Source organism: Neopsephotus bourkii, unplaced genomic scaffold (genome assembly GCF_033783945.1).
Source record: "Neopsephotus bourkii isolate Nb327-2 ecotype Australia unplaced genomic scaffold, CSIRO-AGI_Nbou_v1 NB_1394, whole genome shotgun sequence".
NCBI lineage: Eukaryota > Metazoa > Chordata > Aves > Psittaciformes > Psittacidae > Neopsephotus > Neopsephotus bourkii.
The window spans coordinates 831303-937062 of NW_026901872.1; the positions used below are offsets into that span (position 1 = coordinate 831303).

Genomic DNA, 105760 nt, shown 5'->3' on the forward strand with positions numbered 1-105760 from the left:
TCACAGAACCTTACTGCTGATGAATAAGAAGGAGAAGGTGGAGGGGGAGATGTGAAGTTCAAGGTTGTTAATAAATGAGCTGTTAATGTTAAAGGTTTTGAAATAGCAGCTTCTCTCCAGGAGGCTAAAAATCCATGACACACATTTTGCCAGGAATCCAGATTTCAGCTTGATTTGTCTCCAGGGAACAGTGGCAGTTGACACAGGAAAAATGCCTTATTTCAGGCTGACATGATTATACTGGAGGGTTCAACAAATTCTGATCTTTTTTCTTTCCTTTTTTTTTTTTTTTTTTAATCTTCTGGCTGCATGTGCTTGGAGAAGCAGGCTCAGAAAATTCAGCAGCTTTGCAACATAGTGGGAAAAAATTGCTATTGTTACTATCCAAATTACTTTCCATTTGCAACTCCATCATATAGATAACTAACTGATTTTTATTGTTTGCAAAATTTTAGTAAGTACAGGCCAGGCTGAATGCCTTATGGTAAATGTAAAATGGTTTAGAAGTTACCATGTTAAAAAGCAGCCAGATTCTTAGCATTGGTTATATGAGATATTTAGTGAAAAAATGAATATTACAACCCCCCCTCAGTCCAGCGGTAAATGTGGTTTTTGTGAAGGCGCATCTGAGCAGTACTGCTACCATGTCAAAAAAGCATGGAAAGTTCACAGTTGCTTGGGAGGTTTTTCTTGTGTCAAAGTGGTTGTGCTACATTTCCACATAGGGAATGATTTCAAAAAATAAGTACCTGAACTTTTATCCAAGTTCAGTTTGAGCAAACAAAAATCTTTGCTGAATACCCAGAAATGCCCGTGTAATTTATGATTTGCTTTTCCCATCAGAGGATCTAAAAACTAACCTATCATTCAAAAACCTGTCCTTGCACAATCACGTTCAGTCATACACTCAATCAGAAAAGATCCAATAAATGCCAAAGATACTTAGAAAGGAATTTAGTTACAGTTAGAAAACCTAAATCTAAACTTGTTTTCCAGACCCTCTCTTCCATATACTGTGTAATGGGCAGAAGACTTGAAATCTTTCCTGTCACAGATCATGAGATCAGCATAAAAACCTTTGCCATTCCTCTTGCCATGCGAGGTCTCCTGGATGCAGGTAGTGGTGGATCTATCAATCTTTCCACCCCTGGGTCCCTTTTGTTCATTGTGGAGATGTACAGTCAGTGCCAGACACACCTCCAAGGCTGGGGGAGAGCTGCTTTATAATCAGCCCTTTCTGGGACAATCTGTAAGTAGAAGAAATGTGGTGCAGCAAAGGCATTTATTGAGTACACTCTCCAGATTGATGAAGGGTGTATGAATTGTGGTATTACTAAATATTCTTCTTATCTAGATCTTTTCCTTGTGTTCCAGTTCCGTTATGGGAAGCAATGTCCCTTCTGTCTCCACTCCCCTGTTTCATTTATGTTCCTGCTGAGAAGATCCCGATTCTGAATTAGAAGGAGGGGAAGTTTTTAAAGAGTCATGGTGATCTCTGAGTTAAAAATTAGAAATCAGAGTTCTCTTCTCTGAGTGTATGAGATGTTTCACACTAGATGAGAAGAGGCAGAAAAGATACTGCTTCCTTCCCTGCTTTCCTCCTTTAGCTTTCCACAGATGTAATTCATGTCAAAACTGGTACACCTGCTCCCACTGAGAATTTTGTGGTAAGAAAACCGGTATTTTGCTACAAAAGGCTTTTCTGTTTCTTCTACTTACATGTTACTTTGGTAAATTTATAAAAGCAATGCTCAAATGCATTATCAATTATATAAACAGATAAGACCAATGTTCAGATGCATTATCAATCATACAATTCTATAGATTTTCCAAACAATAGTATTTTTAATATGCAATCAAAATGCTACAAGTATGGTAAATGGGGTTCTCATTCTTAATTCCGAGATTTGAACTACATATGGAGATAATCTAATTCAAAGTTCCAGGCATGGAAACTCCCTAGAGGAGCTAGAAAATATGAAAGTAGACCAACATTTTCTGGAATATTCATCTTACAGTTAAGTTTGGCTATTAATTTCAATGGCACCATTATTTATGGCCACACTATTATGTTTTAAATTCCTATCCCCAGTTTTCAAAATCACTGATTCTACTTGTCCTTAATTGGCTTCTTTGCATAATGTTTTCACCTTAATCATTTCTCCTTTTTCTGCTTCTTTTGGGTATTTTGACATGTGAACACTATTTCCACACCCACTCCCCTACCACCATTTGGAAAAAAGGCTTGAATGCCAGAAAAAGCTTTGCCCTTTCTTTCCAGAAGTGATTGTTTCTTTTTTTCTTTCTTCTTTTTTCCTTTTTTCTCTTTTTTTTTTTTTTCTTACGTTGTTTTCCTGAGTAGGTAGTTTTAAAATGTTGGCTGCACATTGTTCTCACCACAATAGCTGTCTAAGCTTCCTAAACAGATGTCTGATGACTGCACAGCAATGCCAAGTCTCAGACAAGTGCTTTTGGCATGATCGTGCTCATATATTGACTCTAACAGGGCAAAACCAACCAATTTTAAGTCTTGGCACAGGCTGTGAGATTATAGCTGTCAATTTATAACTGACACAATTATAAGAACTCCATGAAGAATAATACGTTTACAAGTAGCTTTCTTGGAAAGGGAATGAAATCTGATTTTTTCTTGAGCCATTTACGCAGGTGCAGCAGTACCACCCAGAGGCCACTGCTGTGCTGGGTGCTGCACAAACAAGGAGTTTGTTCCTTTCCAAAACAGCTCAGATACTGGAAAGGCAAATAGGATATTAAAGCTTAGAAGTGATCATATTAAGACATTTCTAGTAATCTCGGATGAAAACCCCAACACTTCCACTCTCTTAGCATCCTACACTATCCAAATCTGAGTGCAGACAACTCCTCTAACGTTGCTAGAAAGGAACACATTAGCAGAGATAAACAGAGGATCATTCAGACTGCTTTTAATTATGAATTAGACCACTTAGATGAGATGGAGAAATTCCAGGATCTGGTCTCTGCTCCCAGGACTGTCTCTACATTTTCTATTCAGCAGTCATTCCTGAGGGGTCAGTAGGCAGCTAGTGATTGTGTAGGCAATGCAGCTATCCTGCAGGCCATGGGCCATAAGGTTCCACCCTCCACCCATATCAGGGAACATGGCAACAACGCCTGGTTTAGTTCCATACACTAGCCTGTTCCACTGTGTTACATGACTTGGTTAAAACAGAGGTAAGATGGGGGAGAAATTGAACTTGATCCTTCCACTTTCTGGGCCAGTAATCTGTTCAAAGAGGAAAACAGCACCTCCCTGATTTTAAAAAGCAGTAATTAGCAGGAGATTTTTGTGGAGGTTGGATCTCGGCGCTGTGTGCCAAACACATTTTGAGAATATCTGCAGGCTATTCTCCCTGAAATGCAAGGAATGTTTCTAAGTCCCAGTTTTACTGATGCAGGAGATTAGAGCTGCATTGCTTAGATCAAGCAAAACAGAAAACAGGACAGTGGGCCTTTGAAGTAAAAGAAGGAAAAATGGGTTGAGGACCTCAGTGATTCTGCATCCGTTAACCAGCTAAACAGAGCTATTTTGGTCAACAGTTTCAGATTTGGGCACTACCTAAGTATCAAAACTACCTGAGTATTTAGTGTCTTTATCCTTTGTCTTTATGGAATGAAGAATATCTCTACTGTTACACTGCTTGAAGAAAAATGAGGGGGTTTGGTGCAGCAGATGGAAAAAAAAAGGAAGCTACATTTCTCCCTTGTAGTCTGACACCAACTTGACTGGAAGCTAAAAACACCTCTCAGTGTAACAGAGTAGCTACAATGAGCGACATGCAAGTACAATCAGAAAGCAAAACCAACCAGGAAAGTGGATACTTTTCATCCTAAACAACAGGATTATGTTAAAGTATCAAGGAAAGCAACTGGAATAGCAGATTTCTGAGTAAATAAACTAAACACATGAAACAATCCCAATGCAGCACACATCTCCATAGCAAGGAGTGGGGAATAGAGCTGACCTCTGAAGGCCTCTTTGATGCTGACCAGCTCTTTACAAGCATAGCTAAGGGGGCTCTACAAAGTAACAGAGAGCATGTCTTGTCAAACTCAGAGAGATGCTTGTTTTAAGAGAAAAAGGTTGTATCAGTAGCTTTGAAGTAATCTACATATTTAAATACATCAATATATATTACATGCATTATTTCACTCCTTTCCTCTTATTGCTTGATTCTGCCCCCTGTAGAGCTATGCCCCAGCTTTGTAAGATAAAGTATCCATTACACGCTGAAAAAATGGGCCTGATGAATCAAAAACCCCCACATAATTTAGTACATCATCTCTCAATAGAGCTTTTCAGTCTAATTTAATGCATTATTGAAGATAACACGTTCATTAAAACAGCTGCCAGCAAACTGTTCATTTGGATTGTTTCATGGAAGCACTAGTCAAAGAGAAATAAAACACCACATGCTAATGATATGCAAAAAGGACAAAAAAACAATTCAGTTTTGATACATTGGTATTGAGATGTTAATATGATTTTTTTTTAATGACTACTGCCATGCTGGCTTTTATATGGTAAATATGAAGCATCACAAACCCGGTGTTTCTTTTCAGCAAACTTACAACATATAATAAAAAATAACAAAAAAACACATGGCAAAATTACCAGGGTTGTTCAGCAAGTATGAATTAACAAGCATGGAATTATTATTTATTGTTTCTTATTGCAGCTTCTCTCTCTGTGATCATTTAAGTAGCAGATTTTTGGATACAGACTTTGCTCCTGGTCTCTAGTGGAATGAACTGAAATCTCTAATCCTCTAAAATGCTAGGAAGTCCTGGATTCTAATGAGCTGGCTCAAATGAACATCTAACTTCTTTCACTGTAACAGCCTTAGCAATAAATGTTGGCCGCTGAACAGGACCAAATCTCTGACCCCAACATTAAAATTTCACCACTACTTTTCTCCACCCGTTTTGCAAGTCTCGTTTCCTGGTGAAGCACAGGGTAATAACAAGTATAGTTTAACTAGAATATGCCATCAGCAAGAGACACACACCAGAAAAAAATCTATAATAACAGGTTTATTAAAGCTACTGCCATTAATTAATAAGAAATTTTAATAAAATTAACAAAACAAACTATCTACTGTTTCACGGGTCCTTTACATATCAGTCTGAGCATCCTTCAAGCCAGGCAAGACAGATTACATCATTATTCAGCTGCAGACCCAATTGTATAAATTACACAGACATCCATACCTCCTGTCTCCACTACTGAATGTGCAGATGAGGAGAGGAATTTTGTCTGAGGCAGCCATTCAGCAGCCTAATATTAATCTATGGCTTCGGCACTTTTTGCCCTTCTAAGCTTTTGCTAAGGTCCAGGAGCCTCCGAGCGCTCTAGGTCTGTCATGGTCATATCCAATAAGTCCTTTTGAGATGTAGGTGGTGAAAGTCAGTTCTGAATAACCATGATCTGAAACATCTCATGGCACAGACTAGTAGTCAACACCTTTGTTTGTCTAGGAAATGACTGAATTATTTATTATTTTAAACAAATAGGTAATTACTGAGTGTTGTGGAAACATTATAACAGAGGACGAGCTCTTCTTCCAGTTTCTGTACCTTAATGAAGATATTCTCTTCAAAAGGAAAAAAACAATGCTTTCACTGTAGTCTCAAAGGAAGGAGTTTAACTGGCCTAATGTAAATGTCTAGAAATTTGAGCTATTCACTCCAGGTTCCATTGCAAACCATGGAAAGTAAAACATACATTCAGAGCATGGTTAACATCACGGTAAAGTAGATGTTTGCAATCTGACCAATTGAATCACTTCCTAAAAATGTCTACTTCTCTATATGAGTATAAAGACAGAATAGAACAAGTAAACTTCAATGTCTGCAGTATAGATGTTTAAGTGAGATGAATCCATCTAAGGTGTTTAGATATTCCGCTTAATAAGGTAGGAAAGATAAATACAACATAGTGGCATGCAGAGTATGTATTTCACGATTTCATGGCAGCTACTAAGTGTGCACTTCTTTAAAAAAAAAGGGGGTGTACAATAGTTACCAGAATTACAGACATGGGGTGGGTTACTTCTAATTGAAATCCTCTAGCATTTTTTGTCTAGAATTCCTCTGCAGTAACAGAGATGCATTTTCCAAAGATGATTTGTTCCATCTTAAATTTATCATTTAAGTTAGTTGGGAATAATTTTCCTCTGCAGACTGATGTCTCTCCTGAAAGGCACAGAGTGAACCCACCTCACTCTGTATTAAAACAGTGGTTTAAACTGAATAGCTGACTTCTAACTGATTAATCTTTGATGAGATTAATCCTATTCATGCTATATAAAGGTAACAGGTCTTTGAGGAGATGTGTTTTCAGTAAAAAGAATACAGCCCCTTCAAAACATACATGTAAGTATATCCTGCCATTCAGAAAATTTTAATAAACTATCTTTAGTTTTCCATGTAGTTTCACAAATCTGATAAATATACTGAACAATATCTTGTTTTGCTTCCTGGAATGTATGTATTAGAAAGCACCCAGATTCTCAAGCACTTAATTCCTTTGGGAACCATGCAGTGGGACTGCATTTGAAGTATTTGTTCCTAGCAGTAAAAAATAATCATTTTCCATAGTGGTTTGAATTAACAGGGCAATACACTTAACTAAACACTAGTGGAACTTCTTTATCACGCTGTATGTCAAATTAGTAAATCCACTTTTCTGCAAAAGAGAAAAGATTGATCAGAAATGCCAGCAAATCAGTATTCTCTAAGTGTCACACAAGGAAACTAGATCTATTTATTTATTTTTTATTTATAAAATCTACTGAAGTCCCACCTTGTCATTTGCCGAAATGGGGTATGTTACTTTATAAAGCTTAACATATAGATACTTGGTCTGTCTGCCTACAGTTTAATAACTGTCAAAATACCTTATTAATTTTATAATTGGATAAATTGTAAAATTCACTCTTTCCATCAAATTTTGCAATGGCATAGTAACACAAAGTATTTTAACAAAACAAATTCATTAATTTTAGTTAGTATGAGCATATCTCAGAAGTACATTGGTGAGCACCACCTTATCAGAGCATTTCATCTACATTTCCATTTGTCTTTATTTGGTACAGAGGTACTGATTTTTAGCGTTATGAATTAATAAATACCATGAATAGAGAAGACTTAAAATCTAGCAACTTCTAGAATAATTCATAAAACAAAAGCTTCATTCTTCAGTGGCTTGCACATTTGTTTACTCACTATGCTCCTCACAAAAGTAAGAATGGTACTCACAGTAGATTATTTTCATTATGATTTAATAGATTTTGTATCTTCTCTTTGTTGTTCGCAATGACTACATTAGGTGAAAATACCTCTGAACCCTGGTTTATTTGTTTCAGTAGAACAATCTGGTTCTCAGGTGGCCTTGCAATTTATTCTTGTCACTTCCTGGGTAAGATGTCATTGACTCACTGTAGGTGTCTCCATTGACAGCAGAGGCAGGACTCTACAGATTTCAATGAGACCTAAAGAGATTTTCCTCACAAGTACCAAATAACTATTATGTCTAGAACCTGCTGTTGGATATTATCCTAACTCTGTCTTACTGAATGAAATACTTTGAAAAGGTTTAAGTGAACAGAAATGAGCAAAAGCAACAGCTGTGTGGTAATATATTGAAGTTATTTGAATGAATTTCTCTACACTCTTGTTCTATGTTCAGTACAATACATCTTGCATCTTACCTTTAACTTTGGAATAGCAAGGCTCACAATGCACAGTTTGTCTGTAAATCCAAATGCTGTCTCCTGCTCTCAGATCTTCCAGTGGTCTTTTACATACTTCACACTTTGACACACAAGGAAAAGTAACAAAAAAAAATTAAAATGAATCCTCTAATATTCGTTCCCTGCATGCTATCTTTTAGGAAGTAAGCAACCACAGACCAGAATAAGGGTTATGAGTACTGCATCATCAGCTAATCTGACCTCTGAAAGAGCAGTTTTAATAAAGTCAATTATACATATGAATATCTCACCTTTTGATATCTAAAAATCAGAAACCTAAGTCTCAACTGGTTCCCTAGGTTCTCATTATACTTGAAAACCCATTCCTTCCCCCAGACATTTCCAAGTATACTCTTTCTGTCTTAGTTTAGAGATTTATTCTAAAATAAAATGAATCACCCTTTTGAGATCCTTTTGTTTGTTCACTGAGTAAAGGAAGCATGATCAGGCTTAATCCAATTCAGAGTACATCTTAGAGAACCTAAACCTTTAAAAGTATTTTATACTGTATCTTAATCATTAACTGTCTCCCCCGTTATTGCAGAATCTGGACACTGCTTTCACAAATGTCTCACAAAGATAATTTTTGAGATACAGAAGCATTGGCTATGTTTCACATATGAAAATACACAGATATGCACAGAGGTTGACTTCCCAAGATCACAAGGAAAGCCTACAGTGGACCAAGGAGCAAAGTAATTTGATTTATAAACAAGAATCTTAACACCATCCATTTTTTGCAGTCTAATGAAAGAATAACAAATTCAGGGTTTTTTGGATATTTTATCCTCTGATAAGTGAAAACCAGAGACTTCCCATAATTTTCATAATGGCTGTCTATTCAGATAAATTTGGACTAAAAATCTTTATTAAAATTAAAGATTAAAAGCCTTACCCAGAACATCCTTTAGCAGCTAAACAAATAAAGAAACTGAATGATGTCAACACCATGGACTTAAAGACAGTGGGATTAGATCAAGGATCCAGACAATATGCAATTGCCTTAGATTACATGTGCTCACTAGGGCTAGTATGAAATTTCAGCTGAGCACTCTGCATTGATTAGCATAACATATGAAAATACTAAGCAACTTGTTTTTTTATGTTTTACCATATTGCTTTTTTTCTATATCTTTTCTACACAAGCTGTTAATATTAAGGTACTATTAAAATAGTCTGCTACCTTCACTAGTTTTATGTTCCCTCGTATAAATCAGCAAAAGGATGGTCATGTTTTCAAAGCATTGATCACTAAAATTAGCTAGCATTTTTATACAGAAAAAAACCTACAATCTGGACTATTTACTCACTGAACTTCAAGGCCAGGTTGGACAGAGTCTTGAGCAACCTGTTCTAGTGGGAGGTGTCTCTGGCCAAGGCAGGGGTTTGGAACTAGGTAATCTTAAGGCCCTTCCCTACCCTAACCATTCTATGATTCTATGATTCTATAATTACCTTTACAAGGAAACAAAGACCTCATGCTGCTGCCAGCTACACAGAGATCTCTAATGGATACAAGGTATTTGTAAAGAGCTAAATGAATATTAATGATAGGAAATTGCACTACTTAGTTAAATACATAACTACAAGCATGAACCACAGACCTACATTAGCTGTTTAATTTTTTTGCCAATGCTTTCATAAATGTGTAGTTACATAAAACTAAGCTGAATTTTGCTGACCATAAATGTCCCCACTTGAGAATAGGTAGCAAAAAGGATATAATTTAAAAGTTAAGATTATATATTTAACAGATAATTTGGCCAATACCAGTCTAGGATGTTAGCACTCCTAGCTGTGTGAAAAGCCTATTCCTCTTTATGTGGGTTGATCTATCCAAAAAGAATAGAAGCAAACCAGAGCTTGTATTTACTTGCAGTAGGAGTATGGAGAAGGTATTACATAGTGATTTACGTGGAAGAAATTGCATTTCTACTGCTCACAGGGCTTAGAAAGTCCATATGAGACAAAAAACATATGTAACTTCATACATGTTAAGTATAGCCTTACTGCTGTATTCTGCTTTGGGTTACTTTTTGTGCAATAACTAGGTAGAAGAACTGCTGTCAGAAGCAGAAGTATATGCAAGCTGGACAGAAAAATGAGCTACACTAATGTGTGATTTTGAGAGTATTGTTTGGTAGAACAACAAACTGTGCTGAGATGCAAGCAGAATTAAGACAAATGAAGCTGAAGGAAAACAGACTAGAGGGCTGAGCACTGATAGGCATACCCTGTGAAAAGTTTAAGAGTGACCTTTAGGCTGAGACTTAAGCTTTGGAATGACAAGCAAAATTTTTTCTGTGCTTTCAATCTTACTGGAAATAGGAAAAAAAAAAAAGAAACCAAACATAATTTGTAATAGAACGAGAAGGCATATCCATTTTCATCAGTATTTTATCCTACAGCAGAAACTATCTGTAAGACCCAAATTTTAACCAAATCTTTGATCCCAGTGGGTAAAATGATTTTACCTCTGCCTTAAATACCTTTTACTGATCTGATGCCTTTGAGTGTGGCTTCTGCACAAGCCATAGTTGTCCTTAATCAAGGACATCTACAAAGCTTCACAAAAAGAAAAACAGAATAAAATTTTACAATATGAAGAAAGTGTAAGTAGGATATAATTAATCAGATAGAAGCCTGTGCAGCTGAAACCTTATAAATGTGTAGGAGATTCAGGGTACATTACACTGCACCCTTTATCCTCCTTGTGGTTGCAAGAAAGAAGGATAGACAGGGAGAGGGAAAGTAGAGGAAGAGGGGGAGAGAGATGAAAAGAAAGAGGAAGAGACTGTGTAGGGTAAGAGAGACTAGTATTTCCTACATTAATCTTCATCTCCAGGGTGCAAGACTTCCTCTTCTCCCAGGTAGAGAAGGCCTAAGGCCTAAATATTCTCTTATTACCTGTGTACTGTAATGCAGGTATTACATTCAAATTATATTTCTTAGTAGCAGGTGAAATCCTCTTACCTTGAAGCAAGTTGAATGACAGCAAATTTGCAAGGCATCTAAGATCATTTTGGCATCTATGCCCAAGGGCTTCCTGCAGTATGTACATATATCTTTTCCAATTATACTCCTGTGTATATAATACAACATCAGCTGTCAGAAAAAAAACTACTATTGAAATCTCAAGGAGAAAATTGATAAGCTTAGGGCACTAGGTGGGAAAGACATTTGTATACTGTACAATGGCCATAAATGGAAAAACATCATGTGTGTGTTCCTTCCATTCTAGTTGACAGCTGTAATATACATGCTCCTGTGATGAGCAAATTGCTGAGCATAATAGTCCACTAGCAAAAAATACCTTGCTAGAAAGAATGGTCTTCTTTGGTGAACTGAATGATTTCAAACAATAATGAGACTGTATTAAGCTGCTGAATGTCTGGGAGCATGTATACTAAATGGGGATGAAGTGGAGGATAATGATTTTAACAATTTAATCACAAAAGAAAATTGGTAGTTGAATTTAAACTGCCGTCATTCAATCAGTCTGATAAAGAACTGTCTTCTACGTTGCAGAAGAGCCTGAAAACACAGGCAGAAATCCTACCTTCATTGCAGTTATAGTGAACACATGCATAGAACAGCCTACCTGGTATTCATAGCAATCATAGTTTAAAAAAATTTCTCACCTCTTTTTGCATTCTTATGTGGCATCAATATGTACTTTCCCTAGATACAACTTTTGGTGTGTCTCGTATCAACTGGGCTTGCTCCTTTTCACTCAATAGTAAACCACTGTACTAATATTTAGTCATGCCCAGAGTCTTTTATATTTACTTTGGAAAAGAAAGAAAAAAATCTTTATTTCTAAGTAGTGGGACTGTGCAGATTATCTGAGCTGAAAATACATTTATTTTATTCTTTTTTTTTTTTTTATGGGGTAAGGTACTACTGATGAGCAAATATCCTTCTTATATTTTAGCTGGTGTGAAAACACAGAGTTTTTAACAGCATTGTCATGTGAAGCTGTTCTTCCACATCTGTACACAGAGTTGGTCATCACAGACACCATCCCCGAAAAGGAAGGAAATTTTGCAGGATAAGAAGCTGCCCAAGGTAGAAACCTACAGACTCACAAAGCCAACCCTGTCATTTAAGGCATTGGCTATTGTTTCTATAGATATTTTAAAATGTCAGTTGTGACAAGGCTAACATAACATTAGGCTGATGAACCATGGTAATGATTTGATGACGTGACCCCACTGAAAGGGAGCTCCATATGAAAAGCTGTCTGACAAGCCTAATGGGGACTTCCACTGCTCTCTTTTGTCTGAATACTTGAATGCTTATGCAAAATGTCTCTGTCCTTTGGTATTCTACAATGTTATTAATGTGTACTCACCGATCAGAAGTAGAGTAAACAGTTTTGATAGTATTTCCAGTTATATTTTTGTCATAGGTACCATATGATGATTTGCTGTGAATCAGTGAAAGAATAGCAATTACTAAACAGTACTTTTTATTTTAAAGGTTTCACTACACTGATGATAATATGCAAATAAAACTAATGTAAAATGCTTGTAAAAAAAATATAAAATCATCATACTTGGTGATATATTATCTTCTTCACAGCCATCAATAATAATATATAAAATTAAAACAAAGAAACACAAATTAGAAATATAGTGTCCTTAGACCATGTTCTGTTGCTGAATGATTCTTCAACATTTCAAAATTAAATCCATAATTCCACTGAGCAAAATCTACATGATAGGATTGGGTTTGCCTGTGCTGAGATTCCCAGCCTAAATGATACATTTCAGGAAATGGTGACACACTGCTTTTTTCCCCTTTTCCCCCTCTTCTTTCACTGGTCCTCAAAGAGCTGCCAAACAGCCAAACAAAAGTACAATACCTCCCTCGAAGTAGAGTCAGGGTCTTTATAATACAGGGCGTTCAGTGTGAGATTTGTGCTCACTACAGTAATGGTATAGTCCCTTGTATCAGAGTAGGAAGGAATATACTGAATTTAACTATCAGGGAAGCTAAATCTTCCTTTGTAACTGTCCCAGTTCTAATTGCTTAACTGTCAGTTTTGTTTGCATGGAAGGGATGGGCATGTATGTAACAGCTGAAGTCATCTTTCCATACATGTTTTGAACATTTCTGGACTGATTTAATTATGCTATTCCTCCAGAAATTCATAAGGTATATGGTAATTATTATGTTTCATATCACTCTTGAATAATGTTTAGCAATGTTAGGAACCATTTTTTATAATCATGTGCATTCGCAGAACGTATCTTTTTCAGGGAAAGTATAACAGACTGATAACATGCATGTGTAATATGTTAAACAGCCCAGATGATACACTTCTGCATACTTGTCTTTTGTAACGTGTGTATGTCTTACTTTTTATGCAATACCAGAAATGTATTAAAATTGCACAATTGCTGAGAAGCTTAAATGAGAATTGTTTTATTTACCTTTCATAGAACATAACAACGTGCTTGCTACTTAACAGTTATGTAGCAAACCTGGGTTTTCTCACCACAGAGAAAGTGCCTCCTCAAAGGAACACCCAGCGCTCCATTTACCTTTCAGGTAAGATGAAAGTAACCTCAATAAGTAGGAAAGCGAACTGAAGCTAAGTGATCACATTTTGAAGGAGTTTTTCTGGCTGTTTTTGCCCTAACCAAGCTAGACACATGCACAACACTTGTCACAAGGTGGAATATATTGGTGGTGCAAGTCCCTGAGGTTTCTTGCTGTAGTGAAAAGTGGCATAGGAATATGACCTCTCTATTCCTCTAAAGCATGGGCCTGTCTGTGCTTTTCATGATTAAGCTTTTTTTTTCCTCCCACCAAGTCTTCCATTTAACTCATTGTATTTAGCTGCAGAATCTAGTGCTGAGTCAGGTTGACATTTCAAACCATCTAGTTAAATCAGGTTTGAGATCAGGACAAAGTGAGTCGTGTGCATTGCACACTCACCATAATACAGCCAATTTACATGCAACTTGCCTGAAAATAACACTGTTTATCTTATAGGAATTGAATAGAGATGAAAGCTTTCCTCAGGTGTCCTTGTGTAGACAAAGTGTCCCTTGAATTTTAATAACTGGCTAGAGTACTATGGTTGAATTACACAAAAACATACACATCCACATCCTAAAAAATAATTTTGCTCTGTAATAAAAAAAACCCTATGAAACTACAGCAAAAATATTTTTAAAGCATCAGTTTCTAGTCTTGCCAACAGAAAGTGTGAGGAAACTCAGAACCTTTCAAGTAAATGCATAATCTGACCACTTGACAAGACACTAAGTTAAAACTGAGTCACAATGCAGCCTAAGACTGCATATCTGATCAAGTACCTTCTTTCAGTTCGTATCACCCACTCCTTTACTTCCTATGGTGTGACTTGTTTATACCGCAAGCTACTCAACTACTCTGTAGAACCTATTGCATAAACCTCCAGAGACCATTCATTTAATAAGCTTTCATGAATTAAATTATGATTAGAGCTTCAGGTACAGGGTATACATTTTGTCAACGTGCTTTGTGAAGTGCATTCTTTGCCCTGCATTCTTGCATTATTGTTCTCTATTTTAATTTTCAAAGATAATCAGAATATTACATTTCAGAAGCTGTATGTCTGCAAAATTCTAATTACTTTTTGTGTGGAATATTCAGTTAAAGTCTTAAAATTGTATGCTGTTTCTTTTTTTCTGCTGTATGGAGTTTTGTTTTTTTTCTCAGCCAATTTATGGGGTTGGCCTGAAAGACCATGCAAAAGTAAGAGAATACACAAATTTCAAACACACTCCAACTCCTACAGCAAATGTAAGAAAATGAGAGAGCAAAGACGCTGTGCTCAGTCACACCCGCACCAAGGCTTAGGTGTGCATAAGATTAAGGATTGAGACACTGGCCATGGTTCCTATGAAGTACCAGACTGTGACTATTTTACTTGTTAGTAAGGCTCAGTAGAAGATTTCTCCCCTCTTTTTCAGGCCATCAGCCTTGATTCAGGCAGTTCACGACCACTATACAGCAATACAACGCCTTACATATGGGACTTTAAATAGTCCTGTTTATGTTAACACTTAATTAATCCACATAGATGGGTGGGTTGGTACCAAAGGGTGGTTTTTCTAATCGAAGAAGGTCTTTTATTCAAAATTATTTATTATATTTTTGTTGTCATAATTCTTTAAAATGCATATTGACTGTGAAGAAACATGTATTTCCTTTATTCCAATGATTTCCTGTTACCAACAGACCTTGTCTTTAGTTAGGTCTATGCAATATCCCTACGTCATATTTTTCAGTCAGATTTGCAATGTGTGTGTTTGTAGAGACAGAATCCACCCAGAGCAAGAGTATTTGCAAGAGAAATGGTTTTTAAAATAGTTTGTACCTGGTCAAAAATCAGAAGCCCACATTACAGTTTCAGCAATTGGGATGAGAGATGATACATGGGTTCCGATTCATCCCATATACTTTTAGGAACTTAGCAGGCACTTGAGTGTGATGTTTTCCTTACAGCCTCTGAAATAAATAAGCTCCCTGAGAGTGTGGTGTATCCAACATGGAGGAAATGTCTTTACTCTTTGATAGTATAAGAATTCTGGCTTAACTGCTGTCCTGAATTTCATGCCTCAGCTACATCTCTAGAGCTACACAGGCTATGTCTTATGCTCTCCACTCTGTGTGCTACAGCTATGCTCTGTGGGCCACCATGCATGGGATCTTAGAAGCAGAATTTGGAAAGGGGCTGGCATCTTTCCAGAGACCAGGGTAAAGTTTCTAAATGTCCCTGAAATATCTCGTATAGATGGGTTCTCTTTTTTTTGTCAAGAAATGCCCCTTTAGGTGTAATGGTTCTCAATACATTGTCCACAGTACCTGGTCTTCCTTTTGCTGTCACCGTAGTAGTTTGTTTCTGGGAGATTATTTAGAGCCCTTGGGGGATTTTCATATGCTTGCTCAGTTATCCTAAAAAGGAGAAACCATGCAATAAGAAAACAAACACCTTTTAGAAATCATATTCAGTTACACAAATTTCAGTTACACTTACAGCCATAAGTGTAGAAACTTGAGCTAGAAACAGTAGGTAAAAGAAATTTATCTTTGTCTTATGGCGGTTAAATTGTTGCTTGTGAAAAATAATGGAATCAGTGACCTATAATTTTAAGTCTTCTAGTTAATGCTGGTAGATATATTCATATCAGAAACTTCATCTAACTTTAATCGAACTCTGGTTACCTTAAAGTGCTTACTGCAGTTGTCAACTATGCAATAATGTCTGAGTAGTTGATAGCACTGCCCATTTTCTTGGCAGTATTCTGTAACTTTTTTTATTGGTTTTACTATATCTTAGTTCCAAATTTATTTATATATATATATATGAAATACAGTTATGTTTTTATTAGAAATGACCAACTAAACAGATATGTAGAGTCATTTTCAAAAATACAATTATGAAAGTTGCCTCCTGCAGTTTTCCCTGCCACAAACATGACGTGCAACCAAACATAACAATAAATCTTGTCAGACAAATTATAGGGTTTAAGGGGTAAGTGCTAATAATGTTTTTGATGATTTTACAAAGCAGCTCAGACAAAGGCTGCTCTTGTTTGGTTCTGCCAAAAGTTATATTCTGAAACAACTTGATGATTATCAGCCTTGACTCTGGATGTTTGGGCTGCAGCTTGATCTATTTCAGTGAACTTGCCAAGGTCGGAAGCTTTGCTAAATGAACTTGCTCAGTGCTGATCGCTGTTTTATATGCACAGCATGCTGCATGAAGCAGCCCCCTGTGTTGTGCCTGACTCCTAATCTGTCAGGCCCCCTTTCAGAACTACAAGAGAAACTCATTCACCAGAGATATTCAGTATATGCTCCTCTGGTCAGACAGATTGTCAAGCGGGACTGATAGAATAAATAGTAAATTTTATATTAAAAATAACAAAACTGCTTATGTATACAGCTAGCTAAGTTCTTCCTTTTCATTTAGAAATACAACTAAATGGAGACTCAAAAAGATACCATCAGAATGGTACCTAAGAATATAATACTAATTTCACTTTAACTGACCAAAATGGATCTTTCTTTCTGCAAATAATGAAACTTAGTAGCAGTGAAACTTTTAATCTGTGGATGCATTTACTTATATTTCTTTGAGATGCTAATATCTGAATTCACAAAGCATCTAGATAAGCACAAATATACCTATGAAGATCTTGCCATCAGGCATTGTCATTCACTGCAGGAGATTATAGGTTTGAGTCATGGTTTATTATCAAAATACATGCAGCTAAACTTATATTTGGTTAATCAGGTGTATTTTAGAAATAATGGAGACATCTTACTCAAGTTATGCAAATTCTGCTTGCTCACTTTAGGAGTTCTCATTTTCTGGTACCACACAACCCAGCTACAACTCTTGATATTGACTCTAGATTTTAGGAAGAACTGTGAATTGAGTCTCACTGCTTTGTAATTTCGTCATTAGCAGACTTCAATTCAGTGTGATCACCAAGGGCCTCACCTCTGTGAAACTGAGGAAGACCTCTGAATTAGCTAAATTATTTGTTTCAAGCCAAACATTAAATGGGTTTATTTATTTATGTTGAAGAAGAGAAATACTGTATGCAAAAGAAGAAATTCTGACTACACTATGTATTACAGTTGTTTAATATCCTAAGTGTTTAGTTAATCATGAGGCAAGTCTGTATTTAGTCATATATTAGATATTAATAAAATAATCATAATTATTTCATTATTTATTAATACATAATAATATTTAAATATTTGAATTTTTATAAATTATTTCTGTTTCCTAGCCTGTATTTAATGAGGAATTTAAAAAAGTTAAAATTCTATGGTTTAAATCAAATAAAAATAAAAAATTTGAGTTTTCTAATGATTTTTACAGAACAGAAAAAAATATAAAATTAAGACTATACTACAGTATTTTCTAGTTTATCTCAAGTGTGACACTATTCCAAACTACTAAAAAATGCGAAGTTCATTATAGTATTGTAGGATAATTCAGGTTGGAATTCAGAGATGTCAAGAGGTATCTAGTCCAACCTCGTGCTTGAAGCAGGGGCAGCTCTGAGATCAAACCAGGCTGCTCAGGACTCTTTCTAGTTGGGTTTAGAAAACCTCCAAGGACAGAGATGGCCTGCTGTCCAAGACAGCTTCTCTAAGCAACCTGCGCCACTGCTTCACAGTCCTCCTTATATCCAGCCTGGGCCTTTCTTACTTCAATTTATGACTGCTCTGTCTCATTATGTTGCCAGGTGAAGGGCCTGCCTACACCTCCTGAACTGACTATAGCTCTATCAGTTTAACACGATGATAGCATAATTTCATTCAGTACAGGAATCAGAACTATGAGCTATGGAGATAGCTGCCAAACTGCGTTCTTTGGTTTGTCATTATACCCAGCCCAGATTCCTCTCACAAGTGCTGTTATCTAGGATTGTATACAATCTCTATTTTAATGTAGCAATATATGTCACCCACACAATATATTAATATAATTTTGTTAATATTTTATAGTAAATTATCTGTTATAAAAAATAATAATATTATCCATTGAGGAATTTTTTAAGTGGAAAAAATGGCAACATCGGTTCTCACATGCAAATGAATAATGATGCTAAGGAAAATATTAATTTCTTATTTATTTATGATAATGATATTCCTCTTCCATATTTAAAAAAGGCAATTTTTGGTTTAACAGAACATTTCACATTAATTTAAAGAACTTTTAATTTAAAGAACTTCAATTTAAAGAACCTTTTTCTTCCACACTGAGTTATTAACATTTACTACCCTGTATTTAATGAAGAATTTTTTAAAGTTCTATGGTTTAAATCAAATAAAAATATTATTTTTTGCTCCTGCAATGAGTTTTACAAAACAGAACCTATTAATTCTAATATCCAGCCAACCACCAATATTTTATAAATATATAAGGGAAACATTATGACATCCTTGCCTCTTATTTTTCTGATCAGCAGTATTTATTTCAGTAAAATCCTTAAGGTCTTTTCCTCTGAAACAACAAACAAAAACAACTGTCAGAATATTGTCTGTATGTGAGAAGAGGTAAAGAGTAATAAAAGAAAGAAATATATTTAGGCACACATTTAAAAGGAAAAAAGTAAATTATTAGTTAACTTTATGTTTAAAATCTGCAAACAGTTATGTTATTGACCATAATGAGAAAATGTTTACAATTTTCCACTCGCAAATTAAAGTTCTGTACCGTTAAATAAAAAGTATCATCTAGAATACCCAAGAAAATAAAAAGGCTTTGTTTAATCAAATCAGCGCTGTAGTGTAACATTTTTCTTTGCCAGTGAAGATAGTGAAGAATAAACATGAACTTTCAAAGAACTTAGCATTAAATTACAGGTTCCAAGCAGCCTAATCCTCATTCACATCATTAATTTACAAAAAAAAAAAAATCTATGTTTTGTTTAAAGTAAGAAATGTCTGCTTCTTGTCACCTAAAATCATGTCCTAATGTCCACATATTTTTGCTTCTGGAATGACAAGAAATTACCTCTGTGTGTAATCACAGTTAACCATTAAAGCATCGATTATGTCTGTACTTACAATGAAAATGTAATTGTCCAAAGACTCACAAAGTTTACATATAAGGTAACATTATTTTAATTTCATAAACACAAACTAGTGGCTAGTTTTTCTTCAGGATTTTTATTATTGTTGTTGTTAATATTACCACCATCATCATTATTAAATGGTCCAGTGAATTAAAGAATGGAATGACCTATGAAAAGCACTCTAGCTAATGTAAAAATCTCTGATTCTTTTTAGGTAGAAGTAGGGAGCAAAAGCAAAAGGCTAAGTTTGCTCTCTGATAACTTGGTCACTTCAATCCATAATAGGCATATTAATCTTAAAACTTTGGATGCCTCCTATAATTCAGTAGTGTCTTGAAGCCTTGGAGTCTATCCTAATGAATTCTCCGTGAATTATAATTTGCTAGTTATCTGTAGAATTTTGGTGTAAGGGGTAACAGATATTGCATAGCTCTTACTAGCACAGTACCCTGGCAGCTTCTCCTTTTCTGTTGTGTTTAAGAGCTGCTTACAAGACCACAAGAAGCTTAACTTGAAACACACTGAACAGATGTGCTCTTCAGAAATATAAATTCAAGCTGGTTTTTGTGGATCACTGCACTTGCTGACAGAAATGCTTCGTTGCACCCTATTGCAGCAACACTTATCACCCATGAGCTCTACAATATTCGGCTTAACACTCCTTCTCTAACTATATTAAAATTTTTCTTTATCAAGAACCATATCAGATATGTATGGAAGCTTAATTCATTAATTAATCTGTATTTCTATATTCATAATTCTGTATAAGGAATGCTATTTATTAATCTATAAACATTTCACAGATTTGCAACGTTACCTTTCCTGACATTCTCATAGCTACAGACTACTCACTGCCTTAGAAAAGCAGGGCCTGAGAAGCTTTGAAGACTTACTCCTTGTCACTTGTGAAAGAACTTGGCTTCACTTTGAGTTGGTTATCAAGATTTTGGTTCCTTTGGAGACAGAACAAAACCAGATCAAATCACAATTAGTATAGACAGCAATCAATTAACCAAATTAAATACTCACTTAAAAAGAAATTGTCACATTCTTTATGAAAAACAAAATTAAACTGATAAAAGTCAAAGCATACATCATTTGATAATTCAAAGATATTCATAGACATAGCCACATGCCCCCCATACGCACATTAGCACACACTTCCTGGAATAAAAAGACCAAATTACGTTTTGGAAACAACAAGTTATACCTAATATTTGTGTTAGAAAGGATAAGTCCCATTGAACATGCATCATGGACAACTTCAAAGAGTTCCTGACCTCTAACATGCTGTAACAAAAAACTTTACCAGGTAATTCAGTCAGTCAAGTATTCCTGGTATGTGCATGAACAATTTCTTATCTAAAAAATAATCATGGATTAACTGGTTTTGGCTAAATCAGTTAAAAAGTCCATTACCAAATAGTTAAATTTTCTTGTATATTCCGTTCGTTTATGTTCTTAGAGGTATTTAAAATATGAATCTTTAGTCTTCTATAAAGCCTACAGAAGCTCTGCAGTTGAAGCTACCTCAGTTATGCTTTTTATGGGCTATGCAGCCCTCACATATATATTGGCTGCAATGTGACATATTCACCCAAAACACAGAAAGCGGGAGATTTGGGACTCCGCTTTATTCTAGCTGCAGTCATGGGATTTTATGCAGTTTACTCAGCATGGTTATCAGCAGCCTTTCCACTTTTGCTGACTTTCACAGTGTGAAGCAACAGAAGGGCTGTGACAGTAGCAAACCTGTGCCCTGCAGGCCAGCACACTCCTATGTCTGATTTTCAAAGGAATGCAAGCATTCGGAGAACCAAATTCCACTACACTTTTTATGATACTTAGCTCAGTAGAACACATACATTCAAAATTTTTACTTACAGCATAGATATAAAATATTATATTCACTTTTTTTGCAATTTTCAATTTCATATTTTTAATAATTTCTGGGAATTCTTTCAGAATCAGATAAATTAGTTGAAGACACCCTCCTATAAAACAAAAAAATCAAACACAATGCAGATAAAATATGTTCCTACCACAAGGTCCAAATATTAGAACTTCTGATAATCTTTGTAGGAAATATTAAACTATCATAGTGCACTCAGATGCTAAATAATTGAATTAATGATACTATAAAAAATTATTGTAGAAGACTAAGAGGTTATATCACTTATATACTTGTTATAGGTGACATTTTCTGTCAACAGGAAAGGAAAAAATGCACTCCAGATTAGCAGGAAATATTCCGGTTTTAAAACACAATCTTGTCAGGTTTTCATATGTATTTTAACACTTCCCAAGTAAGTTCAGATTTGTTTTACCTTCTGCTGCTCCGTTCACTTTGCACAGAGTTTTCAAATAAAGAAAGAGCAGTTATCTGAAATAGTTCAACCTTGACCTACTCCCTATTTGAAAATCATAAAAAAAAAATAAATACAAACTTCCAATAATTTCAGAATCATTCCTTCAGAAATGTGCTTACTGGCCCATATTAATCCTTGGTGCAACTTGAGAGATAAAGGAGTTAGTTCCCTTCTGTAGACTTTAAATCATCATGACTTTGCAGCCAACAGCATTTTTTTACTTTCTCATACATTATTTTCAGCGCTTTGAGTATCCCAATGCATTGACTGGCTTGCAAGGAACATTTTATTCGCTGTCCAAAGGGGTAGTAACAAAAGCAATAAAAGTCTAGGCTGCATGTGCAGTCCTTGACAACTACCAGCCTGATTTATAGAATGCCAACACTGAAGAGTCCTAATAAGTGAACATAAACAGTTGCAGATGCAGATTACAGCACAAAAATGCATGCTGACTGATCTGCTCAGCTACACTTTATAGTTTGTATGGAACAAAATTCTGTAAGATATAAGTCTTAGAAAATACTCATTTATTGCACTGGCCACACTTCTCGAATTTTCACCCTTATGAAACATCTGCTTGATATGACTGAAGCAATTAAAGTTGACATCTTGCAAGTTCTTTGCCTTGAGGTGGTAGGCTGGTGCAAAGGAGAGGTCATGGGATGTACAACTTTAAGCTACTGGTTCAAGCATAGCTCAGGTTATTAGCAACTAAGTTTGAGAGCTGTTATTTACAAGAGGATAAAATGTAAAGCAGGGCAAGCTGCAGGATATAGTGGGTAAGTAGGAATTTATTTGATGAGGTTCAGGGCATACTTTTACTATTTTTTATCTCTCCTTGTTAGCTAAGCTACATTTACTTTAGCAATAGCACATAGCAGGCACCAGCGATGCTATCACCACATATCCCCATTTCACATTAGATTTCTCAAATTAGAAAGGTTGTGCAATACACAGCCTAAAGAGAATTTCAATTTAGGTTTTCCTTGAGAGTTGTTCGCATGCTGAAAAACAGCAATACAATTTATACCTTTCCTAATACTTCTAAAAGGGGTATAAAATATTAAAGCAGGGAAGAGACCAACACATATATGTTCATACATTGAAGAAGCTCCTTGGTTATCAGAATGTCAGATGCAGTGAAAGGCTGTTGTGGAAAAGTCTTTCCAGCGCAGGTATAATTGTCATTTGAAAAAATAAACTTTCAGGGTCCAAGGCTGGCCGAATTGAATTCCTATTTCTCAAATTTGTCAGCATGCCTTCAAAATATAGATGATGACGGAAAACAGCAGGATAAAACTTCTACACAAAGCAGTTTAGACAAACTTGGGGAAATATCTTTCAAACGTGGTAGGTGATTTGTAAGAGAGGCTGCCATTTTTCATAGGTCATTCCAAAGGATGCCACCTCCAAGAACAGTATTTTCAGAGACAGTCATTACATCACTGTGTATATTCTGCCTAGGGTGAGTGTTTTTCTAAATGGATGAAAATAAGTAAGGTCAGACAGCCTGCCAGGAGGAGAGTATATAGTTTGCTTATAAATTCAGGAAGATGAAATATTTTAATAGAGCCACAGGACATGACTGGAATTTTTCAAGAGAACCTAACTCAGAATAACAAATATATATATTTGTATTCCGTACAAAAGTATTGCAACAGCAGTACAGAGGATTTTGTATCATATTTTGCACAAAAGGATCAAGTATTGAAAAAAAATAATTAATTTATTATAAAATAAAAGCATTAAGAATTAGATTAAGATCCAAGTGTCCTTGTTGTCATCACTGAAGTGTGGAAGACAATTCTATTGATTCATTTACTTATCCTTTTGTATGTAACTACCTCAAGAAAAAAGTCTATTAAGATATTGTTGCAGAAAAAATGCTTAAAATAGCACTATCAACCTACAAGAAAGGCCTACTCTGGAAGGCAAAAAATCCTATGTGTGCTTGAGTCACTATGGGCCTCATGCTGTAAACTTGTGCTTAACTTCATGTTTAACTATGAATTTTGCTGCTGCTGTCTGCTATTTTGCCTCCAGCTGCTTGTGTAAAATAGGATTAGAAATTGGATGATTTATGAAGATAATCCAGCAGAATAAAGGGCTAGCAAAGAATATAAGTAAAGTGCATTTAAAAAAAGCTGTCAAGGCAGGCTGCATGCAAAATTTATGGCTTAGTTTAACCAGACACTTCTATTCTGCCATATCTTGGACCCCCTGTGCCTCTCAGACACAAACAAAAAGGGAAATTACTTAGGGCTTCTGTGACAAGCTCTCCAGAAATTATCTAAATTCCAAAAGCTTCCTATCTCTGACCCTGAATCAATATCAGCAAATATTCTTTAATTTACAGAACCATTGTCTTTTGTATTGTCACATTTTATTAATTTTAGCTATTTAATGTCTTCCTTGATTTAATGCACAAAACACCTGTGGGCATGTTCAGTAAGTAATCTTTAAAGGTATAAAAATGAATGTCTGATGCAATCACAAGGTATGGGGGTTTTGTTTTTTCTCCTTTTATGCTCTGTACTAAAAACTTCGAGAAACTGAGTTGTCAACATTTTGCTGTCTTTCAATGTGTTTGATTTCTAACTCAGTTCACTTGAGATGAAGATTAGTAGTTTTCAGTGCTTCTGCTCTGTGAAATATGTTTGTGAATCTCACTTATTTAGATGGGTAATAATTCTGTAATTCTGGTTTAACTGGTGACAAGTCAGATCACTATCAAAAAAGGAAAACATAAATGAATCCCACCATACAAGCACAGCTAGTAGCTTTTGTTTTGGTTTGGTTTTTGGTTTTTTAATGTTTTTTGGTTTTAGTCTTGAAAACATTCAGATAAAGTTTCGGATGGGATAGAAACAGGAAACATGTGAACCATGTCCATCCCTACGTAAGAACTTTATTAGTTGTTTGATGAAAGCAATGAAAAGCTTTCTAATGTATTTGCGAATTCTGAAGAGAATGAGGAAACCAATCAGCAAAAGTAGTTTTTAAAACTTTTGACCACATTTTTCTGACTGTCCTTAATGCTGAGGCCAAGCTGAAAGTGACTGTGGGTATGTGTGGGAAAGAGAGAGAGAAATTAAATTTTAAATAGACCCCAGCCATGCTCTTGAACTGCCAGTATCAGGCAGCAGAGTATGTGATCACAACTCCCTAGTCATTCACTGGATGCTTACTTAAACTGTGAAGTCTTGCTGAGCTCATTTCTAGTTCCAGATGTTCCCAAATTCCTGTAGGCATTCTTGCCTTGTTACCTAGGATTTCATCATCCCTCTTTGCAGATACACAGACCCGTTGAATAATAGCCAAGCACAAATATTGTAGGTGCTGTTCTGTGGACCAGAAAAATGGACCACACAAATTTGCTGTAATGTCTTAATCAGTGGGGTACTTCATGTCAAATTCTAGGGTACTCAGTGAGGTTTTAAATCTACTCACTCTCTCATCAGCAGCATCATAATGCAGAGGCAGATCTGTTAGAGTCATGTGTGGTATTTTTAATAGATCTCCATCTGTTTTCTGATTAAAAGCCCTGAGCAGGATTATAAAACTGTTGAAGTGACTCCCTATTTCTAATGGATGATACTATAAAATATATATGTTTCCAAATGTGATAGCAAAGAAGTTGTATCTGTTGTCCTTTCTTCAGTGATCTCTCCCAGCTGAGCTCCTGCAAAGCATTCTGATCAACAGTGTCTTCTTCTGACATGATGGGATATGCAAAGACCACACTAACCAAATCTGGCTAAAACCTTAAGGGCATTTCTGACCTACTCATGTCAAAACAGAAGGAGACAATAACAACTGATGGCCAACTGGACCTTCTAAATCTGACCAACTAAAAGAGTTGGTCTAAATTGTATTAAGAGTGTCAGGCCTCTCACTGGATAAAGCTAAACATCATGGGCCCAGCTGAATTTCAGTGTGCCATCAATGGCTGCTTTACTGTGCCTATGTCAAACTTTTCATGTGTAACTGAAAACGAATAAAGAAGCTCTTTGAGAAAAAAGGGGCATTTATTCTGAAGCAGGGTACATTTCCTTCCACACCGCTATGCCCACTAATCCGTGCCAGGAGCCCTCATTCAGACCTTTCATCAATAACAGCCAAGGATAAGAGAACAGAAGAGGTCTGCAGTCAACTGTAAAAGCCATTTTATACTGTGCCAAAACTAGTGCAATGCTAAGCCCACAGGATTTTGGAGTGACATGCAGAGTAAGAAGCCGTTGATCACAGTGTTTAAAAGGATGTGGACTGGGAAAGATCAATGAAAAAAGGATAACAACTAACTCAGTTTTGCATGGAGAATATGTATGACCCTGTAAACATTGTATTAACTTTTCAGTCAGGAATAATGGGCATAGATCTCTTCACATGAACTCTGCAACAGCAAATCAATTATATCAACATGCAGAAAAGCTGTAAACCAACATTCCACTGAATGCTGAATCTATCAGAATTGGGAGGCAGAAAGTCCCTGTCACTAGGAAGTGCCTTCCTCAGAAATGCAAAAATGTGTCATCAAAAACAGTTGTATAAATTTGTACTATCAAAAACAATTTAGAAAGTGTAAAGCCTCTTTACCATAAACAAAAAAAAAATTGTTATTGTAGCCAAAGCAAGACCTGGCTGTAGTTACAACTACTGAATTATGGGTATGCCTACATGAGTTCTGTTTTAGTATCCTTGTTTCCAACGTTTTTTGAGCAACACAAGTGCTCTCCTGAACATTTTAAAGGTCTCCTGAAGGTCTCGCTAAAAAATGAAAACAAATAAGAAAGTCTTCAAAATGGAAAAGTCACACAGGAATGCTTGGTGTGGGAGTCATGCCTTCTAATTCTGGTCATCTAGACTTTAGTCCAACATAAGATAATTCTCTAGGATGTTTCTAGTGGCTGTTTGGGATTGCCTGCCTCCCTCCATAAACCAGATTTATCTTTTTCATGTAATGGGAACACATAATTGGCCAGTGCCTCAAAAGGTACCTACATGTTCCCTCAGTTTTGTGCTTTTTGTAGCTCTAGAACAATGAGTTTTATTAACAAATGTTCATTTAGAAGACCTGATATGATGGATTTAATTCCATTGGTTTGGAAAATTCCAAGTCAATACCAATTTTTTTTTTTTAAATAATTTGAAAAAACCCTGTATCTTATTTTGATGCTCTTCAAAGTTGTCAAATGTTGATAGACATAGAAATGGGTCCTGTTACAAGAAACAGTTTAAGCAAAGGTAAGTTATATGGCATTTTTCATGATCTTTTATAATGAAAAATGTCAAAACATCTTGGGTCAAATAGGGATATTATTAAAAAGGAGCATAGCACAAATATATTTACAGCATTGTCTAAATTTTCTACTACCTGATAGGAGTAATTACAGTAAACTACCTCTACAGCGTAGGAAAATCCTGTGCATTCAGTGTCCTGTACTTTATAGAATATAAAATGCTAAAGAGCTAAGAATACAGTGTCTGCTTAAATATGTCACAAAAATATTGCAGTTCCTTGTTTCTGCTCCGTAGAAATTATGTCTCTCACCCACATACATACAAATACATAGCTGAAACATTTTCTCCTACCTAACTCTGCTGTCAATGACATACCAAAAAGACATACTTATGTAAAAGTTTCTAAGGTATGCGATGTGCCCCTACAAAGGGATAGTCATTCAGTGGTAGCAGACAATCTCACTACAGATGCTTTAAGAGCTGAGATGGGATCTCTTTCTACATTTGTATATAGCCCCTGTTACTATCAGTTCAAAAGCTTCTCAAGTAGGCCCATCACAAATTCTGAGATACCTATGCAAAATAAAAGAGCAATTCATTACTTCTATAATTTATGAACTCTTGGAAATATTTTTTTAATTATGCTGCCTCTTTTGGTGGTAATACCTTTCTACTGCACTGGTAAATGTGGCCCACTGTGCCAAGTATTGTTACTTTCTGTACAGATCATATGCAAGGAAGCAGGGTAGTTGAATACAAGTGAACCACATATAAAAGCATTTATAGAAATACATATTTTTGCATCCTACCTGCAATTGTAATGAAACATTCACTAAAGCTGTGTTAAATACCCTCAGGATGTTTGAAGTGGTTTAAGAAGATTGCCCACAAAACATAGTTCTTTAAAATATTCAGGCTTTTAATCACCTGCAGTTAATGGATGCTACAATTCTGTAATGGGATATCACAGAGTGAGAATCTTGGATTTCAACTGAAATGGAACTAGAGCACAAAAAGAACTTGATAAGCAGTGAATATAAGACCTATTGAGTAAATCAGAAAAATGTCTCTATGTATCCAGTGCAGTCCTCATATGCTGCTGCGTTTGTAAAATACCAAGAGACCTGATTTGGGGACAACCTGTGACAAATACACAATTATTGAACAGAGGCTATCTTTACTTGCCTACTTATGCTGTCTAGGGTACCTATGGGTGCCCTCACTAATCATGAGATGTCTATTCTAGTCTGTTAACCTGCCCAAAAGGTGGAGATCCGTATGTCCATGCCTTCAGATATGTTATATATTATTATATACTCGATGTTTTATTATGGATGCTAAGTCTGTTTTACTTGAGAACAATGAAAAATACCTTTTTACATTAACAGAATCAGTGTTACGTCTTGCATGAAGCAGTGTACAATAAAGCTTACAATTTTAGCCAAAAGAGATTGTATCTGACACTTTTTGAGATTCCAAAAGATGTTCATTGCATTGCTGACAAGCTTGATAGAAAAACAATTGCCATTTTGCATTTATTTTCCACTGAAATTAGGTCATTATTCCTTTAACATCCCTATCAGAATCCTGAGTGAAAGACAAATCATCAATTAAGTATGACTTTAAAAAAAGTGACCTGAAAAATCTTTCCATTCTAAGTAAAAATATAGGAAATTAAGGATGTAAGAGAAAATGTTATTCTAATAAATGTCAGTGTTAATAGAAATGCTTGTTGTGTAACTGTTTTCTTTCCCTGTGTAACACAACCCGTTTTGCCAGAAGTGTAGTATTTATATGACATCTTTAATAGAAAAAAGGCGCTTCTGCTGACAGCTGCTTATTGCTTTTTTGGTTAGTGTAAATTTAACAAAAATCTGTAGTTTTATGAAGCTAACACAGCGGCAGCAGATGGACGACAGCTGAAGCACCAGCCAAATGTAAAGGAATTATAGCAGGAGTAGAGAGGTCTGAATTTTGCCTGCTTAAGATTACAAGCTACTTATAGTTTATATACTGACACAAATAGCTCTAGCTGCACAATGTTGCCATAGAAACTTGTAGACCAGTAAAATATTCCTCCAGCTTTCCACCAATGGAGGGACAGGAATACAAAGCTTGGTATGGTAATGAGAGCCACCAGGGGATGATGAATATGAATTGATTGAGGGTGCGGGTTAAGTAAGACCTTAACAAGCCTTTAGGAGTGAAGAATGGTTGTGACTTCCCTAGTTAATACACTGGTATACTTAATTCTCTAAGATCTCCCACATTTGTTGACAGGAAAATATTTCACTGAAACATTTCCTTTTTTTTTCCTAGGGATTACACTGTCAGACATCTTTTGCATGTTTTTATTAATGTTTTGTACTGTTTTTATATACTGGGGTCTTTGGGGGAGAGGGGTACAATACAAAATAACACAGACTGGCTTCAGACCACACAAAACTGTACTTTATGAACCCAGTTAAGTAGAATTAGCTCATTTAAACTGATTTTAGTGTTTGCACCATTTAATAATACCTGTTAAAGACTGCAAAATGAGCTGCTGTAATTCTCAGTCCAGGTCTCGAAATCTGCTTCTAGTTCACTCATTTACTAATTGCGTATGCAGGCATTTTGTTCTGGTCAAGGACAGAGTCTAATTTTTCTCATGGTTGTTGCTGATTGTTTTGGAAAATATGACATCTCCATCAATACAGAAACTTAAAATTTGCTGGAATTTCAGTTAAAAAACCCAACTAAACAACAAAAGCCAACAAACCAAACCAAACCAAACGAAACAAAAACCTTCTATGTCTTTTCCAGCAATAGTTTTCATGGTGTTCTATAGCCTTTACAAGATACATTAGTACATATGCCATCTAACTCATACCACAAGAACAAGTCCATCTGTTTAAACATACTAATTTTGTCACACTAACTGTTATATGTTGGGGTTTTACTATTTAAAATGTTAAAACAATGCACAAGTTGTGTTTGGGTTTTTTTTTATATACATAGTAGTGTGTAGACATTACCTCTCCCACAATATATTGAAGACCAAAGAAAATATACTATATAATCCATACTACTGCAGTTCATCTTTTTCTAAACAGTTGCAGCAACTATCTGTATGCTGCTCTTTAAGATGCAGGCTAGACTGACTGAAAGAATAAAAAATGAGACATCTGCAGTAACTTAGCAAGTCAATAAGATGGAACTCAAAGTTTGTGCTTCTAGGACAAGATAAATGCTGCGTTTATCACACGCTATGTCCAAATAAGCCGTCAAATATGGAAATCAAACAGATTGTGTACTTAATATCTCATTTTTCAATTTTTATCAAAATATTGTTTTGATTATATTTGCTTGTGTTACCTTGCTGTAGCTTGATCATTCACCTCAGTCTTGGATTTCGGAGGGGTCACCTGTTCTGATGAAAAGGCATACCTGCAATAGGAATGGTGGAAATATATTCAAGGCAGAAGGTATTTGGAAACATATTATAGCATTCAAGTGACTTATCATTGTAGATATTCTATTTCTTATATTTGTAACCACAATGACTTTGGATTTTCTTTGAGAAACATGTCTGTTGTTTTCTTTAAATATAAGAAAGTTTGGGCTGTTCAGCCTGGAGAAGAGAAGGCTGCATGGAGGCAGCCTTCCAGTATTTGAATGGGGCCTATAAGGATGCTGGAGAGAGACTCTTCATCAGGGACTGTAGGGATAGGACAAAGGGGAATGGGTTCAAACTAAAACAGGGGAAGTTCAGGTTAGATATAAGGAAGAAGTTTGTTACTGTGAGGGTGATGAGGCACTGGAACATGTTGCCCGAAGAAGTGATAAATGCCCCATCCCTGGCAGTGCTCAAGGCCAGGCTGGACAGAGCCTTGGGTGATATGGTTCAGGGTGAGGTATCTCTGCCCACGGCATGGGGGTTGGAACTAGATGATCTTAAGGTCCTTTCCGACACAAACTATTATATGATTCTATGATTCTATAACATATAAATTTCTATAACATATATATAAGGAATGATATATGTATATAAAGAATATATATATATATATATATATATATATATAAGGACCTAAGTAATGCTTTTGGGCAGTTGATTGCTCCATTCACTGAGCTTTTTGAAAAATTAGTATTCCAAGACTAACTGTTTTGCTAGTGTGGATGTAATGAAGCGGAGTTTCTTTGCTGGTTCAAAATTATTTTGCTAATAAAGGAACTTTAAAATACTTTTCTACTAAGTAGACTTTACTTATTCAGTAAAGACTAACAATTTACTTACTTAGCAAAGTATTTCTATTTTTTTAGAAACTAAATAACTAACCAACTTCATTTTCCCACTTTAACTTGTTTGTGTAATCAGTCAGATCAGTCACTACAGGAATACTAGAATTATAAGAGATTGCAAGAATTTTAAAAAGGTGGCCAATAGAATTGGAAAGGAGAGTTACACACTGCTTTAGAGAATTTTTTTACTCGGATGGCCACTAAAGTATGAGAAATTGTGTAGCTGCCTTAATTATAAGTAATGAAATTACAGGTTGGTTAAATAATCTTTTCCTAATTTAGACCATCTGAAATGCATATTTAATTAATAAATTAATTTAATAAATCTATTTTCTAAAATTAGAGCAATCTTTGCAGACACTCAAGTAAGTTTAGAGTACTTTATGTCAATTCATCTTATGCCAATGCGTTCTATTACAAGTCTTTGCATGTGCAGAGATTTTTAATTTACCACTTTCTTTTTCTCCACATTCCTCACACTCTGTTTTTTACTCTCTGTTTAGAGCATAGTTCAATATAAAGGGACATTTGCATTAGCAACATATATAACTGTGGAACTAAACTTGTGAAGCAGTTTTTAATTTTTAATGCAGTTACAGTTGATTTTTCAGTTTGAATAAATACCCAGTGTTCTAAGCTATGTGAAAATAATTACATTTCTGCAAGAGAGGCAGTCTTAATACAATTCTGAGGTACTAACTATAGAGGAACCCTCCCAGGTAAATTATTCAGTCTTTGTATTATAAATGGTAATCAAGGTTTGTGCATGTGAGTGTGTTGCATTTATAAATTTACTAAGAAGCAAAGTAAGCAAGACATACGTTGTTGGAGCCTCCGAATTTTCTGAAGTGGTCCTAGAGAAAGAAAAGTGTAAACAGTTCAGAAACCAAGTAGCAAAATGCTAGTACTGAAACACTTCTTTGCAAGATTTTAGATTAATCAACAGCAATTAATTTTACTTTTTTGTCCTTCGAGGTGGGATTTTTCTTTGTTTCTTAACATGGAACATAACACTTTCAACTCAAGTAGCATAATACTCAATAATATTCTTTGTATGTTATTAAGACAATCGTTCTTCAATTAACATTCTCCAGTCATTCACTCTGGTCAATGGTGGGTTTCTTTCAGCACACAATTCACAGCCAAAAAACTCAGTTACAGTGAGATGCTTATATTTTCACTTTCAATTGCAGTTTAAGTGCTCTGTAAAGCTTGCTTAATCAGCTTGGAAATGAGGCAAAACACTTTAAAAGTTTACATGATATGCTTCACTATAGAAGGCTAGGTATCAGAGTCAGAAAAGATAAGTAAATATAAATGCTGACCAATCCTCTCTCCCCTGAACCTATGATTGTTGAACTCCCTTCCTGAGGATGGCAGAACAATCAACCGTTATCATATTTCAAGAACAGACACAGCTCTTTGGTACACCTGTCTTTAAGACTGATAGTGACCTTTAAAAACTGGTTATTAGCAGCTATGCATCTTTGTTTCCTGAATCTCACTGGTGAGTAAAAAGCTAACAATTATTAGTTATAGTAATATTCACATGTTCAAAGCACTTTACAAAGATAAGCAAAGAAATCTTCTAATGTTCATCTCTGTTTAACCAACTGTGCTTGGTGACATCATTGCTAGATGACCCAGGAAGGGCCATGAAATCTTTGGAATGAATATGCCTGTCTTTCAGTCTTCTCTGAATTGAGAGTAGAGGAGGAACTGGCACTTCATATACTCAGCCATCAGTCAATGCTAGACATCAAGCTGATAAGAGCCCATGCCATCTTACTTATCAAACTCAGTCCCTCAATAATTGCCCTGTTGGCTCACTCCCCAGATCAGCTTTAGCCAAGAATTAGGAAATAACTAGCAATCATGAGTACTTACCTTTTGGTTTCCAATGTTTCTGTTGGGGTTTTACTACTTGAAACTGGAGGAGGCAGCCAAGATTGCCTGTCAGTGTTAAGAATTTTTTTTTTTTAGTATTAATTTAATGCTATGGGGCTGAACAGCATCCTATGAATGTTAGAATGTCAAAAGTGACTTAGAAATACCTGGAACTTTTCTTAAATTATTAGTATTCTGAAATTCTGAATGCAGATACTTCTTAGACCACTTTATTGGTTTGTTTTGTTGTGGGTTTTTTTGGTTTTGTTTTTTCCTCAGACAACTGAGTGGAATTGGAAATAATATAGTAATTTTAATTATTTTTGTGAAAAAATGTTTTCTCTGACTCTAGGTTGTCTTACCTGCAATCTGAATGGTACAAATAAACGGATCATTCATGTGAAGGACAAACAGACAGAATGCACAAAGGGAAGAGTGTCAAGTATCAACCCAAGAAACGCATTCAGGCTGGTATTAGAGGTCACATAAACATTACAAGCACTTTCACTTTTTTTTTTAATCAAAACTATTAATCCAGCAACTATCTGTGAGTGAAAAGCAATTGCACCATAAACACTGCAATTCAGTGATGGGTTTTCATATCTTCAAAGAGCCTGAAGAGTACTACGGGGCTGAAAACACCATAAACTTCCACCAAACAAGCAAAGCTGTTAATGTGAAAATTATGATATTTTAATTTCTGCTTCCAGACTTCTACCAATCACTATTTTTATACATGAAGTATGGAAAAGAAAATCACAAAAAAGACAGAATTTATGCTTGGGAAGGACATATAAAAATATAGCCACTGTCAGCAATACATTTTAAATCAAAAAAAGTAGTTCTTTCTTTCTTCTAAACCCTGTTTTTTTTCTTGCCCAAAGAAATCCAGACTTTTAAAGCCAGCTGTTCATCATACAGAAAACCATGTGGTTCATATGTGCTCAAACAGCACAGGTTTAAGTTTGGCATCAGAGATTTTGCAATTACAGTGAGCTAGAATGCTTTAAATTTAGACACTGAAAAGACATATGGTAACTGAGTTAGGGGCTGCAGCAAAGTGACAGCATCTGTTGTGCTATGGTCCACCAGGCTCACAAAACTGGCTCTACAGAGGTTAACTTTCAGCACAGTACACCCATGGAAAAAGCCAGAGCATGTAAAAGTTTAATTCTAGAAGCTTGCTGAGGAGTTAGAGCATGCTAGAGGAGAAAGTTGGTAATGCTCTTTTTATGTCATTGTGACATGCTACTGAGGTTTCATAGAGTGCTATATATTCTCTGGCAACCAAGCAATGGTGGTAACAAATACCTTTTTTTCTTGATTGGAGAAGTTGCAGCAGTGTTTGTGGGTGCTGCATTAGGAGTCCAAGATTGTCTGTTAAGGAAATATAATTAATTCTTAAATAATTGTATCATTGTGAATGAAAAAAAAAGTCAAAAAGTTATTGTCTTGTCCTGTGCAATTCTTAATGTAATGGGAGTAACAGAAGAACAGAGCTTTACAAACTATTTTATTGCTCTTTGGCAGGAAAAAAAATGTACTACTTAACTCTCTCTGAAGTCCCACTTCAGAGTTCATGGTAGGTCTATTAAAAAAATCATCTCTAGACAAAATAAGATAAAATCCAATTTATATGATGTTTCATGTGTCATCATCACCATGATTTACAACATAATGGTGTAAAATCGTAATTTAAAAGAATGATCTCACTTGAACTTTAAATGCCAGGGATACTCATTTGCTCTTCAGAGTAATATTTCAGCACTTCACAAGATGACATTTAATTGCTGTGCTCAGCCATCACTGGCATCTATATTCATTGTAATTTATTATTGATGGAACAGTACTGACAGTGATATATTTGTCCCTTTACATTTATAAGTATAGTGGCTGAGCTCCTCTGACTTCCATTTTTTAAATAAAAATTTCAATCAGGTAAGAACTGTAAATCCTTAAGAAAGTAAATCTTTAGTGCTGTGTAGTCAGATATAGAAAGTGTTCATCTCTGCATCACAATAACTTATTTTAATAACATGTAAAAAAATTTGTGCCAGGTTACTTTAAATTAAAACTTGGTTTCACCTTGTTTTAAACAAAAGACTGACCTTCTGACAGAAGAAAAGCCTTCCACTGGAAAATTCAGTTACCCTGTCTATCAAAAAAGCATTTATTGTTTTTTGTTACTCAGGTTTTCTATTGGCAATGTTCAATGTTTTTTTCAACTGGAAACATTAATTGCAATTCTTTTGTGTAGTCTTTCCTCAGCAGTACCTGTTGTGTTTGGTAGAATTCATGCAGAGAAATGTAGAGCTCAAGAACATGCCCACACTGAACTGTTTTCAAAACCCTATTACTCATTCTGGTTTTGTATCTAAAACACTGTGTTTCTTCAATAATTGCTTTTCTGAGTGAATGTGTAATCTGAGGTAGTCTCTTTCTTAATCTATGTGGAGAAATGGGCATTTTAAAGGTAAGTTCTTCTTCTAAAGAAAATATCTGAGAGACATCAGATGAATTGTCCTTCAAAAGACCCTTTTTCTCCTCATTGGCTACAAAAAGGGTCTATGATAACATAGACATAGAAGTCAGCATTTCAGATGTCAGGTGTTGGAATTAAGCCTACTATTTGGCCATAAGGAATACAAATAATGTCTCTATATATTCTTGGCATGTCCACATAATCAAAAATTATGATATTTTATAATACTTATGTGATAATGCATGATAAATGAGCCATAATCATTTATAATACATAATACATAGACAATTACGTTTCCAAAAATCATACCTGTTGCTTTCCTTATTATTCAGAGTTGGGGACTTATTTATTTTATCAGTGTCACTTTTGTCTGGAATTCTGTCAGAAACAGAGAAATTATTTATAATACACACTCTAGATATGAAAAAAAAACCCAACCAAAACCCCACTTCCAGTAATGTTAAATGATGGAGATTTTTTTTGCCCACTGCACAGATTAAAAGTTCCCCAGTACCAAAAAAAGACTAGAACAGATTCTGAATTATTATAAATTTAGTTCATTAATAACTGAAGAGCTTAAGTAGCTCACTGAAAAAAACCTGTTTTAAAAGGTTATGTTCAAACACTAATTGATATACTGTATCAAGCCTCCTTGTTGTTAACAGTTTATTGCAACTCCTTTGAATTAGACCAGAATATGAAGAAGAAAGCAATGTTCCGTCAAGCAGCACAAAGTATTCCCTTCCTCTCTCCCTCACCATCCCTAGAGAGATACAACAGTCTCATTTTCTTTACAGCTTTTAGAGATCAATGTTCTTCGGCAATAGTCTGGTGTAAAATCCCCAACAAAGCATGGTAGTGACCTAGAGCAATAACATCTAGCAAGAAGTAAGATTATTTGTGCTTGAATTGCTTTCATTAAGCCATGAAATTTACTCTTATAAACTACCACACGATTTCTCAAGCCCTTGATGGATTCTACAGCTGTTGTGTAAACCCCAAATTTTCACAGAAAGCACCATGTAGCTACCATAGCTGAAACAGCTTAAGCACTTATTTTATTTCAACTTTGTTCTCTTCTATAGAATACGCTTTAATAAGATCAGTGGGACTCTTTAAAGCTCAAATATAAAGTGATGTACATTGAAATAGATTAGGTTATGTTAAATATTTGGTTAAAACAACTGATTTATATACAGAAATTTAAATAAGTTTACAATTTATTTACATATAGAAATTACTTAATTTTGGTTATCTCCATCTATAAACTGAAGCTATAGATACAAAATAATTAATCCCAGAACTCTAACATTTTGCATCCTGCCCTCATCCAAGTACCACAGAAGACTGTTGTATTTAATGGAAATCCTTCAACGGAGCTCTGGGACACAATTTGTACCAGCTTATGCTCTGTGCCTTTTTCAAACCTAATTTTAATTGGACAAATAACTATCACGTCACGGGCAGCTTGTGGCTGCGGCCAGCAGTTACAGTTACTCGAAAGATCACTAGAGGTCCCACTAAACTTGCTATAGCATTGCTGCAGATGCAAACGTGAGTGTTAGTTCTTAATTCACGGGTAACCAATGAACCACCATGTCTTTCATGCTTAATTTTGTATTTTCAGAATTTCAGCACAGTGCTTCAAGCAGTTCTGTATTTGCTCATTTTAAAGACTTGAAGGGTCCATCTGGCTTCCTACTCCAGTGCTGCTTAATTGTAACAGAGGCTTTGAAAAAAGTGAAAGAAGAAATATAATTTTAACTTCTCCTTTTCAGCTTCTGATAAGCAGTGGTTGAAGAATATCCTCTGCTTGCACTCAGAATGCTGTTTCCAGGCACCTTTGGATCACTGATCCATTCCCTCATCTAATGTTTTCATGAACCAATTTAAATTTCTGGCATCCACAAGATCCGGTGGTGTTGACTCCTACAATTAAACTACGTATTTAGGGAAAAACAAATGCTCTGCTTTCTTTCTTTTCCTGTTTTGTTTTGGTTTTTTTTTTTTGTTTTTATTTTTACTTAAACATTTTATAGAGTATCTCCTCATTCTCACAGTGCAGCAAACAGAAAATATCTCCTCCTTACTCACTATGTCACTCTTTCCCAAGTTAAGGAAACTTTGTCTCTTCAGACATTCCATATATGAAAGATATTCCATCCCAGTCATCACTGTTTTTCACTTTCCTCTTAACTGTTTTTTTCTGATTCTGTTGTAGTTTCTCCACATAAGTGAAAGGCTGCATGCAGTGTTCAAGATGTGCAAAATGGGTTCATACCATGACTGAACAGTGGTTTCAAAGGGTTAGATTATTAATAAAGAAGAGAATGAAAGTGTCTCATTTGCTTCAGTCCCATCTCTTCAGATTTAATTGCTGTAAGTGCAGTTAGGATTTATTCTTCCTGGAAGCTATTCTGGACTCGGTAGTACTTGGAAAAATAGTAATGAAATTTTCATTGTCACTATAGTATTTTAATATTTCTCCCATCTTTTGTCAAATGCTTAGTTGTTAATAGTATGAGAGAAATAAAAGCATAAATAAGACTGTTCCTCCCATCCAGAAGGCTACCTGAGATTATCTATAAAATGCAATTGTTGTCTGAGTTGTGATGTATAGATCTGCATGCCAGTACAAGCATATGTGTACCTACTGTCATTAAGCTATGGAGTTCTGCTAGTAACTTAACAGCTCTTGGTATTTTCTTGTGCTTGCAGCCAGTGATGCAATTGCATGTAGTCACCTGCAATATATCTCCCAGGTCCTTAATACTGAAAGTTATGTTTAAATTTTGTAGATACTGGGTTAAGAAAAATTCATATCAAACAATGCTATTTTTGAACATTGATACGGCAGTCTCCAGGACTCAGAAAACTGTACTTAATATAGCTCCTAGATATGTTTTCACTGTCACATTTACACACGCAATGAACTCAGAATTACTCCTATAGTCCTTAAATTACTTTCTTTTAATTAGGATTTCAATGACCATTCTGTCATTGTGAAAACTAGCTATTGAAGAGACATTCATCCAGATAGAGATCCAGATTCTTTAAATCCTTGTCTTTTGGAATATTACAGTCATGGCCAGAAGAGATGAAGAGCAGAATTGTGGAAAGATATTCCAATATCTACCTTGCAAGCAGGTAACTCCTAAAGGCCTTCTCCTAAAGTACAGAAGACTTAACATTTTACAGCATCTTCTATGATTCTATGATCTTAGATAGACAAAATAATTTTCGATACAGACAACATGACTTACAATTCTATAAACAGCTCTAAAAGATCTCCAGTTCCAAGGTAATTTTTCCTCAGGAACTGTCTACTAAGAGCAGTCCTTTAGACTCTTTCACAACTCTTTTTTCAACTCTTTAGTTTTGAACACACAGGCAACTAAACAACCAAGTCCTGCAAAGTTCATGCAAGCTTGGAGACTTCTGTACCATGGTAATGATTGCCAGAAATAATTTTTAAGAAAATAAGAGAATTGTGCCAAAGGGAAAACATCCTTCATAGAAGAAGCAAAAGTACTAAATTGGACTGCAGGGTACAAAAAGGTGTTAAAAGATAATACATCACCACACCTTGTAATGCATTAGGCTGCAAGTTTGAGGAGATGCATCCATTACAGAAATGCCTGCTGGCAATGGGTGTGTACAAATTAATCCTGGAATGGTTATATTTCACAGTTTTGAGAAGACCAGTAATGAGTAAGGAAAAATAAACTTCCTTATTGTGAACATTTCAGGTAAAACCATCATTATTCACTCAATTTATGGACATATTCTGCATTAGTTATCAGAAGTGTATATTCACACCTATAATCCTCTTTGTATTCTGTCATCTTTTGCACATTAAGAACCCTTTATGTTAGATATTTGTGTATGTGAAAACAAAGACCATCAGCTTACAACCTAAAATAATTCAGACGTCTTACTATCTTGGCATAAAGCAGAAAGACATAGATAGGTACAAAAGGACAATGTGGTTCAGTGATACTGTAGAAATTGGAATTGTTCTATGACTTCTTAATTAGTAATCAAGGTTTCTATGTATGAAAATCAAGCCTTAAAAATATATTTGAAGTCAATGAAAATAAGGTAAGAGTGATATAGCTGACATACTCTACTTGAATTTCCAAAAACTTCATAGAAATTTGCTTTAGGGGCTCTTCAACAGAGTGATCTCCTATGTGGTAATAGAGAGGGTCCTTTCAAGGATAAGTGACTGCTTCAAAAGTAGGAAACAAAGGTTTAAGGTAAATGACATTTTTTGAGAGCGGAAGGAGTGATCTGTGTAAGACTTGTGTTTTTCATATGTTCATAAATTATCTAGATGAGAAGGGGATGTTGCTTGCCAGTGACACTGACTCATGGTAGTCAAACCAAATGCAGACTGGCAAGGTTTTCAGAAGTCATCTGCTAACATGTCAGATTACTAAAATGGAAGATAGCATTCACTTTTCTTAGACGCAAAGTAATGCCTGCCAAGAAAAGCAGTTGATCTCTGAATCAGCTATTATCATTCAAGAAAGAGGCCTTGAAATTATATAGATAATATTATAAAAATGAAAGATAATTCTCAGCATCACCCAAAAGAGCAAATTCAGTGTTATGAAGTATGAGGGAAGGAGCAGCAAATTGACCAGAAGCCATTGTACATATACAAGGTGTGTGCCTATCTTAAATACCTGCATGGAAATTTGGAGCCCCAGATCAAAAACACTAATATGGAAATAACAAGATACAAAGAAGGCCAGTAGGTAAATTGAAGTTAGGATGTTTTCCTCCTGATGAGTGAACAAATGCAGCAGGATTCAGCCTATAGAAGAATCAACAGAGGGGTGATATCACACAGCTTCATAGCCTATTCTGTTCCAGGCTTCTATGGAGAAGGTAAATTTTACATAACAGTTTTTCATTGTTTCTTACAGCAGAAGTAAAGATCATCAAACAAAATAACACAGTGATATGATCCAACTAAACAAGTGCACTTTTTTCACAGTGTGTACTTAAGTGCTGTTACTCATGGCCTCTGCATGTTGTGGACACTGGATGTTAATGTAGGCTGAATTTTGAAGATGCAATGCAGAAAGAATCTGCAAACACAAGCATGGTCATGTCTTAACAGAGGTCAAGGCTGAAGAGGACATTCAAATTAAGCGCCTGTATGTTAAGCATATTTGATATTTGTACTGATCATGGTATGAAGCGCCAGTAAGGATTTGCAAAGAGCTAGAGGTTTAGCTGTGTTGTGCTTAACTATCAGAGAAAGGACTGTGATATACAGTTTGAAAGCAGGAAACTGGATGAGCAGTTTTCATCTGTGCGGAGATACTTTTATGAGGACAAGAATGCACAGAAACTGACAGAGAAGAAGAGCTATATATCAAAAGAACCTTTTCTCTAATCACATTTCCATTTGTCTCATTGGCAATTCATGAAGAAAAATCATAGTCTTCTACTTAGGTGCTTAATAAATAATGAAATTTTAAAACCCCACTGATTTCATTCATGCTTTCATTTTTAAGACCTCTGCACAGGTATGAGAATAACAAAATACAATATATACAGAAAAGATCCCTACCTGTCGAGGGTAGTATCGGACCTGTAACGTCCAAGTACAGGTTTCTGATCTTCCTTTTCACTTGTGGCACTGCTATAAATAAGATTAGAAATGCCACTTTGGTTACTGTTTTTATTAAACAAGTCATCACCAAAAAATAAGAATATACAGGTCTCAAGATACACATTATTTCAGACCATCAGGTGTCAACACATCCAACCCTGCATGAATTGCAATGATCAACCTAACAGTTATTGACTTTGGAGTCAGATTTACAGGGGAAAGATGCATAGACTAAAATTGAACAAAGCAAGTTCTTGCTAGAAACAGGATATAGTAAAAGGACACTCAGTTTTCTTTGACAATATCATTAGAAATTCTGTATTCTATGCTGTACCTGTGTAGGCTATCTTGAGATTTGTATTGGTTAAGCACAGCTCTTCCATAGTTTTCATCAGCACTTCAAGGAAAAGAAAGACAGTAGTTAATTAAAATTTGAATATCAAAATAGAAAATTGTTTCTTGGCAAAACATTTCTGTCCTCAATCATATTTCACAGCTTTCTGCTACTACTATAATCACACCAGCTACATATCTCTGCATTAGATGATTCCAGACATTCTGGAGTAAGAATAATCTCTTCCTACATGCTGTTCATGTGCCGAATAATGAAAGCCTACTCTCATGGTGGAGTTTTTACTGTAATGGAAGTCCTAGTTTGTATTAGAGTGAATTTCAACTGATCCTGGTTTAAGCTCCTTAAAAGAACTTGTCAAGATTTATAATCTTCATGCTTGTAAAAGGAAAATATTAGATATTAGTCCTGCAACCTAAATATATGAAGTGTGGGATTTTTCTTGTAGAGCAGAAGCCTTTCATTAAATGATCAGCACTCAAAAGTCCCAATGAAAAACATAGTGAAAATCCAGCAAACTACTTCCAAAAGGCAATCAATACCTCATCAGGAAAAGCAAATGCTAGCTATTTGACTAAGTTAATGTAATTCCTGTTGATACCATTCATGAAAAAGTAGACACTCCAAGAAAATGTACATGGCATACTGAACTAAATACACAAGAAATATATTTCATATTTTTCTTACTTTTCCTCTTCAGGCCTCTTCTTTATCCAGCTATTATCTTGCAAAAGGGTCCGTCGTTTGTTACTGTCATGAGTAGCCTGTTGTCTGCTTTTAATTGCAACAGAGGGGCTCTTATTATCTGCAAATGCAGAGAAACATGTCTTGAAAAGGAACATATAGAATAACTTTGGAAACTTAATGTACTATTAGAAAGGCTGAAATATGTAAATGTTTCTCAGCGTTTGACTCTTCAGCTGTCATTCCTGTTTAGTGCACACAATTTGCTTTGAAAGTTTGTGGTTTAGTCACTTCAAACTTCAAGGCACTGCAGAAGCCCAATTTACAAGACTAAATTCAGTTTCATCCTTAATATGAAACAGCTTCATATACTTTTAATGTAAACAAATATCACAAATCTGATAAATTGATTATGAAACACACAGAGAAAAATAATTCCAGGAAAGTCAAACTAATGAATACTATTTCCTGAGGCAGTGTTTGTGGGTTTTGAATTTGCAGACGTGTGACAGGATGCAAATTTCAAAGCAAAGCTAATCTGGAGATGATCACATGGTCCTCCACCGACACCCACAGCCCAGTGTGTGTGTATTTTCAGGTTTCTTAGAAGGGTCATGCTCCTTCTGAAGCTTTTTCCTCAGTGCCTGAATGAACAGTTCATTTTCTAACCAGCTACCTAGTTTTACTAAACTTTTAATAAAAAGCAATACATGTAAGACCTATAACCTTATGTCAAATTTAACTAAAATGGGTGTATGGCTTCACCTTATTGGGAGGAACTCCCATATACACTTATACACTGTGTGAAAATGGAAGACTCATTTACTTTTGAAAGCAACCTAAAATATCTTTGTCCAACAATGCTGATATTTAGTATGTTAAGTAAGTATCAGTACAATGTTCATTTTATTTGTGAGAATATAACTTCCTCACTGTATTAGAAAGTTAACATTTATCTCAACATCAGTGACTATTATCTAATATCCTCAGTTTGTTTTCTTCTCACCTAAGTTTCATATCATCAGCCTATTTGAAGTGAGGGGGAATATTGTTAGAACCATAGAATAGAGTTGGAAAGGACCTTAAGATCATCACGTTCCAATCCCCCTGCCATGGGCAGGGACATCACACACTAAACCATGTCAACCAAGACTCTGTTCAAGCTGGCCTTGAACACTGCCAGGGATGGAGCATTAACAACTTCCTTGGCCAACCTGTTCCAGTGCCTCACTACCCTCACAGTAAAGAACTTCTTCCTTGATGTGATGTTTTAACTTTCCCCTTTAAAATGGAAGACTAGAAATTGAGCCCAAACAGAAAATCTGTCTTTGGATTATGATATTTGCCCCAAACCTTCCCAGAGAAAAGAACTTGAAAAACTAAATATGCAAAACTTTTGTCAATAGAATCCAATTAATCAACTAACTGACTGATGAAGAATACTGAGTTTCTTGGATTTTCCTTTGGAGACCTCTGTGATTTTCTGCAAGAATTCATCACTCCTTGACTGTTCACACAAAAAGAGTTTAACACCATCAGATTTTAGGAGATATCACAATCTGGTGTTCAGTAAGGACACTTGACCATTAAGATTGTGTATAGAAAGACCACACAGAAAACACATTCAGTCAGTATTAGATCATTTGTCATAGCTGTGTTGCTGCTGTAATTTATAAGAAAATGTAGCTCTTGCTTTAATATAAGAACTTCAGCTGTAGTACTAACATGAAAAGATTACAAATAGCTACAGTGAGTGGAAGACCAAATTATAATGAAGCATAAAAAAAAAAATCATTTTGACTGACAATGGCCAAGACTGATTTTTTTAAATACATTTTTCTCCTGAAAGCAAAACTCTGCAGTGCAAAGATAAAATTCAGTCTAAATGTATACCTCACTGTAACCCAAACATTGTCTGCTCTTATCTCTTGCAATTCATTGTAGATACATCTATACTGACACTGACAAGAAGGACAGTGATCAAACTAAAGGATTGGACTCCTCATTCATGTTTGTGCAGCTGCAAATGTTCTCTGGCTCTTCTTGTGTTAGACTGAGCTGCTAGAGAAATGACAAACATTAAGAAGCATGGCTGTGATAGCATGGATGTGTGTTTCTGTCTCTTGGCCCTGATGCCGATGTTCGGCTTTCTTTTATGATTTGTAAGAATGTGCTGATAATCATGATAGATTGAGAACAAAAAGTCATCTATCCTTACTGCATGATTTCTGCATCAGCCTGTTCCCTGACAATTGACCTAGCTTTTCTCTTAAAAATATTTATTAAAATCTGACTTTAAAGACTTCAAAAAATGAAGACATCCCAGCCTCACTTGAATAGCTCCAGTGGCTCATTAAAATATCTATCTACATAAGCAAACTGAAAAGAAGGACCTCCACTGATTTAAACAATAGCATTGTTTTATAGTCACTGTCAAGAACTGAGATAACTGTAACTAGCAAACAAGACTAATTTAAGTGCATTTGCTCTAAATATTTACTGGTTTGAATATAATGATAATACTAGCAGTGTCGGGATATAACAGGAACTTGATGTATTAATAGAAAGAAAACCACCAACTTTGTAACATTCAGTAATCAAGGATTTGAATGAAAATCTAATATTAAAACCTGTACCTTCCTATTCTCATAAATATTTAGGTATTTTATGCTTGGTACAATCATTTGCATTGAAAATAATAATAAAAAAAGTTAATTTTGGAAAGTAGGAAAAAATGTGAGTTCAAGCATATGCATTCCAGAGATAAAACTTCTCTATGGTGAGGACAGCTGAGGGCAGCTAAAGTGGTGGAAATTATTCCAGCATTCCTTTCAAACTAGCTGTTTTAGCCAGATGCTTTCTACTGTCCATAATACATTTTAATCTGTGCTCTATTGTCAGGCTTAACCTCCTCTGAGTCTTCAAGAAAATTTCTTCAATGACACAAACATAATAGAAGAATTTCTATATAATCAAGAAGTACTCAGTATATATCTAACTATTACAATTAAACTTGCATGTACAATATTGGCTGTTTTCCAATAACATTTTAGGAAAACTATTATCTCTTACCCAAAAAAATCACTTGGATTTCAGAGAAATTATGGCTTTCTTAATTACTTAGTGCAATTAGGAAAATCTCCTATAAAGGCAGCAGCCAAGGAATATATATTGCATTTTATTTTCAAGAAACATCAGAAGCAATTTGCTAATGCATGAGGCTTTGGGTTTGTTGAAGAGTACTAATTTTCGGTCTAATGAATTGCCTCCCAAGTTTCAATTAAAAAACTAAATATAGATCTGATATAACAGTTCAGGTCACATGAGCAGAGGCAGATGGAGCTTATCCCCTTCTTATCTTGACAATAAGAAGTTTATGTCCTTAGCATTGTAGAGCCAAGCTACTTCCCACAGTGGCTGCATGCATTTTCCTGTACTTAGGTTTGGCATATCCCACCCAAACCATGTCCTCATGTACCTCAAAACCTTTCAGTCTTTAGAAGTGTTTTGCAGGTTCCAGGGAAATGGAAAATTTCATCGGGTTTCCAGTTTGTTTCTTGATATTTCTCTGTATAGAAGCAAACTCCAGCCCTCCTCGAGTTTCGTCCCTCAAAAGGAGCAAACAATCCTATCTGACAATGATTAAATCACATTTTTCTTCCCTTCTCCTATTCTAATTTTCGTCGATTTCTTCTCATTTTCCCCAAGTGAGACAATGGGACGATGCCAAGACCATCTGTTTGCTGCCTTCCAAGCTGCCATGCTCCTGTGGGATCTCCAAAGCAACCACAGGGCTCAGTGGAGGGAACCACTGTCTTGCACCACACTGGTTCCCCTGCTCCAGCACACTACCCTGCCCAGCATGGTGGTTTAGCCTGATTCTCTGCAGTGAAACCTTACAAACACCACTGCTAGCTTTGTGGTTGAAGCAGGTCCTGGTGTGAATCGAATAACCAGCCCATCACAGCTTAACAGTGTTGGTATGTCCTGTGAAGGAGCTGCACGATGAGCATGGCAATGCTTGGAAAGGAGAGGCTATGCCTCAATCTGTAAGTACCCTAAGAGCAGAAAATAAAGAAGACTCAGTATTACCGCTTTTGTGAGGAGCCTGTTTTCGTATGCTGAAAGCTGACATTTTTTTCAGCAGGGTGTCGTTCTGTGGGAATCTAAAAGAAAACATGAAAAACAAACAAACAACAGCAATAACAACAACAAAAGAAGAGTTGGCAGTGAGATTAGGAATCATCCCCAAAGACACTTTAAATTCATTTGCCACCTCGTGCAAGTTTAGTCTAATAGCTGCTGACCTCTTTGAACTAAAGCTCAGGCACAGAAGTGGCCTTTCTTTCCCTGGTGATGACTATGTGTATCCCTGCCCTGTGTTTCTGCCTGTCACACTGCCTCTCCCTCCTTTTCCTTGTTAGGAGCTCCTTGTCTGAGAACATGTGCGGTGGTAATAGCATTTGGAAGGCAAGACAAAGTAATGAAGATTGGGGTGAGTTGATTAGCTTCATGGGAAGATGTTATCAGCTTGTGGCTCAGAGCACTGCCTCAAGCTAACATGGGCTCACCCAGCCCCGCTGACAGGTCTCACAGCTTCCATGGCCTGCAGCTGGGGGTCCAGGACAGAAGTGGTTCTGCACTGAAGCAGTTTTCCGGTCACTGACTTCTTCCCTTATCTCAAATCAGGTCAAAAACTGAGTCTCCAAGACTGGCCGATTTAAGAAAAAATAATTATTTGGGGGTTGAGCCACTCAAAGGATTTCACGTCATGCTTTGAAACTGGATTTTTACATCAGCTTTTCTAGAGAAAGCATCAAGCAGAATGTAATGACATTTCAATGACAAAAAATTCTCCCTTAAGTCAAAAAAAAAAAAAAAAAGCAATCCTAACATTGAAGAATGTGGACTAACTGACCCTCTTTGCAAGTGAATTCCTTTTTGAAAAGCAGCATTTTCCAAGAAAACAAGGTTAAGCTGGGAAGCTCCCAACCAGCTCCACAGGTCAGGCTGCTTAAAATTTACAGAAGCACTGGAAAACATATTTTGTGACAGAAGCAGTCATTAAAAGTCAGAAACATTCTCGGTTCTCTCAATGACATAGTTGTCCTGCTTGTTTTGCAGATGTAGAGTGTATTGCTCACTCACTTAATATAGAGTGGATTGAGAGTCTGGTGCCTGTGGCTGTTTCTTTACTAATGGAAGGTGAAAAAGATGTTTAATTTTGGCAAAAAGTTTAGCAAAAGTACCAAAAGTAACACTGTCAATAAACCATATAAAACTATGATTTACACACAATGAATTGCACTTGGAACGGATTTGTCTTTTTTATGTTTTTACTGCCAGACAATTCCTAAAAAAGCTTATCATTACCAAGCAAAGAACGTAGGAAATCAATATCTGGATGTAAAGAAATACAGATCTCTTTAGAAAGTAAAGATATAAATAGAAAAAATAATGCTGAAGTCCAAAAGTCTGCATATATCATACCCAGTCATGAAATTCCAGGTGTTTGTGAGAGTTGAAAATTATGGAATGTTGATTGGAAGGCTCTGACCACACTCCTTTCTTTAAAACTAAGCTGTTTGTATCAAGCATGCATTGGCACAGTGTGTGTAGAAAACGTGTGACTGCTGGATCTTTCTTCCACTGAATAAAAGTATACTCAGGGCTATGATGAGCCTTATTTATTTTGCAATAGGTCATAAATATCTTTCAAAGTGACTGGTATAAGGTTTTGAGCAGCTATGCTCTGCATTTCCTAGAAACCATTCAGGTAGGTTATCAAAGCAATCAGTTTTAAATACTAATCAATCTTGCGATAAATTTTCCTGAAGTGTCACAAGATGATAGAGAGGACTCTGATTTATTTATGTTTTCAGCTTAGCAACAGCTGGACATCTGATACTGGTTCTTAATTCAGTCAGTCCCATGACAATATGAAGCTTGATATTTCAGTACGTTTCACAGGCAGTGAGTGCTGTGACTTTTTCATCTAGAGAAGAAGAAGGAAATATTTTCTAATAAAAACTTTTAAAGCCATTTCCCAAGGGAAGTGAATCATAAAACTTAGAAAATGGAGCCGCCTTTTGTGGAAATTAAACCAAATGTCATCATTCTAAGGCTTAGAAAATCTTGTTAAAAATACACATTTTGCAACTCAAATATTTCTCACTAAAAATGAGAGGAAACTGCTAGGAGGCTTCATCTTATACTATTGCCTTCCTTTCCACAGATTCATGATGGAAACAATTTCTCACAGAACTGGCAAGGAAGTACCATACACCTTTGCTAAAATTGAACAAGAGAGCCTCAGACATTTGCTCTGAAATAGAAACTATCACCAAAGTAGAAAGTCCATACATCTTGAGGCTTGTCTTTAAAATCGACAGAATAACTACAAATGTATTAATGACACAATTCCTGCTTGTATCTATGCATGTAAAAAGAAAGTCCAGCAAGCACGTTTCTTTTATCCTCCATCATTTAATTAAAACTGTGTTTTGCCTCCTGTTCTGTATTAATTTTTTAAAATGTTTTTAGGGCAAAACAATATTTCTGCTGCACATATGTACAGCATCCGGCATAAACTACTACTTAGTCTGGCAATTTGAAAGTAGCATGCATAAATGAATGTAAGAAAAGGCACACTCCCTTCTACAGTCAGCATTGAAAATGTGCCAGGTATTCTGAAATTTTAGTCCTACATAATACTGCCATATTGTCCTCAAGGTTTACTTCTTGCTTGCAGACTTTCAAGTTGTCTATCAAACATCAAGCCATTCAAATTTAAAACATAAATTAAAAAGATTTTCCTACTTTAATCTCTAGCACAGACAATCAAGAATCATCAGAGTAAGATTTAAATTTCGGGATCTTGAACTGAGAAGAATCTTGCATAAAGAGGAAGAATACAATTCATCAAAGCATTCTTTTCTTGGTTTTCACTATTGTGGATTAAGTGTGTATATCTGTGTATGTGGAAAGGGGAATGGACAGAAGATGTGAGGATCACATGAGTTTAAAAACTTAGGGCTCATAAAGATCTGGAACCACCACATTATTCAAACAGGTCAATGAACTGCTTATCTTTAGCCCATGGTTCAAAGAAGATTAAAAAAAAAAAAAAAAAAAAAAAGAAAAGGTTGTTTTGGACTTTGTAAATGAAATTGCAAGACAGAGAAGTTATAGGCTTCTATAGTATCCCATAGCAGTAAATTATGTTCAGGCATTCTTAATAAGAGCTCAACCACTGAAGCAAAACAACTCAGCTGGAATGCAAAACAAAAACAAACAGGAATGCAGCTCCAGCATAATTTGAATTTAAAAACAACATCGGGAAGCCTTAAAAGAAAATTAACACTGCCCCAGCCAGTCCAATGAGCAGTTCCCCAAAGTGTAAAGACATGCCAGTCCTGGATTTAGACCTTCTCCCATTTTTTGGGAAATCCAAATTCAGTCCCAAAGAAATCCAGAAAAAACTTCAGACCTGACTTCAGAGAAAGTCAAATGCCCCTCCAAGATGGCAGGTAGTTATTCAGAAAGCAGCACAGGTCTCCAGTTCTGATTTTATCACAAATAACCATATTCACATTTCTGTATCTCCTTTCCACCTCTTATAGCGACTGACCAGCAGAAGACCTCAGGCCTGTCTTAAATTCTCAAAGCTAGACCTACTAGTTTTCAGCTCGTGTGAACACACCCATACTTCCAATACAGAGTCCTCCTGCCTTCTTTCTTCTATTCTTGGCTGTAGCTTTCTACATAGTTAGGTTTCACATGTATGCATTGCTGTATTAAGAAAAATACATAACACAAACATTTCTTGTAAGAATCGTGTTCTCCACATCAGACTGAACTAGTTACAACCGAAAAAGTCTTTGTTCTTTGATTTCTAGCTGACAGTGATTAAAACCTTGTTTATAAATATTTAGTTGATATGTATTTTGCTTCCAAGAATATCTTTCCACAGGTTAGAGGTACCACATATTATCACCCTGCATATAAAGTAACTCAACACATGTAGTGAGGGAGTGTCAAGGGAGGTGAATCTTCTCCTAAAAGTCAAAACATTTGTTTTTATACTGAAGCTTTTCATCTAAAACATTGCCAAATGTGAATGCCTAAAATATCAAGCTTCCTTATTAATGAACTGAGTGACACCAAAAGTTGTAGATGAACAGCTAGTTTTAAGCAAAATAGAATTTTCCTGTCTTCCAGCTGCTCATGCTGCATTGGATGGTAGAAAAGATACTGAGTTTGACATGTCTGCATTAAACGGCAGCAGGTGTTTTATACATGGCTCTACACAGCCACAGATTGCTGACTGATTTTCAAAAGTATCTAATATCTGCCATATGAGAAAGAATCTTTATTTATCCCAAATGGGAAACCTTCCACCAAAATGTAATATTTTTAAGGGATGTTCTGCTCAGAAGTAAGCTAAATGTTCAGTATCTTGGGCGTAATCAGAGCTCAAAATTTTAAAATTATCCCATCGGAAATCTAATAAAATATTAGGAAATCAATTTCCCACATCCTTTGTGTTTTAACCCATTTGCTTGCTTTTACTGTGGTCCAGGAGAAATTTTGGATAGAGTAACTATTGGTGGACAAATAAAATGAAGGCTTGCTTGGTTGGTTTGGGTTTATTTTCTCCCCCATTGTAATAGTTAATATTAAACCTATACTACCTGGCTTGTTTTAATTTATATGAGATGAATGTGGAGAATAGGGCATTTAAAAAAAACACAAACATTTGATCTTACTTAATCACAGTTATAAAGTACACTGATAGTATTTCCTTGCCTTTAGCTAATAACTTTCATGTCAGGTCAGCAAATTGTGTTATTTTCGTCATCATTTTTCTTGAATATAGTAATATGTGTGAGCAAGAAAATTATTAAATGACTTGATACAGGGTAAAGATCTCCAGGCCTCAGAAAAAAGGCAATGAGGAGACGTATAATTACAGTTGTCCTTCTAGCTAGGCACCCATAAGTCTGTGAGTGAAATCTTCCTGGTTTGGAAGTCAATATCAATTTTGCTGTTCTCTACATCCGTCATTTCTCCCCCCAGATATCAGAAGTGCTGCTACTGGGCTACCTATACTTCAGCTCAAATAAGAATTCTTATTTCTAAACGTGGCTGTACCTCTTGATTGAAGATTGTTTTCCAGATCACCATCACAGTTAGAGCCAGCCAAGGCTGTACCATCCTTCATACTTTCCAACTTACTATTTCAGTCAGTCAGCCCTCAAGTCCCACTTTATCAGGTGCGGTTCCGCATGTATAAACTGGGCTGTACATTTTTCCCTACGAAATTGTCACCAGTGTCCAGTGCTGTCACTCAAAACTGTAGGCCAGGACATGAAATAGAAAGAACCATGGTGTTGCTAACTCAGCATAGTACCAAGTGTGTACTCGGAGCTTAAAAAAACCCTTCTTGAGTATAATTTATATGCTTCAAAATTGTAAGTAACATTATTCTCTTTTTTTGGTTATTAGTTAGTCTTTTTGTCCTTTTGCTGAAAACTACAGGTAAAAATAATTACATTTATTTTGTAGACATTAAAGAACAACAAAAATGTGTTCCTAGAATGATTTTTATTTTTTTTTCCAGGAGTTGCATGTCCGGGCAGTAGCCATATAATACATTTGCAAAGTTCTGGAAATAATATATTGTGCTTAAATAAGTACTTTACAGTTTAGGCCACAGAGTTAATAACAGCTCTCACAGAGAATAGAAATAATGTGTATGTGAGTGAAAGAGAAAACAGGCAAGGTTAGAACAGGCAAGGTAGGACTAGAGAACACATGAATGTGTGGCAGAGATCATCTATTTGTAGCTGAAAGAGCGCTCAAAACTGGTTTTTCAGGACGTGGGCGGAGGAGATTCTGTTTTGAAAGAAATTAAGCTTTGGTACTGTCATTAATGTAAAATCAGCTGCTAAGTCAAAACCTAAATTTGCACATGCTTGCAAATTAGTAATATGTGATCAGTTTAAATTAGTTCTTTTTTTTTTTTAATGGATTGTAGAAGGGGGAGTGATAATTTTAATAATGGTTTTGGTTGGGTTTTGTTTTTTTTTTCCCAACTCTTTCACTTTTCTATATTTTTAGTAAAGAACCCTTCCTACTTATAAATGAGTTCACTTCATGTAAAGGTATTTTATTGTGTCACAGGAGAATGGGTACTTTTGTTGTCTCTTTTGCTATGGTGGAAATGAAAACAAGCTGTTGCAATTTTTTTTCTAAAATTATGCATGTGAAGCAAATTCACGTAAATGAGGTTTTTAATGCTTTTTAATTTTAGATAAGGATTCTAAAGAAAGAATAAAGAAACAACAAAACTAAGGAGAGTGCAAAAAATACATTAAAACAGCCATTGGTAAAAAGTGGTCTGAACAGTGAGCTTGTCAGCAGGGAAATAGCATTAGAATAAAATATAATGAGCAGTATAATGTATATATGAAGTAATTAAGCCAGTATGGCCAAGAGAAGATGTCAGAAAGGTCCAAGGAATCTGAAATGAACCTAAAATGAAACACTCTGAGGGTTAAATTTTCTTAGTCAAGTTCTCCACACTTCTTTAAAATAAGATTCTTTGAAACAGGATCGTAAATTGGACACTAAGAAATCACAGAACACCTGCAAATGTAGAACTTTCCATACATGGAATATAAACCCAGAAAAGTAAATGTCCTTACCTAGAAGTTAGTGTCCTAGAGTGGCTCAGTATGGTAAGTCAACCTGTAGATATCTGAAAATGAGGTACAGTCAAGGCAGACAGAGAGCTGAATTGTCCTTCCCCATCCAGCTGTCTGAAAAGCCAAGAGGTTTCTCCTTCCGAGGCTGAGTCACTTAAGGAGGAGGTAGGAGGTGTGGAAAAGGGTGGCACCTTGTAGAAATACCAGATCAATTAAAAGTACAGGTGAGTTGTTACACTTCTGTGTTTGCTGTACTTTTCAAGTGCAGTAGGGCTGGGTTTCACAAAATGAAACACTTTCAGACCTTGAAACAAAAAACCCAAGCAATTACTATTTGGAAAAATATGCTGCAGTCGTTTGAATTTCCCACAGAAATGTACATTGCAGAGTTACAGGGCTGACTCTCAGCTAAAGGGTTTCAGGTATTTTATGCAGGTAAGCATGAAGAAACACCGTATTTCATCAAAGGAAAATTCTGCAGAAGTGTTACATACACTGGAATCCAATATGCATTAAGCACTTGCACTGTTTGAGTATGTGGGCAGAGGCAAAAGATCTGGGGAGGGAAACTCCCACACGAGATCTTGTTGTAAGTCTCTCTTATCTCTGCCCATCTGCATTCTCCTTCAGCACAGGCAGTAATAAACAGAAAAGGGAGAAGAGACTGCCTTCCCTTTCCTTTCTTTAAAATGGCTGCAGTACATTTCTCTGTAGGCTAACAAGTGCCTTACTATTAACAAACACAACAGCAGGGAATCAATAACTTCCTTATGGGACTGTTATAGGATAATAGGACTGTATCTATGCATATATCTTAATAACCCTATGGTTATGCTTAAGATACAGAATCTATTCAATGTATTTTATACAAACCCTCACTTATTTTGTATCTGGATAGCTTTTGTAATTAAATATGTGAGATGCCATTATGCAAGACGCTGGGTAACCTTTAGTCCTATTGTCTTTTGTGAAAGTGAAGAAAACTGACACAAGTTAACTTAGTTTCTCTTTAGCCATGTTTCTAGTCCTTACTTTTGTTGATGTTTACATCTTCATAGGCTTGGTACTTAATAGCACCAAGTTGTCTAAACATTGGTTATATCTGATGAAATAGAGCTGATGAAGCAGAGCAGCAGTCAAGACAATACCAAGTATAAACTACTAACTACCACACGCTTCAGAATTAATGAACACAAACAAGCAAACATTTCTGAACTTCATACATCTCACTTCTGTGTTTCTGAATATGAAAAATACCTGTAGCAGTCCTGGCATGTTCAGGTACACTGTTTTATATGTTTATCTTTTTATGATCAAGAAGAAAATGTTGTGAATGCATCTCTTTACAGACATACTACAATTTTACAACTGTGACACACATGCCTTGCAAATGAAACAGATGTCTTTCTTCATGAGAAATGCACAGTGGGAATTAGCTTAATTTAATTTGTTAGCCCATATCAGAATTCGAATATTGTCTCCCTTATTCCCCAGTTGAAGCATATACAGTATTCTGGACACAGATTTTTTAGCAGTGTCAAAAAAGCAATGCAAAAAGTAGAAGTGAGTATGTGCCTCTGTATTGACAACCAGTGATTTCTAATCAAAGGATGTAATTTACCTAATCACTGTATTGACAACCAGTGATTTCTAACCAAAGGATGTAATTTACCTAATCACCATGCTGGGCCATGCTTTACTATTGATTTATCAGAGCTGAAGGAATTTTTTTAGTTCAACCAGTAACAACAGTAACTCATTTCATATCTACCTATAACCATAATGCCTATATAATCTGCTTGTTGAGAGCTGGCTACATACTCTGCTTCTTCTTGCCATTCTCTCAAGGACAAAGAAGAACTTCTCTGAAAAATATACAAACATAAATGGCCACATCCTAAGCTGATATAATGGGATATAACTCCTCCAAAATCATTCTGACAGCTTGATTTACATTAGCAGAGTGCATGGTTTGATATGACTTATGAGAGAAAACAAGAAATGTCTGAGAATTCCTCCTTACAATAACTTCTGGTTTAGATTCATTAATAACAAGCAGTAGGGACACATTACTGATTAGTAATCAGAGGTCACTATCTCTTGCTACTTAGAACTCTAGCATATTTTGGAGGCCATTCCTAACAAGCTCTTTTTAAATAGCGTAGGCTTATTGGTCATCCAAAGAATTCTTAAAATGCCTCCTAAGAAACTGAAAGTAGGGGATGCTGAATTTTAAAATAGAGCACTGGCAGAAAAGAGAACATAACTGGTTCAGAAATGCCATCATTTAGATTTGAATAGCTTATTCAGTGTTATTTAATTTAATTTACATGTTTAAGTACAAAACATACTTCAAAATATTACACTACTGCCACATTCTTATTGAGCTTTTATGTAGATTCACAAGAGATAGATGGGAATGAGCAATGACCCAGCAGACATTATTTTGGACAAATACCATTCTGTGGCTCCTCCCAGAAAAGGAGGAATACATTAGTGAATGCATTTTTTTTTCATATACTCAGTCCTCCAAAAGAGAAGTCCTTTTAATACTTTAGACTTCCCAAGTATGATTGATAAACTATTGTTTTCTGGGTTATAAGATGGTATTATTATAACTGTCCTTCCAAAAGATTTAAAGATATTCTAGCAAGTGCTGTTTAAGTTTTTTAGATTCAAGATACAGGTAAAATAGCTACATTTATCCTATTAAGTCAAACATCCCAAAGCCCAGTCCCAGATGACAAGTGACAGCGTGGTTTGTACCGATATCACTAAACTTACTTTCCAAAAAGAACCACGTGGCCTCATCAATAGTCCTATTGGAAACAGTCAGGCTTTCTAATAGGAGAGATCCACGTGCAAGGGTTTTTTCAGAGACAACTAATTGGCAGGAACAAAACTGTGTCAAGCACTGTGCATGATAGCGGGATGGACAAACAGTGGCTATTGCTGAAGCCCAGGCCTTACCCCTACTTAGTTAACCAGTGTGGTCTTACTCATTGGATCTGATTTTTCCAAAGTGAATTGTGTTCAACACAACTCATGGCAAAAAATGACTAAAACTAGACACTCTAAAACATATAGGTAGGTGTTGACAGTGGATGATGGCCAGCTGCCAGACAGCATTTAGCAGGCAGACGCAGCTAGTTAATGTAACCATTATCTGCGAGGTAGGTTGCACATCTGTGCCGTCCACACATTTTTCTTGCTTCAGCCTTGTCTAAGATCACCTGTATAAGTAGGCAGCAGTTCTATCAGGTTAAGTTAAAAGGAGAAGGGTCATTTAAGGAAAAAAGAACCCAGGGCAGCCAATGTAATACTAATTTACATAGAAAAGGAAGTGGTGCTCAAGCATAGGGTGACACCTTCCTTTTGAAGGTGACTAACACAGGACTGCTCCTCCCTTAATTCTCAGTCATAAAATAAGGGGATGCTTAGACTTGTGCTACCTCTATATACAAAGGTACTTTTCACCCCTGGTCAAAATAATTATCCAAGGGAACATCTTGCCTATGGGTACACCCTTACTAAGAGGTACGTATGACTCAGAACCAGACTAGAAATGGTTGTGTGAACCCTCAGCAGCATTCGTCACTGCAACAGAGAAGAGAGGGAGAAAAAAGAGTATGATTATTTTATTTTTTTTTCCATGAGCAGGTTACTCCTATAGGATTTCTGTAACTTTCCCTTGAAGATTCTGGTCCTGCTCCTAGACACATCTCAAAATAAAAACAAACTACAGATGAAAACTCCCTTTCTCCATGGCATCCTAGCTTATATTAAGGTGTCTGTTTAAAGGTATATAAGAAATGTCCTTGGCAGCCTTGCAAAGGGCAACTACTCACAGTGCCAAGTACCTGAGAGCCGTTTTTAACAATTTTATCCCTCCATTGGTGTTCAAAAAGTCAGAATTCCTCTGCTTAATCCACATGCAAGGCTCATCTCCAAGCATGTCTAACCCGTTCAAAGGACAGGATGAAAAAACAACAGCCTACCAATTGGAAAAGTCATTTAACCTATGTCTAGCCTCAAGTGCAAGTAATTTCTCATTTTGACAGCAGCCCTTCTTTACCAGCAGACTACTTTAACCACCAAGTTATATTTTTCATGGGAGGGAACACAATTGCTACAGCTTTTGTACTCTCTAAATATTCACTGAAGAGAGAATAGTGCCACAGCTCTTTTACTATAATATACAGATATTGGTCTCATCAATGTCTAAATTAATATTTAGGTATCACATATAGAATTCTTCTTATATTGTATTTTTCAGAATTTTATAACGAGTAATTAAAATACATATAGAGAAAAGTAATTTTGTAATATCAGGTAGCAACAGCTGTTGTGCAGATGAATAACAAGTTAAAGCCACTTTCAAGTTAAAGCCACTTTCAAAAGGTTGTGTTACTGTTAAAGTGCGTACAACATTTCAGTAAGTCTGATATGACATACCAGAATGCCTGAGGGATTATGTTGTGTTTTACAGATTAACTTTTGCCAGCCCAGTTTATATTTCCTATTGCTATTGCAGGTTGCCATTCCTGGGGAAGACCTTTCAGCTGCTTAAAGTAAGGTATGCAATCTGCTGTTTAACCGCACCTTCCTGAATACAGGAAGGAGCACTGACAGGGCTTTTTCATATGCATTTTTTAAATGTGACAGTGCAGACATATTTTGCAGCCCATTGTTCTCCCAAAAGGTGTGGCAAAGTTCATAAACTAAAGAAGGAAATAAAAAATGCTATATATAGCATGTCAAATGTCTAAATCACTGCTTCTAGTTGTCACAGAAAATGGCTGAGCAGTGGCTTCTGCTTTCCTTTCTAAAATTCTTGGCAGAGAAAAATGCTAATCACGGCAGATCCACAATCTCCAATGTCAGTGGGCCTGATTTGCCCGCAATTTGAATACCTCTCTACTCTGCAAATGAATGAAATACCTTGCTGAAGCCTCTGAAAGCCTGGTCCATAGTATGCTAACCTTGTATATCTTGATCTTGAACCACTACTGTTATTACCTTACATAAAGAACACAAAGAGACACTGATAAAATCAGTTATCTATAGAAAACTGTGCTGTATTTTTATACAGCTAAATCAGGTGACATCTAAGTGGTACCAGCTGAATGGCTGTAACCAGCCTTATAGTTTATGTTAACTGATAAATAGCTTATTTGTTAATGAATTATCTGTTATCTGTTAATGAATTATCTGACTTTTTTAATTACTCAAAAGAACTTTCATATGGGTGGTTAAAGAAATGAAAATCATGTTCTGACCAATAGTAGTGGGAGTGTGAGAATTATGATTAGATGTGCTTTTTTTCATCAAAGAATGACTATAATATCCTCATCACCTAAAAATCCTCACTGGGAGACTTCTGTAACAGAACCAAGTGTTGATCTCAGGGAAAGCCATCTTGTTAGAAGATGTTAGAGGAAGAGAAGATAAAGGGAGGAATTTTCTTCCTGCTCCCTATCTTAAATACTCTGATAGGAACTAATTGGTCATGGGCACTGTAAATACATAGGAGACACACCACACACACACCCCCAAGGCTGTTCTTTTTATGGTGCAGATAAGATGATGTATCAGATCTGTCCCATAAAATGATATCCGTGTGAGGTACTTCAAATTACACCTATCTGATAGACTGCATTTCTCTTCTTGTCCTGGTATTGTGCTGGGATTATCTGCTAGGGCCAAGTAGTCTTTTCTCTGCAATGATGATCCTTTTTTCTATTATTTGGATCAAATTAGTTGACTGAAGACTTGACTGTCATTTGAAAACCTATATGGAAATTTTGTAGCAATTACAAAAAAACCTCAAAACCAAAACAAAACCACCAACCCCCCCAAAACAGTGCACCAATATACCACCTATTTAATGAAATCTTCATTTGACAGGTGGGTTCCACACTTGTGTTGCTGGCACACCTAACTGCTATGCATGTGAGCCAATTGTAACAGATTGTGATCCTGTTCTGTATCCATATCAAAGCTAGGTATGACCTTGGAAGAAAGGTAGGTTTTTTCCCATTCCTGGAAGATGCTGGCTCTGGTACAATTAGCACAGAACAGTTTCCTGTAAAAGAATTGTTAGAAAATGCATTCCAAAATCAGTAACTGCAGAAATAAGACAAAGGCAAGAAAATGGGAATCAGAAAGGATGGAGGTGGACTTAATAAAGGTTCAGAGAAGTACAAAAAGATTATCAAATTACTTCTCCACACCAGGAAAAAATGTATCAGCTTTTAGTGTGGTGAAGGGATATCTGAAAGGAGGTGTAAGTGGTCTAAAAAAATCACAAGCAGTATGAAAAGGGTGTATTTCAGTTCCCCCTAATGCAAGAGCTACTTGGCATCAAAATTAAACTACTAGGGAGAAAAAGGGAAATAGAAAAAGGAAAGAAAAAGAGATGCCTCTTCCTACAATATCTATATAACCTGTCCTTGCTGCAATGAAGGTGTTTGCAATACCTTGTGAGAAGCGTTTATCTGCGTACATGTATCTGTACTTGTGTGTGTGTATGTAAGTATATACGTACATAGACACTTACGTGCACATCCATACATAAAACAGTTAAATGAGACACAAGACAAGTTTGTAGAAGAGAAATCCATAGACGGTTACTAAGTAAACAAATTATATTTGGCTACAAAAGACCCTACCATGCAAACTGATAGAAACTGTAAGGACACTTAGGGAAAGTAATTTGTATTATTTCCCTGTTCTTCCACTCTTTCTGGAGCATCATTTGGCCATGGTTGGAGACAGAATATTGGGCTAAATTGTCTTTTGGGATGCACAAGGACAGCTACTCTTACATTAAGCCCCTGTTATCAAAATTTGTATAAGGCACATAGCTAAAATAGCATTAAAAGTATTTCCTAATTCTGCTGATGTGAACAATTAGCAATACAATCAAGGTGATTCAGCATTGTTATCATAGTTTCTTCAGACTGAATTTCTTCTCTAGTTATATGAGAAATGTGGAGAGTAGATATATATTTAAATATAGGGAACCCTGTATTTTGTTACCACATGTTTAAGACCCTTTCCTTACTCATAAATACCTTTGTAGTCAAATAGCACTGCTCATCTGTTCAAATAACAGATAAAATAGGAGACAGATTTATGATATGTGTCAAAATATAGGTCATCTGCAGGAGTAAAATAAAAAATGTATCACAGAAGTGTCATCTCCCCTCCATGTTCCCCTCTCAGCTTCTCTAGAGGAGAATTCAACTGTCTCATTGTCCTTGCTTATCAACAGAATTAGAAAGATTAATAGCATTTCCAGGTATATTCCAAAGAATAAATTTCTGGTACAGATTTCAATCAATCACAAACAGAACTATGTTAATAAAAAAAGAAAAGAAAAGAAAAATATCCTAAATTAAGAGACCTGCATGTAGGGCTTCATGGCCTGAGACACTGAAGAAATAACTAAGCTCTCTTGTCTTTACAAAATACTTGTCCTTTGATATAAACTGGCCAATAGATTGTTACAATGGTGAGAAAGTTAGTGCATTTTAAGTATCAGCTCTCCTTCCCTTTTATTCTGTGTAAATTATATTCTTCTGAATAATTGTTTTCAAAACTGTGAGTACCTTGGAAAGAATGTTGGCAGAAACAATCTTTTACATGAGTTTTAATGTTCGGTACCCAAAGAATTGAGCTGAAGGCTTTTTTCATTTGCTTTTGTTCCTGTGGTTATTAAGTGTAATGAAAACAAGGCTGGGCTTTAAAACTGGACAGTTGCAAAATAATTTGGGTCATATTACAAACGAAAGATCAGAACAGATTATAATTATCTGGATGTAATCATAAAGTCTCTAATCAGTTCCTGACGTTCCAGATCCGGCAATGGTGCTGTGGGAGCATACTGTGAAGAACCCAATAATTTCAAGTGTGAGTTGCTCTGGATCCTTGTGCAGGCTATTAGCCTGAGAAAATGAAATGTTAATTAATGCCTAAGTAAATAATCTGAATTCTACTCAATAAAAGGAGAAGCCAAACTGGTGACAGCTATTTTCAAATACTCGTTTCCTCAGAGCTGGGTGAGACTTTCCATCATAGGCCCTATTTAACAAAAAGCTAAGCTACATCAAAAGCTAGTCTCCCACCTCTACATTTGTCACTTAAGACATCCCTAATATAATCTCACTCTAATGTAGATGACTAAAGTAGGTCAGAACATTGGGCTCTACAGGTTACTATTTCTCCCCACTTTCTTGAAAGGGAGCCTAAGATGACAAGTCAGCTGTAGGCATCTACACTGTAAACACCTAGACATGTTAGATGAATCCCATATAATGGCATGATTTCAAATAAAATTCCTGCCTTTGCAGAAAGCATTGACTTCTGGCCAAATTAAAAGGAAAATGAAACAATCATGCAGACTCTTTTTTTTCCTCTGTGTCTGGACAAAACTCAGGTCGCAAAGCTCATTCTGCAGCCTCAGCAATACTGCACCTATACTACATCAAAATATGTCTCATTCTCAAGCAAACTGCATGTCCTGTGATGCATGGTAGAAAACAGATTCCCTACTGCACCATGGCCACTTACACAAAAAGTGTGACAAGGAAACTATAATCTGGCCATGTGGGAGTCTGACCCACAGAGAAATTGCAAGATGAGAGAGAGAAATAAAAAAAAAAAATCATTGTCCTTTCCTCGGGGTCACATCCCTTTCATTCACAGGTACAAAGGAAATATTCCTTCTATTTTTAGAAGAAATACGCCAGATCTGTCTGGATTTGAATCCTCTAGCTATGGCAACAGTAAGACTTGAATTTTGGGGCTTAGCTACTTTACTCATCAGTAACTGTATTTATTCTACTCAAACCCATGAGCTGCAGACAAACCAGTATAAATGAACCTCTAAGCAGAATGTCCATAGCATTGTGCCTAAATGACAGTATTCGAATCATCTTAATTTTCATTTTGACATATGCAATTCCTCAGAATCTTCGAAACTTCTAAACTCATACTGCTAAACTCAGGTTGAAGCAGAAAGCTCCAAGTTAGCGAGCTGGGTTGTAGCTAAATTGGTTGGGTGTGTGAAAACAGCCATCACACACTGGAGAATGAATTGCTGGGTTTGGTTTTTCTTGATTTGCAAGTTGCTATAAGAGGTGCATGTTTCCCAGGGAGTGGCGAAAAGTAGGGGTGTGTTAAACAGGTTTAAGAACATTTTAAAGAGACACTGTCAGGTTTGAGATGTAATAGGTTTTGTGTACCTCCTCCTTCCTTCCAAATAACATTTTTGTTTCTGTGGTTACAAACAGCTGAGCTGCACCTTAGCTCTCTATTTGAGGGATACTGCAAAATCCAGTGTAGCAGTTACATGCCACACTGGTCGCTCGCTCTGTCTTTTTTCTCTTTTTGCCATCAGTCAGGAAATGAAATTGCCAGAATTGTTCTTCGCACTCCTTGGAGAGCAGATTCACATGCCATCAAGTTCAGACAACAAAATCTTGCAGTTTTCTTTAAATATAGATGTGGTCAAAACAAGCAACACTTGGATAAAACTACTTCTCCACTCACAGTGGTACACAAGTTATTTGCTAGTGTTGCTGGGGCCACTACTTTAAGGTCTGAAATAATCCAGCCCAAAGTCTGGTTGTAAGTGCCCAGGACCCTTGGCAAAAGTCACATAATTTTGAACCTGAATTTTCATATTTTTTGTAAGTTTTACATGGAGAACGGACATAATTTAAATCTTTTATACATTTAGCATTGGCTTTGAGCCTTGGAGAACTACCTGGTATTTTCTCCTTCTGGGTATCTTACTGTAACTAAGGATAATTCTAATTGAAAATGAGAGCAATCTTTCTTAAACAGATTTCACAAGAGATGACTGGTATATCCACTTCAATCCATTGCTTAGTGTAGCAGAATAGAATTAGCAGAGAACAATGTAAATACATACGTCAGCCTGCCATCATTGCAAATAACACTGAAGTCTTTGCTTGGAAGGATTCAACCTCAGTCTCAAGGAAACATTTTTAAATCACATTTTTCCTTCAGCTTGTAAATATGCTAAATTTTGGATCTGCCCCATGGCATTATACTATAATGTGACATTCTGTATAACAGAAATATTCAAGACCAAAAGGTCCAGTATTTGGTTATTTGAGAAAATACATATTTTACATTCCTTCTTCCTAAGGTAGTAAAAGAGCACCATGACACACATAAAAATCATTTTTATCCAGACCAAAACTCGGTCCATGAAAAGAGCACAACCAGGATGTGACTTGCAAGTGCCATTGTTTGGAAGAAGCAGAGCAGACAGAGACTGAAGTTTGGAAGCAGGTGACAAAGAAACTGAAGAGGAGCTGAAATAAAAATGAGGGAGGAAGATGATGAAGAAAAAATGGGGACAAGCAGAAAAGGATCTAAAATGTCAAAGATCAGTCAGATCTCATATACTGACAATGCAAATCCTACAAGAGCCGTGCTCATGAAGGGTTTCAAGAACTGTATCCTTGTATATGAAGATTAATGTTTCCTACACTTTTTGAGCAATGATCGTGTTTGTATAAAAAACAGAGCAACACTTTCCTCAGAAATTTTGCATTTTTTAGAAAACCTGCAATCAAATGAAGAGGATGAGCAGTGATGTCACATGAGAACTATGTCATGGCATGTCAGCTATTCCTTCCACATGGCTTGTGATTTGAGCAGAATAACATCTGAATTATGCTCCAGAAGGAGCAACTAAAATCAAAGACATAGGCTGAGAAGGGATGGTTGCTTAGCTGCAAACAAGGAAACACGGACTTTGTTGACAATGCCACAAACAAGCAACCCTTAGAAGTTCATGCAATAGGCCAAGTTCAATTATATCCTCCTAATACAATTTTTCTCAGGGTTTTTGGAGGTCAGTCAAAGGTATAACTGTAGGGACTACGCATTCAGGAAACACCACAGAGATTGTTATGCATCAGTCATTTATCTAACTGTACAGTGCAGTGATCCAGTAAATCAAGTTGACAATAGGTTTTGCAGTGAACAGGAAGGGTGCGGTTTCACTATCAGTTTAAATCAATCTATTACCACATTCCCACCAAAAGGAATAGTTGTGCCTTCCCTGTCCTGCCTTTGACTGTGCTCTCCATGCTCTCCAACTGGTCCCTTAGATCAGAAAAGTACTGCATTAGCTTCCCTCTCACCTACAAATCACACTTAGCTCAAATCTCTATGCATACACACATTATTAAAAACATAACTGAGTAATGTGGGCAGTTTTCCAATTATTACCCATTAATCTTCTTTTCCTATGGATTTTTTTTTCTGATCTCAGTATTTGCTTTCATATTAGTAGTCTTTGATATTCTTCAGGCACTACTGGGAAGGGTGAATCTTGAGGATGGGATTTAAGTGACAGGCACCTTTATCATTTTAGGTATTAAGGAAGTCATCTGAACTCCAAAGTAGTCAATGACTCAAAATGACATACTCTTATGTTTCTCCACCACTACTCCTGACGACAGACTGTACTGAATTTGGCTGGGATAGTTTCCTTATAGTACTTCATATAGTGCTGTGTTTTGGATCTGTGACCAAAACAGTGCTGATAACACAGGGATGTTGTAACTGTTGCTGAACGATGTATCTTCACAGCATCAAAGCCTTTTCTCTTTCTCACACCACCCCACCAGCAAGCAGGCTGAGGGTGCACAAGAAGTTGGGAGAAGACACATCTGAGATAACTGACACCAACTGATCAAAGGGATGTGCCATACCATGTGATGTCATGCTTAGAAAGAAAAGCTGGAGAAAAAGAAGAAAGGGTGGACATTTGGAGTTACAGCATTTGCCTTCCTTAGTAACCATTAGGTGTGATGAAGCTGTGCTTTCCTGGAGAACACTAAAAACCTGCCTGCTGATAGGAAGTGGTGAATGAATTCCTTGGTTTGCTTTGCTCATGCACATAAAATAAATCTTTCCTTTATTCTCTTTAAATCAACCCATGAATTTTCCCACACCCCACTTTTACCCTTTGGATGAAGATGATCAATAGTATTTGCCCCAGTATTAAGCCCTGGGATACACCACTAGTGACTTCCTTAGATTAGATTCAACCATCTAAATCACAGACCTTCCTTCTTCTTATGATGTGTTATGATGCGTAAAAATTTCTCTTCTCCCTAAGCGGTATGTACACCCTAAGCTCCTGCTTCCCCACAGCGAAGACCAAGCCAGAATTAATACCTTTGAAAAACAGTCCAAGCTCTCTCTCTCTGTAATTATGTATATCTTCTCTTCATGGGACAGTGCTAACCTGCTTCCTTCCTCTTTTTATCCCATACTTGCCAAACCAAGTCTCCGACAGCCATGGTAGGTAGAAAAGAATAACTGCTTCCTTGAACTCTTCACTTAATAACAAACAAGAAGGAAGGAGGTAATCAGCCATACATTGGCAACTCTATAATTATAAAGTCAATGAAATGTAAACTAACTCCACTTCTGCCTTCTAATTAATTTATTGTAATTACTAAAATGTACTGATTTATTTTCATTCTTTTGTTGCAACAGAGATGACTATTACAAAGTTTGAAAAAAAAAAAGTACAAGCCCAAAACCTGAAATTCATACACAGGAGGATGTTTAAATGTGAGTATAAATTCGTATTTGAAGCTAAGTAGTTGAACGTAATAAACAGGCATGTTATATTGCAATGCTTCCACTGCGGCAAATAGGATTTAGTCACTTGCAGTTTTGTGCAAGTAATAAAGGTGTTGCTCTGTGATGAACGTCCAAGATAATCTGAATACGCAGGCACAGGATCTCATCAGCAGTAGTAATATGAAAGGAAATCCATAGCAGTTTTGATTTATTCAACAAGGTACAGAATATGCATTCAGGCAAATATATGACCACGCACTAGAAACAGACATCATAGATAATGTACAGATGAGGGAAATTTTAATCACTGCTTTACATATTTTAATTCCACAGTAAACTTTGTGTTTGTAAAAAATAAATACCTGTTTCCTGAGCTTAACTATGGTCATGGGCAAAATTAATGTTCCAGATGACAAACTTCTTTTCTACAGTTGTCATGAGCAGTGTGCATACAGACAGAGAAGTCCCATCTCTGGCCCCTGGGCTGTTCATGCAGAGCCTCTAAACACAAGCTAGCCACATGTCCCTTGTATTACTTTCTCCTCAATTTGTCTTTAATGGAGTGGTCCTTAGTCAGTACTTTGAAGTAATGATGGTGGACACCCATCTGTTTCTGGTTCCAGATGGATAGAGCTCAGAATAAGGCACCTGCAAGCCAGATGTTACACATTTTCTTCCCTCAGTGTTTTTGTACTGACCACTCCTAGGTGACTGCACAAACACAAATAGAATTTCAGGTGGATCCATATTCAGGGGTCTCTAACCTCACGCATCACAAGGCAGGTGAAGGCAGCCTGACTTAGACCTTTGCATGCCCATGGAAGTGGCAGACAGCTCACTGAATCCTCTGATTATTTGTGTCCTTCCTTGAACCGCTCTAATGTTGTTGAGACCTCCATAGGCTGTCCCCATAAATCCAGGGAGAAACTCGGCACTAAAGCAGATGCAAGTTCTGAAATCCTCACAAAACAGCACCAAATGCAAGGGGTTACATTATTCCCTTGTAACAGATAAGAGGAACTATCTGCTTACCTCTATTAGTAAGTAGAGATTGTTGGTACATGTGCTTAAACATGACCGGGTGTGGGTCTTGGGCTGTGGTTTGCCATAGCTATTGCTGCCTCTGCCTCCCAGACCCATGCAGTGCCTCCAAGTCACAGCACCTCGTACATTTTGTTACCCCAAGGCTTCAAGGAAGAATCAGATTTGAAAGCTTCTGCTATATTTCGGAACCACTCAGTACAACAGACAAAAAAACCTGTGAGGGTTTTTTCATTATTTCTGGTACCACAAGATGAATCTTCAGGAGGCTGCTCAAACTGTATGAACAGATTTATCAGCATCATGCTAGAGGGAGAGCAGTGCCTTTACTTCTGGCTGCAGGTCCTTGCACCTTCTTCTGAGCTCTGGGCTCTGTCAGTAACAAATTGCTACCCTGTGTGGTGTATAGGTCTAATCTAGTGTGTCCATACCTCTATAACGCAAAACATTTAAAGTAGAAATACCCTTCTTTCCACCAGCCTTCACAACAGAGTGATTGAAAATAGGATAGAGCCTTTGAAGAGTTACAAACATTGAAGTTCAGGTTCCCCCTTACTTTTACATCTAATAATTGATTTAATTGATTCAATTTTCCACACTCTCTCTCAAAACCCAAATATTTTCATCCAGACACTCATTAGCCCAAAGATCACAGGATAGGACAATATACACAAGCCTGAAGATGTTACATACTGCTAATTTCATTTAATCACAATCTATTAAGTATTTACAACTTACATAAACACAATCCTACAAGGAAGTATGTTTTTATTTTGCCAAGGGCAGTTCCTTGAAGGATGATAGGGTAAGAAATACTAAACATATTATTACAAATAATTACTTAGAGGTGAACATACTAATTTTAATTATATTGGGTAATCTTGAGGCTTCCCAGACTTTTCTACCTGTGCTAGTTTATAGTTGCTTTTTGATACTGGCATTACTTGTTTTCTCCCGTAACAGAGTCGTAACTTCCATTCCCTCATGAGGACATTGTTTCAGACCCACTCTGCCTGAAGTAATATGAAAACTCAGATAGTCTTCATCTCATGGAGCAATTGCAGAGAACAAACCAACCCTCACCTGACTGATCCAAAACAAAACCCTACCCTCTTCAGAGGCTGCCTTCTGCAGTGCAGAGCTACATCCACAGCAATCCCTTCTCTAATTTACAGGTGATTTTAGAATTCAAACTAAAGCCAATCTATGCTTCAATGAAAGAAGCTCTCTTTCAGGAACAGGGTTCTTGGGTAGCAACAGATAACATAGTAAAATAGTGGTGTTAATTCTCTGCTCTATGTATTCTCCATTTAAAGCACTATTCAATTAAGATTATTTCACAAATAAGGAGAATTTTCCTGTAAATAAATTTGGGTTTTCTATTCAAGTAAGAAGATCGCACAAAAGAAACTGGCCCAGATTTAAGCCATTCTGTAGCTCAGAGTTCACAGTAATATTCACAGCGGAAAAAATAACCCCGTGTTTTAGAAAGGTAGTTCTGCTAGAAAATTGATGACTTATAGAGTCCTATGCACTTAGTCTTTTGAAAGGTTTAACAAATTGTTCTATACAATGAAATTTAAATCCAAAGCTGTAACTCAAAACCTGCAGCCCAACTATTTTCTCTCTCTAGAATAATGTAAATTCCATAGGCAGGCAGTTGTATTTGCAGCTCTCTAGCCATATTCATCTATACTCTGTGTAAGTACTTGGCTGGTTTAGAGCAGCAAAACCAGGTGAGGAATATCCAGAGGTAATACTCCCCTGACAAATACCTGGGAAGAGTTTGATGCAACACGTTTTCAGAGGCTGCCTAACCCTGCAGTCAGTGCTGAGCACTTAAAAAATCAGAGTTGCTGCAGATGCTTTATTATAAAATAAATGTGACGGCAGCTGGTGCAGTAGCAAGGGATCTCTCTTCTTTTGTTCATAGCTCATGACATGCTGTTTCCTTTGTGATTTGTATCCGGGAAAAGAAGGTGGCCACAGCTGTGCTGCCTCCTATCTAATGAACCAGTTAGTACACTGTCTTGAGTGGAAGACACTGAAGTTCTTTTTTTGTCTGGGCATTAACTCATTTATATTTTGCATGTGGTCAACGAGAAAGCACAAGGGAAAAGCAGGAGCTGAAGACTTTTTTCCTAAAGAAAATGCCCAAACTACAAATTCTGAGAGCAGGAGGTTCCATCTCCCTACAGATCAGACGCTCAGAGAATGAACCTGCCTGTGTTTTTTACGTGGTGCCTGTGGTACAACTAAGAGTCATTCAGCTATTTTGTGCTAGTTGTAAGAACAGGTAAATAAGCAGAATTGCTGCATCTAGATTTTGCTACAATAACGAATAAAAACCATCTTATAGCTATCAGAGTTACTGCCATACTTGTGTTGTATGAAGTGCTGTTTGAGATAAGCAATACCAGTAATTTTTACCTTTTTTTAAGCATATGTAACACAAAATATGAGCAATATATTTTGTCTTAGAGCATGAGATTTAAAAACATCTCTTGTACTGTCTGTATATGCTTGTATCTGCCCATAAGCTTCCTGCTACATTTCACAAGGTAGATCCACAAGTTGTGTCTTCAGCCTCATGAAAAAAAGATAAATCTCATAGCTCAGTCCTAAAAATCTCCTTTTTCCTTCCTGCAGCACAATAGAGTTTTTGAATTCTCCAGTTCTGTTAGTAAAGTTTTATGAAGTGTTAGAAGTACTTTATAGGCTGATATACGTGGGGAAAGACTCGCCTCAAAAACTTCAGGTCGTTTAGCTACCCTCTTTTAGACTTCATCTTGAGCACACGGTTGCTTGTGAGAGTGATGAATGCTTCTAAATGACCATGGTGTGGCTCTTTTATTTTTATGAGTTAATTTCTCTTCAGTTAACAACAGAACTCATACAAAAATTGCATCCACAAGAGGGATTCTAATGTTTAAACCAAATAACTGATCCTCTTGTTTCCGAACAGACCATACAGCAAAGACTGTATCAGACACTTGACAGCATTTAATGTGGGAGCTAGTGGAAACACCTTTTTATAGAAGAAATAGTTAATCTTACTATACCCATTTGCTTATTTGTAATGCAGATTCCCTAAAAACTGAGACCCATACTGATTTGCAGTTAGATTCTAGAACGTACTTACAATTTAGTGCAATTTTTAGTTTGAGCACTAGGTGGAAACAGAGCAAGGAAAATAAGATTCGTTACGAAATCTTCAACAACAAATGGAAGAGCTTTCTGCAGCACACATCGCAGAAGAGAGAAATGGCAGCTTAAATCTGCTTCATTTTACTGGGGACATCGATTGTCATTTCTTGCATACAAGAATATGAGAAAATATTCTCCTTAGTGTTCTTAAAGTTGATTTTTAAATTTTCTTTGCTTTCTGACTTGCTTTAAATGTTGCGATACATGTATTCAGAGTGCTCAGATATATTTCTATTGATTGTTATTCAAGTATTTCAGTGGAAATTTGTACCTGAATTAGCCATATAGCAATTTTTCCTCTATTGCTATTCCAGTTTAGAAACACTTTGGGCTGAACATATGTTCAGACTGAGCTGCTTTTGTCTGCTGCCATTTGCTTGTCATAGGTTGTAAATAAAGAAAATAGTGAAAATATAAATGAATGCTTTCCGCTCATTTGCTGAATGCTTATGCAACAAGGAAAGTACAGCTAGAAAAGTCACCCTAATTTTACTTCTCTGTATAACCCAGTCCCTGGATATAGAAATTATTTATTCATCTATTTATTTATTTATTTATAGCTCAAGAAAGATAACTGCAATGATATTTAGCTTTGGATGGTAGCCATCTTTTAGATATCATGTTGTTTGTGGAAAACTCCAGACAAATCCATATGCAGAATGCATCTGCAGCAATATCCCAATAGAAGTAAGGAGGGATGATGCAGCACTACACTGGAAACCACAAAACAGAACTGAGTCGCACAAGAGCAATGCTGGCCCAAGCATGCGTGGTCAGGATGGGACATCCCAGCATTCTCATCTTACTTCCAAGAAATGATTAATCTTAGTGTAAGACCATTCATATGAAAAGATACAGTCAAGACTCATACAGCCTCAAAAGAGGCTGACCTAGTCATCCCCCACCACTTTTGGTACTGTCCACAGAGCTTGACAGGTCTGGGTTAAGAAGCTGTGTTAGTAGCATGGGACATCTCTAGTTTTATTTAGAGTTCATGATATGCTGTTTCATTTCATGATTGATACTCTATTTATACCAATAATTAATACATAACAAGGTGATGGGTTTCCTGCAATATTTTCACTTCTTCCAGATTCTTCTTAATTTTTTAGTTAAGACATTGGTGACCACCAATAACTTATTTCATTCTGCATGTTGACCCAAGTTCTGCCTCTTTGCCCACCTTTAAAGGCAATAAGAGGGCAGATACTAGATTCACAGGCCAGTTTTACAAACAGTTTGAAACAGATTTCAACTGCCTGAGGCAACTTAGTCAAATGGTTTGGATGCCAAAGCTAGTATTCATACTGGTGGAATGCAAGTCAAAATCTTAAATGAACTTGAAACCTGTTGAAGCCTGGGGAGTAACAAAGCCTATTGTTCCGGATCCAAGTAAATAGAACCTTCTATCTACTGGGTAGGTATATTCGCTATGTTAGATTTAATGACTTAGAGCACATTTTGTAAACTCTGTAGGAAGGAACAAATGCTGAGCTAAACTCAGAGAGTAAATATCAAATAGGTGCACAAGGGCTATTGTCTGTATTCCTGCAGAAAGTGTGTGTGATGAGTGTAAGGAAGCTTAGATAGGGCAATATATAAATGCAATTATAAAGTAAAACCTTCTGGTTTGGAGGGGTTTTAGGATTCAGTTCCCGTTGCCATTGAATTAAACGTAGAGCAGTAATAGTAATAAAACCTGTAGAGCAGATAGTGTCTTAGTTCTTTGTCCCTCACAAGATGGTCTCAATTCTTATCATTAAGATCATTTTCTAGAAGAGAAAGCATGTGTTAAATAGCATGGAAATCTTGCAATACAATAAAACAATGTCAGTCATCTTTCACTTACAACTGAAAGGTAATGAACTCATAAATAAAATATATCAGTTGCTAAATGAAGAATGGCAACACAACTTTAAGAAACCAGGTTCTAGTGTACGGTCAGTATTATTTCTCCTTGAAACACCATCATGTCTTTGATTTGTCCTGTTATTTCAACTCTGATAAGTATGTAGGAACTGGATTTTATAACCATTGGACTTTTTAGTACAGTCTAGCTACGCAACTGAATAGTGTCCTGATGCCAACTTAAAGAAGTTACGCATCAGTGCTGAAAGGAGAAGAGAAAAGAACATTTCAGGACATCAGAGCTGAGATTACAGATGGCAGAAATTCAGGGGAAATGTTACTTATAAATTAGTCAGAGGTTATATGGAAAAGTCCTGGGGTAACAGTTGGACTTGATGATCTTAAAGGTCAGTTTCAATCTATTTGATTCTATGATTTTATGAAAACACTGAAGTCAAACACAAAAGTTCTTTTGTTTTAAAAAATTTATTTCAAATTAGTTTCCATTTCCAAGTTCCACAGGTAAGCTTATTGCTATAATATGGACTTACCAATTTTGGCACTGAAGAGTATCTCGGAAGAGCTTTCCAGATGCAAAAACTTCCACTGCTTATAAAGCTGCTAAGGTATTGACCACTCAGTAGAGGACTCCTAATGTGCCTCTGGTTACTACTTCTTACTTAGCTAAAATCCCTCTTCTACCAAGATTTGAATTTCAGGTGAGAGCTGACCGAAAGTTAGCCTCTGCTGTTCTCTATCTGTCTTGCTGGCAGTTGCTGTTGGTGACTGAAAGTGTTACTAGGAGTGGTTTTGGCTTCGAATAGGATAGTTGTGAGTCAACATGTAGGATAAATCCAGACATGCCTAGCTTTCCTCCTGCTCTGTAAACAAAGTGATCTGATACAGAAATCTGACTTTGATGATCTTCAGATGCTATAAATATATCCGCCTTTCTGACACATAAAGACTGTCTTCATACTGAGCCCAATAGGCATGTGACACAGGCTATTTTTTGAGGCACTCTAAATTGCAATGACTTCCTTGCCTGCAAGGTCAAGCATGAGTGATAAGCATCAAGAGTGAGATCCTGGCTGCTCTAAAGCCAAGAGCAAAATCCTATCTATCTCAACAGAGTAATGGCATTGTCCCAAGGAACTGCGCACCACTTTGGAGGAGGCTTCCCACAGAGTCCATTTTCTTCCTCTCCATCTTACTCTTTTGGCCACTTTGCATCTTCTCCCATTTTTGCTTCCAGACAGTTTCTTCTAGCAGAAAACCCCTCATGACAAATTTCCTTGTCCTGTTCCCACTGTTACCTCAGACTGTATTTATATTCTGGTTTGGTCAAGTTAAATTCCAGGTAATAGGGTAATCTCAAATCCTTACACACTATTTTTTTTTCCCAGGTAAATTACTGCATTGAAGTCATTCAGCTGAGTATTTTAGAGCATGTCTTCATGCTATTCATTATGTGGATAGTAATTTGCTCTCCTGGGTTGATATCACTCATTACAAATCTTGGCAGTGTAGAATATCTTCTGCAGACAGACTGGATTTTAAACACATGACCAGCAGGATTCTGTATTCATTCACTGAAGCTACTAATTGCCACTGTAAAAATGGAATTGCATATGTAAAATTTTAAAGGAATATATTCCATAGACAAACTGGAACTGGGCTTTTGCAACAGAAGACATCAGGAATATTTCTTTCAAATGTATGAAAATAAGCTAGTTATAGACAGAAACAGACATACACTGACATATTCTTTGCAGACTCTATCTAATCCTGCTATCTGCAATAAACTGAACATACAGACATAAATCCAGCTTTCAACATGTTTGTAAGAATATTCAAGGACAAATGTGGACATGGAATTAAAGAAATAAGAAGGCTGACTCCAGTGAAGACAGGATTTCTCCATAGTGTCACCTGCTTATCCACTAATGAATCTGTGGGGTTTTGTCTGTACAAGACTGTAGAATCACAACCATGAAAGAGAACATTTTGATCTTTACCCTGACATCCTGCAAAAGCCATTGAACTGCTCTGAATTTTATGTTAGAACGTGTTTTTTTAGATAAAGTGGATAATATTATAATTTATTAGACAGTGCAAATACATTCTGCTTTTTCACAGATAATAGAAAACTTGTTCTTAGCAGCAATACTGCATCTGTAACAGTTATTTGCAGAATCTGTATGCAAGGCATAACAAAATCTGCTTATTACTCAAATCAGGCCCTCAAACTGCTAGGCCATGGAAGAATTCTCAAATGGTCCTCAGCTAATTTTCCATCATCTTTTAACACTGTAAAATGTATTTGCCATTGGATCTTAGAGTAAACAGCTGTAAAGTAATCTCTCCCTTAGTTGTCAAAGAGTTTGACAGCCCTTGATTAAAACATAAGCATCTTAGATGCAGAGCTGCTGCTTCGAAGATACTTTCATAAGTACAAGCAGAAGTGGTTTATCTGCATAGTTTGCTTAGCTTTTGGAAGCTGGTCCTCATCTTCATAACTAAAAGGCACTGAAAGTAATTTATTTTGAGCTCTGTATGCACAGATGTATGCATGCATGCACAGAATAACTACTTGTATTTTATTCAGCCACCACGTCAAATATCTTTTAGGTTATTTAACTAGACTGATGAACTGAATAATATTATTACAAGTGATTCTTGGATAGCATAAGCTATGACAATATTGTACAACCAAATAAAATAGCATCTGAGAATACTCAGTGGACAGTACTGAAAATACCACTTATACATTAATATATTAGGTTGGCACAATAATTTCCCATCAAACTAGTTCATAACCAACAATATTTTAGAATATTTAGCACACTTGATAATAAAAGCATAGTGAATTATTAAGTAGCAATTTTAACAACATTTTAGTAAGACAACAGTGTCTATTTAATGTCAGTGATGACTGTAATTCTACGAAACAAATACTGCCAGTGAGTCTGTGATTCTCGGATAGTAATTCAGGACATGTTAATTTTATTAATGTCAGTTCTTCATCATCCCATCAAAACCTTTGATTCAATGCCCCTTGCAAAATGGCAAAAGTTCAAGAACATATCAAGGAGTGGAGAGCTTAAAGCACATGCAGTCACTAACAAGTATTATCATGTACTCAGAATAATTGTTACTAAAACAAGCCATCAGCTAGCAAGCAGCATTTTAATCTTAATTCAGAATAACTACGTTAAGCATCTCTCTGCCCTTTTTAACTTGAGGTACATAAAAACATTTCCCTTCCCAAACGGAATGAAGGGAACTATTGAGGAGCTCTTATTTACTGGCGTTTCCTCAAAGTACTGAAGAAATCAGAACAGAATTCCAGTTACAAGTAGACACAGCTTCTCTTTCATTGTATAAAACAACAATCTAAAACCAAGTTGGATTTTGACTGATAACGCGTCTTCTTATAGCTGTGCTTTGAATATATGCCTATTTATTTGGCATGTGAAAAATGAAATCTCATCTTCCTACACCAAATATACAGAAGCCTGTAACTGCTTTGTGTTCATAGTGTTTTGCATTAACCACCTGTACCGTGTCTTCAATGTCTCTAAAGAAGATTAAACCCTAATTATAAGCACACATACTATATATAAATTGAAATAGCCTGCTTTTGGTCTTGAATAAAGAAATCAGAAAATCAATTAGTCCATTAAAATGCATTATGGACCTATGGTATTTTAATACATTAATAGAAAAAATGGAAAATTTGACTTCAGACGGTGGGATTTTTTCTTTCATAGAAATAATATATGCCTTCATCCATTCTTCACAATTTAAATGACACATCCTAAACCATTTCAAGCCAAAAAGTGCAAGCGCCAGTCTTAAAGATGGCAAGAAATTCTTGTAACATCTGCTGTGAACAAAGCCAGCCCCAGTAGCTAAACCAGAAGGGAATATAACGTAATTACTTCCAGTGGTCTCAGGGGCCTTGCTCATATTCCTAACCATGAGAATTAAAGCTATGCTTCACTCTTCTCATTAACTAAGCTGTTTCTTTCCACAGGTGTGATGTAAAAAGAAATAAAATTATGGAGGCAGAAACTGGCTTCAGGAGGACTGTCACTGTGTCACGTAGCTTCATTGTGCAGAGTTGCTATACGTGAAAGCCGCTTGTTTGCAAAGTAATGGGGAGAAATATCTCCTCTCTTGCTTTGGTAGTGGAGAGCATGCAGACTAGCAGACAAAGAAGTCAGCTGGTCACTTCAGCTTTGCAGATCTGGTGATCTCACCCTCTCCTCCCACTATTACAGAGTAAAGAGCTGCTACAGTTTGACTGATTGGTTTCATTTTATTGCCTCGTCTCCTGACATATGAGAGAAAATAACATCCAGTTCTTGGCCGCTTAAATTAATTTTGAATTATTGGACACAAGCCAGATGATGATGACAGTGCTTGGGATATTCTTCTCCCTATAGAAAAAAAGAAAACAGTGCTGGACAGTTACATTAGAGCTTTTTAGCAAGGCATTAATAAATCATGGGAAGATTTCTGATACTGATGATTGCTCACAAGCGATACTTTAGACCTCAGGTTCCCAAAAAAGAACCAGGTGCCTAAAACCATATATTTCAATGATTTCTTTTGAATCGAGAATGTTTGCTTACTCTTGTACTATTTGATGGTATGAAATGAATTAATCACTTGTAAAAATACTATGAAAAAGTTATTGTTTGATTCAAAGTTATATTCACATAAAAGCAGAGCTAGCACGAATAGAATCTGCTTCATTGTAAGAATCATTACTTATGAACAGAGTGTCTAGGTTTATTCGCTGCTTATTTAATAATAGAGTTGAAATTTGCCTAGCAGGCAAAATAAATGTTGGCAAACACCCCCTGGTGGTTGGACTGATTATCTACAGAAACGGATGCTGAAAAAAAATCTACATGGACAAAATCTGCATAAGAAATTTGTGAGAGAAAAAAAAAGGGGGGGAATGTTGAATGAGAGAAAAAAAAATGGGGGGAATGTTGAATAAACTATTTCATAACTGTGTCACTTGATCTACCTTGCTATTTAGTGCACTGGCAAACTGCTGCAAAAAAAAAAATGATACAGTTTGGGTATTGTGGTTCTTCATTGCTTTATGGCTCTCTATCCAACTCTAGATGCTCTGCCACCCTGTTTCTCTCTTGCTTTAAACAAACGCTTCTGCTTTGACCAATTGTAGCATGTGCCAAGACGCAAGACAGATGATCCAATGGTGCAGTTGTGCACCCTCAGAAGACAGCTTCTTATTATTGGGAAAAAAATTATATCTGAACTTGAGATTAAAGAAAGGATTTACTCTTCCTTTGTTTATTCTCCTTCTGCAAACGAAGGGCAACTGCCTCAGAATGTCCATGTACTCTTAATCCAGAGGGGAGATGTGTGATTAATGCAAAGGATTAGGCAGGGGAAGATATAGATTTTTATTCTTATTCTCTACTGTCTCCTGGGGAAGTCCCCTAACTGTGAGATGCATTACTTCCACTCCTTAGTGGAGCTGACAGTGGTAAATCTCCATTCATGAACAGAAGTTTTAGAAACAAAATGAATATTTATGTTTGATTATTCCCTGTTTTCAAAGGACATTCTCAAGTAACTTGTGGTCCTCCTTTAGAAACAAAAGCATTTCACTACTTTACAAAGAAGCTGCAAGGATGGACAGGAAGAGCACCATGGGATACCTAAACTTCTTCTCAGAATGCAGTGCCCCTAGCAGGTGTCAAGCTACTAACAGCAGGGAAGGTGGAAAAGGGACTGAAGAGTTCCCACTGTTTGCAGAACTGAGAAAACAAAAGCAATTTCCTCTTCCCCACTGTTGGGAAGAAAGTCCCACTACAGATGTTACCACACTACAAAATCTGTCTTCACTGCCAAAGGGTTTTCAAGGGTAGCCTTACACTAACACATGCTGGCCAGTGCATCCTGATACCATTTTGAGATGGCTTTTTATCACTGTGGAATTGCATTTCATTCATTTATCTACTGACCTGGCACTAAATTAGTCTCAAAAGGTATCTCCTCACTGCTAATAATTAAGGGTACACAGTGAGCTCTTACTCAAGATTCTCCATGATCTGTGTTGCCTAACTTTTCTTCTCTACATGGATCCACTGTGGATCACACTACCTACCTGTCTCCAAAGCAAATCTGCTAGAGAAGCAACAAGCCACAGGCCAGGGGGACATGAGCCAGACTGTAGCAACATGGGGTTGGGAATTGGTCCTTAGCCCTCTTCTTTTAGCAGTGTAAATGTAGCAAAGGAGAGGAGGAAGGGGAAGGTTTTGGATGGTGGGAAGGCTTTATATCTTTTTTATTTTCATGTCAAACTGCATGAGTAAATAAAATGTACGTGTTAGAGCTATACAGATACTCTGCAAAACAGCCTTCAAGACTGACATATTCTGGGCTTCTTTTTCTTTTAGCAGTTTTTGCTGTAGTAGAAATATGTGCTCCATCTGCACCCCCCAAAGAGTTTCTGACATAACCATCAGGGCTGTGTTAACAACTCAGAATGACTCAGTAATGTTCTTCTGCCAGATCAAACCGAACTGTCCCAAACCAAGCACAAACAACGACGTTTCAGTGAGACACTTCAAATATGCACTTCTGAAAATAAACATTATCCCTTCATTCCTATGACCTTACAAGAAGAGTCACGTGTTAAAGACAGTCTGGAAATATTTCTAGGAAAACAAAAACAGTGATCATTACTGGTCGAAATCATCCCCCTCCAAAATATTATTTAGCAATAACAGTTAAAATGTGATCATAGATTTATACCAGAAATAACATTTATTGATATTTTTTCCTAATGTCTATTTTTATACAAGTGAAATGACCCCATCCAATGACCATGCATGCAATATCACTCAAAAGAAAAAGAACAAAATGAAAAATAAACCCATTCACTTTTTTATATGGTTCTGTCATTGTTTCTTCTAAATCTCAGACATATTTATGCTTAAACAAGAGTCAGACACAGTTCATCATGTTGCTCCAGCTCTACGTTTGTAGCAGTTCAATGTCATTAGTCATTCCCCTAACCACAGCCATTAGAGATTGAAGTGACCTTTTAATGTCATCACGTCGTACCCTGATTCCTACTATCCATGGCAACAGACTAATGCCAAACACACAATTATGACTTCACTGCAAAATATAGCAAAGGAGAAGACGATTTCCAGTTGTAAGCTAAATTTCAGAAGGCATAGGCCCAGCCTTTGCCATCCAAATGAAAGTTAGTTGCGTTTCGTCTTCAAGTCACTCAACAGTCAAGACTTTGCTTTGGTACCTAAATAAAAGTGTAGCTGTTTACCTTGGGCAGAGGAGAGAAAATAAAAATGGCCAAGTCGTGGAGAAATTGGTGCTTGATCCAGGAGGCTTCCAAACCAATGACAGGTTTTTTTTGTAAAGCTGGGTGGAGGGACGTGGTTTACCTTCCTTCTTTACCCCCACCAAAAACTGAAGGTCCCAAGCTTGTGGGGGTAGGCGTATAGAAAGGCGTGTGTCCATTCAATATAATGTGGGGCTCCAGCTTGAACTGCATCCCAGCTGTATCCCCCATCCCCCTGAAGGAGCCACTCTGCTCTAGATCAGACTCAAATAGCACTATTGTAACATGATGAGAATAAATAATAATCAACTCTCTTTTATTTGCTACAGAAAATTTATTTCACTCACAGGAAAAATTACATAAGAGTTTGAAATCAAAGTGTAATCACATCAAGATCATGCATCAAGAACTGAGATGTGTGACTCAGTTTCATATCTGGACCTTTCTGTCTAATAGAATTTAAAGGAAAATTCAGAAAGAATTAAAAACCTCATGATTATGGCAGGGGTTTAAAGGTCTATAGCATCTCATCTCTGGTATAAATCCACAGGCTATTGCAGCCAGAGACCTGTGATATTATAGCACTAGCTAAGCACAAAGGGCTTAAAAAGTGCTTAGACAAAGACTTGTGAAAGGGAAATTGTTTTGTAATGGAGAAAGTTCATTTCCCAATGACATTTCAGAAATCAAACAAAACGAGAGGTATATTCATAGTTTTAAATTTGTCTTTATTCAGACCAATTCATAATGAAATAAAAGATACACTGAATTAGATAATTTCCCTTCAAAAGGACTAAACATTACTGTGTAAGGAATTACTTAGGAAGCTATCCCAGAGCTGTGTAAAATGCAGTGTTGGGAAACTGAGCATCTGTGGTTTTATATTTCAGGGATGATGCAAGATTTTTCAACCTTTAAATTACAGCTTGTGCAAGCAAGTACTCTGTTACTTAACTCTAGCAGATTTGCAGATGTGTCCATCTCCAAGGTAATGGGCATTGCATTTCTGTCATTCAAAAGGCTGAGATTCAAAGTAAAATCAAAAGAATGAATTAATCCTACTCTCTCATTCTCTAAAAGGTTCTAAACACCAGTTGGAGGGATTCTAGAAAAAATGATTATAATAGATTTTTTAAACAGATATTTTTTAAAGGGTTTACAGAAAAAGGTAAGAATTATTCATCTCTATTTTAGAGAAAAAAAAGACACAAGAGGGCTTTACTTGAACTAGTTATACAGGCAATCACTGTCAAAGCTTAGTATAAATCTGGTCCAAGGTCTAGGCCATACTGTTACCTCCCTCCCCCTATGCCTATCCCATGAAAAAATCCAATATGAGAGGATAGACAGAAGAAGGAAAGAAGGGAAGAAGGAGGGAAGAAAGGGAGGAATAAAAAGGAAGATTGGCTCTGGAAAGTAAGAGCTGATAATATTTTATGACAAGATTAATATACATTTTTCTTTGTTGAACATAAAACCTACAAAAAGCTGCATATGTTTATAACTGATAATATCTGCAGTGATGCAAGCTAAAATAACAGTTCTTTCTCAGGAATGAAGGCTGAGTTCAATGAAAGGACAAAACATAATGTGTGTACAACCACTGGGAAACACCGACTGGCATTTTCCCTTCTGACCTGACACGACAGTGCTACATTCCAGTGGGAAACATTGCCAAGTCTCAGTCAGCACAAAAACAACATCAAGGAAAATATCCTGTAGCAAACAAACAGAACTAAAAATTGTTTCAGTAAAAAGGAGTCATGCTTAGAGCCAACAGCATCTCTGAAAGTCTGTTTATTGTGTTGCCTCAAATCTGACAGGCCCATGATGAATTAAATGAACTACAATTAAAATAAGTGTTTGGAGTGAACTAGAAACGCTTTGTTTCCTTTTTTCACACTAGGACTCAGCTGATTTCATACCTCATCACAAGATGCAAAGATGTGACTCTGCTCTACTTACTGCATGACAAAATCTTAAAAAAAAAGGCCATGATAAAATTAGGAATAGAAATCTTAGAAACTTAGTATTATGCAAGTTGCTCCTTAATACAGTAAAAAGATTTTTTTGTGCACTTCAGCTTCATGATTTGGAGCTTGTGGCTGTCAGTTTACAGGAATAAATCTCAAAGGAGAGTCAGGTTCATGTGGGGCTAAGATAGCCTCAGCTCTCTTAATGATCTCATTGCATTGGATTGGAAAAATCAGGCTATTAATCTGCCCTCTCTGAAATAAAGAAAATAGTATCTCTTACCTGTAAACACAAAAGATTTTGCCAGGTTTTCGAAGGTGTTAGTTGAAATGAACCTTCTGAAAATGAACCTCTCTTCAGTATTGTTTTTCCTGCTGAATAAAAATTTTCAGGCTCTCCTCTGTAAAACTCTGATCCTTAAGACATGTTTTATTTCCCAGAAGTGACAGAGAATAAAAACACTGTCTGTAAAAAAAAGAAGCACCACTGTCCCTGTACAGCAAACCCAGACTTCTCTCCTGAGTAGAGAAGGGTACACTGAAGAAGTGCTTTCCGAGGGGTCCCCACCTCACTTGTACTGACACTTCATGGGCTGGAAGGGGACAGATGAAGATTCTCCATTTGAAGGTGTTCCACCAGCTCCAGAGGAAACTGTGGATCCAGTATGACATCCAGGAATCTCCTTAAAAAGAAATTCACCTGGTTATTATGTCTGTAGTGGCAAACTGACAGACCCTGACACTGCTATTTTGCCATCGATTGTTAAACAGCTAAAACAGGCCCTGGTATAGTTCTGGCTCTGACCAGCTAGCAAACCAATAAGCAAACCTTCAGCATATATCCAGGGTTAGAAAAGGCTGTGGACTATTTCCCAATAGGTAGCTTGAATGTAGCAAGCCTGTTTATGAGACTTCAGTAGTAGGAACAAGACTGTTCTACGCCAGCTGGCCAGGGGACTGAAGCATGGATTCTGGCACTGCTGAATTTACAAGTACAGGAGTTGCCCTCGTGTCTCGTGTGTTGATGGGACAAAATCCGTAATGTTTACTGCTAGGAATGGGATGAAATCAGTATGACTCCTAACATTAATAGCACTTGTGGAAGGGCCAGGAGGCTTAGAGAGGTGAAAAAAAGACCCAGTTTATATCCTGTAGGTCTGTAAGGGCCAATGGTGATTTCAGTAGTGATGAAAGCAGGTGGAGTGAATGGATGTGCTGTTCTGAGGAGAGAGAGGAAACAGCCTCCCCTGATTCCCCCCACGTCTGAGCATTTTGGACATTTAAAACGCTCAGGATTCTTTTGTCCCACAGCGTTTGCAGATGTGGGAAATTTTCGAGATTTGAGATTTATTTTTTAATGTTCCTTTCTATTTTGGTAAAGTAGCTTTCCATGCCTTTGGGAAATGTTTGTATTATAGCAAGCTGAGGTGAGCTTTCCAAGTCATGAACCTTTGTTAATAAATTCAAAATACTGGTTAAACACTTCCAGATTTGCCAATTTTTAAACAAACTATTGTGATATATCAAGAGCTAATCGAGCAGAATAAAAATGAGTGAATGCATATCTATTATATCTGCACTCTTTAAAATCCTTAAAAATAGATTTACAACTTGCAGACAAAGTTGACCAGCAAATTCAGCAGCAAAAGTAAACCCACTTTAATAATTTGAATTTCCTGGAAATGTTAACCTCCTCTCAAGCTGCAGTTAGAAATCCTAGGCAGCCAGGATGGCAAATTCTAGTAATTGCTTTTTCTGCGAGAAGAGAGAGTAGTTTTGTATCATTACAGCTTTTTGAGATTATTCAATTGGCCAGGTAAAAACCTACTTCCGTTCCCTTCAAAATTACTTTGAAACAAATAAAGATTCTTTCAATTGCACTTGTAAATGAAGAAAAAACGTATTTAGACTCACTGGTTTTAAATTCCTTCTCTCTATCATTCTTACCACAACTAAGTCAAAATAAGCTATTAAACACTGTCCCTTCTTTAGGAATTCATTAAAACAGATTAAATGCTCGGTTTTGACTGTTTCTCTCGTTTAATTAGTAGATAAATTTAGTTTTGGTACAAACTGGATCACTAAAGCATATTAACAGCTATTTCAGCAAGGTGTTAATTTAAACCCCCAAACAGAAAATATTTTGCATGTCCCTGGGCCAAAACTGATGTGGATATTTTCCTTTTAAATAGAGTGAGGTAAATTAAATGTTGATTTTATCTTGCATCTACTTTCACTGAAGTTTCTACATTTCCTGTACTAACCTGCTCTGCAATGGCATTTTCACTAATAAATAACACACTAGATTCTAATGAAAGATAAAAGATCATAAATAATTTCTTACTGCCTGATGAAATAATTGCTTCACCCATTACCTCCTCACCACATCTTAATTAAAACGCCACACCTATGTAACAACTCATAACAACATTATATAGAACGACATATTTAGGGAATAGAGGTCCCCCTAAGCAATTTTTGTTTCCAGCAGGAGTCTCAAGAAATTATCATTTTGATAGAGATACCTTGAATGTGGTTTTAAGATGGTCAGAGGAGAGAAACATCTATGTCCTAGCTTGTTGGTGTCCCTTGTTGTGGCATCTGCTGTCCTGTTGGCAGCACTGCTGTTGAACTCAGCTCTACAAGAATGCCTTCCCACTGCACCCCGGAACAGAGTTGATCCTGACAAGTCTGAATCAACTAATGAGTTCATACCACAGCAAGCCAAGCTATGGAATGATATCAGACTACAAGGTGCCAAGTACCACAGATAGACCAGAGATGTGAATGCGAAGTGAAAGATGAACAGAAAGACATCCTTCAGAACTACTTTTCTTCCTACCTAAAAGCAGCTGTGGTGGAAGCAGCACTGTGACAGAGTGTATGCCTCTGTACCCAACACTGCAACACCAAATCTTCTGCTTGGCTGCCCCAAAAGTCACGTAGACTCACCAGTCACCTTCTGGTTTGGTTTTAACATCCTTTATATGTGTTGATCTTCCATACATATCTCAAGTGTCACACCAACTATAACCTTACGCCTTTCATCTGCTTCACCTCCTCAAGGGTCCCAATCTAGTAACTGATCAGAAAATAAATCTAACTGCAATAAAGTGAGGTTCCATAAAAATAGCAATTGAATCTTGTAATTTTTCTTCATGTACCCTCCAAAGGCAAAGATGATGATGGAGTTACCCACTCTGACTCAAACTGTATAAAAGTTAGAGCACTCACTAGGACCTGGGACATAGTTCCACCTCCCTCCTGAGCCTGATGGAGGCTCAAATCTACATCTCCCATCTCTAAAAGGATAACCTAACTGTTGGGCTAAGGGGCATGCAGAGAAATGAAAAACTGGCAGTGTTGCATAATATCACAGCTCCAAACACTAGAAAAAGGAGCATCTGAATCCAGATCAGCTTCATGGTGAAAGGATTTATCTAGGAGGTGGAGAAGGTGGGTTTGACCTCCGATTCCCTTAGACCTAAAGCAGAGGAGGGGCCTGAATCTCAGTTTCTTAGTGCTTGGTTATGTGATGAAATGATAAAAAAGGGAATTCCTCTAGGAGGTGAATCTTAGTGGTGAATCTTATCACAAGTAGGTAGGGGTAGCTATTCCAGACAGCATGAGAGGACTTCAGACTTAATTTCTGAGCCAGCAGTGTCTCTGCTGCCTGCTCCCTGCTCAGACCACTGACTACTCTGGATCCCTTAACTGAGGCATTTCACTGTTTAGATAGACTACACAGAGAACATTAGATCCACCAGCATTCCTGAAATGCAGGTATTTTGCCATCTTCATGCCTGGGTTCCCAAGGCCTGGATTCATCTTATGTCTCTGGGTATTTAACTGATGTGCCTAGAGGTTTTTGGTAGTGTATTAAGAGCCTGGGCTCTACAAAGTGTCTCAAGCCTAAATTACTATCTAGATGCCCCTGGGAACCCATTAGACTTCCCAGACTTAGGTGCACGCCTAACCTCACACACTCCATCTCTAAGACAAGCAAGACACCAAAGCAATTGCCTGCCTTGGTTTGCAGATGAATAAGCTACAGTTGCAGAACCCAGAAGGGAACTACTGTGTGCTCCAGCAGCTCTCCCCTATGTGGGCAATTAGGAATAAAGGACTGCAGAGCACGCTAACTTACCTCCCACTGCTGATTAGGTTGCTGACAGAACTTGGTTGTTAATTTAGGTATTCTAAGAGGCCAAAAGAGAAATAGGATGAATAGGCACCTTTGTATTTATCAGATCTAGTCCTGCGCTGGATTATATCACTTGAATCTGTATCACAGAATTTTCTATATTTCCCTGCCTGGTACATGAACAAATATTTCAAGCTGCTGGAAGGACTGTGTTTTGTTCTTTTGCTTATTTAAAATATAATAATTTATGTATATACATAGATGTGAGTCAGAGACCCATTCTTCTGTTTATAAGCTACCATGTGATTTTTAAAAAGCACTAATTTATTTATAATTATTATATTCTTGAGCTGAATATTTCAGCTTTAATGAATTTTCAGGATTAATGAATAAAAAGTATTTACTGATGGTATGTGATGTCAAAAGTGACTGGTTGCAAGCAAGGTTAAAAAATATTCTGCTAAATTCATTCTATATTTTTCTTTAAATTCTAATGGGTAAGAAGAGGACTTCCTTAGAAAATTGTTTCTTTTTATGTGTTTCCTGTTTTGAGTTGAAGATTCCAAAAGTTATTGCGTTACTAACAGGAAGATACATTTTGGCCAAAGCGCAGCAAAAATTAAAGAGGTCATCGGCAAAACTTCATCTTATGAAAATTAATTGCAAGGACTTGTTCAAAGATGTAAACTCTGACTGGTTGGATGACCCAAGTGTGCAAATTAAATTCCTTTACTGAAGAACAATTCACTTTTATTGCTCAGAATTACAAGGAAAACTAAATAAATTTTTAGATATCCCACAGCTCAGCTAGTGAGAACTTCGGAATTGCCATCGGGTACACTGAATGAGATTGCTGAGCTACCTGGCAGTGCAGATAAGACCACAGTGACACAATAGGCCTTGCACTGACTTTTCTTTTTTTTTTTTTTTTTGGTTTATTTTAATGGGAGCATTGTGGAGATTTGCAATTCTGCAGAGGGAAAACTAAGAATAATAAAAAAGGGTTGCAATAAGAAACAAGGCACAAAAAGGATAACAGAGCACTTGCTGTGCCATATCAGATAATGTAGTTGGCCTGGTGGTGTCATATCATGAAGTACTAGTCTTGCTTTAAATGCTTGCTCAATACAGAAGCACTATTACACTTAAGAAGTAATCTAAAACCTGCAGCACCTCAGTTGTCTAGGTAGAGACCTTTGCACAGCTTCAAAGGCATTAAGGGACTCCTGAACTGCAGTGCACAAAGGGGTAGCTTTAGTCCATCCTTTGTGCACTTCTCCCTTCTAGATTTTCCTCAGCTGAGGTACAAAGAATGTGCAGAGCCTCATTCTGCCCCTCACATCTACCTCAATGAATCTTCTAGTAAGCACTTGTAGAACTTATCCCAGCCACACTGCTGACAGTGCAAAGTGTACTTACCACTCAGGGGTGGATTTTTTTGCTTATCTAACCTCATCCTAGAAATTCTGCCTTTTAAAACATAGATATAATTCCATAGGGTAATAAGATAAGGAATATTATTAACTATTTCTTTTTATACTGAAATTAAATAGGCATGTCCTGGTCTGATTCTTACTAAATTATTTTTCTACAAGTTTGGTGTTTATATATTTACATTCCATAAGCACATGGCAAACCACTGTAAACATTCAGGGTCCTTTGAACAAGGAGACCTGAAAATTAGGAGAAAGTAGGTTTCCAGTATTGCAAGGAAAACTGTGAACACTTGCTTTCCTAAATGAAATGTGCCTATTTTCACTTTGAAGGCTTGCCAGGTGGTAAAAGTGAATTAAAGTACCTGGCAAACACAGGTTATGGGTACATCTGAGCTGTCAGCTGGGCTCACTCCTATTGCACATGTGCACATGCTGGGTCTTTCATGGGATGGAACATCTTGCTCTCCACCCAGCTAAAACTTGGAACTGACTCAATGATAAAACCATCTCAGGGCCTGCTTCAGTAAGCATTATGGGTGGAAGCAAGCCAGCTCCCACCACCTCCACCTGGCCCAGCCTTCCAACACCATTCTACTAGGCAGTGAGCTGTCATAATATATAACTCCTTATGCAAACACACCCTTGGCATCACACACAAATACACCAGTGTTAGAGATGCCTGTGAGTAAGTGGCTGCAAGGGATAGCTGCTGCATCAGTGATAGCCAAGTGCTAGAATATGGCCAGGCTGCTGAAGGGGGTGTACAACAAGTTGTAAGATGAAATTCACTGGTTGGAGGACTGGGAATCCATCTCTGGAGCAGGTGGTAGTACCAACACAGACACAGTCATCCTTTTCTTGCTGGATCCTTACAGACAGGTTGTACACAAGCCAACCCCAGAAAGCCTACAAGTGAGAGAAGGCTGGTGATGCCAACTAATGAAATTTATTTGAAGCTTGTTTCCTCCCAAGTCTTAGCTTGAGAACTAGTATCTATCAGCTGGTCATGTACTGAATGCCTTGCTTACTTGATTGGAGGGGATGGTATTGTTTTGTTTTTATTTTAATGACTGAGATGGCCTGTTCTGAATGCTGTAGATCAGGTTTGGTTAACTAGCATTGCTCCAGGGCTTCACGCTGTGTAGGGATTCCTGGGCTGCACAGCCTACTTCCTGTTTGGTGACTCCTCCCTATTTCATTGTCCACTTTCACCCCAATGCCTATTTCCATTTTCTGTGCTTTTTGTCGTTGTGTCCAAATGCAGTTAATAACCTGCTTTTTCTAGGATCTGAAAACAACTTTGCTAGTTTTATCTACTCTTATTTCTAATTGTATTTTGCTCTTCTTTATGTCAACTCTGTGATAACCTGCAACACCCCATCTTATAGGAATACAAACACATTGTTCAAGGGTTAGGGGTTTTTTTTGGATCATTAACAGCTATGATTAGATATGGTTTAGAGCGAGGTGTCCCCGGCCATGGCAGGGGAGCTGGAACTTGATGATCTTAAGGTCCTTTCCAACCCTATCTATTCTATGATTCTATAACACTGAACTCTACATAAGACTAGTAGACATCATCTAAATTCAATACATTACTCAAAACTGGTACTCTGTAGCTTTATGAGATATTTTTCAACCTATGTAACAGAATTTATTGCAGAATTATTGCATTTGGAATAAATATTTAAAAGAATAACAGATAACTTTTAAATTGTTCATTAAAATCCACATGAGAACTATACACTTTCTTCCTTTCACTCAGTAATATGTTCCAGCAAACCCTTCACTGAATCATTAGTGTAATGTAAGCCCACTGTGTGCAATGCTTTTCTTTTATTCTCTTTTATCTGTATAATTTTTTCTATATGCTAGTTCTATCAGTAATGGAGGTTAAAACAGAACTAATTGAAATTCTTTTCAAAATGCCTTATGCCTTCATTTTTTACTGAAAGGTAATCTTTTCTGATTTTGTCAATGGCATTTTAATTTAACCCAAATTTCTAAACCGTTTTTGGTTTTACAGTGTTTATAAATTTGGGGGCCGGGGGGGGTAGTGGTATTTGGAAGCTTTGAAGCAGTCCTTGCCCCTGCCTTAGCACTCTGAGCAGCTCTCTCTAAACTTTTATGGCTGTCCTTGCCATTTTACATTATAGTCCGTGATCTCGGATTTCATGAAGAACTCATTCAATCTGTCCTGGTTTTGGCTGGGATACAGTTGATTTTCTTCCTTGTAACTGGTACAGTGCTATGTTTTGACTGTAGTCTGAGAATAATGCTGATAACACACCAGTGTTTCAGTTGTTGTGAAGGACTGCTCATACAAAGTCAAGGACTCTTCAGCTTCTCCTGCCCTGCCAGCAAGAAGGCTGGAGAGGCACAAGAAGCTGGGAGTGGAGACAGCCAGGACAGCTGAACCAAACTGGTCAAAGGGGTATTGCAGAACACCTGATGTCATGTCCAGTATATAAACTGGGGGGGGTGGGGGGGGTGGGGGTGGGAGAGGGAGAAGCTGGCTGGGAGCCAGATTATTTTATTAAATACAAATATTTTACTATAACTGGATACATTTTTTGTCATTTTTTCACTCAGTAACACTATCATAAAGAAGCAGGTTAAGAATCTCAGCATTCAATGGATGGGTTAATATCTGTATCCTAAATTTGTTTTCTAATCAATCTTCAAAAGCCCATCCATGATGGTTTGTTATCCAGTGATTGCCAAATTACCTAAAATTCTCTCACAAGAAAATTATTTTGTTACTAAGTCTTTCATGCTCCTTGTAGGCTATAATCAACGTCTATTTAAACTTCTCTCATTTCTCATTCATTTTATCTTTCCCAAGACATCTTCCCAGCCAGGCTTTACTTTCACTTCACATATCATTAGCAGTGCACATGACCATGCTATTCTCTCTGTCTTGCATAACCTGCTTTCTCCTGCATTGTTTAGTCAACTGTAATAAAATGTAAAAGCCTGGAGTGACAAGAAGCTATTGCTGACCTTCTGTGTTGGTAGGTTCAAAACTGGGCATTAATGTTATAGTTGTGAGATAACCACAAGCCAGCAGCACACCTTGGTAAAAGATACCAAAGTTGGCCAACAGCATCTAGAGCTGCATTAACAGAACAGCCGGCATTTGTTAGACCACATGGGGAATACTGTGTCCAATTTTGTTTAATTCTGTCCCTCAGTACAGACGGCATCAATGAACTGGAACGAGTTCAGTGAGGGCAACCAGGATGGTTGAAGCTGCACTTGCCCCATGAAGAGAGGCTGATGGACTGGGGCTTGTTCAGCCTGGAGAAGAGATGGTTCTTGGGGAACTTGACAGCAGTCCCTGGTACCTACAGGGATGACAGGAAGGAGATGGAGCCAGGAGTTTCACAGCACTGCATGGCAGGAGAATGAGCAGCAGCAGGCATAAATTGATGCAAGAGTGGTTCAGGCAGGATATGAGGAAAACATTTCCTCCCCATGAGGGCAGTCAGGCATGGGGCTGGTTGTCCGGAAAGGTTGCGCCATCTCCATTCATGAAGGAGACAACTGGATAAAGCCCTGAAAATTGTGGTCTGACCTCAGAGCTGGTCATGCTTTGAGCAATAGGTTGGATTAAAGACCACCCAAGGTCCTTCCCGTCTGAATTAACTGTAATTCTATGATTACAAAGATTTGCCACAGACCAGTATTATCATGTAATATCATTGTCACTGATCCCCCTATTAAAATTACCATTTAACTGGTTAGCAAAAAATCCTAAACTTGTAATAGTAATAGCTGATGGTGAGATCTACAGCTCTCGCTCATTTCATATACTCTTTGCTATTGTGTAGAGACACTAGAGCACATTCATACTCTTGTTCTTTGCCTTCTGTCTCCTAGCAACTCCATCTGCTGCCTTATTTTGTATGTTGGAAGTACAAGTCAGATTTCTTTTTTTTTTAGTTCAGGGAAAGCTGCTCCTTCCCTGCTTCCAACCTAGCTTACCACACAGTTTTATATTTTAGATACTGGAATGCCTTTTGCCCAAATAAAGTTCATTTAATTCTGCACTCTTTCATGACCTCTTTTCCACAGATCTAGGTGAGTTCTTTACCCATGGCTTCTTGGCAACATAGGAATTCCAGTGACTATTAATATTGTCAGTTGTCTCCAAGACTAGTTAATCCACCTTGGGTTTGAAGGAATGTTTCTGTTGTTTTTTACCCCTATTGTTTGGTCTTTCATGAGCTATAATTAGACATTCACTGGCATCCATAATTCACACAAATCTCTATTACTCATTCCCTGGCACATGACATATTTCCTTGCCAATATTTGTGGAACGCACTGTGAACTGAGTGGCACTGAGAAGTACGTAATAAAGAGTGCTTATCCTGTACATGCCTGTCAGTTTCATACCCGTTAAATTTAACTCATCCAGCTCCACTGTGATATTTGTATCCTTGACTACAAGCGATTAACCCTCACTGCAACATAATCTCTTACCCATCTAATGGATAAAACTTCATAGTATTGGGTGATGGATAGAAAAAGGAGGGAAAAATCAGTCTGCACTTGGAGGATGACAGTGTCTCAAGAGAGCGCATTTACATGTTCTTAAAACATTTGATAATTTGCACATAGAGAGGTGACTTTTCTCCACAAAATAACAGGCTGATCCTAAGACTTCTTTGTGGCCTACAGAAACACCGTGATGACTTTCATACATTTTCAGTAGAATTGAACCTTCCTTTTGTTTCAGAGGTCACTGGTTTCATAGCGTGAGTATTCCCCCTTCAATATCTTTAGTCCTTTTCATAGCGTTTAATTTGTATGTTATTTAGCCATCTCTCCGAAGCTCCCCTGTTGATCTTTTCAACTACTTCAGGCATGGCCTTTTCTGATATTAGCAAAAAATATTGTTGGGCTGCTCAGTTCTGGATTGGAGTTTATGCCTAAAATTTGCAAAGATGGATTGAGAGGGAAAAAATAGTATGTCTTTATTGAATCCAGGTTAGATTGTTCGCTAAAACAGAATCTAAAATGGGAAAGCTGCAAGTGCGGCAGCTAGAAAGAATTTTTATGGTGAACATTCATGAAATTTAAGATTTATAAATCATCATTCCTAAGGTTCTCTCTTTTGAGCTATAGACTGAGTTGTAACACTGAAGCTATATTGGTGTATGGATTATAGCAGTTTTAGGAGAACAGATTAAAAGGAAAAGCAAACATCAAAGTGCGTATCAATATAGTAACCTTCCCTTATATACCCTTATAGTAACCTTAACTGCACAGACAGTTTAGCTGCAGTCCAATCAAAATATTTGACTCCATTATATATGACTCCCAATAAGGAAAGGTGAGTTTCAAGAAAACCCACACAATAAAGGTGTCCGGGATTTTTATTTCTAAAACAATCCTAAGCATTAGTTAATGGTCAGTGTTTAACAATACAGATGATTGCTTGAGTTGGTATATAGGTTATATACTCATCTATATAACTCCACCTAATTCCAATATTCCCATGTGGAGACAAGCTCAAATATTGCCCATTGCCCCTTATGTCATTCTGGGGTCTATTGAGGTTGCATTGAACAGAACTAATAAGCATAAAATAGTTAGGGTTGGAAAGGTCCTTAAAATCATCAAGTTCCAACCCCCCTACCATGGGCAGGAATACCTCACACTAAACCATGTCACCCAAGGCTCCGTCCAACCTGGCCTTGAACACTGCCAGCGATGGAGCATTCACATCTTCTCTGGACAACCCATTCCAGTGCCTCACCACCCTCACAGTGAAGAACCCCCTCCTTATACCCAATCTAAACTTCCCCTATTTAAGTTTTAACCTGTTACCCCTTGTCCTATTACTACAGTCCCTAATGAAGAGTCCCTCCCCAGGTACAAATCCCCTAGAAAGAAAACAAGCATGGGATACAGTATATCGGAGTGTTAACTCCTGTAGTTGCCATTAGCAACAACAAAATTAACATGTAAAAAAGATATAATAAAATATATATTTATTTTAAGTGACAGAGAGGAGATCATTTTAAAATAAACAATCCTAGCAGGAAAAAAGATGTAATGAAAATACGATCTTTTTAAGATTTCTTTTTTAATTTGCACAGCTGCAGTCTTCTGCCATAGTGATCCAAAAGAACATTAAATACTAGGCAGCTGACACTTAAATCATATATATCTTCTAGTTCTCAGCTCAGCATCTGCTGCATCATTTCACAGACTTGAAAGTGTCTGGGAAGAGAGACCAAGGATTAGAAAAATGCATGTTTTAAATGGAAACCATGTATTTTTTTAATGACAAAAGACTACAGGCCACATTTCATTGCTATTACACGGTAGGACACTCTGAAACTCTCATTTTAATAGAAAGAAAAAAACTATCTCTACAATAGCAATTTGGAGTCAATGGCTACAGGAAAAAGAAACTTGACTAGAACATGTCAATTTTCATTATCAGGGAAAATGAGCATGTCCCTTTTTCCGAAAGAAGTAGTAGTGCAGACAAGCTGTTTCTGAGTGGGTAACACCCTTAGGTACCTCCAGAAATGAGTTCAGGGAACCAGTTATCTTTCCTGTGTTGCACTGACTCTCAGTGCCAGAGAAGAGTTGTTATTTCAGGGGCTTCCTCCTTAAAGTGAAAGGGCATGATTCTTTTTGTACACCTATGGAAATCAGGGGATCAAGACAATAGAGTAATGTCAGCATTAAGGAAGTAAAGGATAAGAGACAAGAGCTTGAATATTGCTTTATTTGTTATCCCTTTCATTAAAAGGATTAGAGTTAATTAGCCCATCTTGTAGTGAAATTAAGACATTCCATGCATATCCTATTTAACCTTTCTATTATCTTTCTCTAGGTTTTCTCTCTCTATCTGTCAGGGTTTCTATAAAGGAGCATATTAGATGACTTAGGCCCACATCATTAGAAAAATCAATACATTTTATTTTAGAATCAGATCAAAACACTGTAGCTCAAAAAATCAGAACTGTAAAGCCTATTTAAAGCCTTTCCTCTGCTGAGGGAAGTTATACATTCTTCAAAGCACTTTATAAACCTCAGTACTAGATCTCAAAAACACTGAAGAACTAAAATCCTATTAAAGCCATACTGATAACCACTAGACCCTGGATGTCCACACTGCCTAAGCAGCATGTACTCCCTGTCTCTATTTTTGAACAGGTTCAGCCAAAACTTTTTTGCCATAGAGAGAGCTAACCCTAAGCAGTGTGTATTTCAGCCAGTCCATGCCATTTGACTCCAAGGCCAGCCACAAATTTGACCCCATTTGATCCCAAATGCCATTTGACCCCAAACCCAGCAATCAGAACTTCACAAAACAGACATATTCAATGAGACTAGAATTTAGAGGCTGGCTCTCAGCCCCAGAATGGGATGAAGTGGTGTGATTCCTTTCCTACACAAGTGCTCATGGGCTAACGATATGCATGCTAACTAGTCCAATGGGGTCAGCATATCAGTTTTCTCAGAGATTTTCCTAAAACTGATGAATTTACTGAGGCAAAAGAATAGAGATCCTTTTTCTTCCTCCAAAACTCCTGTTGAAAAAGAACAATACCCTTGTTTGGCTGTTTTTCTAGCCAGACAAGGAGAAGCTTGGTCACAGTTGGAGCAAGTGCCTCTCTCCAGTCAGAATTTGTCACTGGGAAGAATTTACTGATTGCTAAAAATTAAAAGCATGTCTCAAAAGTCATTCCCATTTCTTAAAAAATTGCTGGAGGGTAATGGAGCTGTGTTAGGTGATTTTGGCTGCATTTTCCACATTTATCAAAACCATTTCCATTTTTTAGACAGTAAGAAGGTCGTCCTGGAAAAGAGGGAATACTCTCAATCCTTCCTGCTGAATAAAACAATTACAACGTGGCAGGGAGTGGCAGACAGCACAAAAAGAAAACCTGGTCTCCAATTAAGTTCATTACTCTAGATCCTAGTTTAATGCAGGTACTTCATGTAACCCATTGTTAAATTACTATCTTTTTTAAGATTACTTTTCCCCGGTGTTTCTTACTGACCAGCTTTAGTATCTCTTTATTTGGCTTGCTGGGGTTTTATGCTCCCCATTGATAAGCCCTAATTTTACACAGACATGGACATGCACATGTACCTGTACACATAAATACGTAAACAAACACAGAAATACCTGGTGTGCTACAGAGGGATTTCACTGGGCAGCAGCATCCTTTCAGGCATGCATTGTAACAGCACATTTTGCTGTGAATCCAGACCAGCTGTAGGAAGCTAGTTAGGTGTTTTTCAAAGTGTTAGTCACGTTGCTTGGTTACAACACATAATATTTAAGAACTTGAACACAATAGGCCTAAGTAACCTGGTGCAAGAGATCATCTAAAAAAGAAAGTCCTGTCCATCCTACCACAGAACCCCTGTTTTGGACAAATACAGACCAAATTCTACAGAAGATTGCATTTTTGCCCCTCACTTCAATAAAACAAGCTTTTCATGTTACACTGTTGTTGACAATTCACCCTGTTTGAACAGTAAACATGACAACTCATTTCAGAAAAAGGTGAGTTTGCACATTGATTTGAAAACTGTGAAGCACAAAGTCCTTTCCAAAAATATCTGAGGGGTTTTGCTCTCAGTGTGGCAGGACTTACTGTTCCTTTTCTCGCAATCTCTCTTCTGCCATTAAATGATACCTGGGAATAAGAATTCAGTTTTGCAGTGCTAAATAAACACCAATGATAAGGAATATAAGATTCTGAGTTTTGACAGATTACTTTTATAACATTAATTTACTAGGTTTTCCTAATGAAATATCAGTACGCTACACACTTAACAAGGATGTTCATAATCAGTCAAATATTGATACAAACCTCTGTCTGTTGCTATGATACTGCATTCATATTCCCATTTAGGTTATAAGAACATTTGCTCTGTTGTTTACTACAAAAAAAGGCAAGACAAAAAATGACTAGTTTTATTTTCTCTTCTATTTAAGGAGAACCTAACCCAACTCATTATACCCCTCACCCTTCCTTTTGTTATAATTATAATGCTGAAGATCAGCATTGGGTGTGCCAGTTTATTTTTAACCTAGTAACTATAACATTGAAAATTACTAAACAAAAATTACACATAGGCTCATATGATGAGATATATGTGTCTGATAGAGAACCAACTCAGAAATGGTTAATGATGGTTTTAATTTCCTCTTCTATCTGTGCCCAACCTAACATTTAAAAGCAGCTGGTAGAGGGGACAGTGGGGGGGGAGGCTGGTGGTGGCAGGTTTGAGGTTTGCCATACAGGTATTTTGTTGGTCTTGTGGGTTAAAAGGAAAATATTGGGAAAATGACTAAGTTGCAATGCTAAATAATAGGGGTCAGATAAGGTACTGCTTCCCTACCCCGTCCCCTTTTTTTAACCACTTCATTTGAAGCTCGCTCTCTGGTTTGAAGTAGGTTCTTGTACTGTTTCTCCTGTATGTTACCCTGCAACTATTTTAAGGTAAGATGGCCTATTTTGCAAGGGCTGGTGATGGAGCTGGTTTAGCTTGAAAATGTGTATCTTGTCCCATACAGCCTTCTGTTCCTCCTGAGACTGAAATGTGTAGAGAACCATCTACAGCTATACAGTGTAGCTCTGGCTTTGCTGTGCTTTACCTTCTTTTCTTCTTCAGTGGGGTAGCCTTGCCTTTTTTTTCTCTTTTCTACAATTTGGGTAACTCTGGAGAGTGAAAGGTATTAAGCAAAATGGTTGTTCAGATTACCATAGGAATGAGAAAGTTCTGAAAGGGAGCAGTGGTCTTGGAGAGGAAAGAGGGAGTTGTGCCTTTTCACAGCATCTCAAGTTTTTTTTTCTGGGTATCTATTGACCCTGTCTGTAGTTTCCTTAGAGCCCTACAGATCTTCCCCTACCATCTCTTATCTTACCCCCATGAGATCCCACCAGCTTCCTGAAAACCTGCTTCTCCACATAAATTGTCTGTACTGCCAAAAAAGGTTTGAATTAATTCTGGTCCTTAGCCAGAAGAGAAGAGGTGGCTTTGGAGATAAGGTAGCAATGGGCTAACAAGCATCACAGCAGAGAGAGAGGTCAAGCTGGACATATAATTGCCCAGATTATATGGTGGGCATCTGCAACCCAAAATTCCCTGTTGTATGGGGATTAATCCCTGAATTATATTGACTGGAGGCATTGTGGGTGCTTGTGATATGCACATGTAAAAGAGATCTTGTGGAGATTGTTGGAGTTCTCTGTAAACATAAAATTGAGTATTTCTCCAGTGACAGCACCAAGCAGTGTACAGGAGGACACTTAAGCTATGTAAGTAATAAGACTGGGGAGTGAGGACTTCTATAAGAGTAGCAGCGCAGCCACCTGTCATATGATCATACTTTCAAAACAAAGGTGCTGTCTAAAATGGATAAATTTATTGTGTAACTATTCTGGCATAACAGCATTAGCAATGGGTTGTTACACCAATATGATTATGGGCTTCTACAAATGCACTAGTGAATTTTCCTGTGCAAACAAGCCTTATAGAGGGAAGTGCAGTATCTGTTACTGTTCCCTAATGAAAGAGTGAAATGCAAAAAGAGCAGTGCGCACAATCTGTCCTTTGAAAGGAAAAACAGCAGCTCTGAGTGTCCCTCTTCCTCTCAGGCAGACACAAAGGACTCAAAAGCAAGCCTGTTGTACGACTTCTTTAGTGTTCTCTGCCCCTCATGTTAATTAATGCATAGCACTGAGGAGGAACTAAATCCTGCTTGTTTTACTCAAGCAAATGATCCCGTTGACTTGAATTAAGCTACCTGCGGGATTAGAAATAGGATTAAGACCTCATTGTAGCAAATCCATTTCACTCTTTTTTTCAAATGTAAATAGTTGTCTCTCAACTGTCAGCTTGATTGCCTGTTGGTTGTTTTAGTGCAGTGAGGCCCTGATTCTGTTTCCTGATTGTGTCTCCTAAGCTTCTCTGTACCACAGACTGCACAGAATAACTGGCAGGGCACTGGAACAATAGGTGCTCTAATAATTTTTTAGATATATATATTTATATATATCTCAAAAAAGACAGGAAAACTTTCTAACAGGAAATTTGTTTCATTAATTAGTTAAACCCCTGAGCTTCCAGTTTGCAGTGTGGTTTTAGACCTTGTCTCCCTTTTATGTAGACAAGCTTTTGCTCACCTCTCTCCCCCTCTGTGATACTGAGAGATACTGATACTTGATATGCAGCATGGGAAGTCTCACATTATTTTACAACTGATGCAACTATCTTGTGAAACCACTTTGCAGCTCTTTCATTAGAATGTCTTCACTGAGTTAAATACATTACTCAGCGTTAACTATAACCAAGAACATATTTTGATCTGAAATGTCATTTTAATCTGTAATCTATCATTTTAACAGACTTAATAGTTATTTTGGGTGGGACAGCATTGGCAATGTATTGTCGGGTTTTATTTAAATTGTTTGAAAAATGCAGAACAAGAGTCTGTTACTATGTTTATCAGAAGTCTCCTAGTGTCCTGAAACTCTGCCAAATCATTCCTAATTGTGTGATGTGTATCTTTTCTTTACAGCAATGCTGAACCTTTCCTCAGCTTTTCTTCGATCATTTATTTGATCTGCCACTAAAGTTTAGCTCCTACTAAACAAAAATACACCAAAAAACCCAGAGCTACAAAAAACTAAATACCTCACTTGGCTGATGTTAAAATTTTGTTTAAAAAAAATAGAAAATAAATAAAATTAATGTTATGTTTCGCTGAAAATTACTGCAAAATGAAAGCAGTGACATGCTATGATGTTATGTATTGTACCATTGTACATGTATTGTATATGTATATTGTATATGTATTGTTTGAGTTCTAAAGAGAAACAAATGGAAAAAAAAAGGAGGAAAACCAAGAAAAAAATCAACTCAGTAAAGCACATGTAAATGTTGAGGCTGTTTTTAAGAAAATATAATATGTATGTTGTCATTTAGAGTGTCTCAAAATTGTATTTTTAAATAACATGCTCTAAAATAGAGAGCACTTCTCTACACTACAAAGCACTTTTGGCTTTGTAGCTGGATGAGTGACTATTGCCTGTATCCTTCTGAACTTAGAAATTATTTGAAAACTGGAGCTCATTAGAAGCAGCACATTCTGTGTAACCCTCAGAAACTGAGAGGTGTTCCACAGGGTGTTTGGATGTCAGGCTCACAGGCGCTTTTGCCTACTTGGATCCTCCAAAAGACAGTACCCCTGTGTATCTTCCATCTTACTCTTCTTATTGAAGAGTGAGAACTCAAAAGTTGGCATGCTTACCTGAATCAATACTTCAGATCTTCTTTCTCGAAGCTTTAATGTTGTTGGTTGTTTTAATGTCTTGCCAGTACAACCTTCCTGGCTTTAGGTTTATCATTGCATTGTCTCAACTTGGCAGTAAGACTCCTTTGAGGGAATGTAGCCAGTGCACCCCTCAGAAGATAGGAATCAAGGATGCCAAATCATCATCAAGTTTAATACAAGAATAGGAAAGAAACAATACATTATCTGGCAGCTCTAACTTTGCAGCAAGGAAGACTGTGGAGTGGGACATTTTATGCCCATGTGTTTTCTGCGAGAGCATTTACTGGACCAAGGGAGGAAAACCAGGCAGTACTGGGGTTGTATTCAGCACAGTGCTGTCATGTGCATGGTCACATTTCCAGAAATATCACACAGCAATTTCTCTGTGCAGCAGGTGGAAGAACTGATCTTATGTGGCTGATCATTATTTCCTTCCTTGTATTCACAATAGTACATGGATGATATCATGATTGTCAGCATTTACCAGCTGTGGGGAAAAAGAATGTCAAACACCTGGATCATTATTTATTATGATTGTAATTTGTAATGATATCTGTAATATTTGCAATTCATAACTCTTACTCCTGATTTGTTTCCTATCACGTGAAATAAAGCTATCAATCATAGCATTTATACACCACTTCTCTGGAAGAAAGTCTTGGGACTGTAATATTATTAGCATTGGTAATAATTCCTGTGACAGGTAAATATGAATTTATACTGACAGCAGGAATAGCAACCTGTGAGAATGACTGAGGCTTTCACAGTTAAATTCTAAAATAAATTCCCCAATTCCTGTGTCTTTCCCTAACCTGTTAATGTCAATAACTACCAAAAAACCTTTTTTTTTTTTTAATGTATGATTATTTGCAATATTATATATGGGTATTCTCTGTGCTTTTGTGCTTATTTTTGCTTGAAACTGCACGATGGTACTTAATGTAGACGCCTGCTACTTTTAAGAAAAGAATAAAGGCTAGGTAATTTTTTACTACTTAAAAATTATATATGCTGTAATTGACAAAACGCAAGCAAAAAGCTTCATGTGCTACTCCCTCGAAATGATCTCTATTTTAAAATAGCTTCAAGTGAAAATACAGAGACCATCTCATTTAACTTAACTGATTTGCAAACAGTTTCAGGCACTGTGTTCCATCCTACACATTAAATTGGTCTTTTAAAATATTCATAGATCTAAATTAAGTATTTGAAATAATTTCCATTTTGAGTCTCAACATGAATACTAAAATCCCAAGGCAACTCAGAACTTTAAACCATACTTTAAATTTACTGATGACTTCTTAAAACCATGGTAATGCTTGGAACTTAAAACACAATCAAACGTATTAATAATCTGACCTGTATTTTAGAAGAAAAATTATAGACGGATAGTTGGTTGGCTTTTAGATTAATCTTATGAATGTCCTTCTCTTCCAGCTACAATCACAAATAAGTTCTGCATCTGTCTTATTGCCTGCTTTGAACTGAAAAAGGAAAATATTTATTGTATCTTGCATAAGTTTTAGGTTCAACCTGTCAGCTGAAAATGAGGAGCAATCACAACATGGCTTCATTACTTTCCAGTGAAAACAGGGAGGACGGGTGAAGCTATATGGACCAGTTATAGTGCCAAATACGAGTACACGCAGACTATTTTTATAAGAACGTCTATTTCAGCTACACAGTTGCACACAGTCTCACAGCCCAAGCAGATTTTCAGTTCTATACAGAACATACCAGCTCAGGCTCAAAACCAGCTTTGGCAGTCTCTGCATGAGAATATTGTAAATTGGGCACTCAGACACCCTGACCTTTCTCTGCAGGACAGAAGGCACAGCACTGGCACAAAGGCAGCTGCTGAAGATAATAAGTCAATTATTTATGTGCACCTTACCCACATGCCACCACAATTCAAGGCAATTTTTTTGAGTGAACATCATGTCAAGAACTTCCCAGAAAAATCTACTGCACCACATTTGTTCTGTTGCTCATGCTCTAAAACTTTGTAACAAACCCAGAGGGCAGATTCTGACAAACTAGATGAGATTAAGGTGGCAATTCATTTCCCACAGAGATGGGATGGGCAGATGAGTTTATAGACTGCAATACCTTTCATGACGATGGATAAGAACAAGATGTGGCAATTCTTTATTAAACTTAGAAAATACACATGTCCATGACTTCTGAAATTCATTTCAGTTTTTTTGCAGTTTATACCATAGTTCTACAGCTATTTATTGCGAGTCTAAAAGGTTAAAGTCAACTTCAGCTTAATGCATACACTATATTACAGTTTTGCTGACTTCCACCTACTGTTCTAGAAATGCTAAGAACAAGTAAAAAGAGGTATTTTTTATGAACACACCTGGGTACTATTCTGGGTATTGCAGTGCTGAGTTAAAAGTCATATGCAGTATAGAGAGACAGTACCAGGTCTGGCACCCTTTGCCCTAACAATCCTCCAATGCTGTTCCAGTAGGTATTGAATTCTTTCCCATCACTAACCTTTAGGAGTCACCATCCCTGCCTTAATTTAATTCCATTAAAAAACCATGCCCTATCACAGACACTTTCAGTCAGAGTCAGACGCATTCGGCAGTACAGATGTGGTCATGAAGTCAAGTCTTGCAAACATAATGTGGCAATGAAGGTCAAGGAGAGGGAAGACAATGGAATTATAACTAGACACACTTCACTTCTCCTTTCTCAATAGCGGTTGCAATGTGGTCAGGTTCTGCTTCTCTCACACTTGTCATTTCTCACACCCCTCCAGGAATTCAGGGACAATTAAGCCTTCTCCTCAGCTGAGGCTTTGAAAAATTTGAAAGTCTGTCTCTTGCTTAATGCCATAATTTTGTCTCTGCAAGCAGGAAGCCTGCTGCTGTAAGAAAAAACCGTTCTAAAGGACAACCTGCTTGCAAAAAAAATCTCTTCTTAGGCCAAGCCAGAAGTCTTTTTGGTCTTCCATCAAAGAAAAATGTTTGTCTTTTTTGACCTTCCAGAAGTTAAATATCCCAAGATGGATTCAACCATATTACTTTTCAACAATTTATAATTCAGTGTTTTACTTTTTATCCTCAGATCTCATTCCTTACATTCTTCTAGGTTTTTATTTAATTAGAATTTAGCAGGGGTCTTTCAAACATCTTACAAATGTTTTATAATAGATCTGAGTGCGAAAAAACGTCTTGATTTTTAATTGTATCAGAATTACACATCCTGTTACCCTCATCTCATGCTTGTTATCTCATTTCCATCTAAGATGGTTCAGAGGGTGGCCTCTAGTTGCAAGCTTGAATAAAGCACAGATGCAGCACGTGCTTGTTTACATATGTTCTAAACTTGAATGGACGGTCAGTGAAGTAATTGCTGACAAATGAGCTCAGTATATAGGGATGCAGGCATGCTCTCTCAGCTAATGTGGTCCACATTACACAGTCTCAAATAGCAGGGAGTAATGGTGCTAGCAAATTATCCTTCTCACTCTGGCTGGGACAAGGAATTTTGCATCAATAGTGCCTTCCCAGAATGCTTTCAGGAATCTCCAAGGGAATCATTAGCAGACTGCAAAAATCAGCTGTCACTTTGAAAGATCCTCCTTACTTTTTTTCTCCTCTGTAGGGACCAATTCAATGATTTCCATCAAAGATTAGCTTTTAGCTACACTTTATACAGAATTCTCAGTATAAATAAATGAACAGAAATAACATTCATGAACATGTTACTACTTGTTTCCTTTCCTTTTTTTCCCACTGGATCATGGGATGCCACATGAAGCAAGTCCTATTTTAATAACACTATTCAGCTTCTCTATTGAGAGCTGGCATCAGCTTCTCAGAGGTTTGAAACATAAAATGTAAATATGCATCATCTTACATATGCAATGGCTGCATTTTCTGCATTATTAATCTCTTTCCTAGAGGAAGGTACAAGCTACCCTGCTGCTAAGTCATTAATGAACTTCTGCTATCCAATTAATCAGAGGAAATAGCTATGGGAATGGTGTCTTGAGAAGCTACAAAGGTATACCCTGAAACATGCTCGATTCCTAAAATTTGTTATTGTCATGAAATTCCTAATTTAAGTTTAGGTCATTAATCAGCAAGGTAATTCTGACCCAGTGTCAGGATTAGATGGCTGTGATGGGACATGGGTCTTACGTCTTCTAGATGTGGGAGTCAATCTTAAGAAGGGAGATGCAGGTCTGAACTCCCTGAGAGACTCCACAAATCTCCCACCTCAGCACTTCTACGGTTTCTCAGCCCAGTTGGCTACCTAAGAGCTGCCTCCCACTGTTATGCTTCTAACTGCTGATGCAGTACTTATTTCAGGAGAATTATTGATGTTGTTACTTAACTGCTGATGTTCCTAGACCAGCAGAAATATGCCCTGTACATGGAATAACAAAAAAACATGTATGTCGAGGAGTGGTACTGAGTAATTGTATGCTTTTGTCTATTCATTCACAATTGTCATAGGAAATAATTGAGCTTTATATTTTTGGATTATAGTTTCTTGTAGCTAGGAGTCCTATAAATAAAAGGTAAAGGGAATTATTTTGCAATATTTAGTACAACAAATTGTTATTTATTAAGAACCCCTCCCATATCCAATCAGAGTAGAGAAAGGACACACATACAGCTGGGTAGACACAAGTTTTATAATTTGAGGCTTTCGCAGTTGAACAGTAACTCATGTAAAAATTGCTCAGATCCCTGAAGACAGGCCTATCTACTCCTTTCACTCTAATCAGCTACTGAAGAACTTTCTCCTTGTAAGCTCCTTATTAAACTGTAGCCTTATTTACATTTTACAACACATCTTGTAATTAGATCTAGCAATGGATGCTTCATTCATTGAAATAGTTTTCAAGCATCTAGAAGGCACTCATCAACAGATGTTTTGCTCAGTCAAGCTTGCTTCTTGCAATTCAATGTTCATGATGCTTCATGAAGGATTTCTTACTAGAATGTATATTTGAATGTATGACATGTCCTCTAATCACAAGTACAGTAAAGCATGTGTGAACAAACTAATTTGTGTGCAGCAACTACTTGTTATTTCTGATTTATAGATGACTGAGACGTTAAATTAGGAAACAAAAATGACATCTTATGATTTGCGTTGCCAGTATCATAGATATTTATGAATAACAAGCCATAAAATGCGGCAGTAACTTGGCTAACCTTGACTGATACACATATGCAAATTACGATATTTTAAAATAAGCAACAGCAGAAATTACGCAGTTCATCTAAAATTTAATTGCTAAATGAGAATTTAGATAAATCTCATCCTAATCAAAACCACTCAAGGATATTTTAACAAAAGTAAGCCATTAGAAATAAAAGAGTTATTTTGTTATGCAACAAAAAATGTTTAACCGAACACAAAGACCTTTACATTAAACAGAAATATCAACTCATTTCACAGTGTGATACTGTGAAATGATCATCTCCTGGATCATCAGGACATGTTAATCTGATATCAACATGGCACCTTTCTCCTAACAAACTTTACAAAGCACATATCACACTAGAAATGTGTAAATCATTTCATGCCAAGTACAGCCAAACCTGCTATGTCGCACCTCACAAAACATTTATGGAAATTATCCTGCAAGTACTGCATGAGAAAATTCAAAGAAATTCAGTCTGAATAGACAGAATTATTGCGAGTACCAAGATATTTTTATGCACAGAGTCTTACAGTCTTTTACCTGCTGTAGTCTCCATAGGGTCTTAAAAAATTCCACCTGCTTTGATCCAGCTACAAGAGCCAATCACACCTTCTCTGCACTGCATTCCAGTTAGAGTAACTCAATCTCTTATAAACAGGAAGTTTCACTTAGACTGCTAAAAAAACATAGAAAATATCATTAATTTTAAATGAAAGAAAATAATACAACTTTTAGAATACATTAACCATGAGTCTTTGGTATTATTACATGATTCCACAACATATTGCCTTGTATTAACCAAAGCTAAAATTCCTCTTTCAAAACTGTAGAGGGGAGAATCAAGGGAAGGCATACAATGATAGAAAGTGGCAACATGCCATTATTCTTTTGTTGTCATTGCCAAGAACACAATCATGTGCCCTTTAAGCTTTGTTATTCAGCCTGCTGCTCATATGGATAACACAATCAACCACTTCTTTCAATCAAAGGAATGGAAACAGAGTTGTCTGCATTGACAGAGGCGCTATGACTAGACTGAATTTGTGAAATCCAACTACTATATGTCCCAGACTAACATGCAGTCCCAAGCTGCAAAGATGAAAATATTCTGTACTTTGGTCTACACTTACTTGTCTTCTAGGACATCAAATTGCTTATGAATATGCTGAAAACAGTTCACCGATTGATTAAAATTTAAAGAGATAAAAGATTTCATTTTACTGCTTGCTTTAAAAGATATCTTTAGCGTGGCAGAAATTTATTTCCTAGGCAATAGCTTTAACTTATTAATATATTTTATTTCCTACCTCACAAATACTGTGCACACATACATGCATTATTAATAGCAATAGTATTACTACAAACAGCAGTATACTTGATAAATTCCATTTATTCAACTTTGCAGATTTTTTTTTTTTTTTTGTAATTTTTCTAATGCTCAGTCCTTTTTACACCTGCTGGTTATTTCAAGAGCGCTAAAAGCAAACTTGCTTGTAAATTCTAGAAAATGTTTTAGTATTCTTTGCCCCTTTTTTAACTCATCGGATTGTTTTTAAAAAATAGTAACATCTGAGCAAC

The 105760-nt window shown here is 36.8% G+C and overlaps 1 protein-coding gene and 1 long non-coding RNA gene across 2 annotated transcripts; one reads left to right on the forward strand and one right to left on the reverse strand.

The window, feature by feature from the left end:
- Positions 1 to 6041: 6041 nt before the first annotated feature.
- Positions 6042 to 53196, reverse strand: SCEL (sciellin). The gene is made up of 17 exons (XM_061367709.1): positions 53031 to 53196; positions 46414 to 46487; positions 42325 to 42442; positions 41620 to 41682; positions 41244 to 41315; positions 35966 to 36034; positions 34486 to 34551; positions 33175 to 33240; positions 32109 to 32141; positions 30361 to 30432; positions 20287 to 20346; positions 18763 to 18819; positions 15657 to 15746; positions 12148 to 12222; positions 10767 to 10875; positions 7752 to 7854; positions 6042 to 6727 (listed from the first exon to the last, which is right to left on the reverse strand). Exons 2-17 carry the CDS (start codon positions 46454 to 46456, stop codon positions 6711 to 6713), a joined length of 1113 nt encoding a protein of 370 aa, XP_061223693.1. The 5' UTR covers positions 46457 to 46487; positions 53031 to 53196; the 3' UTR covers positions 6042 to 6710.
- Positions 53197 to 65584: 12388 nt separating this feature from the next.
- Positions 65585 to 76396, forward strand: LOC133219991 (uncharacterized). Its single transcript, XR_009727612.1, has 3 exons — positions 65585 to 65664; positions 68817 to 69009; positions 75808 to 76396. It is a non-coding gene; the product is annotated as an uncharacterized LOC133219991 (long non-coding RNA).
- Positions 76397 to 105760: the final 29364 nt, after the last annotated feature.

Excerpts from the sequence above, each read along its gene's own strand:
- SCEL (XM_061367709.1), bottom strand. The coding sequence starts at position 46,456 with ATGTCAGCTTTCAGCATACGAAAACAGGCTCCTCACAAAAGCG. Across the intron at positions 33,241-34,485 it reads TCTCCAATCAAGAAAAAAAG|GCAATCTTGGCTGCCTCCTC; the intron begins GTATTTGTTACC and ends TAACACTGACAG. Across the intron at positions 30,433-32,108 it reads AATTCGGAGGCTCCAACAAC|GTATGCCTTTTCATCAGAAC; the intron begins GTATGTCTTGCT and ends TTCCTATTGCAG.